This window comes from Scyliorhinus torazame, chromosome 2 (assembly GCF_047496885.1).
Source record: "Scyliorhinus torazame isolate Kashiwa2021f chromosome 2, sScyTor2.1, whole genome shotgun sequence".
In the NCBI taxonomy this organism is placed as follows: domain Eukaryota; kingdom Metazoa; phylum Chordata; class Chondrichthyes; order Carcharhiniformes; family Scyliorhinidae; genus Scyliorhinus; species Scyliorhinus torazame.
In genome coordinates, this window is record NC_092708.1 from 66,071,858 (window position 1) to 66,216,036 (window position 144,179).

A 144,179-nucleotide genomic window follows, 5' to 3' on the forward strand; every position below is an offset into this window, starting at 1 on the left:
TAGCGATGAGGACTGTCAGAGGATACAGCAGGATTTAGATTGTCTGGAGACTTGGGCGGAGAGATGGCAGATGGAGTTTAATCCGGACAAATGTGAGGTAATGCATTTTGGAAGGGCTAATGCAGGTAGGGAATATACAGTGAATGGTAGAACCCTCAAGAGTATTGAAAGTCAAAGAGATCTAGGAGTACAGGTCCACAGGTCATTAAAAGGGGCAACACAGGTGGAGAAGGTAGTCAAGAAGGCATACGGCATGCTTGCCTTCATTGGCCGGGGCATTGAGTATAAGAATTGGCAAGTCATGTTGCAGCTGTATAGAACCTTAGTTAGGCCACACTTGGAGTATAGTGTTCAATTCTGGTCGCCACACTACCAGAAGGATGTGGAGGCTTCAGAGAGGGTGCAGAAGAGATTTACCAGAATGTTGCCTGGTATGGAGGGCATAAGCTATGAGGAGCGATTGAATAAACTTGGTTTGTTCTCACTGGAACGAAGGAGGTTGAGGGGCGACCTGATAGAGGTATACAAAATTATGAGGGGCATAGACAGAGTGGATAGTCAGAAGCTTTTCCCCAGGGTAGAGGGGTCAATTACTAGGGGGCATAGGTTTAAGGTGAGAGGGGCAAGGTTTAGAGTAGATGTACGAGGCAAGTTTTTTACGCAGAGGGTAGTGGGTGCCTGGAACTCACTACCGTAGGAGGTAGTGGAAGCAGGGACGATAGGGACATTTAAGGGGCATCTTGACAAATATATGAATAGGATGGAAATAGAAGGATACGGACCCAGGAAGTGTAGAAGATTGTAGTTTAGTCGGGCAGTATGGTCGGCACGGGCTTGGAGGGCCGAAGGGCCTGTTCCTGTGCTGTACATTTCTTTGTTCTTTGTTCTTTGTTTTGTCTGTGCTGGAGCCACAACTTTTCAAAAAATACATTAATGATCTGGAAGAAGAAACTGAAGGCACTGTTGCTAAGTTTGCAGATGATACAAAGATCTGTAGAGCGGCTGTTGGTTTGAGGGAGCAGGCGGGCTGCAGAAGAATTTGGACAGGCTAGGAGAGAGGGCAAAGAAGTGGCAGATGGAATACAATGTGGAAAAGTGTGAGGTTATGCACTTTGGAAGGAGAAATGGAGGCATAGACTATTTTCGAAATGGGGAGATGCTTAAGAAATCAGCATTCTGAATTCTCCCTCTGTGTACCCGAACAGGCGCCGGTGTGTGGTGACGAGGGAATTTTCACAGTGTTAGCAGGAGAGAATCTCGAAGAAATCACTCAACCCTCAGTTCAACTATCCCAACTTCCAATGAACCCTATCAAATTAATGTTTTCTTATTCTTACATATGTGAGTTTGTATCCTGATTAAAGTTCCTCATGTGTATCAAAAATACCCTGGAATCGTAAGTAAACATGGATCGAGGTTGATAACTTTTGAAAAGAAAGATTTGTTAATTACATTTCAGTTTGTTAGCGGTTTGAATCAAACCACTCAAACTATGACCTCAAAATCACAATATCAGCCGACAACAAATATCACCACACTCAAAGGAACCTAGCACTTCAGTGCTTCGACCAAAATTAATTAGGTAAACGTCCTTGTGGTTTCTGTTCGAAACTTCCAAATTATAAACTCACGGTTACTTCCCAGAAGAAGAAACACTAAGCGCAATTTAGCATGGCCAATCCACCTAACCTGCACATCTTTGGACTGTGGGAGGAAATCGTAACACCCAGAGGAAACCCATGCAGACATGGCAGAACATGTAGACTCCACACAGTGACCCAAGCCGGGAATCGTACCTGCGATCCTGGACTGTGAAGCAACTGTGCTAACCACTGTGTTACCGTGCTGCCCGAAACATGTTTTTTTAATCATAATCTTCATTGCACAAGTTGCACTGCCAATCCTTGTTACATTAACACTGCAATGAAGTTACTGTGAAAAGCCCCTAGTCGACACATTCCGGCACCTGTTCGGGTACACTGAGGGACAATTCAGAATGTCTAAATTACCTAACAGCATGCCTTTCGGGACTTGCGGGAGGAAACCGGAGCACCCGAAGAAAACCCACGCAGACATGGGGAGAACGTGCAGACTCCACACAGACAGTGATCCAAGCCGGGAATCGAACTTGGGACCCTGGAGTTGTTATGCAACACTGCTACCCATTGTGCTACTGTGCTGCCCTTTTTGAGTGGCTTTGTTTAATTGTGTGTCAGTCCTTTCTGATATTTGTAATTATTAGGTTATAAAATTACACGCATTGTTTATACACTGTCTAGTCCCACAAATTGCCTCTCATACAAGCATCTAAGCCAGTGCGCACCTTTTGTCTAAAAACCTTCTTTCTAAATCTGACTTCAACAACAGTAACTTCATTGCAGTGTTAACGTAAGCCTACTTGTGACAATAATAAAGATTATTAGGTGCGGGCGCTGAGTTTGTCGTTCCAGCGGCTCTGGGCCATGGAATGGAGGATGATGACAACCCGCGATGAGCTCTGGTGCTCCGAATCGTTTGACAACATCTGACTCCTGCACACAGTAGCACTTTCCATCATCCTCTTGGGAGAGCCCTGCATGTGAGTTGGCTGTTCCATCACACGGTCCCCCCTAGAACTTGTATGTGGATAGCCGAGATTTCAAATAAGCGATTGCAGGGTTATACTAGCGAAAAATTAGGTTAGTATGGGCTTGCAAATTACAAATATGAAAATTTGTAGAGATGGGGACGAGGTGCTACGGAGGGTGGGATTATTGGGCGAAGGGACGGTGAGGGACCGGATCTTGGGCGATGTGTGGGGTCCGACCTGGGGGCTCTGGCCTGTGACCACCTGCACCATCCGCCCATCACCTCCCCAGCACTACCTCTGCAGCCAGCCCAGCCCATCCCATGCCATGCCAGGTCATCCCAACCCAAACTTCACATCCTGCTGACAGAGCACCGAGGCAGGTTGGAACTTCTGTGCATCGGCATTGATTTTCAAAGAACATGTGACCATCTCCTTAACAGTTTGTGCCCGAGACCCTAACACTGTCCTCTGTGCTGCACCCGTTCATTCTTAACTGGTGCCTATCTTTCTGGCCTTACCAATGTGAATGCGATGTTGAGGTGAATCCCCCAGGCGGTACATCAGGGGTTGAGGCGGCCAGCTGCGAATCCCATCCTGTGTCCTGGGTTCTCTGGAGCCACCAGGCCTGGATATGCCCAGCTGTCGCTCACGTCTCCCGAGTGGCATGGTGCCATCCTGTTCTGCCCGCTGCCCACCGGATGCTCCAGGGACAGAAGGGGGGGGGGGGGTTCCAAGGTGTTGTGGTATTCCGGCATCCCCCTGCAGGAGTTCCTGTGCGGGGCCCATCACCTCCTCCTCTTCCTCCCAGGGTGCCTGATGGCGTCCCAGTTACTCCGTGGGACAGGGTGCAACCAGAGCGAACAGCTGGGGCTCCCCAGCCTACTGGCACTGCCAGTCCTGGAGGCCCGTGTTTGTCTCAGAATCACAAAAAATGCAGTGCAGAAAATGCCCTTTGGCCCATCAATTCGGCACCGCCGCATGAAAGGCACCTGAGCTGCCAATCTTAATCCCATTTGCCAGCACATGGCCCATAGCCTCGATTGTTAAGACAAGTGCTCATCCTGGTACTTCATAGAATTTACAGTGCAGAAGGAGGCCACCTGGCCCATCGAGTCCGCACCGGCTCCCGGAAAGAGCACCCCACCCAAGCCCACACCACCCCACCCCCATAACCCAGCAACCCCACTCAACCAACGCTAAGGGCAATTTTGGACACTAAGGGCAATTTATCACAGCCAATCCACCTAACCTGCACATCTTTGGACTGTGGGAGGAAACCGGAGCACCTGGAGGAAACCCACGCACACACGGGGAGAACGTGCAGACTCCGCACAGACTGTGACCCAGCTGGGAATCGAACCTGGGACCCTGGAGCTGTGAAGCAATTGCGCTAACCGCTATGCTACCGTGCTGCCCACTTCTTAAAGGATGTGAGGCATCCTGCCTCTACTACCCTCCCAGGCAGTCACCACTCTGGGGTAAAAAAGTTTTTCCTCAAATCTCAAGAACAAAGACCAAAGAACAAAGAAAATTACAGCACAGGAACAGGCCCTTCGGCCCTCCCAGCCTGCGCCGATCCAGATCCTTTATCTAAACCTGTCGCTTATTTTCCAAGGATCTACTTCCCTCTGTTCCCCACCCATTCGCATATCTGTCTCGATGCATCTTAAATGATGCTATTGTGCCCGCCTCTACCACCTGCGCTGGCAAAGCGTTCCAGGCACCCACCACCCTCTGCGTAAAAAACTTTCCACGCATATCTCCCTCAAACTTTCGCCCTCTCACTTTGAAATCGTGACCCCTTGTAATTGACACCCTCACTCTTGGAAAAAGCTTGTTGCTATCCACCCTGTCCATACCTCTCATCATTTTGTAGACCTCAATCAGGTCCCCCCTCAACCTCCGTCTTTCCAATGAAAACAATCCTAATCTACTCAACCTTTCCTCATAGCTAGCACCCTCCATACCAGGCAACATCCTGGTAAACCTCCTCTGCACCCTCTCCAAAGCATCCACATCCTTCTGGTAATGTGGCGACCAGAACTGCACGCAGTATTCCAAATGTGGCCTAACCAAACTCCTATACAACTGTAACATGACCTGCCGACTCTTGGTACTCAATACGCCCACGGATGAAGGCAAGCATGCTGTATGCCTTCTTGACCACTCTATCGACTTGCGTTGCTACCTTCAGGGTACAATGGACCTGATCTCCCAGATCTCTCTGTACATCAATTTTCCCCAGGGCTCTTCCATTGACCGTATAGTCCGCTCTTGAATTAGATCTTCCAAAATGCATCACCTCGCATTTGCCTGGATTGAACTCTATCTGCCATTTCACTGTCAAACTCTTCAATCTATCTATATTTTGCAGTATTCTCTGACTGTCCTCCTCGCGATCTGCAACTCCACCAATCTTAGTATCATCTACAAACTTGCTAATCAGACCACCTATACCATCGTCCAGATCATTTATGTATATCACAAACAACAGTGGTCCGAGCACGGATCCCTGTGGAACACCACTAGTCACCTTTCTCCATTTTGAGACACTCCCTTCCATCACTACTCTCTGTCTCCTGTTGCCCAGCCAGTTCTTTATCCATCTAGCTAGTATACCCTGAACACCATACAACTTCACTTTTTCCACCAACCTGCCATGGGAAACTTTATCAAACGCCTTACTGAAGTCCATGTATATGACATTTACAGCCCTTCCCTCATCAATTAACGTTGTCACTTCCTCAAAGAATTCTATTAGGTTTGTAAGACATGACCTTCCCTGCACCATGCTGCCTATCACTGATAAGTCTATTTTCTTCCAAATGTGAATAGATCCTATCCCTCAGTATCTTCTCCAACAGTTTGCCTACCACTGACGTCAAGCTCACAAGTCTACAATCCCCTGCATTATCCCTGCTACCCTTCTTAAACAAAGGGACAACATTAGCAATTCTCCAGTCCTCCGGGGCCCAATCCGTGCTCAAGGATGCTGCAAAGATATCTGTTAAGGCCCCAGCTATTTCGTCCCTCGCTTCCCTCAGTAACCTGGGATAGATCCCACCAGGACCTGGGGACTTGTCCACCTTAATGCCTTTTAGAATACCCAAAACATCCCCCTTCCTTATGCCGACTTGACCTAGATTATTTAAAAATCCATCCCTAGCCTCAGCATCCGTCATGTCCCTCTCCTTGGTGAACACTGATGCAAAGTACTCATTAAGAATCTCACCCATTTCCTCTGACTCCACGCATAAATTCCCTCTTTTGTCTTTGAGTGGGCCAATCCTTTCTCTAGTTACCCTCTTACTCCTTATATATGAATAAAAGGCTTTGGGATTTTCCTTAACCCTCTCAGCCAAAGATATTTCATGACCGCTTTTAGCCCTCTTTATTGCACGTTAATAATAATCTCCCTTGAACCTCCCACCCCTTATCTTGAACTTGTTTCCACTTGATGTGGAGATGCCGGCATTGGTCTGGGGTGAGCACAGTAAGAAGTCTTACAACACCAGGATAAAGTCCAATTCACCTGAGCAAGGAGCAGTGCTCCGAAAGCTAGTGTTTGAAAAAAACCTGTCGGACTTTAACCTGGTGTTGTAAGTCTTCTTACACTTGTAACTGGCCCTTAAACTAAGGGGAACAGCTGTTCCCTATCCACCCTGTCCGTTCTCCTCGATCAGGTCGCCCCTCAGTCTTCTCTGCTCCAGCGAAAACCACCCAAACCTATCCAACCTCTTTTCATAACTTAAATGTTCCATCGCAACATCCTGGTGAAACGCCTCTGTACCCGTTCCCATGCAATCGCATCCTTCCTATCATGTGGCGGCCAATCTCAACATGGGTCGCTATATTCGCGGCCACATCACTCAGTGACTGTGCCATTCCCTCCGGGACTGGCTCAGATCAGCCAGCACCCGGGAAATACTGACGACGCCCTCAGCAAGAACCTGTTGTGATTGGGCCGTTGTGATTGGGCCTTGGCCACCTCCCGCACAGTGTGCCCCATGCCTTGGACATTCTGACCATGGCCGATACCTTCGCCCCCAAGGTCTCCAACACAGACACCACCTGTTCGATGATGGCCTGGGTGGCATGGCCACGCAATATTGTCGGCATGGCCGCCTGCCCCTGCAGGTGGTTGGACTCCTCCTGGTTCACGTGCAGGCGCTGGATAATTGCTGACAGCCCCTCATGTAGTCTCTGGCTCTGTGTCTGCTTCTCCATTATCGATGGGACCGCTATTTGCAGAATGGTGAGTCCCACATAGTTGGGCTCTAGTCCTTGGACAGGCCGTCCTCTGACAGACCGCCCCCTCGGGGATACTTACCTCCATCTGACGTACTGTAGCACATGTGTGGGTCGCACCAGATAGTGCCCAGCCGAGGTGAGTGTCTCTGGGATGGTGGAGGCTGTTGGAGAAGCTGAGATGGGAAGTCGGCATCGACCCCTGGTCTGGTGCTCCAGAGTGTCTCAGGCTGGCGTTTGGAGCTCTCTTTCCTATCCGGACATCCTTGTTGATGGAATCTACTTGGGGTTGGGGATGTGGGTCACCAGTAGGGCCCGCCTCACCAGGTGATCCTGCCGGACACAAGACATGATTGAAGTGGTGGTGAGGGGTTTCTGTGGGGGTGGCGTGGGGGTCGTGCAAAGGTGGTGAGCGGTGGCGTGGGATGTTGAGGTGGTGGTGTGGGGGTTGTTGGGAGGGGGGTGGAAGCCGTGCCATTCATGACATGGGAAACAGCAACACAGCGGGGTCTCACTTGATTACCCGATGCTGAACTCCGCCTTGGCAACTGCCCTCTCCCTAGGCCTACCGACCAGGTACAGCGCCCGCCATTACTTGCGATGAGGAGTCACAGGTCTGGCGGTCTCCCTCCGATCTTCTCTTTCTCTCTCGGCGATTGTGGCCCGCATTCACCTGTGGATGGGAGACAGACGATGCACAGTGTGAGACACTCAGAAGCGGGCAGCACAGGGGGTGGGCAGCTGATGGCCTTTTTGAGCAGGGCACCCGGCCATGGCGGCCGGTATGGGTGCCGACATATGGTGCAGGGTAGGGAGTGAGGACCCTGCCGTGGGGGGGGGGGGGGGGTTCATTCGCCCTCCTGGTTGGGCAGTGTGCGGGTGCGTGGGATGAGGGTTGATGCCAGGAGCACCATGTTGTTTTCTCACCTTGGCTGATCTGAGGAGGAGATGCAGCTTCTTTTGGCGCTCACAGCTTCTGCCTCCTGTGATCAGGATTTGTGTACGACGCAGGTTGCAGCCTCCCTCCCACCTCGGTTAACAGGGTGGCCCCCTCTCCTCCACAGCGTCCAGCAGGACCTCCAGATTGGTGTCTGCCGCTCTTCATGCTACCATCTTGTTGGCTGTGATGAGTGTGTGACGGGCGGAGTGTTGATATGCGGCTACAGCTTGTCTCGCGTGGCAATCCCGACCCCAGAGAATCGGAGACCATTTTTCATTGTAATCAATTGTGTTCAATGTGGTGCCGGTGCTAGCCCATTAACCGATCAAGAATTGCTCTGACACCATCACTAATTTATTTGTAAAAGTGTTCAGTTCCGGCATCAGGGCGGGATTCTCCGATTGCTGACACCGAAATCGTATTCGGCGAATGAGCGGAGAAACCTTTTGACGCGGAAATCCGGGGCGACACCTGTTTTTGGTTGCTCAGCCCCCTCCAAAATGGCATCACCGGTGAGCATGCCGCATGCCATTGGAAACAGCCTCAGTACGTCACCTGAAGGCCCTCCCCCGATGCTCGCTCCCCGATGGGTCAACGTCCCAATGGCGTTGGGTGCTGTGCTCTGAGTTTTCGTTAACCGTTTGTTAACGGTCGCTTTGGACTGTGTCCATCCCCCGGGCGGTGGTGGGGGGGCGGGGGTGCGGCGGAGCCGTTCTGCTGGCAAGGGGGTTGTTGTGCTATGTACTATGCGATAACACAGGCCGCAACTGGATGCAGCTTTAACCAAAAGATACTCCAGCCTTGAAGTTAATTCAATCTGATTTATTGAACCAGTAGCACAGTTAGCACAGTTCTCTATGAGTTCGACTCTCTGCTAACCTAAGTGTGGTTACTCTGTCTGACTGAACCAGACTAGCTCTTAGCCACATGCTGGAGGTGTGATACTGTACATACACCCTGACTCACTCTGTAGATGTTCATCAGTGGAAAGAGGCAGAGTGTGAGTGCCTCGCGCCTTTTATAGTGAGATACCACCCCGGAGTGTCCTACCTGCTCATTGGTCATGTCCTGTTCTCTGTGTTCATTAGCTGCCTCTCTGTGCCTGTCTGTATATCATTATCTGCATCTCTGCAGATCATGACATCTCGCCTTTTTTAAATGTTTTGTTGGCACATGGGAACGTACTTACATGCGGTGGTGTATATTAACATATTTACAACCGGTAGCATATGCGAACGTATTTACATGTGAAGACAGCTGTCTAATGTGAGAAAACAGAACATAGCAGACAAATGTTCATAAGTCCAGTCTCTGGGGCTTGCTTCTGATCCTGGACGACCGCTGGAGAGGTGGTGGTGGTGGTGGGGACGGTGCCTTGACAGGTGGGATGGAAGCCTGACTGGTGGCCTCGTAGTTTGAGGTATCAGGAGGTGGCAAAACAACGAACGGAAATGGAGAGGAAAGCGGTTGCGGGCAGGTAACTTTGTGCAGTGCCCGGCTGTTGTGTCACACAACAGAACCATCAGCCATACGTACAACATACGAGCGGGGCGCAGCCTGTCGAACAACGACAGCTGGAGCAGACCAGCCACCATCCGGTATCTTGATCCTGTCAGTGTCTGCCGGGGATAATACGGACAAATTGGTGGCATGAGCATCATAGCCCTGCTTTTGCTGGTTTCGGAGCTGCTGCACCTTCTGCAGCACCAGGAGGTGATCCGGGTTGGGCAAGTGTGTGGCTGGAAGTGTCGTCCGCAGGTCCCTGTTCCCGTACCAGCCTCCCCGAACAGGTGGCGGAATGTGGCGACTAGGGGCTTTTCACAGTAACTTCATTTGAAGCCTACTTGTGACAATAAGCGATTTTCATTTCATTTCATTTCATCAGGAGTTGAGCCGGCGACATGCCAGTGGACAGTGGGGTCGCCCTGTACGCAAGCAGCGCGAGGTAGATGTCAGAAGCAGAATCCGCGGCCTTGCAGATGAGTTGTTTCACAATGTGCACCCCTTTCTCAACCTTCCCATTGGACTGCGGATAGTGTGGGCTGGAAGTGACATGTTTGAAATGGTATGATTTGGCAAACATAGACCACTCATGGCTGTTGAAGCACGGGCCATTGTCACTCATGGCAGTGAGTGAGATACCATGCCTGGAGAACGTCGCCTTACAGGCCTTGATGACGGTCTGAGATGTGATGTCTGAGAGCTTCAGAACTTCAGGGTAATTGGAGAAATAGTCAATAATCAACACGTAGTCACGACCATTCGCACAAAAGAGGTCGATGCCAACCTTGGACCACGGGGAGGTCTCGATTTCATGCTGTTGGAGCGTCTCCTTGCTCTGCGCTGGCTGGAAGCGTTGACAGGTTGCATAGTTGAGGACCATGTTCGAGATTTCCTGGCTAATACCGGACCAATCGGCAGCCTTCCTGGCTCTGTATCTCCACTTCTCGACGCCCAGGTGTCCCTCATGGATTTGGCGGAGCACAAAGAATTCAATATTGTCAAGATGAGGAGGAATTTCTTCAGCCAGAGGGTGGTGAATCTGTGGAACTCTTTGCCATAGAAGGTTGTGGAGGCCAAATCACTGAGTGTTTTTAAGACAGAGATAGATAGGTTCTTGATTAATAAGGAGATTGGGGGTTTTGGGGCGATGGCAGGAGAATGGGGATGAGAAAATATCAGCATGATTGAATGGCGAAGCAGAATCGATGGGCCGGGTAGCTTAATTCTGCTCCTATGTCTTATGGTCTTGTGGTCTTATGACAAGATCAAGGGGTGGCTGTGAATATGGGTTGGAGAGTTTACATCGAGGGAGAGATTAAGGCCGGACAAGAGGACAGTGCGAGTAAATTATGAACTGGGTGCAAACAAAGATAGAAGGCTAAAGTTCAGGATAATAATTGAGCAGAGCATACTCTGTGGGAGTTAATCTTTGCCAAAAGCAGGCAGTAAATAAATTTTCCAAATTTTGTGATCAAGGTCCAGTCAAGCCAAGGCAAAGGTCATATCCTGATTATGAATTTCAGACTGGACCGAACTGTTACCTTTCTTTAACAGCAGGGAACAAAAGATGGAGTCATCAATGAAACTCCTCTCCTCAGACGTTGGTCTGTATTTTAAATCATTTAAACTCTTCATAGAACGTTCCACGGAACATCAGTGCATGGAAAAGTTCATTGACGAGAATCTGCCAGATGTAGTGACCAGGTCAGGCTTGTTTAAGGTCATGTTCAAAACTGAGGATTCAGAAAAGACTATGAGTCAGATAGTCTCTTACTTATTCAGTGGAAATCTTTCTTTAAATCTGTGTTAAGTTACCTCTAAATGTTTTCTTCTATTTACACAATGGTTTGCAACAGTGGGTAACATTCTTACTGATGGTTGAAAATTTCAGATATACAGCGTCTGTTTTTGGGATCTAACTGACTTACTAACCGATGTTGCAAGCAGGAAGAGTGCAATCATTCCCAGTTATCAGGGCATCACCCGGTAAATTGGGAAAGAAAAAAACAAAGCATTGTACAGGGTTGTAGACCTGTTCGACTTCTCCTCATACAGATTAGTGTATCTTGCAGGAAAGTCAGACCTTAAAATCGCCAGCCACTGAAAAAGGTGAATACTGGTTGGAAATGTGCTCACCTCAAAATGGTACCTCAGGCATTGGGGATGAGGGTAATGAGGAGAGAGGAGTTCAATTTTAAGTTTCATTTAACATTTTCGAGCTATGTCAATATCTGGAAGTTTGTCACAAAGGAGATGGCTAATGGAGGAGCTGGAATTCTCCTTTGGGAGGCCAGTGTAGCTCGAGGGACTGAATTACATGTGAGTCTCACTTCCATTGGGGGCGCTATTTGGTCAGCGAGTCAGGGCATGCTAATAGGCTGGCATTCTGCTAGCTCGAATTGAGAACAATCCCTGGCCCGGTGAGCGTTTGAACGACTGGGGTCTGTGTTACCGTCAAAGAGCCTGACAGCTGGAGCTGTTTTAAGTGCTCCACTTACCGCACACTCACTGCAGCCAGGAAGCTGGCTCACAGAAGATCTACCCTCCGAGTTCGGGAATTTGAGGTGGATCCACAGCTTAATGCCACTGAGGAGAGGAGGGACACCTCGCCCCCAGGGTGGGCCGCAGACTCAAACCGACCCTCCTGAACGCCAACTGGGAGGTGGTGGAAGCGACAGTCCGTGCTGCCAGCCTCACCAAGAGGAGACAGCTGGAGTAAGATTTGCAGATGTGAAGCAGAGACAACCTGAATGAGAGAGCCTGAGTGAGAATTGAAATTTGGTAATTGTAAAAGCTGACCTACTGTTCCTGCAGGAGTGCGGAATTCCGCACCTCAGCAACTACAGGCGCTGGTCGAGCTGGTGGTCCCACGGGCCATCCATCTGGTCAGGAGGAAACGACTGCCGCTCCTCCGGCCTGGGTATTCTGCTGCGGGGAGGAAACTTCACCATCTCCGACGTTAAGGAGGTGGTGGGCGGACGCCTCCTCGTAGCAGACGTGAAATACAAAAACACCCCTCTCAGACTGATTAATGTGTACGCCCCGGCCGTAAAAAGTGAGCGGCTGGCAGTTCTTCAGCAACTCCCACTGCTGTTGGCCACCTCCAAGCCGGTCATCCTGGGTGGTGACTTCAACTGCATCATCGATGCGGCTGGACGATCCAGCAAAGCCGACAGCAAACTAGACGCTACGTCCAGACTCCTGATGGAAACGGTAAAAGACGCCAAGCTGCTCGACGTCTGCAGCAACCCTGCAGACGGCGCGCAGCGTAGATACACGTGGTCACGGCCAGACGGGTCCGTCCGCTCCAGGATAGATTTCTTTTTTGTGTCCCGAGCTTTCACGGTCAGGTCCACCGACGTAACGCCGGTGTTCTTCTCTGACCACTGCCTCCTACTGGCCGACTGCCACCTGCAGGAAGACCAGGGGGTAGGCAGGGGGACGTGGAAGCTAAATGTAAAACTGCTGACCCCTGAGAACATCGAGGAACTCAGGAGGGATTACAAAGGTTGGAGAACCGTGAAACCCCTCTTTGAGGCCCCACATCTCTGGTGGGAAGCAATCAAGGGGAATATCAAGAGGTTTTTCATCCTCAAGGGCGTTCAAAAGGTGAGAGAGAGACGAGGGGTCATGTCCAGGCTCCAGAAAAGTATGCAAAATTTGCTCCAGCTGCAGTCGATGGGGGTGGATGTCAAGGAGGATCTCCAAGAGGTGAAGAGCCAGCAAGCCTCGCTCTACACCTCGGAGGCCTCCAAGGTTATCTTCCGTTCCAGATTCCGCTCCGTGGAGCAGGACGAAAAGTGCTCACGCTTCTTCTTCCAAAAGGTGCACAGAGAGACCTCTGTGATCAGCAGCCTGAAGGAAGAAGATGGCTCTGAAAAGTCATCGCAGTCTGACATCCTGAGGATCAGCCAATCCTTTTATGCCGGACTGTATGACCTGAAGCCAACAGATAGCACTGTTTCCCAAACCTTCCTGTCGACTATCACGGAGGTCATAGGCGACAGCGAGCTGGAAAACCTGGACAAACCACTAACTCTGGACGAGCTGACAAAGGCCGCCAAGTCCTTCGAGACGAGTAAAACTCCCGGAAGCGACGGCTTACCGGTTGAGTTGTATTCGGCTCTGTGGGAGTGGATGGGCCCAGACTGCTGGAAGTGTACGAGAGTATGCTTCTGGAAGGCAGCATGTCAGAGTCCATGAGGAAAGGCATCATCACCCTCATCTACAAGCAGAAGGGGGAAAGGGAAGAAATTCGAAATTGGCGACCCATTTCACTGTTGAATGTGGACTACAAAATTCTAGCAAAGGTCATCGCCAATCGGGTCAGGTCTGCTCTGGAGTCGGTGATCCACCCTGACCAGACCTGTGCTGTACCCGGCAGGAAGATCTCTGATAGCCTCGCGCTACTCAGGGATACGATCGCCTACGTGCAGGACAGGGGGGTGGACACTTGCCTCATCAGCCTTGACCAGGAGAAGGCTTTTGACAGAATATCGCACACCTACATGATGGATGTGCTCTCCAAAATGGGGTTTGGGGAGGGAATTCGCAATTGGATCAAACTGCTCTACACAAACATCTATAGCGCAGTCTCAATCAATGGGTGGGAATCAGAAAAGTTCCAGATCAGATCTGGAGTCAGGCAGGGCTGCCCTCTCTCCTCTGCCCTTTTTGTGTGCTGCATAGAACCTTTTGCCGAGTCCATCAGGAGGGATCCGGGTATAAGAGGAGTGACGATCCCAGGCAGTGGAGGCATGCAAGTCAAGGCCTCCCTGTACATGGACGACGCTGCCGTCTTCTGCTCGGATCCCGCGTCTGTACGCAGGCTCTTGACCACCTGCGACCAGTTTGAACTGACCTCTGGAGCCAAGGTAAACCGGGGCAAGAGCGAGGCCATGTTCTTTGGGAACTGGGCCGACCGGTCCTTTGTCCCCTTCACTGTCAGGTCAGATTACCTGAAGGTGCTAGGGATATGGTTCGGAGCTGCTGGGGCGTGCACCAAAAACTGGGAGGAGCGCATAGGAAAGGTAAGACAGAAACTGGGCTGGTGGGAGCAACGCTCCCTCTCCATTGCGGGCAAAACCCTGGTCATCAGGTGTGAGGTACTCTCGGTGTTACTGTACGTGGCGCAGGTCTGGCCCATAACCCGACCCTACGCCACAGCAGTCACCCGGGCCATCTTCAAATTTATCTGGCGATCCAAGATGGACCGTGTCCGAAGGGACACCATGTACAAACCTCTGGAGAAGGGAGGGCGGAACGTACCCAACGCCTCCCTCATCCTGTTGGCCACCTTTGTGTCCAGCTGCATCAAGCTGGGCGTGGACCCCCAGTATGCAAACACCAAGTGTCACTACATACTGAGGTTCTACCTGTCCCCGGTGTTACGAAGGATGGGCCTGGCCTCATTGCCGCGGAACGCTCCAAGTAGTTGGACCGTACCGTACCACCTGTCCTTCGTGGAAAAGTTTTTGAAGAAAAACACCTTTGACCACAAGGCAATGAAGCAGTGGTCAGCACGTAATGTCCTCGAGGCCCTCAGGGAAAAGGAGACCGTGGAGGACGTTGGATGGTTCCCTGAGCAGACTGCCAGAGTCATCTGGCAGAACGCCTCATCACCAGAACTTTCAAACAAGCACCAAGACCTAGCTTGGCTGGTGGTGAGAAGGGCCCTCCCTGTCAGATTCTTCATGCACACCCGAAGGCTCTGCACCAATGCACGCTGCCCTCGGAGTGGCTGTGGGGGAAATGAGACGGTCACACACCTCCTTGTGGAATGTGCCTTTGCAAAGAAGGTCTGGAGAGAGATGCAGTGGTATTTGTCAAGGTTTATCCCAAACAGATCTGTGACACAGGACTCTGTGCTCTACGGACTGTTTCCAGGGACACACACCGAGACAAATATCAACTGCTGCTGGAAGGTCATAAACTCGGTAAAAGACGCTCTTTGGTCTGCCCGAAACTTGCTGATCTTCCAGTGCAAAGAATTGTCCTCGACCGAGTGTTGCAGACTGGCACATTCCAAGGTCCAGGACTACGTGCTGAGGGACGCACTCCAGCTTGGGGCAGCTGCCGCCAAGGCGCAATGGGGAAAGACCACTGTGTAAAGTCTTTCCAGCAAATGTACACCGAGGGGCCGGTAACAGTGTAAAGCCCCTCGGTCTGGGCAACCAACACTCCAACGTGTAAAACAAACATGCCACTGTAAATATTTAGGAAAGAATTGTAATGTAAAGAGTGATATGTGTATGATAATATCAAAATTGAATGGAAGAAAGTCAAGGCAACATGTAACCCTGCCGGAAATGTACAGTCAAGACAATTTGAAATGTTTCTGTAATGCTCATGATAAATTTTTATGAATAAAGTATATTTTTTTGAAAAAAAAAAAAAATTTGGAGCAGTGTGGTAATTGAAGAGTTCAGTGTTGAATTTAATTTTCCTGGTTTTCAGTTAAACGTTTAGTGGCCTAGTTAGCTGGAGCTGCCTCCACCCTAATTGCTGAGTGGCAGTTATCTGTCAATCACCTGTCGCCTGATTAGAGGCAAAGGTGAAATTGCATTCTTCTGTTTGAAGCATAAGTTGTGTGAGTCATTTTAGTTTAGCTGTGTTCTATGTAAGAGAGAGGCATAAAGTGCACACTCAGTGAGCTTTGCGCACGTGAAGTTAGAGACAGACTGAGTGAGGGAGCCTGATTGAGGATTGAAATTTGGTAATTCGGAGCATTGTGCTATTCAGTGCAACGTTTGAGGAGTTGCTTTTTCCCTTTTGTTTTGTTTTTGTTCTTCTGGGTTTGTAACTGTTAATCTTCAGGGAGAGATTCAGAGAGAATCCTGGGAAGGTAAGTGATATAAAGACCTTTGCAAATTGTGGGGGGAAAAAATGAAGTGGTATCGCAGTAAAGCTGTGACCTGATTGGCTGTTGAGAATCTGTTAAATTCTCATGAAAAATAACATTGAAAAAACAAATTAACTGGGTAGAGGAGTAACTAAACCTGAGGGCAGAGATTCGTATTTAGCATTTAATTTTGCATAAAAAATCTTGCACCAGGGCCATGTAGTTAATTGTAACTTAATCTGATAACAATTTCAGTATTTATTTTGAATGAATTAATGAGTGCATGAATGTCACTCAGCGGGGTGCAGTGCCCTAACTGTGAGATGTGGCAGATCTGTGAAGCTTCCAGCGTTCCGGCCGACTACATCTGCAGGACGTGAAACCAATGGCAGCTCCTCATAGACCGCGTGGTTCATGTGCTGCAGCAGTTGGATGCAATTAGGAGCATACAGGTGGTAGAAACTGTCATAGATAGGAGTTATAGAGACGTGGTCACACTCAAGGTGCAGGCAGACAGATAGGTGACCGCTAGAAATGGCAGACAGTCAGTGCAGGAATCCCCTGTGGCTGTCCACCTCTCTAACAGCTGTACCGTTTTGGATACTTTTGCGGGGGATAGCCTCTCAGGGGAAAACAACAGCAGCCAGAACAGTGGCACGACAACTGGGTCTGTTGCTCAGCAGCGAGGGCAAAGTGCAGGAGAGCGATAGTTTTAGTGGACTCTCTAGTAAGGGGCACAGATAGGTGCTTCTGTGGACATTAAAGAGATTTCAGAATGGTATGTTGCCTCCCTGGTGCCAGGGTAAAGGATGTCTCTGAACGAACAGAGGATGCCCTGAGGGGGGAGGGTGAACAGCCAGAGGTCGTAGTACACATAGATACTAACGATATAGGCCGGAAGAATGATGCGGTCCTACAGAAGGAGTTCAGGGAGTTAGCCAGCAAGCTAAAAAGCAACATCTCTAGGGTTGTAATCTCAGGATTACTTCCTGTGCCACGTGCCAGTTCGGCTTGAAATCGAAGGACAGTGCAGCTAAACACGTGGCTAAACTGACGGTGTAGGAGGAAGGGTTTCAGATTTCTGGACCTTTGGGATCTCTTCCGGGAAGGTGTGGCCTGTAAAAGAAGGATGGGTTGCATCAAAACTGGAGGAGCAACAATATCCAGGCTGGGAGTTTTGCTGGAGTCACTCGGGAGGATATGAATGAGAATGTCAGGGAAGTGGGAAACAGAGCGTGAGCTTAGAAGGTGTAATAGCTGAAGGGGAAATAGAGAAAAAAAATAAGAGAACAACATCACCCTCAGGCAGAGGAAATGTGGAATTGTGACAAGTGTGAGAATGGAGGTGGTCAATGGAGGACTGAGGGTGTTGCACCTAAATGCCTGCAGTATACGGAACAAGGTCAATAAGCTTGTTGTACACATTGAAATTGGCCAATGCTATGTTGCGGCATCACAGAGATTTGGCTGCAAGGGGATCAGGGCAGGGATCTAAATATTCAAGGATATGTATCCTATCGAAGGGACAGGCAGATGGGCAAAGTATGCGGGGTTGCATTGGTAATAAAGAATTAAGTTGAAAGGATCGCTAGGTGTGATAGAGGATCAGAAGGCATAGAATCTCTGTTGGTAGAGTTGAGGAATCGCAAAGGTATAAAGACCCCGATGGGTGTTATGTACAGTCCCCCTAGCAGTATTCAGAACGCGGGGCAGAAAATAAATCAGGAGATAGAAAAGGCATGCAAAAAATGCAATATTACAATAATCATGGGGGACTTCAATATGCAGGTCGACAGGGAAAATCAGGTTGGTTGTGGATCCCAAGAAAACAAATTTGTGGAATGCCTAAGAGATGATTATTTGGAGCAGCTTGTGACAGAGCCTCAGAGGGAACAGACAATTCTGGATTTGGTGATGTGTAAAGAGGCAGACTTGATTAGGGAACTTAAGGTGGGAACCCTTAGGAAGAAGTGACCACAATATGATAGAATTTACCTTGCAGGTTGAGAGGGAGAAGCTGCAATCAGATGTAACAGTATTACAATTAAATAAGGGTAACTACAAAGACATGAGGGAGGAGCTGGCCAGAGTTGATTGGAAAAGGATCCTAGCAGGGTAGATAGTGGAACAGTAATGGCAGGAATCTTTGGGGGTTATTCGGAACAGAAATTCATCCCAAGGAGGAGGAAACATGCTAAGGGGAGGACAAGTCATCCATGGCTGACGAGGGAAGCCAAGGACAACATAAAAGCAAAAGAAAAAGCATACAAAGTGGTGAGATTTAGTGGGAAGCCAGAGGATTGGGAATCCTTTCGCAGAATCATGTAATTTAAAGGGCAGAAAGAGTCCATTTGATCCATCGAGTCTGCGCCGACACTTGGAAAGAGCACCCCACCCAAGCCCACGCCTCCACCCTATCCCCGTAACCCAGTAACCCCACCTAATCTTTTTTGTGGACAATATGGGCAATTTTTCATGGCCAATCCATCTAACCTGCACATCTTTGGACTGTGCGAGGAAACCGGAGCACACGGAAGAAACCTACACAGACATGGGAAGAACGTGCAGACTCCGCACATACAGTGACCCAAGCCGGGAATCGGATCTGGGACTCTGGAGCCGTGAAGCAACTGTGCTAACCAATGTGCTACCGTGGTGCCTTTATAAGCGAGCAGATTACAACTAAAAAATCAATAAGGGGGGAGAGCATGAAATATGAGTGCAAGCTTGCTGGTAATATAAAAGAAGGTTGGCAGAGTTTTTTTCAATATATAAAAGATAAGAGAAATGCAAAAATAGACATTTGACCACTGAAAATTGTGGCTGGAGAAGTAAGAATAGGAAACAAAGAAATGACAGAGTAACTGAATAGTTACCTTGCATCAGTCTTCACGGTGGAAGACACCAGTGGGGTTCCAGAGCTACAGGAGCATCAGGGAGCAGAGGTGAGTGTAGTGGCCATCACTAAGGAGAAGGTTCTGGGCAAACTGAAAGGTCTGAAGGTGGGTAAATCACCTGGACCGAATGGACTGCACCCCAGGATTCTAAAAGAGATAGCTGAGGAGATTGTGGATGCATTGGTGGTGATCTTTCAGGAATCACTGGAGGCAGGAAGGGTCCCAGAGGACTGGAAGGTGGCTACTGAAACACTATTGTTTAAGAAGGGAGGAAGGCAGAAGACGGAAAATTATAGGCTGGTTCGCCTGACTTCGGTCATTGGTAAGATTTTAGAGTCTATTATTAAAGATGAAACCGCGGAGTACTTGGAAGTGCATGATAAAATAGGACTGAGTCAGCACGGCTTCATCAAGGGAAGGTCATGTCTGACAAATCTGTTAGAGTTCTTTGAGGAGGTAACAAGTAAATTAGACAAAGGAGAATCAATGGATGTGATTTATTTAGATTTCCAGAAGGCTTTTGACAAGGTGCCTCAGAGGAGACTGTTAAATACGTAAAGAGGCCATGCTGTTAAGGGTAACATCCTGGCATGGATAGAGGATTGGCTGACTGGCAGAAGGCAGAGAATGGGGATAAAGGGGTCTTTTTCAGGATGGCAGCTGGTGACTAGTGGTGTGCCTCAGGGGTCTTTGCTGGGACCACAACTTTTTACAATATACATTAATGATCTTGAATACGGGACTGAAGGCACTGTTGCTAAGTTTGCAGATGATACAAAGATCTGTAGAGAGACAGGTAGTATGCCGAAGGACTTGGACAGGCTAGGGGAGTGGGCAAATAAGTGGTGGATGGAATACAATGTGGAAAAGTGTGAGGTTATGCACTTTGGAAGGAGGAATTGAAGCAAAGACTATTTTCTAAATGGGGAAATGCTTAGGAAATCAGAAGCACAAAGAGACTTGGGAGTCCGTGTTCACAATTCTCTTAAGGTTAACGGATAAGTTCAATCGGCAGTTAAGAAGGCAAATGCAATGTTAGCATTCAATTTGAGAGGACTAGAATACAAGACCAGGGATGTACTTTTGAGGCTGTAGAAGGCTCTGGTCAGACCCCATTTGGAATATTGTGAACAGTTTTGGACCGCATATCTAAGGAAGGATGTGCTGGTCTTGGAAAGGGTCTAGAGGAGGTTCACAAGAATAATCCCTGGAATGAAGAGCTTGTCGTATGTGGAATGATTGAGGACTCCGGGTCAGTACTCATTGGAGTTTAGGAGGATGAGGGGGGATCTAATTGCAACTCACAGCATAATTCGAGGCCTGGATAGAGTGGATGTCGAGAGTATGTTTCCACTTCTAGGAAAAACAAGAACCAGAGGACACAATCTCAGACTAAAAGGACGATTATTTAAAACGGAGATGAGGGAGAATTTCTTCAGCCAGAGGGTGTTGAACCTGTGGAATGTTTTGCCTCAAAAGGCTGTGGAGGCCAAATCACTGAGTGTGTTTAAGACAGAGATAGATTGGTTCTTGATTCATATGGGTATCAGGGGTTTTGGGGAGAAGGCAGGAGAATGGGGATGAGAAAAATATCAGCCATGATTGAATGGTGGAACAGACATGATGGGCCGAGTGGCCTAATTCTGCTCCTGTGTCTTATGGTCTTATGATTCGGAAGGGTGCCGGTCACTGGTGAGGCCTCTGCCCTGAGAGGGGCAGAGAACCAGCGTGTGTTCCAAAGGCCACGATGCTGGTGTCCTTTGGGTGGGATTGTGACAGTTGAGGAGTATTTATCTAAGAGCTGCCTGAGTAGTCGAGGGTGTAAGCTACTAGACGAGGTCTTGATTATATCTAAAGTAAGACTTACTATATGGGAGATCTAATTATAGTATACACAATGTGCCTTGCATTCACTACCTTCAGTGTACAGGAGAGACCGTGTCTTAGATGACTATCTTATCCTTAACGTGACTGAATATTTCTAATTCCTGAGAGCTAGGCATGGGCACGGGACCCTCCAGATAGCCTCAGAAGGTGAGAATATGGTGAGTCTTAGTTAAATGTCACTCTTATTCATTGAAATAGACATGGATCTGTTTGGTAAAATATATACGCAATTTATTTAAAGAATAAAGGGTAATACAAGTGTTTTGATAAATCATACAGTTTGACAGATACAGGATACGTGATGAGTTAGCCTCTGAGCTTCTTTAACTTCATATTTGCTTAAATAAATAACATCTCATACTCACATCGACTGGTAGTTCTCGGAGTTCGATACTCAATCAAGGGCAGAGCTCAACGAGTCGAGATTTCAGTTTAAACACCCAGTAATATCCTGAACAGCTCTCCAAGCGATACTCTAACTTTCGCAGCTTTTGCTTGAACATTTATATTGTTTTTACACTCAGGGAGAACTAGGGAGTTCGAGGAGAGTTTTAGCATAGCCCCTTCTTTTGAAAAACAAGTTAACTCCCCACAGTTATTTCAAGACAAAGAACCGTCTCTCTTGGTTGGCAAGGCCTTAATTTCAGGGAGGCCTATCAGGGCACCTGTTTCTAAAGATACGAGGTTGATACCTCCGGTAGATATCTCCAGAAAAACACCAGCCTCCCTCCTTGGTCTCTTGCCAAGCAGTAGCCTCCCTTAGTGGCAAGGCCACTAGACAAGCAATAACCTCCCTTCGTGGCAAGGCCACTAGACTTAATGAGTTCACTGCATCTAGACTCTTCCAAAGATAATACATATAAAAAAAAACATTATTGCAATAAGTAATGGTTTACATTGATAATGGACTCATCAGCCATCAGTTTTTAACATCGGGTTAAATACATGATTTAATATAGCATCAGCTCTGATCAGCTTTCAATATGAAGTGAATATATGATTTAATATAAAATCAGTTCTGATCAGCCTTTAATATAGGTGGATACCGCCACAGGATGTACTCTGCTGATCCCCTGTTTCCTCTGCAATGTGGCAGCACTTCTGAGGAGTGCCAACACCTGGTGGGCACCTGATGGAGTTTGACCATATCCAGCCAGGTGACAAACAGCTGGGGCTCCATGGTGTCCAGAGCCATGGCCTGTGTGAGCTCCCAGATGACCAGAGGGTCTCTGAGCATTCAAAGGACAGAGGCAGCACTCAGCAGTGAGAGTAGCCTGGAACCTGGAACTAGAGTCAGAGAGCTACATTTAAAACACATACTTTAGCAATGACGGTCTGAACCAGGCCACTCTCATCCCAAGGGGGACACCGCATGTCCATGGACTTGGCTCCAAGTTATTTCTCGCTACTGTCCCTGACCCAGTCAGCAATTCCCCAGCAAGTCTGATAATATTTTAGGCTTTTTCAGAGTTTGTTTCACCTCCCGCTCACCCTCCACAATCATGGCACCAGGTCCTGCTTGTAAATACTTGCACAAATTCATCCCAGTGAGACTAAGAGGGGCAGAGCATCGCGGAGAGGTGGAGCATGATGTGTTCAAGCTAAGATTCCCTGTCCGATCATGATTCCCGCTTCCGGTATCGGGAAATGGAGAACTTGGCCCAGGATCATCACATAATCATGCTATTTGCTCATATTTCATCAGCATGAAATGTTTTAAAGTATCACATTAACCTGGCAAAGCAAAAATAAAGCAGAAGAAAATTAATATCAATTTTGGTGCAGTGAACAAAACAACCCTTGCTTAATTGAACAAAAAACTTTCCAACTAATTCCATTCAATAAAAATCCATGTGATTGAACCACAGTGCCATGCGCTGCGTGGCCGCTAGAAACCGGATGACCCCCTTCCTGTGATTTGCCCGGCTGACAATGCCTTGTGAGATCCAAAGCGATGTCACGAGGCATTGCGATGCAAATCCCCCCATTCTGGGTGCACTGCATGGGTGTTTGCGGGCGGCCAGAAACCCTTTTTGGTGTGTTCGGGCTGGCGGCGGTCAGGCATCACTTCGGGGGACCCGCAGATCGGGACGCACCGATCTCATGCTACACTGGGGAGTTCCGGTGAGCGGAGCACGCCACTGTACAAAACGGGGCTATGTGCGACCCTGGGCCGTGCATCCCCTGCTGAGGCCCCTTACACAATGGGAGCGCCAGGAATCATGCGACTAAACACACAAGCTATGGGACTTTGTTCCCAATCTGTTGAATCGTGCCTCATGTTTTATTTGTAATTCATAAAGATTGAGTAAAATTCACTGCAACCAATGAGTTCAAGTTTTAAATAATTAATGAATTAGTAGAGCATTTCTCATTTCCTCCAATATCCCAGTGGCCGAGAAATGAATGCCAGTGACATCTCTGTGGGCAGAACTTCACAGCTGCTCTCGCTGGCAGGAGTTTCCACTCCCGCCGAAGAAAATAGACTTTTGAAATCTTTGCTGCTATTTACGACCCTGGCCCTGCAATATCGGTACTGTTCAATTCCACCCTGTCAATCTGGTGTCACTTACCACATTTCTGTAGATGGTGCAGGCACAAAGAATACCAGGGGAGAGTAGAAGGAAAAATAGCTCCAGTTGAGAAATTGTAATTCTTTACCCGTCAGTCTGGCCTCAATAAAACTCGAGATGGATTTGCAGGCATAGCATTAGTTATTTTTATTTGACTTGCAAGTCTGACTCATTTCACACAAACACAGGAGACCAGCTGCCTCCCGAGTCCCCGAATCGAGTGAGTCTGTATAACAAAGAAATCTCTACCAATACATTCAAATGGCATCAAGTTTCACATACACGATTCCTATAGGTCAACCTATACCCCATCTGACCTGGCCATATATCCTAATTGGCTCACTTCTCATCCCTTCCTCTGGCCTCCTATTACCCAGCATCCTTTTCTCCTCCTTAGCTGGACACCCCTCCCCCTTGCTTTGCCATGCGATCTGAAATGCTTTGTCTGTGAACTAACAGAATCAGACCGGCCTATATCTACATTACAGTAACTAATATCTCTAAAGTAACTATTTTATATCACATTCGTCATTCCCTCCTTTTATCATTTCATGATAACCGAACTATTCAATCCATAGCTATGGTCCCTCATCTAAAAGGATGCGTCGCTGCATTTCTAATTCCTGTAGTAGCCCCCCCATCCGCTGCACCCTCGTGGATTTTAACAGCCAAGATTCTAGGGGCGTTGATCTGTTCCAGTGCACCCCGCATTCTACCCATCACGCATTTAAGGATGGCCAGGCCCACAATGATGCAGCCAATAGCCACCGCTAAATACATGGCCATATTTATCAACCAGTCCTTCCAACCTCCAAGTCCCCAGTTACCACAAGAGCCAGGATCCTGCATTCCTTCCAGGTGATCCCGTATGCAATCCATAAATTTAGTGATGTTAGCGGTTAAGTCTTGAACTCCCATGATACACTTGCCCTGTACTATCTCCTTTAAATAAACTTTTTTAAAAAATTCTAGTGTTTAAGGTGGGAACAGGAAGTCGACCCGCGGACGTCTGGGAAGACCCTCACCAATAAATTCTGGTGGAGAGGAAACCCGAGACACTACACGTGTAGTGTCTCCCACCCGCCCTCCTCCTCTAACCTAATAATAAAACCCTTTGGTGTGAGGTAAGTACCATATTTTATTATTGTTATTAATAATTTTTATTCTTTATTTTTTTTTATATATAAATTTTTTTTTAAAATTTAGTTGTTAGCCAGATCTTGGTAGAAAGTTAGAGGAATGGCAGGGAAGGGACTGCAATGTTCCTCCTGCAGGATGTTTGAGGTGAGGGATGCCGTTAGTGTCCCTGCTGATTTTACCTGCAGGAAGTGCTGCCATCTCCAGCTCCTCCAAGACCGAGTTAGGGAACTGGAGCTGGAGTTGGAAGAACTTCGGATCATTCGGGAGGCAGAGGGGGTCATAGATAGCAGCTTCAGGGAATTAGTTACACCAAAGATTGGAGATAGATGGGTAACTGTAAGAGGGACGGGGAAAAAACAGTCAGTGCAGGGATCCCCTGCGGTCGTTCCCCTGAGAAACAAGTATACCGCTTTGGATACTTGTGGGGGGGACGACTTACCAGGGATAAGCCATGGGGTACAGACCTCTGGCACAGAGTCTGTCCCTGTTGCTCAGAAGGGAAGGGGGGAGAGGAGCAGAGCATTAGTAATTGGGGACTCTATAGTCAGGGGCACAGATAGGAGATTTTGTGGGAGCGTGAGAGACTCACGTTTGGTATGTTGCCTCCCAGGTGCAAGGGTACGTGATGTCTCGGATCGTGTTTTCCGGGTCCTTAAGGGGGAGGGGGAGCAGCCCCAAGTCGTGGTCCACATTGGCACTAACGACATAGGTAGGAAAGGGGATAAGGATGTCAGGCAGGCTTTCAGGGAGCTAGGATGGAAGCTCAGAACTAGAACAAACAGAGTTGTTATCTCTGGGTTGTTGCCCGTGCCACGTGATAGTGAGATGAGGAATAGGGAGAGAGAGCAATTAAACACGTGGCTACAGGGATGGTGCAGGCGGGAGGGATTCAGATTTCTGGATAACTGGGGCGCTTTCTGGGGAAGGTGGGACCTCTACAGACAGGATGGTCTACATCTGAACCTGCGGGGCACAAATATCCTGGGGGGGAGATTTGTTAGTGCTCTTTGGGGGGGTTTAAACTAATGCAGCAGGGGCATGGGAACCTGGATTGTAGTTTTAGGGTAAGGGAGAATGAGAGTATAGAGGTCAGGAGCTCAGATTTGACGTCGGAGGAGGGGGCCAGTGTTCAGGTAGGTGGTTTGAAGTGTGTCTACTTCAATGCCAGGAGTATACGAAATAAGGTAGGGGAACTGGCAGCATGGGTTGGTACCTGGGACTTCGATGTTGTGGCCATTTCGGAGACGTGGATAGAGCAGGGACAGGAATGGATGTTGCAGGTTCCGGGGTTTAGGTGTTTTAGTAAGCTCAGGGAAGGAGGCAAAAGAGGGGGAGGTGTGGCGCTGCTAGTCAAGAGCAGTATTACGGTGGCGGAGAGGATGCTAGATGGGGACTCATCTTCCGAGGTAGTATGGGCTGAGGTTAGAAACAGGAAAGGAGAGGTCACCCTGTTGGGAGTTTTCTATAGGCCTCCAAATAGTTCTAGGGATGTAGAGGAAAGGATGGCGAAGATGATCCTGGATATGAGCGAAAGTAACAGGGTAGTTATTATGGGAGACTTTAACTTTCCAAATATTGACTGGAAAAGATATAGTTCGAGTACATTAGATGGGTCGTTTTTTGTTCAGTGTGTGCAGGAGGGTTTCCTGACACAGTTTATTGACAGGCCAACAAGAGGTGAAGCCACATTGGATTTGGTTTTGGGTAATGAACCAGGCCAGGTGTTGGATTTGGAGGTAGGTGAGCACTTTGGGGACAGTGACCACAATTCGGTGACGTTTACGTTAAGGATGGAAAGGGATAAGTATACACCGCAGGGCAAGAGTTATAGCTGGGGGAAGGGAAATTATGATGCCATTAGACGTGACTTGGGGGGGATAAGGTGGAGAAGTAGGCTGCAAGTTTTGGACACACTGGATAAGTGGAGCTTGTTCAAGGATCAGCTATTGCGTGTTCTTGATAAGTATGTACCGGTCAGGCAGGGAGGAAGGTGCCGAGCGAGGGAACCGTGGTTTACCAAAGAAGTGGAATCTCTTGTTAAGAGGAAGAAGGAGGCCTATGTGAAGATGAGGTGTGAAGTTTCAGTTGGGGCGATGGATAGTTACAAGGTAGCGAGGAAGGATCTAAAGAGAGAGCTAAGACGAGCAAGGAGGGGACATGAGAAGTATTTGGCAGGAAGGATCAAGGAAAACCCAAAAGCTTTCTATAGGTATGTCAGGAATAAGCGAATGACTAGGGACAGAGTAGGACCAGTCAAGGACAGGGATGGGAAGTTGTGTGTAGAGTCTGAAGAGATAGGCGAGATACTAAATGAATATTTTTCGTCAGTATTCACTCAGGAAAAAGATAATGTTGTGGAGGAGAATGCTGAGCTCCAGGTAAATAGATTAGATGGCATTGAGGTAAGTAGGGAAGAGGTGTTGGCAATTCTGGACAGGCTGAAAATAGATAAGTCCCCGGGGCCTGATGGGATTTATCCTAGGATTCTCTGGGAGGCCAGGGAAGAGATTGCTGGACCATTGGCTTTGATTTTTATGTCATCATTGGATACAGGAATAGTGCCAGAGGACTGGAGGATAGCAAATGTGGTCCCTTTGTTCAAAAAGGGGAGCAGAGACAACCCCGGCAACTATAGACCGGTGAGCCTCACGTCTGTAGTGGGTAAAGTCTTGGAGGGCATTATAAGAGACAAGATTTATAATCATCTAGATAGGAATAATATGATCAGGGATAGTCAGCATGGCTTTGTGAAGGGTAGGTCATGCCTCACAAACCTTATCGAGTTCTTTGAGAAGGTGACTGAACAGGTAGACGAGGGTAGAGCAGTTGATGTGGTGTATATGGATTTCAGCAAAGCGTTTGATAAGGTTCCCCACGGTAGGCTATTGCAGAAAATACGGAGGCTGGGGATTGAGGGTGATTTAGAGATGTGGATCAGAAATTGGCTAGCTGAAAGAAGACAGAGGGTGGTGGTTGATGGGAAATGTTCAGAATGGAGTTCTGTCACAAGTGGAGTACCACAAGGATCTGTTCTGGGGCCGTTGCTGTTTGTCATTTTTATCAATGACCTAGAGGAAGGCGCAGAAGGGTGGGTGAGTAAATTTGCAGACAATACTAAAGTCGGTGGTGTTGTCGATAGTGAGGAAGGAAGTAGCAGGTTACAGAGGGATATAGATAAGCTGCAGTGCTGGGCTGAGAGGTGGCAAATGGAGTTTAATGTAGAGAAGTGTGAGGTGATTCACTTTGGAAGGAAAAACAGGAATGTGGAATATGTGGCTAATGGAAAAGTTCTTGAAAGTGTGGATGAGCAGAGGGATCTAGGTGTCCATGTACATAGATCCCTGAAAGTTGCCACCCAGGTTGATAGGGTGGTGAAGAAGGCCTATGGAGTGTTGGCCTTTATTGGTAGAGGGATTGAGTTCCGGAGTCAGGAGGTCATGTTGCAGCTGTACAGAACTCTGGTACGGCCGCATTTGGAGTATTGCGTACAGTTCTGGTCACCGCATTATAGGAAGGACGTGGAGGCTTTGGAACGGGTGCAGAGGAGATTTACCAGGATGTTGCCTGGTATGGAGGGAAAATCTTATGAGGAAAGGCTGATGGACTTGAGGTTGTTTTCGTTAGAGAGAAGAAGGTTAAGAGGAGACTTAATAGAGGCATACAAAATGATCAGAGGGTTAGATAGGGTGGACAGTGAGAGCCTTCTCCCGCGGATGGAAATGGCTAGCACGAGGGGACATAGCCTTAAACTGAGGGGTAATAGATATAGGACAGAGGTCAGGGGTAGGTTCTTTACGCAAAGAGTAGTGAGGCCGTGGAATGCCCTACCTGCTACAGTAGTGAACTCGCCAACATTAAGGGCATTTAAAAGTTTATTGGATAAACATATGGATGATAATGGTATAGTGTAGGTTAGATGGCTTTTGTTTCGGTGCAACATCGTGGGCCGAAGGGCCTGTACTGCGCTGTATTGTTCTATGTTCTATGTTCTATGTACTATGGCACATACCCCACCCTCACGGGCCAGAAGATAGTCAAGAGCATACCGGTTCTGCATTGCAAACAACCGCAGCTGAGACAATTCCTTGGTTATTGCCCCAAGAGCTCCCAAGGTTTCATTTCCCAAGATGGTAAGGCCACAAATAAAATAATTCCTATCGCTGACCGCCAAGGAATCCCCCACACCTCCCAGTGTCAAGACGCTCAGAATTCTCCACCCGGCTGAGTGGCCCCGGTTGGGTGCGAGAACCTGAGTTTTTTTCCAGTTCTCGCAGAATTCAGCTGAGACTGCCCGGCGTGCTAACTGATTATGCAGCATCCATGCCGAGGGGCAGGGGACTGTGGTAGGGACTAGAGTCCCAATAGCAATTTGGCGGGGAAATGGGGGGTGACAAAACATTGTTCGCTGTGCAATTAAATAAAAAGTAGTATCCTTGCTCCGTGTACAGGCTAGCATCACAATCAGTATATCGGTTGCGTAGGGATCCCCCAGTATCCCAGTTTATCCAGCTTTGAAACGCCCATTCGGGCCGCCTAGCAATGTGGAAAGCCCTAGTCCCAACAGTGATATGAGAGACATGCGCCCAGTCACAAAGGAGCTGGAGGCCGGCGTTCAATGGAACGCAGGTGGTGTTGTAACAAACGCATTGGCCAGACGCCTGGGTGATATGACTCCTCCTGTCCGTACAGGTGGGGAACAGACATGTTATATTTGTTTCCACCTCTACCAGCAAACAGCCGTATCCTTCACTGCTGAAACAATTCTCGTACGACCGGGAGTCCCTATTGGGAGTGAAGTGGCTAGGTATGTACGCCCTCCACCGTCGCAGCCTATCATACTGTGAGTGGGAATTATCCCGAGGGAGGGGAAGGCAAATAGCCGGTGGTGCTGAACCTGGATCATAAGGAAGAGTGACTTGCTCGGGCGGTGGCTCGGAACGCTGACAATGAACCACCATTTGGGGAGTGCCCCAAAGCGGTGAAACAGAAAATAACCTAGACACCGCTGCGGGGTTCGGGTAGCAGACAATCCGTTCCTGGCCATACAAGCGGTAGTAAATCTGGTAGAAGAGATTCATACTACCCGGGTTTTCCTCAGTTTGGCCTCTAAATGAATTAAGTGTATCTTCTGATAACCTACGTTCTAGTTGTACTCCCCTCCTTACACGCCCCGTCCTCTCTCTAGTCCTCCTCTCTCTTTCACAGCCTCTTCCTATTCTCTCCTGACGGTCTGATTTTACCTTTATCGCACCAATCTTAACACATCCAAAATCAAATTTACATGTACTCCAAAAACAAGGCAATGTCCATGTAATGTTCCCTTCCCATCGCCAGGACCGGTGCAATTGCTTCATGAGTTCTGCATTGTCCGTTAATTTTATGACCGTCCATGAGTCGATACCATGTCCTCGTATATGGGGGCAGCGAAGAACATCACCTCTGCATGAACAAAATGTCCTTGTAGTTTGGTTGGGATTACAAATGTAGATAATATTTCCCTTTTCCATGTCCGTCGCCGATGACACTCCAAGCGAGGTGAGGCCGAAGATCACACAGGCGGTGCGTAGCCACCCCATCATGCTCCACACCTGTAAAATAGCACTGGGGAAGGGAGGCAGGTTAGTAACCGCCCTTTTTACAGTGGTGGAGGTGGACCCAATTTACAGTGGTGGAGGTGGACCCAAGCACTCTGCCCCTCCACTTTAACTGCCGTGGGGGTGGTAAGGAGAACTTGGAAGGGCCCCTCCCATCGCGGCTCCGACCCTTTCCGAGTCCAATTTTTGACCATGACATAACTACCAGGCTGCACTGGTGAGCTGCGCGGACCTGGCCATGGAGCTCCTTGAGGACCTGAGTGAGGGCTAGAACATAGGTGGTCATCTCTTCAGTCATATGGTGAAACTGAACCAGTCTGGGAACATGCAGGCTCCAGGGAGTTCTAAGAGGCCTGCCATAAAGAATCTCGGCAGGAGAGAGCTGGGCCGGTCCCGCAGGTGTAACCCGTAGCTGGAAGAGGGCAACAGGGAGCAACTTAAGCCATGTCAGTCCCGTGTCTGCTCTTAATTTAGCCAATTTAGTTTTGAGGGTCTGATTGTGTCTCTCAACCAACCCGGCCGCCTGCGGTCTGTACGCACAGTGTAACTGCTGGCGTATGCCCAACTGGGAGCAGAACTCCGTGTTAATCTGTCCAATAAAATGAGGCCCGTTATCAGAACTTAACTGAGCTGGTATACCGTACCGGGGAATGGTTTCCCGCATCAGAACTTTAACCACAGTAGCAGCTTTATTATCGATCGTCGGATACGCCTCAACCCATCTGCTGAACACATCCACAATGACCAAAACATATTTATAACATTGACACCTTTCCATCTCAATGTAATCCATTTGGAGCGTCTCAAAGGGACCACTGGGCAACGGGATTTGCCCCATAACACAAGGGATACCTTTGCTGGTGTTATATTGCTGACAGATTAAACACCGATTACTGATACTCTGGGCCAGCCCCTGCATTTTAGGGTGCCACCAAGTGTCCAGCAACAAACCACTAGTCCCCCGAGCCCCACAATGAGTTGTAAAGTGTACACATTCGATGACCCATAAAGCCAGTACATCAGACATACAAGTCTGATGTGTTGGCGTGGTCCATAAAGAAGAAACAGAATCATATGTACAACCTAACCGTTTCCACATTTGTTTATCACTCTCAGGAGCGTCCTCCTGTAACCTTATGACGTCTTGGATGGTTGGCATTGGCTTGTCAGAAGCAGACATATTTATCGTAGATCGTTTAGTCTGTGTGGCGCACAAAGACTCCATGAGACAAACAGAGTGAAGTCGATGAGGCTTTATTAAGCGTGTCTGTTCCCCAGCAGCCCGATAGTAAACTGGCATGCGGGGGAAGGCACCGGCTTCTTATACTTCGCCTTCAGGGCGGAGTATGAGGTCAACGGCCAACCAGGACCCGGGATCTGTCAGCCAATGACATTAGGGCTTCCAGTCCCACATGACCCCCAATACATACTACCACAGTCTGACTTAACATTTTAGGCACCATCACTTGCTGAATTTGCGCGGCTGTCCGCGCTGCACAATCTGCTTGTTCATTACCAACGTCAACTGGGGTTTTACCGTTTGTATGGGCAGCGCATTTAATGACGGAAATCTGCACGGGCAGAAGGAGGGCCTGTAGTAAGTCATTAACTAAACCCCGGTGGGATATTTCCGTGCCTGCCGAGGTAAGGAATTCTTCCAGAGCTGTCCAAAGTCATGAACTACCCCGAAAGCGTATTGGGAGTCAGTGTAAATATTTACCCGACGATTTACCCCAAGTATACATGCACGGGTAAGGGCAAAAAGTTCGGCTTGTTGGGCTGAATAAGGGGTCTGGAAAGCTGCCGCTTCAAGGATCAGACCATTCTGATCTACGATTGCATAACCGAACAGTCTCCGGCTAGTGGGGCTTATTAATGCACTGCCATCAACATACATAATCATGTCAGGTTGTTCTAACGGAATATCACTCAGATCGTCCCTTATTGTGGTAGTTTCCTGAATCAAGGCTAAACAGTCGTGGCCAGGTGCGTCTTCATGGGCAGGGGGACCGCTAAGAAAACAGGCTGGATTGATAGTGGTACAGTATTTAAATGTCAGACGTGGATTGTTCAAAAGGTATATTTCATACCTATTCTGACGAGCTGCGGTAAGATGCTGAGTCTGCAGTTGCCCCAATCGTGCGATTACCGAGTGGGAGCTATATACCGTAATATCCTGTTGGAGAGTTATATTGGCAGCAGCCTGCAAACTATTGTATATCGCTGCCAAGATCTGGGTGCAAACAGGGTGGCCCAATGCCACTGGGTCGAGTTTGGAAGAGTAATATGCTACGGGCCGGTGCTTGTCCCCATGTTGCTGGGTGAGTACCGCTGTTGAACATCCTTCCAGAACAGTACAGTATATCTGGAACGGTCGGTCGTACAAGGGCCTCCCGAGGGCCGGTGCTTGTAATAAGGCCTGCTTCAGGCAACAGAATGCTTCGAGTGCCTCGGTGGTGAGAGTAAAATTCCCCCCTTTACTAGTGTAAGGCGTCAGCAGCTTTGTATAGACAGCGATGTTTGGTATCCACTGCCGACAATAGTTCACCATACCCAGCCAATGACGGACCTCCTTGGCTATGGTAGGGGCAGGGAATTAGCCTATTGGTTCAATCCTACTGGGTTCAAGACTTCTTTCTGTGGCTGTAAGTAAAACTCCTAAGAACTTGACCTTTGTCTGAGCCACCAAGACCTTTGATTGTGAAACAACATAACCCAAGGAGGATAGGTGGTTTAATAGCTGGATCACATCATCCCTGTTACTGGGCTCGTCAGGACTCACTACCAATATGTCATCTACATACTGCACTAGAGTGGAACCATGCTCCAATGCCAAAGCCTGGAGTTGGGTCTGCAGACATCTGGAGAAGAGCGTAGGGTCCAGGTATACTGCTGTCCGTTGTAAGTGAAGGCAAACAAATATTGGCTTTCAGATGCAAGTGGGAGGGCAATGAAGGCGTGCTGAAGGTCAATTATGGCGAAGACCCGGGCTTGAGCTGGAATTTGAGCCAGTATTTCGGCAGGGTTAGGGACGAGAGCATGTAACAGCTGTGCGATGGCATTGATTGAACGTAAATCCTGTACTAATCGGTACTGGTCTGGTTTGGCTGGTTTAGGCACAGCAAGTATGGGGGTGTTACATTCTGATTGGCAAGGGACCAAAATACCCTGTTGCAACAGCTCTCAGATTAATTTGTCTATAGACGGGGCAGCTTGGGGTTTCAGGGGGTATTGCCGAATGGAAGGCAGCTTTACATGGTCCTTAATCGTTACCTTAATAGGTGTAACATTTGTCTTTCCCACTTGTAATGGGTATTCCGCCCAGACCTGTGGATTGACATATTCCAAAACATCACGTCCCCGGTGATGCTGCAGTCGAGTGTTAATCGTTTCAGGGACCTCAAAATATTTTATGGCAGTGCCGTCTGGCGTGCCTTGAAGTGCGTACTCTGTTGGATCCGAATGATCCACTTCCCTCCTTGCCATAGGCCCCAGATCCCTGGTATGGTACTGGTCGTGGACCTGACTTGTAATATGAGGGCTTACCGAAGCTGACTGTGGCCATAAATGTGGTGGTATTGTAACAAAATCGGCTATACCTTCTTTTCCCGTGACTGTGGCTGTATCCTTGACTGGCCACTCGGTCCCAATTAACGGCCGGTATTTGTCCTCCAACTCCCTGCTTTGTCCGGTTCTGTCATAGGCCAGGGTAACGTGATGCAGTGAATGTTCAATGTCTAACGTCCACCACTGGGGGGGGGGGGGTGATAGAAATATAGCACTGTTGTCTCATCCTCCATGATTGAACCGTTACCCCTTCGTCTCCGCACTCTAGCTGTAGCTGGAAGATACACAGTAAATCTCGGGCCAACAAGTTATTGTCCAATCCAGTAGTCACTACAAACTGATGACCTGCAGACTTATTCTCGTAAGTGACTGTCACAGGTTCAGAAATAGGATACTCACACACCTGTCCTTGGAACCCCGACAAATGCTGCATGTGGTCAGATAGTGGTAGTTGAGGTTCTGATTGCACTGAAGACATGGCTGCTCCAGTGTCAATTACAAATGGGTGATGTTGATCTCCTATCTGCAGACAAATAATAGGTTCCCTGTCCGATTGGAGAGTCCTTCTGACTAAATTAGCTAGTCAATCCTGTGTTGGGAAAGGGTTTGCCTGGGAGAAGTCAGTGTATCTCGTCTGCCCTCCCCTTGGTGGGTACCCCCTCCTTTGGGTCGGGTAGTCTCCTTCTGCTGCCTGTCTTTTAAAGGGGCATTCCTGTTGCCAGTGATCTGCACGGCCGCAATTAAAACATGCATTGTTCTCTCTATATCTGCCCCGTCCTCTTCTCCCAGTAGACCAATGGCCCCTCAGAGGGGGTGGCGGTTGTAAAGCTGGTGGTACATACGGTGGGCCATAAAGAGGAGCTGAGGGTCCATTTTTATGTGGGTTTGATATCCTTCCCCTCGCTGATCCACCCACCCAAAGTCACAATATTGAGGTTCCAGTTGGTAAGCCACCGTTTCTGCCGCTGGTTGGGGTCTCAGATCATCCTTTTTCATTACATACTCAGTCTTAATCTTTGTAACTGAGCCTCCTTCCTGGCCTACACCCTCCTTCCAATAAAATCTGACTGCCCTGGCCATCTGGGAAGGGTCGTTCTCTGTCCAATTCACGTTATTACATTTCACGGCAGTAGCCACGGAAGGTGGTAGGCAATGCATTAACAGAGCACAATATTTGCGTCACTCTTTGCAGTAGAAGACATGAGTAATATCCCAACAATTCAGGAGAGTCAGGGGGCAGAGTTGAATATGGCAGCCATCACAAAGGAGAAAGTGCTAGAGAAACTAAGAGGTATAAAAATTGATAAATCTCCGGGCCCAGATGGGCTACATCCTAGGGTTCTAAAGGATTTAGCTGAAGAAATAGTGGAGGCGTTAGTTATGATCTTTCAAAAGTCACTGGAGTCAGGGAAAGTCCCAGAGGATTGGAAAATCGCTGTTGTAACCCCCCTGTTCAAGAAGGGAACAAGGAAAAAGATGGAAAATTATAGGCCAATTAGCCTAACCTCGGTTGTTGGCAAGATTCTAGAATCCATCGTTAAGGATGAGATTTCTAAATTCTTGGAAGTGCAGGGTGGGATTAGGACAAGTCAGCCTGGATTTAATAAGGGGAGGTCATGCCTGACAAACCTGTTGGAGTTCTTTGAAGAGAAAACAAATAGGTTAGACCAAGGAGAGCCAATGGATGTTATCTATCTTGACTTACAAAAGGCCTTTGATAAGGTGCCTCACGGGAGACTGCTGAGTAAAATAAGGGCCCATGGTATTCGAGGCAAGGTACTAACATGGATTGACGATTGGCTGTCAGGCAGAAGGCAGAGAGTTGGGATAAAAGGTTCTTTTTCGGAATGGCAACCGGTGACGAGTGGTGTCCCGCAGGGTTCAGTGTTGGGGCCACAGCTGTTCTCTTTATATATTAACAATTTAGTTGATGGGACTGGGGGCATTCTGGCTAAGTTTGCCGATGATACAAAGATAGGTGGAGGGGCAGGTGGTATGGAGGAGGTGGGGAGGCTGCAGAAGGATTTAGACAGTTTAGGAGAGTGGTCCAAGAAATGGCTGATGAAATTCAACGTGGGCAAGTGCGAGGTCTTGCACTTTGGAAAAAAGAATAGAGGCATGGACTATTTTCTAAACGGTGACAAAATTCATAATGCTGAATTGCAAAGGGACTTGGGAGTCCTAGTCCAGGATTCTCTAAAGGTAAACTTGCAGGTTGAGTCTGTAATTAAGAAAGCAAATGCAATGTTGTCATTTATCTCAAGAGGCTTGGGATATAAAAGCAGGGATGTACTTCTGAAGCTTTATAAAGCATTAGTTAGGCCCCATTTAGAATACTTGTGAGCAATTTTGGGCCCCACACCTCAGGAAGGACATACTGGCACTGGAGCGGGTCCAGCGGAGATTCACACGGATGATCCCAGGAATGGTAGGCCTAACATACGATGAACGTCTGAGGATCCTGGGATTATAGTCATTGGAGTTTTGGAGGTTGAGGGGAGATCCAATAGAAACTTACAAGATAATGAATGGCTTAGATAGGGTGGATGTAGGGAAGTTGTTTCCATTAGCAGGGGAGACTAGGACCCGGGGGCATAGCCTTAGAATAAAAGGGAGTCACTTTAGAACAGAGATGAGGAGACATTTCTTCAGCCAGAGAGTGGTGGGTCTGTGGAATTCATTGCCACAGAGGGCGGTGGAGGCCGGGACGTTGAGTGTCTTTAAGACAGAAGTTGATAAATTCTTGATTTCTCGAGGAATTAAGGGCTATGGAGAGAGAGCGGGTAAATGGAATTGAAATCAGCCATGATTGAATGATGGAGTGGACTCGATGGGCTGAATGGCCTTACCTCCGCTCCTATGTCTTATGGTCTTATGGTAATATTGAGGGGAATTCTGACCATTTTGATATGGTAAGTCGCCTGACTGTCCACGGTAGATTTCATTAAAACCTTCCAGAAATTCCTCTGACTCTTCAGTCTTTTTAGGTTTGAGGTCTAAGATAGCAGAAATATTCATGGGCTTTTGAAATGTGTTATTCAACGCATTCAGGATTTGTGTCCGTCTATCATCGTCCAACGCATGGGCCTGCTGGAGTGCATCGTGGCTAGCATAATTCAAGTGATTGAAATGATTGCGGTACTCTGCTGGGGTTAAAACCTGCTGGATTAGGGCCCAGAGGTCCCTGGAATCATTTTGATAAACTGAGATGGTAGTTCTCAGATGATCCACGAAAACAGCAGGAGATTTTTTTCTGTCTGGGATTGCAGCCATAATAGCCATCATCTCACTGGGTCTCCATGGGAAATAAACGTCTATCGTGGGCTGGGCCGCCGCCGTCACAGCGTCAGGGTTTGGTATTTTCCTAATTGGCAACTGTCTCCGAGTCTCACCAGGGGGCACTCTAGCTATTTCCTCTGGCTCTTCCAAGACTTCGACGTCCCTCCCTGTCACTAGAGGGAGCTCCTTCTCCTCAGAACCATTCCTATCCTCTCCCTTTGTTCCCGTATGTTTCTGTCCCTCCTTATCGGTCTGAAGGGATTTAGGTGGTGTGCGTGATTGTTTCTGGATAGGATCAGGCCCTTCTCTCGCTATCCGAGATCGGGTCCTAGAGCTAACTGGGCTTGTGGAACAGAGGTCCCCTTCTCTCTTAGATAGTGAAGATGGTAAAATAGGACCCACGCTATCAACCGAAGGGGCTAGAGTGACTGGCATGATTTGAATCTGGGGAGCAGTGACTGGATATATATTATGATACTCTGGTGGTTCCGGAATTAGTGCAGACAATGCTACAGGTGCAGTCGGAATCCTAGCCGACCTGGTCAAATTGTCTAATTCTTCATCTTCTGTCAATGCAAGGCCAGCCATTGAACTACGTAGCCCATTGTTTGTTTGCCCCGACCCTTCCCTTTCTTTACTTGTGCATTTTTTGAATGCACACTCCTTTTTCAAGACCTCTAACATTTTCTGGTTTCCCCCTTCATGAATTGGAATTCCCATTTTAAGGGCATTGTCTTGCCAACTTGATAACATGATCTTATCTCTTTCCTCTTGACAATATTGTCTCCATAATCCAATTAATTCTTTTGCATTCATACTTTGGCTCTTTTTCCCGATTTGTCCCTGAATTTTCTTAATGAATTTTCTACAGGGATGGTGCAGGCGGGAGGGTTTCAGATTTTTGGATAACTGGGGCTCTTTCTGGGGAAGGTGGGACCTCTACAGACAGGATGGTCTACATCTGAACCTGAGGGGCACAAATATCCTGGGGGGGAGATTTGTTAGTGCTCTTTGGGGGGGTTTAAACTAATGCAGCAGGGGCATGGGAACCTGGATTGTAGTTTTAGGGTAAGGGAGAATGAGAGTATAGAGGTCAGGAGCACAGATTTGACGTCGCAGGAGGGGGCCAGCGTTCAGGTAGGTGGTTTGAAGTGTGTCTACTTCAATGCCAGGAGTATACGAAACAAGGTAGGGGAACTGGCAGCGTGGGTTGGTACCTGGGACTTCGATGTTGTGGCCATTTCGGAGACATGGATAGAGCAGGGACAGGAATGGATGTTGCAGGTTCCGGGGTTTAGGTGTTTTAGTAAGCTCAGAGAAGGAGGCAAAAGAGGGGAGGTGTGGCGCTGCTAGTCAAGAGCAGTATTACGGTGGCGGAGAGGATGCTAGATGGGGACTCTTCTTCCGAGGTAGTATTGGCTGAAGTTAGAAACAGGAAAGGAGAGGTCACCCTGTTGGGAGTTTTTTATAGGCCTCCTAATAGTTCTAGGGATGTAGAGGAAAGGATGGCGAAGATGATTCTGGATATGAGCGAAAGTAACAGGGAAGTTATTATGGGATACTTTAACTTTCCAAATATTGACTGGAAAAGATATAGTTCGAGTACAATAGATGGGTCGTTTTTTGTACAGTGTGTGCAGGAGGGTTTCCTGAAACAATATGTTGACAGGCCAACAAGAGGCGAGGCCACGTTGGATTTGGTTTTGGGTAATGAACCAGGCCAGGTGTTAGATTTGGAGGTAGGAGAGCACTTTGGGGACAGTGACCACAATTCGGTGACGTTTACGTTAATGATGGAAAGGGATAAGTATACACCGCAGGGCAAGAGTTATAGCTGGGGGAAGGGCAATTATGATGCCATTAGACGTGACTTGGGGGGGATAAGGTGGAGAAGTAGGCTGCAAGTGTTGGGCACACTGGATAAGTGGGGCTTGTTCAAGGATCAGCTACTGCGTGTTCTTGATAAGTATGTACCGGTCAGACAGGGAGGAAGGCGTCGAGCGAGGGAACCGTGGTTTACCAGGGAAGTGGAATCTCTTGTTAAGAGGAAGAAGGAGGCCTATGTGAAGATGAAGTGTGAAGTTTCGGTTGGGGCGATGGATAGTTACAAGGTAGCGAGGAAGGATCTAAAGAGAGAGCTAAGACGAGCAAGGAGGGGACATGAGAAGTATTTGGCAGGAAGGATCAAGGAAAACCCAAAAGCTTTCTATAGGTATGTCAGGAATAAGCGAATGACTAGGGAAAGAGTAGGACCAGTCAAGGACAGGGATGGGAAATTGTGTGTGCAGTCTGAAGAGATAGGCGAGATACTAAATGAATATTTTTCGTCAGTATTCACTCAGGAAAAAGATAATGTTGTGGAGGAGAATGCTGAGCCCCAGGCTAATAGAATAGATGGCATTGAGGTACGTAGGGAAGAGGTGTTGGCAATTCTGGACAGGCTGAAAATAGATAAGTCCCCGGGTCCTGATGGGATTTATCCTAGGATTCTATGGGAGGCCAGGGAAGAGATTGCTGGACCTTTGGCTTTGATTTTTATGTCATCATTGGCTACAGGAATATTTCCAGAGGACTGGAGGACAGCAAATGTGGTCCCTTTGTTCAAAAAGGGGAGCAGAGACAACCCCGGCAACTATAGACCGGTGAGCCTCACGTCTGTAGTGGGTAAAGTCTTGGAGGGGATTATAAGGGACAAGATTTATAATCATCTAGATAGGAATGATATGATCAGGGATAGTCAGCATGGCTTTGTGAAGGGTAGGTCATGCCTCACAAACCTTATTGAGTTCTTTGAGAAGGTGACTGAACAGGTAGACGAGGGTAGAGCAGTTGATGTGGTGTATATGGATTTCAGCAAAGCGTTTGATAAGGTTCCCCACGGTAGGCTATTGCAAAAAATACGGAGGCTGGGGATTGAGGGTGATTTAGAGATGTGGATCAGAAATTGGCTAGCTGAAAGAAGACAGAGGGTGGTGGTTGATGGGAAATGTTCAGAATGGAGTACAGTCACAAGTGGAGTACCACAAGGATCTGTTCTGGGGCCGTTGCTGTTTGTCATTTTTATCAATGACCTAGAGGAAGGCACAGAAGGGTGGGTGAGTAAATTTGCAGATGATACTAAAGTCGGTGGTGTTGTCGATAGTGTGGAAGGATGTAGCAGGTTACAGAGGGATATAGATAAGCTGCAGAGCTGGGCTGAGAGGTGGCAAATGGAGTTTAATGTAGAGAAGTGTGAGGTGATTCACTTTGGAAGGAATAACAGGAATGCGGAATATTTGGCTAATGGTAAAGTTCTTGAAAGTGTGGCTGAGCAGAGGGATCTAGGTGTCCATGTACATAGATCCCTGAAAGTTGCCACCCAGGTTGATAGGGTTGTGAAGAAGGCCTATGGAGTGTTGGCCTTTATTGGTAGAGGGATTGAGTTCCGGAGTCGGGAGGTCATGTTGCAGCTGTACAGAACTCTGGTCCGGCCGCATTTGGAGTATTGCGTACAGTTCTGGTCACCGCATTATAGGAAGGACGTGGAGGCTTTGGAGCGGGTGCAGAGGAGATTTACCAGGATGTTGCCTGGTATGGAGGGAAAATCTTATGAGGAAAGGCTGACGGACTTGAGGTTGTTTTCGTTGGAGAGAAGAAGGTTAAGAGGAGACTTAATAGAGGCATACAAAATGATCAGGGGGTTGGATAGGGTGGACAGTGAGAGCCTTCTCCCGCGGATGGATATGGCTGGCACGAGGGGACATAACTTTAAACTGAGGGGTAATAGATATAGGACAGAGGTCAGAGGTAGGTTCTTTACGCAAAGAGTAGTGAGGCCGTGGAATGCCCTACCTGCTACAGTAGTGAACTCGCCAACATTGAGGGCATTTAAAAGTTTATTGGATAAACATATGGATGATAATGGCATAGTGTAGGTTAGATGGCTTTTGTTTCGGTGCAACATCGTGGGCCGAAGGGCCTGTACTGCGCTGTATTGTTCTATGTTCTATGTTCTATGTTCTATGATGTCTAGGTCTTTGGTGCCCCCTAGTGGCCATTCATCACCCAATTTGTTCCTTAAGGTTGCTGACATTTTCCTAAAATCTTTCGCTTAATCTGGATAAATATCACATAATATTTGCAGTGGCATGCCTGGATCATTCGTGTTATCCAAGCAATTCCCCATAATCTCAACTAGTCCTCAAAACTGCGTTTTTCGCCACTACAGTCCAAGGGTACAATTCTAGCTTAATCAACTATAGATTTAAAACACTCACACATGGAATTAAACCATCTTTTTTAGATGTCCCATCAATCCCAAAACCGAACCCAAAACCGAATCAGAACTCACACATGGAATTAAACCATCTTTTTTAGATGTCCCATCAATCCCAAAACCGAACCCAAAACTGAATCAGAACTCATGCATGGAATTAAACCATCTTTTTAGATGTCTCAGCAATCCCAAAACCTAACCCAAAACCAAATCAACAAATATAAAATCCCATCAATTAAATTTCTAATCCCCAGAGTGACCTTTGATTTCATCGAGACGCTCTTTCCGTACCAACCGTGAGTGACCAGACTAATCAGACGATAAGAAGAGGGGAAAAATCAATGCGCGGTCATTTTCCAGCTATACATTGTGGGCCCCTTTTCCACTCTCCTTTGTCCAAAATCAGTCTAATTCTGAGTTCGCAGCTGGTCGATGACCATCTGGAGAAATCCCGGGTTTCCAGCACCAAATGAGAAATCTTAATTCTTTACCCATCAGTCTGGCTTCAATAAAACTCGAGATGGATTTGCAGGCATAGCATTAGTTATTTTTATTTGACTTGCAAGTCTGACTCATTTCACACAAACACAGGAGACCAGCTGCCTCCCGAGTCCCCGAATCGAGTGAGTCTGTATAACAAAGAAATCTCTACCAATACATTCAAATGGCATCAAGTTTCACATACACGATTCCTATAGGTCATCCTATACCCCATCTGACCTGGCCAGAATCCTAATTGGCTCACTTCTCATCCCTTCCTCTGGCCTCCAATTACCCAGCATCCTTTTCTCCTCCTTAGCTGGACACCCCTCCCCCTTGCTTTGCCATGCGTTCTGAAATGCTTTGTCTGTGAACTAACAGCATCAGACCGGCCTATATCCACATTACAGTAACTAATATCTCTAAAGTAACTATTTTACATCACATTTATCACAGTTAGCTGCTAACTGATCTGCAGCATCAACCAAGGAGATGTTTTTAGTGGAACCAATCAGTGCGTGTAAGACAGGTCATTTAACAGAAAAGGGACAGTTTGATTGGCACCTTGCTGCTGCCAGGCAGATCTCTGTCAGTTTTCATAGTTTCTGAGAGGATGCCATTGAGGTAATGCCCAGCATCATATTGCCGTTTCCCTGCCCTTCCCCCCACTGATAACACAGACTCTGTTTGGGGCAGGCAATGGGACATAATGCAGGAAAGTGTGAAGTTATGCACTTTGGTGGGAAGAATAAAGGAGCTGAATATTATTTAAATGGAGACAGGCTACAGAAAGATGCAGCAGAGAGGATTTTCGTTTCCACATGCATATATCACAAAAAGCTAGCATTTAAGTTCAGCAGATAGTACGGAATGCACATGAAATGTTGGCCTTTATGTCAGAGGGAATAGAGTATAAAAATATAGAATTCACCATAATACCAGGACCAAAGAAGAACAAGGTAGTCTGCCTCAACGACCACCGACTGGTGGACCTGACGTCTGTTATCATGAAATGCTTTGAGCGGCTAGCTATGAGACGGATCAACGCCAGCCTCACAGACGGTCTCGATCCATTGCAGTTCGCCTATCATCCCACCCAGTCCACAGCAGATGCCATCTCCCTGGCTCTACAAACAACACTCGAACACCTCAACAACAAGGACACCTACGTAAGACTGCTGCTCATAGACTACAGCTCCACCTTCAACACTATTATCCCGACAAGGCTTATAACCAAACTCTGCAATTTTGGAATTGACCCTTCCCTGTGCAACTGGATCCTTGACTTCCTCACCAACTGACCGCAATCTGTCAGGATAGGTAACCGCACCAACTCCACAAGAGTCTGAAACACCGGGGCCCTGCAAGGATGTGTGATCAGTCCTCTACTGTACTCCCTTTACACACAACTGTGTGGCAAGATTTAACTCCAACTTAATCTATAAATGTGCGGATGATATGACTGTTGTGGGTCGTATCTCAAACAACGATGAATCAGACTGCAGAAGAGAGATCGATCACTTGGTTGCATGGTGTACCGAAAACAACCTCTCTCTAAATGTTGGAAAGACCAAGAAACCGATCATCGACTTCAGGAAGCATAGCATGAAATACACCCCCATCTGCATCAATGACTCCGAAGTGGAGATGGTCAATTGCTTTAAGTTGATGGGGATCATCAACAGTCTGTCCTAGTCCACTCACGTTGATGCAAAGGTAGCCCAACTACGTCTCTACTTCTTACCAAAGCGAAAGAAATTCGGCATGTCTGCATCGACTCTCACAAATGTACACAGATGTGCCATAGAGAACATTATATCTGGCTGCATCACAGCTTGGTATGTCAACTGCTCAGCCCAAGATTGCAAGAAACTACAGAGTGAACTCATTCCAATGCATCACACAACCTTGCCACACTCACATTGATTCTGTATACACCTCTTGCTGCCCCAGGAAGGCAGACAACATTGTCAGAGACCCCTCCCACCCAGGCTTTGCTTTCTCCCTGCCCCTTCCATCAGGCAGAAGATACAGAAGTCTGAAGACCCGCACATCCAGACATCGGAACAGCTTCTTCCCCACAGCTACTAGACTCCTCAAAGACTCTCCCTTGGACTGATCTGTTCCCTGTAAGAACACTATTCACGATGCCCGATGCTGCTCTTGCTCATGTATTTGCTTTGTTCGGCCCCTTGTTCCGCACTGTAACCAGTCACTGTTTGTCGATGTATCATTTGTCAATGTACTCTGTTGATTGTTCTTTTTCTTGTCTACTATGTATGTACTGTGTACGTCCCCTTGGCCAGAGAAAAATACTTTTCAATGTACTTCTGTACATGTGACAATAAATCAAATCAAATCAAAGCCTTGATAAAACTCAGAAGGCACTAGTTATACCACACCTGGAATACTGTGAACAGTTTTGGACCCCTGGCCGAAGGAAAGATATACCGGCATTGGAGGCAGTCCAGGGAATGTTCACTCGGTTGATCCCAGGTATGGAGGGATTTTCTTATGAGGAATGGTTGAATTGCTTGGGACTGTAAACATTGGAGTTTAGAAGAATACAAGGGAGGACAACATGGTGGTGCAGTGTTTAACACTGCAGCCGCATGGCACTGAGGATCCAGTTTCGATCCCGGCCCCGGGTCACTGTTCATGTGATGTTTGCACATTCTCACCCTGTCTGCGTGCCCCACAACCCAAAGATCTGCAGGGTAGATGGATTGGTCATGCTAAATTGCCCCAAAATTGGAAAAGCAAATTTAATAAAAAAGATTGAGAGGTGAATTATTGAGAAATATAGGATTCTCAGGGGGCTTGACAGGGAACATGCTGACAGAGTGTTTCCCCTTTGAGAGAGTCTAGGACCAGTGGGAATAACCTCAGACTAAGGATTCACCCATTTAAGAGAGATGAGAAGGAATTTATTTTCTAACAGCAAGGGAATCAGAAAGGTTATGGGTATAAGGCGGGAGAGTGGAGTTGAGGATTATCACATCAGATCAGTTATGATCTCATCGAATGGGGAAGAAGAATCCATGGGCTGACTAGCCTACATCACCTCCTATGTCTTATGGTCTTATGAAGCACAGAATCCATGCTGGGAAATTTTGAAAACTATGCTCTCAGCTTACTCCGAGGTATTTAAAAGCTCTTGCAATTTTTGAGAAGTTTTTTAAATCCTTCCTAATATGGCAATCAAAAACTAACGTGATATTTTAACTATGGCCCAATAAACTGTTTGTTTAACTTCTCTTCACTTTATGTAAGCACAATATGATTCCTCTTCTGTATCTAAAATGTTACCAAATTTTCCTTTGCTATTCCTGCTTCCTAGATTTATCACAGTCTATGCCTGTAAATCCCACGTGATTTTTCATTCATGCCCTAGTGCTTTCCATATGGAATTCTGGAATGTTCCAGAGCAGAATGTTCAATATGGGAGAGTAATTGTTGAGGCAATTACCTCAGACTGTTGCAACTGCACCATTTTATTTTCTTTGAGGTAAAAATAATTTTAAAGTATAAAAGTGCAAGGTTGCGCAGTGGTTAGCACTGCTGCCTCGCGGCGCAAGGATCCAGATTTGATCCCGACCATGGGTTACTGTCCGTGTGGAGTTTGCACATTCTCCCTGTGTCTGCGTAGGACTCACCTCCACAACCCGAAGATGTGGAGGGCAGGTAGATTGGCTGTGCTAAATTGCCCCTTAATTGGAAATAAAAATAAAAATAAAGGTCCATAAAAGTAACCAGAATGATTGAACTTAATGTAACATCTCGAACAACGCTCTCAGTTCCCCTGAGAAATGTACCATATTCTGCCTTTAAAATTGGCATTTTACTCTTTGGGCTTTTTATTGATTCTGACCCCCTTCCCCTTCTCCACTAACAACGATAGAATGTTATCTCCAATGTTTGTTAGGATTCTCGTGTTACTATTTGTTTTGCATTTAAAAAAAAAATGTATTTTATTACAAACATGTATCAAAACAGTTTACAGCAAATAAACACCCTGGGAAACATACTTCACAGCAATCGACCATACAGTCTGTACAGATTTTTTCCCTTTTCCCCCTCCCCCCCCCCCGCAACGAACAGCTCCTCAAACACGGTCACAAACACCCCCCACCATTTCTCAACCCCCCTCTGTAGAATCCCTTAACTCATACTTTATCTACTCTAACCGCAGGAAGTCATACAGGTCACCCACCAAGCCTCTACCCCCAGTGACGATGCTGACCACCACTCCAGCAAAATTCTCCACCATGTAATCAAAGAGGCGAAGGCCACGACATCGACCTTCCTCCTCTCCATGAGCTCCGGCTTCTCTGAAACCCCAAACATCGCCACTAAAAGCTCCCGGTCCACCTCCCCCTTCACTAACCTGGCTAAGACCGCAAATGCTCCCACCCAGAATCTTCCTAATTTTTCGCAACCCCTAAACATTTACACCTGATTCGCTGGCCCCCGCCCGCACCTCTCACACTCATCTGCTACCCCCTGAAAGAACCCACTTATTCTTGCCTGAGTCATATGCACCCTGTGCACCACCTTAAACTGTATCAGGCTCATCCTTGCACAAGAGGAGGTCCCGTTAACCCTACGCAGTGCCTCACTCCATATTCCCGAATTGTTTTCCCCTCCCAACTCCGCTTCCCATTTCTCCTTGATCTTCACCACCCGCTCACTTCCCTGCTCCCCCAGCCACTTTTGTACATCCCCAATTCTTCCCTCACCTTCCACATCCGGAAGCAGCAGTCGCTCCAGCAGGGTGTATCTCGGCAACCTAGGGAACCCCCTCCAGACTTTTTGTGCAAAGTCCCCAAACTGCAGATACCTGAACTCACTCCTTCTTGGCAGCTCTATCCTCTCCCTTAGCTCCTCCAGACTAGCGAACCCTTCCTCCAACTCCAGATCCCTCACCTTGACCAGCCCCACTTCCCTCCACCTCCTGTACACACTATCCATCCCCCCCGGCACAAACCCATGATTCTCACACAGTGCCATTAACACCGACATCCCTTCCACCCTAAAATGCCTCTTCACTGATAATAATAATAATTTTTATTGTCACAAGTAGGCTGACATTAACGCTGCAATGAAGTTACTGTGAAAAATCACCACATTCCAGCGCCTGTTCTGGTACACAGAGGGAGAATTCAGAATGTCCAATCCACCGAACAGCATGTCCTTCGGGTCTTGTGGGATGAAACCGGAGCACCCGGAGAAAAACAACGCAGACACAGGGAGATCGTGCAGACTCCGCACAGTGACCCAAGCTGGGAATTCAACCTGGGACCATGGTGCCGCGAAGCAACAGCGCCAAACATTGCGCCACTGCGCCGCCCACAAGCTTCAGATGCAATAGCCATACAATTCCTGTTATCCCAGCAACACCCCTCCCCGCAACACAACTTTGAAACTTTTTGTGCCTTGACCAGGCAATGGAGAAACGGCAAGACAGTAATGAAGATGACATACCGTTATCAACGCTAACTTGGATTTAACACGTACTCCTTGAGAATACAGAGTTGATTAATAATATTTAAACTCCACTCATCTACAACTAATATTACTACTGGTTTAAACCATGATCTGCACTTACTTACACTATTTGCTCTTCTGGCCTTCACCATCTAACTCCTGCACACACTTTCCCCCTAATGCTTAGCATCACTGCCTTATATTGTTGGAACTGCAGCTCCCTCTAGTGGCTACTCTTGACACTACATTAACCCTTGCAGCACTGATAGTTATGATAATACCACAGCCTCTTCCGCTCACATCGAAACTTCCCAACCACCAGCCATGGCATCATGCCAGAAGAAATCACCACCGCTTTTTAAAAACGGGAACAAGGGACCTGGATAAGATTCCAGCCTTGGGTGACTGCCTGTGTGGGGTTTGTTCTACTCGAGTCTGCATGGGTTTTGTCCGGGTTCTCTGGTTTCCTCCCATAGTCCAAAGATGTGCAGGTTAGGGGGATTGACCATGTCAAATTGCTGTGACATGTCCAAAGATGTGTAGGTTAGGTGGAGTTATGGGGATAGGGCAGGGGGTTGGGCCTCGGTAGGGTGCTCTTTTGACAGGTTGAATGTCCTCCTTCTGCACTATAGGGATTTATTGATACTATGGAGTACTGAGAGAACAGGTTTGGCTGTTTCTTATTGATTGCTTTCTGGAAGGACCACAAAAATGCAGCATCTGTAGATGCAGAGGGGACTGACAGCAATCTCTGGATCTCTGTGTTTAATTGTATGTGTAGACTACAGAGGTTGCTGTCAGTTTCAGAGGAGTAATGACAGGGAATGCTGACAGTTTCACCATCATTGCTACTGTAAATTGCAGGTCATTTTGTTCTTCACGATGAAGGGCTGCACGGTAGCACAAATGGGTAGCACTGTGGCTTCACAGTGTCAGGGTCCCAGGCTCGATTCCCCGCTGGGTCACTGTCTGTGCAGAGTCTGCACGTTCTCTCCCTGTCTGTGTGGGTTTCCGCCGTGTGCTCCAGTTTCCTCTCACAGCCCAAAGACGTGCAGGTTAGGTGGATTGGCCATGATAAATTGCTCTTCGTGACCAAAAAGGTTAGGAGGGTTTATTGGGTTACGGGGATAGGGTGGAAGTGAGGGCTGAAGTGTGTCGGTGCAGACTTGATGGACAGAATGACCTCCTTCTGCATTGTATGTTCTATGTTCTTTGAGTTCAAATAGATCAATTGCTGTGATAACTTTTGCTTTGCAGGTTTACAGATGAACTGTTAGCCTTTTGCATATTAAAAATTAAGATCTACACAGCCATTGTTCAGTGAAACCGTTTGTTACAAATGTCATTTCAGGTTGATGCCTTTTAAAAATGAAATTTTCTTTTCTTTGCAGCATCAGGAAAAAGGGAGATTCCTGTATCAATGTCCTGGGGGTAGGAAGTGGTTCAGGTAGCTCCTGCAGTGTCCTTTGTTCTGTATCTAATGGTGTATCTGTTGTATTCATGAGACATGTATGTTCTCACCCATGATACAGATTATTTGAAAAATGAAATGAAAATCGCTTATTGTCACAAGTAGGCTTCAAATTAAGTTACTGGGAAAAGCCCCTAGTCGCCACATTCCGGCGCCTGTTCGGGGAAGCCGGTACAAGTATTTAACTATATCCCTCCTCAAATAAGGTGACTAAACTGTACACAGAACTACCGGTCTCACAAATGCCTTGTACAGTTGCAGCAACGCTTCCCTATATTTATACTCCATTCCTTTAGCTATAAATGCCAAAATTTCAGTTGCCTTTCTTATTACCTGTTGTTCCTCCATCCCAGTTTTCCATGTTTCATGCACAAGTACGGGCAATTTCCTTTGCACCAACGCATTGCGGCATTTCTCTCCATTCAGATAATAACTTGTTTTTCCATTTTTCCAAGCGAAATGGATAATCTCCCATTTATCCACATTAAACTCCATCTGCGAAATGTTGGCCCTCTCGCCGAACCTATCTATATCCATTAATAAATTTCTTGTTTCCTCATTACAATTTATCATAGATTATCATAGAAATTACAGTGCAGCAGGAGGCCATTCGGCCCATCGAGTCTGCACCGGCTCTTGGAAAAAGCACCCTACCCAAGGTCAACACCTCCACCCTATCCCCATAGCCCAGTAACCCCACCCAACACTAAGGGCAATTTTGGACACTAAGGGCAATTTAGCATGGCCAATCCACCTAACCTGCACATCTTTGGACTGTCCTCTTTACTATCCTCTCTTACAATCTTTCTCCACTATGCTTGTATGATGTTTGGTGCAACATGATGTTCACATGTTCTGTCCCTTCCTTTTATTTTCTGATAACAATCCTCCTCAACACTAATCTGCACTCTGACTTTTTCCTTTAAATTTGATTTCTTAATGCAACTGAACCCCCGACTATCTACAAGCTCTATCTACAATCAGAGTTATGTAATGCACCAGCTCTGATCTCAGCATAATTTAGGTGAAGACCGTCCTTCAGAACAGCTCCCTCCTTCCCCTGTACTGGTGCCAATGTACCATGAATTCAACGCATTTCTCGCACATCTAATTTTCAGCCACACATTTACCTCTTTAATCTTATTGACTCTGTGTTCATTAGTTTTTGGCTCAGGTAGTAATCTGGAGATTATTACCTTTTTCTTCCTCCTTTTTAATTTAGCCCCGATCTGCTCACATTCAGTTAGCAGGACCACTATCCTTCTTTTACCGATGTCATTGGTACATATGTGGTCCACAACAAAGGGGTCTTTTCTCGCCCACTCCAAGTTCCTCTGCAGTCCAGATGAGATATCCCGAACCCGAGCACCAAGCAGGCAACACAACCTGTGGTCACAAACTTTATGCCCTTAACTAAACTACCCCTGATTACGCCTGATACATTTCCTTTCTCTCCCCCACTTGAATGGTTACCTGTACTGTGGTCAGTTTGTCATCCTCCCCACAGTCCCCGCTCTCATCCACAAAGAGAGCAAGAATCTCAAACCCTGTTGGACAAGGGCTGAGGCTCCTGCAACCCTAGCTCCTGAATCCCTCTCCCTACCTCATTCACAGCCCTAGTCTCCTGTCACTGACCACTGGCCGAATTCAAGGTAATTAATCTAAGGGATGTGACTGCCCCCTGAAACACAGCATCCAGGTAACTCTCACCCCTCCCTGAGTGTCGCAGAGTCCGAAGCTCAGATTCCAACTCATCAACTCTGAACAGAAATTCTTCGAGCAGACGACAGGTGTGGTCACCAGGAGCCACAATGAAACCATTGCCGATTTCCGTAAAAAACATTCTGGTTCACTAATGTCATTTAGAGAAGGAAATCTTCAGTTGTTACCTGGTCTGACCTACATGTGAATCTAGACCCACACAGAGATGTGGTTGATTCTTACCTATCCCCCACTGAAATGGCCCAGCAAGCCACTGAGTTCAAGGGTAAATGGATAACAAATACTGGCCCTGCTGGCGATGCCCATATCCCAAGAACGAATGAAAAAAACATTCCCCATTACTCCTTCCAGTAGCAAATTTTCCCTTCTTGGGACTTTTACACATAAGGTTAGAAATGAGTCATGTACACATGGCATGGATGCCATTCCCTTATCTCGTCAGCTATCTCCACAATTCAATTAATATCAGAGTAGTTTTAATTTGTGGTGATTTTTATTCACCTAATATGTATGATCTTGAATGAAAACGTAAAATAGACTCAATAAAAATACATTTAGCTTGTTCTGTTTTTGCAATAGTACATTGCTTTCAGATAAGTGGAAATTGATTAGAATTGATCTGAACTTTTGAAATTTAAAACAAGTGAATCCTGTCCGATTCAATGCAGCTGATCGACTTCTATTGAAAATGTGCTGCAATGAATTCATGGACAGAAATGTTGTGTTTTTCATTCAGGTGAAGTGGACATTGAAATTCTTGGCAAAATTCAATCCAAACATCCTGGCCTTTCTATTCACAATGAAGTGGTGGAGCCAAATCCACACCAAATCACCAAATACAAAGGTATTGATTAAACTTCAATGTTTTTATGCACCATGGGTTTTCATTTGTTTGAGCCATTAACTCATCTTTTATCTGTTTCCTGTTGTGACCATGGGGTGGAATTCTCTGTTTCGGAGACTCAGTGGGATGGTGGGCAGCTCCAGCGGTGCCTTTCCCGCCGACCAGAATGATGGGATCCGGCGCCACATTCTGTGCTTGGAACATCATTAATTATGCACAGATGTGTTCCCCTCAGAATCTCCCGGTGGGATGACAGCTGATTAGTCCACCCACCTTAGCTGATGGGTTTAAAGGTCCTGACGCCATATTTAAATGCCAGTCCAGCACACTCATATCACTCTCTCCAACTCACCTGTCTTCACCAGTCCATGCAGGATGTCCAGGGAGAAAAGGCTCACAGCTTCAATAAGCCTGTTCCTTGATTCAACCACCTTTGCCCACGGCTATAACCTCTGAAGCTCCCATGCCCTACCTGAACTTCAACCAACTTCCTCTGGAGTCGTCATCCACTCCTTACTGTAAATGATGTGATATATCTTTTGATACCCTTGTTTGTAAGCTATTTAGGCAGGCGTGTAAGGGTCCAATTTCCCCCCATTGGTCTTCCATCCGCCTTCCATTGTTTGTGATCTTCATCCATCTCCTTACCCCTCCGTGTGCCATTGTGAGCCTTTGCTTTACCCACTGCAAATTCTTGCTCAGCTCTCCTTCCACATTGCCCACCTTGTGTTCGTCAGGTCAGCAACCTCCTCTGCCTTCACCTTCCCCTCCCGTTCACACACACTGGTCAAACCTTTGACCTTTGTTGCAGTGGCTGCATGAGTCCCACAGCACAGTACTGTCAGATAGGCACAGGTGTGTAGCGCCAGCTGGGTGGAGAGAAGAGTAGGGGGTGTGGAGAGGGGAGTAGGGGGGTGAAAGAGTACTGAACTGAGACAGTGCCACAGCATTGTCTGTGGGTCGAGCAGAAGAGTGCCGTCCATGTAGACCAACACTGTATGGAGATGCAGATGCAGGGCAGGAACCAGTCTGCCCAGGCAGAGTGGTGAATGGCACAGCAGAAGCAGTGCAGCACTGTGGCAGAAAGGTTTTGTTGGACTCACCTCAAAGTCTCTTGCAAAGTGTTCTTTTAAATTTATTGTGCTCAATTATTTTTCTCCAATTAAGGGGCAATTTAGCGTAGTCTTTCTATCTACCCTGCACATCTTTGGGTTTTAGATTGAGACCCACGCAAACTCCAGATGCAGCACAGTAGCATAGTGGTTAGCACCATGGCTTCACAGTGCCAGGGTCCCAGATTCGATTCCCGGCTTGGGTCACTGTGTGTGTGGATTCTGCACATTTTCACTGTGCCTGCGTGGGTTTCCTCTGGGTGGTCTAGTTTCCTCCCACAAGTCCCGAAAGACTTGTTGTTAGGTCATTCCAGCTCAGTACCCGAACAGGTGCCGGAATGTAGCGACTAGGGCATTTCCCAGAAACTTCATTGCAGCATTAATGTAAGCCTAATTGTGACAATAAAGATTCTTATTAATATTATTACATAGACTGTGACCTGGGGCCGAGATCGAACCCAGGTCCTCGGCGGCGTGTGGACAACCACTGCGCTACCATTCAGCCTGCAAGTTGATGCCTGCCTTGTGCATGCCACTCTTGAGCAATCGGGTTTGACAACAAAATAATTTCGCGCTGGCATGATGCAGGATTGGAAGATCTGACTGGACACTGATGGGCAGCTGTTTTATCAGCATTCATGAGCGAATGATCTTCGTGCCACCTGCCAGTGGGCTGACTGACCTGCCATTAACGTGCCATTGGGAGAATTACAATGTAATTCTATGCCAGAGGTTTTCCGACTTTTTGGCTCTTGCCACATTTTGTGCACCCACCTGCCACCAAACCCACCAGCCAGTTGTCAGAATACCGCCCCATGTGTGGCTGTGATATAAGTAACATTTTGACTGATCATAGAACCAGTAGTTTGTTGCAACCAATGTGAAATAACTGGAAACCCTTTTTGGCAAAAATAAGTTAATCGTTTATGAATTATTATCGTCTATAATTATGTTCATGATCATTAGGTTAATATTGTTGTTTTGGGCAAGGTTTTGCATTGCACTCACTGGGCTAAATCCATGTGTAATGAATTGCAACAAGATGTCAAAAAAATCACATGGTGAGAGCACAATGTTATTGTGTGAGGAGCGTTCAAACTGAATTGAAAATTAAGGATCAAAATCAGTTCCCTGTTTCTGAGCTGGTCAGATGTACAGACAGCAGTGTCTTCCGGCAGGAAAGCCGGAATTTTGCAAAGGAAAGTCCGAAACAACCATGTTCCAACAATATCTTGGACGCTCAGGTAGTCCTCCCCATGCATCCGCTTCACAACCTTTTTTCACAGAACAACTTATGATGTTCTGGAATTTACTGTCTGATAGGACATTTGAAGCAAATTGAATAGAAACTTTCAAAATGCAATTGGCTAAACACTTGAAAAGAGACCAAAAATGCCCCTATTGAAAAAGAACAGTATGTAGGAATGTGGGTTTGCATTGCCCATGTCACTCATTATTTGTGGTATCAACACAATCATAGAATTTACAGAGCAGAAGGTTGTTTTTCGGCCAATCGAGACTGCACCGGCCCTTGGAAAGAGCATCCTACCGAAGCCCACACCTCCACCCTATCCCCGTAATCCAGTAATCCCACCTAAACCTTTTGAACACTAAGGGCAATTTAGCATGGCCAATCCACCTAACTTGCATGTTGATGCACGATCAATGACCACTAAAGTGAGGTTGTAGTCCAACTGAAGGTTTTAATAAGCTAGATGTTTCCCCCAGCAGATCAGGTACAGAATGAAGGCTGCTGGGGTGGCACGGGCTCTTATACCCCGTCTTGCAGTGCAGAGCTACCATATAGCTTGACCAATAGGAAACATACAATATCTACCAATGGTGTTCCAGCATTACCAGGTACCGTAATACCTCTACACAGTTTACCACATTCATCCCATGTTAAAAAAGAGTCCGGCGGGGGTGGTGGCCTGATATTACAACATGGTAACGTGGTAGAAATTATAGTTATGGAGGTACCGTAATACCTCTGTACAGCGTTTTGTAACTATTTACAATTCTATTAACTATTTACAATTTACGATTCATAATTAACTATACAATTTAAAATGAAGCAATCAGTCTATCGGGGGCCCTGATCGTCCTCTGTGATCGTCAAAGTTTTGGTGGTGACTCCGGTGGAGGCTCGGGTGTCTTTTGACTCCGGGAGCGTGGCCTCGGTCTCTGTGGCAGGTCCGACACCCCTAGACGGCGCTGGTGGGGAAAACGGTTGACCTGGGAAGGGAGCATCTGCGGGGTGTGTCGGTGGGTGGAGGGGGCCTAGACGGGGTCAGCGGAAGGACGATCCTCCTGTAAGGTGCACTGGTGGGAGGGAGGGTGGGCCTGGTGGCTGGGGTGTGCGTGGGGCTCCGGTGGGCGGCAGGTCTCGTAGGGAGACCATGTCTTGTCGGCCATCGGGGTATGCCACATAGGCGTTAGCCTGGAGAAGGTGGACCTTCTCGACCAACGGGTCCGACTTGTGCGTCCGCATGTATTTTCGGAGCAAGATGGGTCTGGGAGCTGCCAGCCAGGTCGGGAGCGAGGTCCCAGAGGAGGACTTCCTGGGGAAGACAAGGAGACTATCGTGAGGTGTTTGGTTGGTTGTGGCACAAAGCAGTGACCGGGTGGAGTGGAGGACATCCGGGAGGACTTACTGCCAGCGGGAGTGATGCACGATCAATTACACTCAAGACGAAGTGATTTCATAACTGAAGGCTTTAATCGATTAGAACTTGTTCCCCAGCAGCTTCGGTACAGAAAGTGAAGGCTGCTGGGACAGCACCAGTTCTTATACTCCGCCTATCAGGGCGGAGCTACGTATCAATAGCCAATGGTAAACTCCTAAGTTTAACCAATGGTCATCAGCCTCTTAGGTACAGCAATACCTGATAATACCACATTCACCCCCTGTTAAAAAAGAGTCCAGCGGGGGTGGTGGCCAGTGGTAACAGTCACCTTTAACATGATATGATCAGATATGGAGGTACCGTGATACCTCCTTACAGGGCTGTCGAGAATATTTACAAAGTGTTCGTTCGCGGTTAAAGTCACAGCGAAGCAATCAGTCGATCGGGTGGCCTGGTCGTCCTTCTAGATCGTCTGGGCTTCGGTGGTGATTCTGGTGAGGGTCCAGGTGATTGCAACTCCGGGAGCATGGTTTTGGCCTCCCTGGCAGCTTCGTCACACATAGGCGGCGCTGTTCGGGCAAACGGTTGACACGGGGGAGGGGGGGGGTGCGCCTGTAGGGGGCGTCGGTGGGTGAGTGGGCCGAGGCAGGAGCGGCGGGAGTACTGACCGTCCAGTGGGGTGCTGTGGGGGTGGGGGGTAATGGTTCGGGTGCGTGTGGGGTTCCGGTGGGCGCCAGGTCCCGAAGGGAGACTGTATCTTGCCGGCCGTCAGGGAACGCCATGTAGGCATACTGGGAGTTAGCGTGCAGCAGGTGGACCCTCTCGACCAACGGATCTGACTTGTGCGCCCGCACGTGCTTCTGAAGCAGGATGGGTCCGGGTGTCGCTAGCCAGGTTGGGAGCAAGGTCCCGGAGGACTTCCTGGGGAAAACAAGGAGACGTTCATGAGGTGTCTGATTGGTAGTTGTACAGAGCAGCGACCGGATGGCGTGGAGGGCCACCGGGAGGACTTCTTGCCAGCGGGAGACTGGGAGATTCCTGGATGGTAGGGCCAGTAGAACAGTCTTCCAGACCGTTCCGTTCTCCCTCTCCACCTGTCCGTTTCCCCGGGGGTTGTAACTGGTCGTCCTGCTTGAGGCAATGCCCTTGCTGAGCAGGAATTGATGCAGTTCGTCGCTCATAAAGGAGGACCCCCTATCACTGCATCTGTACACTGGGAAACCGAACAGTGTAAAGATACCCTGGAGGGCCTTGATGACGGTGGTTGCGGTCATGCCTGGGCAGGGGATGGCGAATGGGAACCGGGAGTACTCGTCAATCACGTTCAGGAAGTACGTGTTGCTATCGTTGGAGGGGAGGGGGCCTTTGAAATCCATGCTGAGGCGTTCAAAGGGATGGGAAACCTTTATCAAGTGCGCTCTCTCTGACCGGTAGAAGTGCGGTTTGCACTCCGCACAGATTCGGCAGTCCCTGGTGACGGTCCTGACCTCCTCGATGGAGTAGGGCAGGTTGCGGGTCTTGATAAAGTGGAAAAAGTGAGTGACCCCCGGGTGGCAGAGGTCCTCGTGGAGGGTTCGGAAACGGTCCACTTGTGCATTGGCACATGTGCCATGGGATAGGACGTCAGGAGGCTCGTTTAGCTTCCCGGGATGGTACAAGATCTCGTGGTTGTAGGTGGAGAGTTTGATCCTCCACCGCAAGATGTTATCGTTTTTTATCTTGCCCCGCTGTGCATTATCGAACATGAAAGCAACTGACCGTTGGTCAGTGAGGAGAGTGAATCTCCTGCTGGCCAGGTAATGCCTCCAATGTCTCACAGCTTCAACTATGGCTTGTGCCTCTTTTCCGACCGAGGAATGGCGAATTTCGGAAGCATGGAGGGTACGGGAGAAGAAGGCCACGGGCCTGTCCGCTTGGTTGAGGGTGGCCGCCAGAGTTACATCGGACGCATCCCTCTCGACCTGGAAGGGGAGGGACTCGTCGATGGCGCGCATCCTGGCCTTTGCAATGTCTGCTTTGATGCGGCTGAAGGCCTGGCGGGCCTCCGTCGACAGGGGGAAGGTTGTGGACTGGATTAAGGATCGGGCTTTGTTTGCGTAGTTAGGGACCCACTGGGCGTAGCAACTGAAAAACCCTAGGCAGCGCTTCAGGGCCTTGGGGCAGTGAGGGAGGGGGAACTCCATAAGGGGGCGCATGCACTCAGGGTCGGGGCTTATAACTCCATTTCGCACTACGTAGCCTAGAATGGCTAGACGGTCGGTGCTAAACATGCATTTATCCTTATTGTACGTTAAGTTAAGGATTTTTGCGGTCTGGAGAAATTTGCGGAGGTTGGTGTTGTGGTCCTGCTGGTCATGGCCGCAGATGGTGACGTTATCCAGATACGGGAACGTTGCGCGTAAGCCCTACCGGTCAACCATTCGGTCCATCTCTCGCTTGAAGACCGAGACCCCATTAGTGACACCAAAGGGAACTCTTAAAAATTGATAGAGCCGCCCATCTGCTTCGAAGGCAGTGTACTTGCGGTCACTATTACGGAGGGGTAGCTGGTGGTAGGCAGACTTGAGATCCACCGTGAAGAAGACCTTGTATTGCGCGATCCTGTTTACCAGGTCGGCTATACGGGGGAGAGGGTACGCGTCCAGCTGCATAAACCTGTTGATGGTCTGACTGTAGTCAATGACCATCCTATGTTTCTCCCCGGTCTTTACCACCACTACTTGAACTCTCCAGGGATTGTTGCTCGCTTCGATGACCCCTTCCCTCAGCAGCCTTTGAACCTCTGACCTGATGAAGGTCCGGTCCTGGGCACTGTACCGTCTGTTCCTGGTGGCGACGGGTTTGCAATCCGAGGTGAGGTTCGCAAACAGGGAAGGCGGGTCGATCTTAAGGGTCGCGAGTCCGCAGACAGTAAGGGGGGGTATAGGGCCGCCAAATTTAAAGGTCAGGCTTTGCAAGTTACATTGGAAGTCCAACCCCAGGAGTGTAGCCGTGCAGAGGTGCGGCAGGACATAAAGACAGAAATTGGTGAATCTCCTGCCTTGGACAGTGAGGTTCCCTAGGCAGAACCCCTTTAACTCCACCGAGAGTGACCCGGAGGGCAGGGAGATCCTTTGGTTTACAGGGTGGGTAACAAGTGAACAGCGCCTTACTGTGTCGGGGTGAACAAAGCTTTCCGTGCTCCCAGAGTCAACCAGGCAAGACGTCTCGTGGCCGTTGATGAAGACCGTCGTTGTTGCTGTTGCGAGTGTCCGAGGTCGACTTTGGTCCAGTGTCACCAAGGCCAGATGAAGCAGATGCGAGTTCTGATTGGGCAGCGTGTCGTCGGCCGTGCTGGGGGCCGAGTTGTAGGCACCCTGGTTTGATTCGAAGATCCATCCTTCCAGCTTAAGTCCAGTCGATTAAATCGATGCACGATCAATTACACTCAAGACGAAGTGAATTCATAACTGAATACTTTAATCGATTAGAACTTGTTCCCCAGCAGCTTCGGTACAGAAAGTGAAGGCTGCTGGGATGGCACCGGTTCTTATACTCCGCCTGTCAGGGCGGAGCTACGTTCAACAGCCAATGGTAAACTCCTAGGTTTAACCAATGGTCATCAGCCTCTTAGGTACAGCAATACCTGATAATACCACATTCACCCCTGTTAAAAAAGAGTCCGGCGGGGGTGGTGGCCAGTGGTAACAGTCGCCTTTAACATGGTATGATCAGATATGGAGGTACCGTGATACCTCCTTACAGGGCTGCCGAGAATATTTACAAAGTGTTCGTTCACGGTTAAAGTCACAGTGAAGCAATCAGTCGATCGGGTGGCCTGGTCGTCCTTCTGGATCGTCTGGGCTTCGATGGTGATTCTGGTGGGGGTCCAGGTGGTTGCGACTCCGGGAGCGTGGTTTCGGCCTCCCTGGCAGCTTCGTCACCCCTAGGCGGCACTGTTCGGGCAAACGGTTGACACGGGGGGGGGGGCGTGTGTGGATGGGCGGTCACCAGCCTCTTAGGTACAGCAATACCTGATAATACCACAGGGAGACTGGGAGATTCCTGGACGGTAGGGCCAGTAAGACGGTCTTCCAGACCGTTCCGTTCTCCCTCTCTACCTGTCCATTACCCCGGGGGTTGTAACTGGTTGTAACTGGTCATCCTGCTTGAGGCGATGCCCTTGCTGAGCAGGGATTGATGCAGTTTGTCGCTCATAAAGGAGGGCCCCCTATCACCATGTACGTAAGCGGGGAACCTGAACAGTGCAAAGATGCTATGGAGGACCTTGTTGACTGTGGTTGCGGTCATGTCAGGGGAGTGGATGGCGAATGGGAACCAGGAGTACTTGCCAATCATGTTCAGGAAGTACGTGTTGCGGTCGGTGGAGGGGAGGGGGTCTTTGAAGTCCATGCTGTGACGTTCAAAGGGACGGAAAGCCTTTATCAGGTGCGCTTTCTCTGGCCGGTAGAAGTGCAGTTTGCACTCCGTGCAGATTTGGCAGTCCCTGGTGGCTGTCCTGACCTCCTCGATGGAGTAGGGCAGGTTGCGGGTCTTGATAAAGTGAGTGGCCCCCGGGTGGCAGAGGTCCTCGTGGGGGGCTCGGAAACGGTCCACTTGCGCATTGGCACATGTGCCGTGGGATAGGACATCAGGAGGCTCGTTTAGCTTCCCGGGACGGTACAAGATCTCGTGGTTGTAGGTGGAGAGTTTGATCCTCCACCGCAAGATGTTATCGTTTTTTATCTTGCCCCGCTGTACATTATCGAACATGAAAGCACCCGACCGTTGGTCAGTGAGGAGAGAGAATCTCCTGCTGGCCAGGTAATGCCTCCAATGTCGCACAGCTTCTACTATGGCTTGGGCCTCCTTTTCAACTGAGGAGTGGCGGATTTCGGAAGCATGGAGGGTACGTGAGAAGAAGGCCACGGGTCTGTCCGCTTAGTTGAGGGTGGCCGCCAGAGCTACGTCAGACGCGTCGCTCTCGACCTGGAAGGGGAGTGACTCGTCGATGGCATGCACCGTGGCCTTTGCAATGTCTGCTTTGATGCGGCTGAAGGCCTGGCGGGCCTCTATCGACAGGGGAAAAGCTGTGGATTGGATCAGGGAACGGGCCTTGTTCGCATAGTTGGGGAGCCACTGGGCATAGTAAGAGAAAAACCCGAGGCAGCGCTTCAGGGCCTTGGAGCAGTGAGGGAGGGGGAACTCCATAAGGGGCGCATGCGTTCAGGGTCGGGGCCTATAATTCCATTTCGCACGACATAGCTGAGGATGGCTAGGCGGTCGGTGCTAAACACGCATTTATCCTTGTTATATGTAAGGTTAAGGATCTTTGTGGTCTGAAGGAATTTTCGGAGGTTGGTGTCGTGGTCCTGCTGGTCATGGCCACAGATGGTGACATTATCGAGATATAGGAATGTTGCCCGTAAACCGTACCGGTCAACCATTCGGTCCATCTCGCGCTGGAAGACCGAGACCCCGTTGGTGACACCGAAGGGAACCCTTAAGAAGTGATAGAGCCGCCCATCTGCCTCGAAGGCAGTGTATTTGCGGTCACTAGTGCGGATGGGGAGCTGGTGGTAGGAGGGTTTAAGATCCACCGTGGAGAAGACCATGTAATGCGCGATCCTGTTTACCAGGTCGGATATGCGGGGGAGAGGGTACGTGTCCAGCTGCGTAAACCTGTTGATGGTCTGACGGTAGTCGATGGCCATCCTATGCTTCTCCCCGGTCTTTACCACCAGTACTTGAGCTCTCCAGGAACTGTTGCTAGCTTCAATGACTCCTTCCCTCAGTAGCCTTTGGACCTCTGACCTAATAAAGATCCGATCCTGAGCACTGTACCGTCTGCTCCTGGTGGCGACGGGTTTGCAATCCGGGGTGAGGTTCGCAAATCGGGAAGGCGGATTGACCTTGAGGGTCGTGAGGCCGCAGACAGTGAGGAGGGTATACGGCCGCCGAATTTGAAAGTTAGACTTTGGAGATTACCCTGGAAGTCTAAACCTAGGAGTGTGGTGGGAAAGGACGTAGAGCAGGTAATTTTTAAACTCCCTTCCCTGGACTGTGAGGTTTGCTACACAAAACCCCTTTATCTCTACTGAGTGGGAACCGGAGGCCAGGAAGAATTTTTGATTAACAGGGTGGACGAGGAGAGAATAGCGCCTGACAGTGTCAGGGTGTATGAAGCTCTCCATGCTCCCAGAGTCGATTAAGCAGGACGTCTCGTGCCCGTTGATTAGTACTGTTATTGTAGCAGTTGTGAGTGTTCGAGGCCGGGACTGATCCAGGGTCACCGAGGCTAATCTTAGCAGTTGAGTGTTCTCTTCGGGCGGTGTGCGGTCAACCGAGCTGGAGTCCTGGGAGTCCATCCAAGATGGCAGCTCCCATTGGTCGCACATGGCTGGGTGTGCACAAAATGGCGGCGCCCGTCCGTCGAACGTGGCGTCCGAGGGACAAGATGGTAGCGCCTGGGGGCTGCATGTGGTGATGGAGTAGGAAGATGGCGGCGCCCGCTGCCTGCACGGGGACCGTGGAGAGGTTTGTGGTGGCGGTCCGCATTCGCCACCGAAGACTGCGGCGACCGCAAGGGCCTGGCATACCACCACGAAGTGGCCCTTTTTACCGCATCCCTTGCAGGTGGATGCGCGGGCCGGGAGCGCTGCCGAGGGTGCATGGCCTGCCCACAGATGTAGCAGCGGGGCCCCCAGGGGTTGCCAAGCCGCCTTGCAACACAAGCTTGTGGGGGGATGGGGGGTGTCTCGGGGTCGGCTGCGGAGGGGTTCCACGCTTCCCATGGGGCTGTCGCGCGGTCGGGAACGTAAGTGCGGGCATTTCTGGAGGCCACATCCAGGGAACCTGCAAGGACCCGTGCCTCCTTGAGGCCTAGGGTGTCTTTTTCCAGCAATCGCTGGCGGATTTGGGAGGACAGCATACTTGCAACGAAAGCGTCCTGGATCAAGAGTTCTGTGTGGTCGCTCGCCGAAACTTGCAGGCAGCTGTAGTTTCTCCCCATCACCAGGAGCGCACGGTAGAATTCTTCCAGTGATTCCCCAGGAATTTGTCGCCTCGTTGCTAGCAGATGTTGGGTGTAGACCTTGTTTAACGGATGAATATAATGTCCTTTTCGCAGCTCTATTGCTGCATCGAAGTATTCTGCGTCCTCGATGAGGGTGTAAATTTCCAGGCTCACTCTCGAGTGCAGGACTTGCATTTTCAGTTCTCCCGTGGGTGCGTTTTCGGCCGTCCCGAGCTATCCTTTAAAACACGCCAGCCAGTGCTTGAAGATTGCCGTTGAGTTCGCCGCTTGGGACCTGAGTTGCAGACACTCCGGCTTGATTCGGAGCTCCATCCTTTTAAATCTAGCTTATTAAATTGATGCACAATCAATGACCACTAAAGCGAGGTTGTAGTCCAAATGAAGACTTTAATAAGCTAGATGTTCCCACCAGCAGCTCAGGTACAGAATGAAGGCTGCTGGGGCGACACGGGCTCTTATACCCCGCCTTGCAGGACAGAGCTACCATACAGCTTGACCAATAGGAAACATACAATATCTACCAATGTTGTTCCAGCATTACCAGGTACCATAATACCTCTACACAGACTACCACACATATCTTTGGACGTTTCCTGTGGGAGGAAACCAGAGCACCCGGAGGAAATACATGCTGACATGGGGAGAATGTGAGGCCACCGCACAGACAGTGACACATGCTGGGAATAGAACCTGGGACCATGGAGCCGTGAAGCAACAGTGCTAACTACCGTGCTACCAAGCCGCCCATTTAACAATGAGTTAAAGCAGCGTTCAGTTCCACTGAATAAGTCATTTTTGTGAAGTAGGTCCAAGGCAAGTTATTTTAAATATACGTTTAGAGTACACAATTCATTTTTTCCAAAAAAGGGGAAATTTAGCGTGGCGAATCCACCTACCCTGCACATCTTTGGGTTGTGGGGACGAAACCCACGCAAACACGGGGAGAATGTGCGAAGTCCACAAGGACAGTGACTCAGAGCCGGGATTGAACCTCGGACCTCGGCACCGTGAGGTGGCAGTGCTAACCACTGCGCCACCGTGCTGCCATCCCAAGATATGTTTAAAGAGTCTAAAAGAATGAGCAAGTCATTATTTTCAATATGTTGAGTAGGTCAGTACATCTACTCTGCACATCTTTTCGGTTGTGGAGGTGAGACCCACTCAGACACAGGGATATGGACAAGTCATTTAAAGACCTGGCTTAAATGCCCAATACATATTGCATGGTCATGTTTTATATTAATCAGGAATAAAGAGCTCAACTAAACCATTTAACTATAATCAACATCCTGGGAGTTACCATTGATCAGAAACTGAACTGGATGAGCCACATTAATACTGTGACTACCAGGACAGGTCAAAGGCTAGGAATTATATGGTGAGTAAGTCACCTTCTGACTCCACAAAACCTGTTCACCATCTACAAGGCACAAGTCAGGAGTGTAATGGAACACTCTCCACTTGCCTGGATGAGTGCAGCACCAATGACACTCAAGAAGCTTGACACCATCCAGGACAAAGCAGCCCATTGATTCCTCTTCCTTCCACAAACATTCAAACCCTCCGAGGAACAGTAGTAGCCATATATACTATCTATAAGATGTACTGCAGCAACTCACCAAGGTTTCTGAGACAGCACATTTCAAACGCATGACCACTACCATCTAGAAGGACAAGAGCAGCATATACTTGGGAACCCAACCACCTGGTGGTTCCCCTCCAAGTAACTCACCACGTAGACTTGGAAATATATCGCCTTCCGTTGCTGGAGCTGAGACAAAATCCTGGAACGCCCTCCTTAACAACAGTGGGTGTACCTACACCTAAAGGACTGCAGCAGTTCAAGAAGGCAGCTCATCACCTCCTTCTGAAGGCCAACTAGGGATGGGTAATAAATGCTGGCCTAACCAGCGACGTCCACATCCTGTGCAAGAATTTAAAAAGTGTATTGAAAATTGCATTGTGCATTTTGTTCACTTCAGGATGCCATAGACACATGTACCAGCAAAGAGAGTCTGATAGGAACAAATAAAAAAGTATCCATGTCAGCTCCTACAATTGCAATTCTAAATATCTCCTACTGAATATATAACTCCTTCTATCCCAAGATCTTCATAACCGGAGTAATGGTCAACTCCAAAACTCCAAGAATAATCCCAGGAGGGGAATTTGTACACTTAACAGGCGTGATTCTCCACTCCCACGCCTAAGTGGCCGCGCCGTCGTAAACACCTTCGAGGTTCATGACGGCGCGGAACGGCCCTGGTCCCGGCCGATTCAGGCCCTGACAATGGGCCAGGATCGGGGCCACATCATCTTCACGCGCCAGGCCTTGTCGCCTGCGTAAAAGCGGTGCCGCATAGATGACGCGGCCGGCGCCGCATAACGGGCATCATCGTGGCATGCGTGGTTGCCGTCCTCTCTAAGTCCGCCCCGCAAGAAGATGGCGGACGGATCTTGCGGGGCCGCGGAAGGAGGTCCTCCTTCAGAGAGGACGGCTCGACGATCGGTGGGCACCGATCGCGGGCCACCCCACATTTCAGCTAAAGCCCGGTGCAGGAACCCCCCCAGTGTTCACGCACCGCTCACGACTGCAGCGACCAGGTGTGGACGGCGCCGGGGGGAACCCGCCGTTTTGGCCTGGCCGCTCGGCCCATCCGGGCCTCACAATAGCGGGGGTGCGGAGAATCGCCATTTTCGGTGTCTCCGGCGATTCTCCGGCCTGCGGCCCGTGAAACTCGACCGGGCCATTCCCGCCGCTTGGGAGAATTGCGGGACGGCATCGGACCGGCGTCCCTGGAGATTTTGGCGGCCCAGGCGATTCTCCCAACCGGCATGGGATTGGAGAATCGCGCCCCAGGACTGCCTGATTCAATACTTTGGTTTATTTAAAATCCATTATGTTATTACATATGCAATATAACAAATGTTACTTGCTGAGAATTCAGTGGCAGACAACTCGCCTCCTTTCTTACAATTGACTGTTGCCATCTAGATGGCCCAAGTCAGGAGTGAAATAGAATTCTTTCCAGATGTTTTGATGGAAGTAACTTCAACAAAACTCAAGAAGCTCGACACCATCCAGAATAAAGATCAGTAACCTATCCACCATGTTATACATTCAGTCCTTCACAATCAATGCAGTAAGTAAAGTCGCCATAGTCCCAGATGACCATTATCATAGTCAATATTTTTGCTTCTGTGGTAGAAAAATTCAACACACTCGTGAAGACAGCATAACAAGCTTTATTGTCGAAAGCAACTGCATGCAGTAATGGCTGAAACTTGAAGTAAGAGGGCAGTCAATAAGACTGCTCAGTCTTTCACAAGTTCCGGGCTTTTCGCGGAGAATTAACTCAATATTTATACATTAACTTTATCAAAATTATGTCAGGCGTTTGATCGGAAATACAAACAGAAGCAAAGACCAGACCATGTTTGGTCATATCACTTATACCATTATTTAGTCCTCGAAGGGAACATTGAAAGGTCAGTATAGACTTGTTTCTTCCTGAACTTATCTTTGTTTTAAATTCCTATGGCCCTGGGTTATGACGAGTTAGTTTTATCAGGAGTTGCCAAGGTCCAGTGATTTGGAATGGCTCGACCTTCCAAATGATCTTTTCAGACTTCAAGTTATGCAGAGTTGACCTACGGCCATACTAGTCTGAAAATGGTTCGGGCAGCATTCTTTACCTGGGCCTGGGGAGCTGGAATGAGTAGTTTCAGTCTTTCTGGTATTGTATCAAATATTTTGACCAGTCTTCCCATTGACCAGTTTTCCCATCATGCCATTACTTAATTCATACCATATCACACCATTGGCTGCTTCCCACTTTGTCGGGGAGAGCTGACTGGTGATGATTTAACCTGATGATCACCACACCTCAGGCAAGGGGCAAGACTGAGAAGGCTTTCATGAATAACCTCAGCCAGTGCGGGAATTGAACCCACGCTGCTGGCCTTGCTCGGCATCACAAACCAGCTGGCTAGCCAATTGAGCTAAACCGGGCCTGGGGGCTAGCAGTGCAGGTTCAATTCCCACAATGGCTGAGGTTATTCATGAAGTCCCGGCTTCTCAACCTTGCTCCACACCCGAGGTGTGGGAATCCTCCGGTTAAATCACCACCAGTTAGCTCCCCCTCAAAGGGGAAAGAACTCTTTGGTCATCTGGGACTATGGTGACTTTACCTTACCTTACCTGACCTTACCTTACCTTAGCCTACATTATCTTTACCATCGATGCACAATGATGACAGTGTGTACCATCTGCAAGGTACATTGCAGAAATTTGCCAAAACTCCTTTGAAACACATTCCAAACCTGTGACCTCTACCACTGAGAAAAACAAGGGTAGTGAGTGGAAACATCATAATCTGCAAATTCCCTTCAAGCTACACATCATCCTGACTTGGAACTATATTGTTGTGTTATAATCTCAGTCGATGTTGTAACTGGATAGAGGATCCCAAATTGGAACCTTAATTCAAAAGCTCACAGGATGACTAAACAGTTTATTTTTTAAAAAATATTTTTATTCTCCTTTTTCCCATTTTCTCCCACATTTACACCCATCAACAATAAACAATAATCAGCAAGATATATCAATCCCCATAATAACAACAATCCCATCCGCCCACCAACATCAGCCCGCATGTTTACATAAACGAATGACAAAAAGGAATCAGGGATTACCCGTAGTCACCCTTAATCTACATAGCCCCCCTCCCCCACCCCACCCCCCCACCCACCCCCCCAACTAATGTTCAATGTTATCCAGTTCTTGAAAGTGCATAATAAATAGTGCCCATGACTTGTAGAACCCCTCCGAGCTTCCCCTCAGTTCGAACTTAACCTTCTCAAGGGTCAAGTATTCCAACAGGTCCCCCTGCCACGCCAGGGCACTGGGTGGAGAGGCTGCTCTCCATCCCAGCAGGTTCCGCCTTTGGTTGATCAACAAGGCGAAGGCTATGATATCTGCCTCCGCTCCCGTTTCCAATCCTGGCTGGTCTGACACCCCGAATATGGCCTCCTGGGGACCCGGATACAGTTTCACACGCACCACCTTGGAAATTACCCTAAACACCTCCTTCCAGTACTCCCCTAGCTTTGGACAGGACCAAAACATATGAACGTGATTCGCGCCCACCCCCCCCCCCCCCCACCCCCCACCCCCCTCCCCCCAACGCTCACACACATCCTCCACTCCTTCAAAAAATCGGCTCATCCTCGCCCTCGTGAAGTGCACTCTATATACCACCTTCAGCTGTATCAGCCCCAACCTCACACATGAGGTGAAGGCATTCACTCTCCGGAGCACCTCACACCAGGCCCCCTCCTCTATAACCTCTCCCAGCTCTTCCTCCCACTTTGCTTTGATCCCTTCCAGTGGTGCCTTATCCTCTTCCAGAATAGCTCCATACACCGCTGACACTGCCCCCTTCTCCAGTCCCCTTGTCGTCAACACCTCCTCCAGCAATGTGGAGGCCGGTTTCTCTAGGAAGCTCTGTATCTCCTTCCTGGCAAAATCCCGAACCTGCATGGACCTAAACACTTCTCCCTGCTCTAGCCCATACTTCGCTTCCAGCTCCCTCAATCCTGCAAACCGACCCCGAAGAAACAAGTCTTTTAGCGTCTTAATCCCCTTCTCTTCCCATTTCCGAAAACTTCCATCCCACCTCCCTGGCTCAAATCTGTGGTTCCCTCGAATCGGCATTTCCCTTGACCCTAAACCCAACCCGAAGTGTTGGCGAAACTGCCTCCAGATTTTCAATGAAGCTATTATTACCGGACCCCCTGAATATTTCCCCGGAGCTATCGGGAGCGGCGCTGTTGCAAGTGCCTTCAGCCCCGACCCCCTGCACAAACTCTCCTCCATTCTGACCCACTGAGAATCCACCCCTCTGACCCAGCTCCGCACTTTCTCCACATTCGCCGCCCAGTAGTAGTACAACAGGTTCGGGAGACCCAAACCCCCTGCCTGCCTTCCCCTCTGTAGCAGCACCTTTCTCACTCTGGCCACCTTCCCTCCCCATATGAATGAGGTAATCCTTCCCTCAATCACCCTGAAAAAAGACTTTGGCAGGAAAATCGGTAGGCATTGAAAAATAAACAGGAATCGCGGCAACACATTGATTTTAACCACCTGTACCCGACCTGCCAGTGACAGAGGAAGGCCGTCCCACCTTGCCAGATCGGCTTTCACTCTCCCCACCAAACTAGTAATGTACCTGCGAAGCCTCCCCCACTCCCGGTCAACCTGCACCCCCAGATACCTAAAATGAGTCCCTGCTCTACGGAATGGCAGCCCCCCCACCCCTGCCCCCACCCCCGGCCGAGACACCACAAAGTACTCACTCTTGTCCAGGTTCTACTAGTACCCCGAGAAAGACCCAAATACCCGCAGTAGCTCCAATATTCCTCCTATCGACGCACTTGGCTCTGACACTGAGGTACCCTCAATAATGATGCTTAGAGATTAAACTGTAAAGAAGGCTTTATTAGGCTAATAACTATGCTACAGATTTGGACGAGAGCTGACTGCTATACAGACCATGAGGCAGGCCTTTATGTATGGCTCCCAGATGGGCGGAGCCAGAGGCGGAGTCCCCAGGGTTCCAAGCCTGGTCTTAAAGGGGACATCACCTTACATGATGATAAGGCAGTAACCGTTCATCACATTCACCCCCTGTTTAAAAAGGAGTCCGGCGGGGGTGAAGTGCCATCATAGGTCCATCCGTCTCGGCGGCCGGATCGTCCTCCTCGATCTCCTCAGTTCGGGCGGTGGTGTGGCGGGCACGGACGTCCCGGTTGAGGGCACATCCGGGAGCACAGTGGTCGGAGCTTCGGTCCGGGTCGGGGCAGAGGAACTAGGCAGGGCCGGGGGTAGCGGAGCCGGCGCCGGCGGGGTATGTAAAGGGGGGGCGCAAGGGGGGGGCGCACGGTAGGAGCTCACCAACGGGTGGTAGGGCCGGAAGGGGGTGTGTTGTAGGGGGCGACGGGTCCTGCAGGGTAGCGGCGCGGGAAGGGGCGTCTGTGGTGGAGGATCCAGCGGGCGCCAGATCCCGGAGGGAAACCGTATCTTGCCTGCCGTCGGAGTACTCCACGTAGGCGTAACTGGGGTTGGCGTGGAGCAGTCGGACCTTTTCAACTAGGGGGTCCGTTTTATGGCTCCTCGCGTGCCTCCGGAGAAGATCAGGTCCCGGAGCCGTCAGCCAAGGTGGAAGCGAGACCCCGGAGGTAGACTTCCTGGGGAAGAGAAACAATCGCTCATGAGGGGTCTCATTTGTGGCCGTGCAGAGGAGTGACCTAATGGAGTGTAGGGCATCGGGTAGGACCTCCTGCCAGCGGGTGGTTGGGAGATTTCTCGACTGCAGGGCCAGAAGGACAGCCTTCCACACGGTCGCGTTCTCCCTCTCCACCTGCCCGTTTCCCCGTGGGTTATAGCTGGTCGTTCTGCTCGAGGCGATGCCTTTGCTGAGCAGATACTGACGCAGTCCATCGCTCATGAACGATGTACCCCGGTCGCTGTGGATATAAGCAGGGAAACCGAACAGGGTGGAGATGCTGTGCAGTGCCTTAATCACCGTGGCTGAGGTCATGTCGGTGCAGGGAATGGCGAATGGGAAACGGGAGAACTCATCGATCACGGTGAGGAAATAGGCATAACGGTTGGTGGACGGGAGGGGCCCCTTGAAGTCCACGCTCAGTCGCTCAAAGGGGCCTGAGGCCTTCACGAGCCGAACCTTGTCTGGCCGATAGAAGTTTAAAAGGGCGCGCTGTGGGTGAGGTCAGCTGTTCGGGAGAGAGAGGGAGCCAGGACCTTGGAAACAGCGCGGGAGTTTCAAAAAGCGCGGGAGCTGCGAGGCAGAGGGGACAGTTTAAAAGGGCGCGCTGTGGGTGAGGTAAGTACTGCATAACCACTTACTTACCTTGCAGGTCAGCTGTTCGGGAGAGAGAGGGAGCCAGGACCTTGGAAACAGCGCGGGAGTTTCAAAAAGCGCGGGAGCTGCGAGGCAGAGGGGACAGTTTAAAAGGGCGCGCTGTGGGTGAGGTAAGTACTGCATAACCACTTACTTACCTTGCAGGTCAGCTGTTCGGGAGAGAGAGGGAGCCAGGACCTTGGAAACAGCGCGGGAGTTTCAAAAAGCGCGGGAGCTGCGAGGCAGAGGGGACAGTTTAAAAGGGCGCGCTGTGGGTGAGGTAAGTACTGCATAACCACTTACTTACCTTGCAGGTCAGCTGTTCGGGAGAGAGAGGGAGCCAGGACCTTGGAAACAGCGCGGGAGTTTCAAAAAGCGCGGGAGCTGCGAGGCAGAGGGGACAGTTTAAAAGGGCGCGCTGTGGGTGAGGTAAGTACTGCATAACCACTTACTTACCTTGCAGGTCAGCTGTTCGGGAGAGAGATCAGTTTTGGGAGCAGGCCTATTGGCTGACTGTAAATCAGGAAGGATACAAAGGGTGTGGCTGAAGTGCCTATAGAAACAGAGTGCTGAAGGCAAACAGAGTGTATCTGAGTTTGGGTAAGGCTGAGTTAGGGTAAGAGGGGAGTGACAAAAAAAAAAAAAAATCAAGTTAATTAAGTAAAGTAATTAACTAGTTAAGGGAATTTGGTGCTCACCTGAAGGAGGTGCAGAGAAGCAGACCTGTGAGGGAGTCTCTGGAGCAACTACATCACAGCCAGCAGGTAAGTGTTTGGCTTGTAACTGGCAAGTGATTTCTCTCTCTTTGACTTTCTCCTAGCTGTGTAGTGTAGTTCAAATTTAACTTCAGGTTTAAGTCATGGCAGGAGAGCTCAGACCCGTGTCATGCTCCTCTTGTGAGATGTGGCAAGTCAGGGACCCTTCTGGTGTCCCTGACTCCTTCATCTGCAAGAAGTGTGTCCAACTGCAGCTCCTGTTAGACCGCTTGACGGCTCTGGAGCTGCGGATGGACTCACTTTGGAGCATCCGCGATGCTGAGGAAGTTGTGGAAAGCACATTCAGTGAGTTGGTCACACCGCAGATTAAAATTACTGAGGCAGATAGGGAAAGGGTGACCAACAGACAGAGGAAGAGTAGGAAGGCAGTGCAGGGATCCCCTGCGGTCATCTCCCTCCAAAACAGATTTACCGTTTTGGAAACTGTTGGGGGAGATGGCTCACCAGGGGAAGGTGGCAGCAGCCAGGTTCATGGCACCGTGGCTGGCTCTGCTGCACAGAAGGGCGGGAAAAAGAGTGGCAGAGCTATAGTGATAGGGGATTCAATCGTAAGGGGAATAGACAGGCGTTTCTGCGGACGCAAACGAGAATCCAGGTTGGTATGTTGCCTCCCTGGTGCAAGGGTCAAGGATGTCTCGGAGCGGCTGCAGGGCATTCTGGAGGGGGAGGGTGAACAGCCAGCTGTCGTGGTGCATATAGGCACCAACGATATAGGTAAAAAACGGGATGAGGTCCTACAAGCTGAATTTAGGGAGTTAGGAGTTAAACTAAAAAGTAGGACCTCAAAGGTAGTAATCTCAGGATTGCTACCAGTGCCACGTGATAGTCAGAGTAGGAATGACAGGATAGCTAGGATGAATACGTGGCTTGAGAGATGGTGCAAGAGGGAGGGTTTCAAATTCCTGGGACATTGGGACCGATTCTGGGGGAGGTGGGACCTGTACAAATCGGACGGTCTGCATCTGGGTGGGACCGGAACCAATGTTCTCGGGGGGGTGTTTGCTAGTGCAGTTGGGGAGGGTTTAAACTAATGTGCCAGGGGGATGGGAACCGATGTAGGAAGTCAGTGGGGACAGAAACAAAAGGCAGGAAGGGAGAGTGTGTAAAGCATGACCAGAGAAAGCAGGGCAGAGAGCAAGGAAGGTCTACATTAAACTGCATTTATTTCAATGCAAGGGGCCTGACGGGCAAAGCGGATGAACTCAGGGCATAGACGGGCACATGGGACTGGGATATTATAGCTATGACTGAAACATGGCTAAGGGAGGGGCAGGACTGGCAGCTCAATGTTCCGGGCTACAGATGCTATAGAAAGGATAGAACAGGAGGTAAGAGAGGAGGGGGAGTGGCGTTTTTGATTAGGGAGAACATCACGGCAGTACTTAGAGGGGATATATCCGAGGGTTCGCCCACTGAGTCTATATGGGTGGAACTGAAAAATAAGAAGGGAGAGATCACCTTGGTAGGACTGTACTACAGGCCCCCAAATAGTCAGCGGGAAATTGAGGAGCAAATATGTAAGGAGATTACAGATAGCTGCAAGAATAATAGGGTGGTAGTAGTAGGGGACTTTAACTTTCCCAACATTGACTGGGACAGTCATAGCATTAGGGGCTTGGATGGAGGGAAATTTGTTGAGTGTATTCAGGAGGAATTTCTCATTCAGTATGTGGATGGACCGACTAGAGAGGGGGCAAAACTTGACCTCGTCTTGGGAAATAAGGAAGGGCAAGTGATAGAAGTGCTAGTGAGGGATCACTTTGGGACAAGTGACCATAATTCCATTAGTTTTAAGATAGCTATGGAGAATGATAGGTCTGGCCCAAGAGTTAAAATTCTTAATTGGGGCAAGGCCAATTTTGATGGTATCAGACAGGAACTTGCAGAGGTAGATTGGGGGAGACTATTGGCAGACAAAGGGACGGCTGGTAAATGGGAGGCTTTTAAAAATGTGTTAACCAGGGTGCAGGGTAAGCACATTCCCTTTAGAGTGAAGGGCAAGGCTGGTAGAAGTAGGGAACCCTGGATGACTCGAGATATTGAGACTCTGGTCAAAAAGAAGAAGGAGGCATATGACGTACATAAGCAACTGGGATCAAGTAGATCCCTTGAAGAGTATAGAGATTGTCGAAATAGAGTTAAGAGGGAAATCAGGAGGGCAAAAAGGGGACATGAAATTGCTTTGGCAAATAATGCAAGGGAGAATCCAAAGAGATTCTACAGATACATAAAGGGGAAAAGAGTAACTAGGGACAGAGTAGGGCCTCTTAAGGATCAACAAGGGCATTTATGTGCAGAGCCACAAGAGTTGGGTGAGATCCTGAATGAATATTTCTCATCGGTATTCACGGTGGAGAAAGGCATGGATGTTAGGAAACTAAGGGAAATAAATAGTGATGTCTTGAGAAGTGTGCATATTACAGAGGAGGAGGTGCTGGAAGTCTTAAAGCGCATCAAGGTAGATAAATCCCCGGGACCTGATGAAATGTATCCCAGGATGTTGTGGGAGGCTAGGGAGGAAATTGCGGGTCCCCTAACCGAGATATTTGAATCATCGGCAGCCACAGGTGAGGTGCCTGAAGATTGGAGAGTGGCGAATGTTGTGCCCTTGTTTAAGAAGGGCAGCAGGGAAAAGCCTGGGAACTACAGACCGGTGAGCCTAACGTCTGTAGTAGGTAAGTTGCTAGAAGGTATTCTGAGAGACAGGATCTACAAGCATTTAGAGAGGCAAGGACTGATTCGGGGCAGTCAGCATGGCTTTGTGCGTGGTAAATCATGTCTCACAAATTTGATTGAGTTTTTTGAGGGAGTGACCAAGAAGGTAGATGAGGGTAGTGCAGTAGACGTTGTCTACATGGACTTTAGCAAAGCCTTTGACAAGGTACCGCATGGTAGGTTGTTGCAGAAGGTTAAAGCTCACGGGATCCAGGGTGAGGTTGCCAATTGGATTCAAAATTGGCTGGACGACAGAAGGCAGAGGGTGGTTGTAGAGGGTTGTTTTTCAAACTGGAGGCCTGTGACCAGTGGTGTGCCTCAGGGATCGGTGCTGGGTCCACTGTTATTTGTGATTTATATTAATGATTTGGATGAGAATTTAGGAGGCATGGTTAGTAAGTTTGCAGATGACACCAAGATTGGTGGCACAGTGGATAGTGAAGAAGGTTATCTAGGATTGCAACGGGATCTTGATCAATTAGGCCAGTGGGCCGACGAATGGCAGATGGAGTTTAATTTAGATAAATGTGAGGTGATGCATTTTGGCAGATCGAATCAGGCCAGGACCTACTCAGTTAATGGTATGGCGTTGGGGAGAGTTATAGAACAAAGAGATCTAGGAGTACAGGTTCATAGCTCCTTGAAGGTGGAGTCGCAGGTGGACAGGGTGGTGAAGAAGGCATTCGGCATGCTTGGTTTCATTGGTCAGAACATTGAATATAGGAGTTGGGACGTCTTGTTGAAGTTGTACAAGACATTGGTACGGCCACACTTGGAATACTGTGTGCAGTTCTGGTCACCCTATTATAGAAAGGATATTATTAAACTAGAAAGAGTGCAGAAAAGATTTACTAGGATGTTGCCGGGACTTGATGGTTTGAGTTATAAGGAGAGGCTGGATAGACTGGGACTTTTTTCCCTGGAGCGTAGGAGGCTTAGGGGTGATCTTATAGAGGTCTATAAAATAATGAGGGGCATAGATAAGGTAGATAGTCAACATCTTTTCCCAAAGGTAGGGGAGTCTAAAACTAGAGGGCATAGGTTTAAGGTGAGAGGGGAGAGATTCAGAAGGGCCCAGAGGGGCAATTTCTTCACTCAGAGGGTAGTGAGTGTCTGGAATGGGCTGCCAGAGGTAGTAGTAGAAGCGGGTACAATTGTGTCTTTCAAAAAGCATTTAGATGGTTACATGGGTAAGATGGGTATAGAGGGTTATGGGCCAAGTGCGGGCAACTGGGACTAGCTTAATGGTAAAAAACTGGGCGGCATGGACTGGTTGGGCCGAAGGGCCTGTTTCCATGCTGTAAACTTCTATGATTCTATGATTCTAAGTGCGGTTTGCACTCGGCACAGACCTGGCAGGCCCTGACCACGGCCTTGACCTCCTTGGTTGAGTAAGGTAGGTTGCGGGACTTGATGAAATGGACGAGCCGGGTAACCCCCGGGTGGCAGAGGTCATTGTGGATGGCTTGCAGGCGGTCCTCCTGCGCGTTGGCGCATGTGCCGCGGGACAGGGCATCTGGGGGCTCGTTGAGCTCCCCTGGACGATACTTGATATCGTACGAGTAGGTGGAGAGTTCGATCCTCCACCTCAAAATTTTATCGTTTTTTATTTTGCCCCGTTGCGTGTTATCGAACATATAGGCGACCGACCGTTGGTCGGTGACGAGGGTAAACCTCCTACCGGCGAGGTAGTGTCTCCAGCGCCGCACAGCCTCCACAATGGCTTGTGCCTCCTTTTCGACTGCAGAGTGTCGAATCTCGGAGGCGGTGAGGGTTCGGGAGAAGAACGCTACTGGTCTGCCTCCTTGATTGAGGGTAGCAGCCAGGGCGATGTCTGATGCATCGCTCTCTACCTGGAAAGGGATGGTTTCGTCCACCGCGGCCTTGATGATGTCGGCCTTGATGAGGTTGAAGGACAATTGAGCCTCAGCCGAGAGGGGAAAAGTGGTGGTCTTTAGGAGTGGGCGGGCTTTGTCCGCATACTTGGGGACCCACTGGGCGTAATAGGAGAAAAGCCCCAAGCACCGTTTGAGGGCCTTGAGGCTGCGGGGGAGAGGGAGTTCCTTAAGGGGGCGCATGCGGTCGGGGTCGGGACCTAGGACCCCGTCTTCCACGCCATAGCCGAGGATGGCCAGCCGGGTGGTGTGGAAAACGCATTTGCCCTCGTTATAGGTCAGGTTAAGGGCTCGGGCGGTCTGGAGGAACTTTTTGAGGTTAGCGTCATGGTCCTGCTGATCATGGCCGCAGATGGTGCCATTGTCCAAGTACGGGTATGTAGCCCGCAAACTGTACTGGTCCACCATTTGGTCCATCGCCCTTTGAAAGACGGAGACCCCATTTGTGACACCAAAGGGGACCCTGAGGAAGTGGAAGAGCCGGCCGGCTGCTTCGAAGGCAGTATAGGGGCGGTCTTTTGGTCGGATGGGGAGCTGGTGGTAGGCAGATTTGAGGTCGACCGTGGAAAAGACTCGGTATTGGGCGATCCGATTTACCATTTCCGCGATGTGAGGAAGGGGGTACGCATCAAGCTGCGTGAATCGGTTTATGGTCTGGCTATAATCCACGACCATCCGTTTCTTCTCCCCGGACCGGACTACCACCACTTGCGCTCTCCAAGGGCTGTTGCTAGCCTCGATGACCCCCTCTCCCAGTAAACGCTGGACCTCTGACTTGATAAAAGCCATATCTTGGGCACTGTAGCGCCGGCTCCTGGTGGTGACGGGCTTACAGTCAGGAGTGAGGTTAGCGAATAGCGAGGGGGTTGCGACTTTCAGTGTCGCAAGGCAGCACACCGTGAGGGGGGGGCAAGGGTCCGCCGAACTTCAGTGTCAGGCTTCGGTGGCTGCACTGGAAATCCAGTTCGAGCAGCAGGGGGGCACAGAGGTGAGGGAGGATATAAAATTTGAAACGGGTGTATTTGGCACCCTGGATCGAGAGATCCGCAATACAGTACCCCGTGATTTGTACTGAGTGGGACCCAGATGCGAGGGCTATGGTTTGGGATGTGGGCTGGGTGCGTAGGGAGCAGCGCCTTACTGTTTCAGGGTGGATAAAGCTCTCCGTGCTCCCGGAGTCGAAGAGGCATGCAGTGTCGTGCCCGTTGACCTGGACCTGCATCATGGAGTTCTGCAGGTGTTTTGGCCGAGTTTGATCGAGGGTGATCGCACCCAGTCGCGGGTAGTCGGAGTCGTAAAATGGCCGCTGCCTTTGGTCGCACGTGTCGGGTCGAGAAGATGGCCGCCGACCAGATGGCCGCTCCCATGATTCGCACGAGGCTGATCACGCATCAGAAGAGGACGTGTCGGGTCGGTGCGCAGCAGCATTGCGAGGCCTGCGGGCCTGAGAGCCTGATTTTCGGGCCGGCTGTTCTTTGTTTTTCTGGCCCCTGGGTCTGGCCAGGCAGACCCTCGCAAAGTGCCCTTTCTTCCCGCAGTCGCTGCAGATCGCGAAGCGGGCTGTGCAGCGTGGGCGTGGGTGCTGGCCCTGCCCGCAGAAGTAGCAAGGTGTGCCCCCATGGTGAGCGGGTCACCGCGTGGCGCAGGCCTGTAATACGGCTGAGTCTGAGGAAGTCCGGGGGGGGGCTGGCAGAGTCCGCGGGGTACGTACCCAAGTTACGTCGGGCCACCTCCAGCGAGGTGGCGAGCGTTAGCGTCTCCTGGAAGTCTTTTGCCCCGCTTTCGAGCAGTCGCTGCCGGATGTAGGTCGAGCGGATGCCGGACACGAAAGAATCTCTGATGTGCAGGTTCATATGGACTTCCCCTGTCACATCCTGATGGTCACAGTCCCTGGCCAGCGCGGTGAGTTTCTCAACAAACTCGTCGAGCGATTCCCCCGAGCGCTGCCGGCAGGTAGAGAGCAGATGCCGGGCGTGCACCTCATTGACGGGTTTGACAAACCGCTTGCGGAGCAACTCAATCGCTTCCTCATAAGTCGTCGCCTTTTCGAGCGTGGCGGAGATTCTGTGACTCACCCGGGCGTGGAGTAGACGCAGCTTGCGTGGCCCCAGGATGGGAGTCTCTGCGGAGTCCAGGTAGGCCTCGAAGCACCGCAGCCAGTATTTAAAAATGTCCTTTCCCTCCGGCGTTCGTGCTTCCAGATTGAGCTTCTCTGGTTTTAGGCCTGCGTCCATCCTGAATCTAGTTTAGCCTAATAAATTGAGGTACCCTCAATAATGATGCTTAGAGATTAAACTGTAAAGAAGGCTTTATTAGGCTAATAACTATGCTACAGATTTGGACGAGAGCTGACTGCTATACAGACCATGAGGCAGGCCTTTATGTATGGCTCCCAGATGGGCGGAGCCAGAGGCGGAGTCCCCAGGGTTCCAAGCCTGGTCTTAAAGGGGACATCACCTTACATGATGATAAGGCAGTAACCGTTCATCACAGACACATACAGCAGCAAGTCGTCGGTATATAAGGACACCCTATGCTCTATCCCCCCCCCCCCGCACTATTCCTTTCCATGCTCCCGAACTTCTCAATTCGATGGCCAACGGCTCAATCGCAAGTGCAAACAGCAGGGGGGACATAGGACATCCCTGTCTCGTCCCACGGTGGAGAGAAAAGTATCTCGAACTGATATTATTTGTGCGGACACTCGCCTTCGGTTCCTTATATAATAGCTTTACCCAGTTCACAAACCTTGGTCCAATCCCAAACCCCTCCGGCACTGCCATCAGGTACCCCCATTCTACCCGATCAAAAGCCTTCTCGGCGCCCAATGCCACAACTACCTCTGTTTCTTTTCTTTCCACCGATGCCATAACAACGTTCCAAACCCTCCTAATGTTCGAAAACAGCTGCCTCCCTTTCACGAACCCCGTCTGATCCTCCCCTATCACCTTCGGGAGGCACTCCTCCAGCCTACCCGCCAGTACCTTCGCCAACACTTTTACGTCCACATTCAGAAGTGATATGGGCCGATACGAACCACACTCCGTCGGATCCTTATCTTTTTTTAGTAACAGGGAAATCGATGCCTGCCCCAAGGTTTGAGCCAACACCCCCTTCCCTATCGCCTCCTCAAACATCCCCACCATCAGGGGTGCCAACCTATCCTTAAATGTTTTCTAATATTCCACCGGAAACCCATCCGGCCCTGCCACCTTCCCCGACTGCATCCTCCCAATCGCATCCTTTATCTCCTGCTCCACTATTGCTCCTTCTAATGTAGCCCTGTCCCCCTCCCCTCTTTGGCGTTATATGTTACTCTCAACTTCGCCGGGTACACCACACTAAATGCACCCCCTTCTTGTACAAAGCCGCCTTCACTCGCCCAAACGCCGCTCGTCTTTTTGCCAACTCCACCGTCAAGTCCAGGTAGATCCGTACTGCAGTACCATTCCACAGCATCTCACGCTCCTGCTTCGCCCAGCTTAATACTTTCTCCTTCATGCAAAACTTGTGGAAGCAGATAATTACTGCCCTTGGCGGCTCGTTCACTTTGGGCTTCGGCCTTAATGACTGATGAGCTCGGTCTAGCTCGTACAGGGTGGGGTTCTCACCCTCCCCCATCAGCTCCGCCAACTTCTTCGCAAAGTATTGCGTTGGCCTTGGGCCCTCTGTCCCTTCGGGCAAGCCCACAATTCTCAAATTGTGCCGCCTTGAGCGGTTTTCCAAGTCTTCCAGCTTTGCTCGGAGTCCTCTGTTAACCTCCACCACCCTCCGCAGCTCGTCCCCCATCGAGGTGACCTGGTCGCTGTGTCGTGTCACGGCCTCCTCCACCTCCTTCATCTTCTCGCCCTGCTCTCTCACCTCGGCCGATGCCTTTGCCACCTCCACCCTCATCGGGCTGATTGCCTCCTCCAACAATGACCTCAACACGACCGCCATCTCTTTCCTCAAGGCCTCCATGTGCATCACCAAATGTTTTTCCAGCTCCACCACCATCACCTCGGTCATCTTCTCCGCCGTAAGTAGTGCGGCCCCGCCTTGCAGTTTGGCTTCCGCCATCCTGTCAACACTTTTGCTCGTCTTCTCCTTCGGCGGCGAACCCGCATTTCCTCCTTTCTTTGACACTGCTCTTCGCAACCTTTAGCGGCTTATTGTTTTCTATCTTCTTTCCTTTCTCCTCTCTCCCACTTCACCCTCCTGCCCTTCATCAATCTGACATTCTTCTTTTTTGAAAAAAAAAGGGGGAGAACAAAAAACTTTTACCAAATTTCCTTAAATCTTCTTTCTTTCTAATCTGCATTCACCTGGGACCAGGCATCAACCTTCTTTCTTCTTCCTAGGTGGGAGCCATCCGACGTGGAGCACCCTCCCTACATGGTGCCCTGGCCTCGGGCCTGCCACCTCGGCCTCCTCGTAGCTCCGCCCCCGCTGCTCTGACCTGCCGCGCCGGGCCGGGCGCCTCAGTCCCCCGCCGCCTGACACCCGAGCGGGCTTCTTCGACGGTTTTTAAACCGGCCCCGCTGGCTGCTCGTGGCGGCTCCAAAGGCCGCCAATAGTCGGGGGGGGGGGGCGCGTGAAGACTCGGGGATTTCCCTGAAATCACTGCGAATCGCGGCCACCGGCGGGAGTTCTTGTTGCTGCGGCCGCCCTGTGCGCCCACGCCACCAGAAGTCAATGAATAGTTTTAACAACAAAAAACATTTATTGAACATGGAAAAATTGGATTATGGTACAATACTCCTTTACTCCCACCTTAGTTCAACAAATACACACAGAGTATAAGATTGACCCAGATTACAAAGCATATCTTCAACTACAAATATCTTAGTAACACAACATCCCTTTCAATGCACCAGATAGAACATAGAACATTACAGCGCAGTACAGGCTCTTCGGCCCTCGATGTTGCGCCGACCTGTGAAACCACTCTAAAGCCCATCTACACTATTCCCTTACAGTCCGTATGTCTATCCAATGACCATTTGAATGTCCTTAGTGTTGGCGAGTCCACTACTGTTGCAGGCAGGGCATTCCACGCCCTTACTGCTCTCTGAGTAAAGAACCTACCTCTGACATTTGTCTTACATCTATCTCCCCTCAATTTAAAGCTATGTCCCCTCGTGCTAGACATCACCATCCGAGGAAAAAGGCTCTCACTGCCCACCCTATCCAATCCTCTGATCATATTGTATGCCTCAATTAAGTCACCTCTTAACCTTCTTCTCTCTAACGAAAACAGCCTCAAGTCCCTCAGCCTTTCCTCATAAGATCTTCCCTCCATACCTGGCAACATTCTGGTAAATCTCCTCTGCACCCTTTCCAAGGCTTCCACATACTTCCTATAATGTGGCGACCAGAATTGCACGCAATACTCCAAATGCGGCCGCACCAGAGTGTTGTATAGCTGCAACATGACCTCATGGCTCCTAAACTCAATCCCTCTACCAATAAAAGCTAACACACCGTACGCCTTCTTAACAACCCTCTCAACCTGGGTGGCAACTTTCAGGGATCTATGTACATGGACACCGAGATCTCTCTGCCCATCCACACTACCAAGAAACTTACCATTAGCCCAGTACTCAGTCTTCCTGTTATTCCTTCCAAAATGAATCACCTCACACTTTTATGCATTAAACTCCATTTGCCACCTCTCAGCCCAATGCTGCAGCTTATCTATGTCCCTCTGTAACTTGTAACATCCTTTCGCACTGTCCACAACTCCACCGACTTTAGTGTCATCTGCAAATTTACTCACCCATCCTTCTACGCCCTCCTCCAGGTCATTTATTAAAATGACAAACAGCAGTGGCCCCAAAACAGATCCTTGTGGTACACCACTAGTAACTGGACTCCAGTCTGAACATTTCCCATCAACCACCACCCTTTGTCTTCTTCCAGCTAGCCAATTTCTGATCCAAACTGCTAAATCACCCTGAATCCCATGCCTCTGTATTTTCTGCAGTAACCTACCATGGGGAACCTTATCAAACGCTTTACTGAAATCCATATACACCACATCAACTGCTTTATCCTCATCCACCTGTTTGGTCACCTTCTCAAAGAACTCAATAAGATTTGTGAGGCACGACCTACCCTTCACAAAACCGTGTTGAACATCTCTAATCAAATTATTCCTTTCCAGATGATTATACACCCTATCTCTTATAAACCTTTCCAAGATTTTTCCCACAACAGAAGTAAGGATCCCTGGTCTATAGTTACCGGGGTTATCTCTACTCCCCTTCTTGAACAAGGGGACAACATTTGGTATCCTCCAGTCTTCTGGCACTATTCCTGCAGACAAAGATGACTTAAAGATCAAGGCCAAAGGCTCAGCAGTCTCCTCCCTAGCTTCCCAGAGAATCCTAGGATAAATCCCATCCGGCCCAGGGGACTTATCTATTTTCACACTTTCCAGAATTGTTAACACCTCCTCCTTATGAACCTCAAGCCCTTCTAGTCTAGTAGCCTGAATCTCAGTATTCTTCTCGACAACATTGTCTTTTTCCTGTGTGAATACTGATGAAAAATATTCATTTAGCACCTCTCCTATCTCCTCGGACTCCAAGCACAACTTCCCACAACTGTCCTTGACTGGCCCAACTCTTACCCTAGTCATTCTTTTATTCCTGACATATCTACAGAAAGCTTTAGGGTTATCCTTGATCCGACCTGCCAAAGACTTCTCATGTCCCCTCCTGGCTCTTCTTAGCTCTCTCTTTAGGTCCTTCCTAGATAACTTGTAACTCTCGAGCGCCCTAACTGAACCTTCATGTCTCATCTTTACATAAGCCTCCTTCTTCCTCTTGACAAGTGTTTCGACTGCTTTAGTAAACCACAGTTCCCTCACTTGACCACTTCCTCCCTGCCTGACAGGTACATACTTATCAAGGACACGCAGTAGCTGTTCCTTGAACAACCTCCACATTTCCATTGTGCCCATCCCCTGCAGTTTTCCTCTCCATCCGATGTATCGTAAGTCTTGCCTCATCGCATCATAATTGCCTTTCCCCCAGATATAACTCTTGCACTGCGGTACATACCTATCCCTTTCCATCAAGATGGCCTTGCATTCGGAGACCCTGGTGTAACCTTTTTAACATGGTTTCCATAAACGAGGAGCAGGCGAAATGTCACTTGGGGAGGTGCCAAGGCCATGGGTTGCCCCGGGTGGTCGGTCTCTGGGCAGGATGGTAAACATGAACAAGGAACATAGAATTTACAGTGCAGAAGGAGGCCATTCGGCCCATCGAGTCTGCACCGGCCCTTGGAAAGAGCACCCCGCTTAAGCCCCACACCTCCACCCTATGCCCATAACTCAGTCTAACATTTTTTGGACACTCAGGGAAATTTATCATGGCCAATCCACCTAACCTACACATCTTTGGACTGTGGGAGGAAACCAGAGCACCTGGAAGAAACCAACGCAGACACGGGGTGATCCTGCAGACTCCGCACAGACCGTGGCCCAAGCCGGAATCGAACCTGGGACCCTGGCGCTGTGAAGCAACCGTGATAACAACTGTGCTACCGTGCTGCTCTAGCAATCTCTGGCACTCCCATTGTCACCCGGGAACCATAGCACTGGCAACCTGGCACCCTGACAGTGGCAAATTGGCAGTGGCACCCTGTTGTAAAACTTGGAGGAACACAGTCACAGGACCGCTATTTAGTTTGAACATAAACAATAATCTATTAAACATGAAAAATTGGATTATAATACAATAAGGAAGTGCTGAGGGTTTTGGCAAAGGTTGGTATCAAGACCGGTACAGGCTTGGAGGGCCGAAGGGCCTGTTCCTGTGCTGTACTTTTCTTTGATCTTTGTAATACTCCTCTACTCCCCCTTTAGATTATCAATTATACAAAGATTTTAGAATTGATATGGATTGCAAAGTACACCTTAAGATATAATGGTCTCATTGCCACACCAAATTCTTTTAAATACACACTCCACTCTGAACATAATAATTATTATAATAATTATAATAATATTTATTGTCACAAATACGCTTACATTAACACTGCAATGAAGTTACTTTGGAAAAGCCCCTAGTCGCCACATTACCGTGACTGTTCAGGTACACGGAAGGAGAGTTCAGAATGTCCAAATTACCTTCTAATACAACTTTCGGATCTTGTGGGAGGAAACCGGAGCACCCGGAGGAAACGCACGCAGCCACAGGGAGATTGACAGTGACCCAAGCCGGGAATCAAACCTGGGACCCCGGCGTTGTGAAGCCATTGTGCTAACAACTATGCTACCGTGTCCGTGATGTCTTCTCAAATTACCCCCACATGATTGTCACATGATAGTTTCCAAACTCCACTCCCTCGTTTTTAGGTGTCCAGATCACCAACAGCCTGTCCTGGTCCCCCCATGCTGACACTATAGTTAAGAAAGCCCACCAACGACTCTACTTTCTCAGAAGACTAAGGAAATTTGACATGTCACCTACGACTCTCACCAACATCTACAAATGCACCACAGAAAGCATTCTTTCTGGTTGTATCACAGCTTGGTATAGATCCTGCTCTGCCCAAGACCGCAGGAAATTACAAAAGGTCGTGAATGTAGCACATTCCATCACGCAAACCAGCCTCCCATCCATCGCCTCTGTCTACAATTCCCGCTGCCTCGGAAAGGCAGCGAGCATAATTAAGGACCCCACACACCCCGGTCATACTTTCTTCCACCTTCTTCCATCAGGAAAAAGATACCAAAGTTTGAGGTCAAAACTCCTGCTCCACTTTTAACAGCAAAGCCATTTCATGATTTCACAACACCCCTTTTAGGTTTCCTTTGTTTTAACTGCATTCACACAAACTCTGAGATTCAGCCATAGATTTCCATTGTTGTTTCAACTCACATTCCACTGGCTGTAGTAAAACCTCACCAAAGTTTGAGGTCATGTACCAACCGACTCAAGAACAGCTTCTTCCCTACTGCCATCAGACTTTTGAATGGACGTACCTCGTATTAAGTTGATCTTTTCTCTATACCTTGCTATAACTGTAACATTATATTCTGCAGTCTCTCCCTCCTTCCCTATGTATGCATTGTTTGTACAGCATGCAAGAAACAATACTTTTCACTGTATACTAACACACGTGACAATAATAAATAAAATAAAATGTTAAAAAAACACACTTGTCTCATTACAATGATTTGCCTTCGTAGTTTGTCTTCTGAAATCCAGAAAACCTTTTCCAAATTACACTTTTAAACAAAACTCCTGCTCCACTTTTAACAGCAAACCCATTTCACGATTTCACAACACCCCTTTTAGGTTTCCTTTGTTTTAACTGCTTTCACACAAACTCTAAGATTCAGCCATAGATTTCCATTGTTATTTCAACTCACGTTCCACAGGCTGTAGTAAAACCTCACCAAACCTGAAAATCACTTCAGATATCTTTTTGGCATTTCAGCCTTCTTCTCAGCTCTGTTTTTCTTTACTAAAAAGTGCTATGTTAAAGTATCTTTAAACTCAGACTTCTTGGAAACATCTCTTTGTTTCTATAGTTTCCCTAACATTCAGATCTATGCATTTATTTTCTTCACCATTACTCCATGGTATGGCTTTTCTTCTAGCAAAGCTGAGGGTGGTGTTCCCTCTTTAGCCTTCTGAACAAACTACTTCTAACAGAGCTGTGAGTGCTCTTCTCTTTCACTATCCATCTTCAACTGCAATCAAATTAGCTGAACTAAAACTTAAAACCTTCTCTACCTTACAAGCCCCATTTCTAAGCAACACCTATATGCTAATGCTTTTTATTTATTCTTCATGGTATCGCCCTCACTAAGCACCATAGAAACACAGTTGGGACTTAACCAACCTCCACACATACACGCACCTTGGTGCAGCATGAACCTATCTGTAGGTTTTACCTTTCCAGGCACAGAAACATTAGGTTAAACCCACTTTACTATTCCATATTCCAAATGTTTACCAATACAGGTATAAATCCCTTGAAACTACCTTAATTTTCCCAACACCATTTAAAACTATCCCCCATTCCTAATATCTACCACCACAAATGTAAATCCTTCAGAACTACCTTTGTTTTCCGAACAGTTGTTCCTACACTGATGCTTGGTCAAACTTCTGGAAAATCCCTCCCTAACAGCAGTCTGGGTGTACCTGTGCCACAGCGGTTCAAGAAGGTGGTTCACCACCACTGTTTCAAGGGCAAGTAGGGATGGGCAGCGAATGTAGGTCTTGCTGGTTACATCCACATCCCATGAAAGAATATAAACAAATGAAAGATTCCAGCAATTTCCATTAGACTTACTGATTGATGGTGTGTACAATTTGACAAATCGATAAATGTTCGTCAGTAAGTGTGATATGCTGAAATGTGAAAATAAGAGCACAATGTTTAAATCTGCGCAATTTCCCCTCAGCTGACACTAAGTGGCCACTTCTAAGCAGTCAGGAGTGAAATGTGTGGTGAAATATGAGTTTCAGGAATCTGGGTACGATGAAATAGCAAACAAAAAGATTGTGGTTCCAATTATTTAATTAACACAAAGAATTCCCTGCTAAATCTTCCCTTGCACCAGATCTTGTGGCAGAAAAGACTCAAGGACTTAACATCTCCTTCACTTGGAACCAGATGCGCGCAGAAGAATATGAAAAGCAAAACAAGGAGAGGAAGGAAAGCAGAAAGTTTGATTTCATTCACATGATCCAGGTAACTGCTGTTCAGATGAACTTTACAACCAGGACACAGGGAGATATTCAATCTATCAGTCACGGTTGAGTGTGAACCTAATTCTAGTCAAATACCCAACTGTGCCACTCAGTGTCAAAGCACTGATGGGTGGATGAACCATGGACATTTTTAGTAGAAAATCTCATTTTCACTTATTTCTAGGTTGTTTTTTTCAAATCTTCACGCTGCCGTCCCTTGACACTTCTGGTCAAAAAGGTGGAAATGGGTAACTAGTTGGAAACTTCAGACAATGTTCATGAACATCTGCCATTTTATGTGGACAACATTTCAGCAGAATCTCTCTCATAATTGTTCTTCCATGTTCGAGGAAATTACTACAATGTTCCCATTTGACCACAGTTTAAGTTGGAAATTGCGTGGAGAAGGAATGTGTGATTATGCCAGGATAAAGAGGTTCGAGTGATTCAGCGGACTCATGTTAAAGTCCGCTGAACGGCACGTTTAGCAGGGTGTTTCTTGGTGGCCGCAGTACCGAGAAACATCTCACTGTCCAACAGAACTTTGCCATTTATTCTGGCCTCAGGAAGTTCCTGCCCGCTGAGGCCGCACTTACAGATCCAGATCACCTCAGGCAGAGCGAGCTGAATGACGTACTCAAGGTTTCACGGAGCCTGATTTTGGTCTGATGCGCGATTCACCCATTGAGCCTGGATTTATAGCGGGCACAACAGGGTCGTTGAATCGCTCCCGCTATTGACCAGAAAGTCTGATCCAAAATAGGCTAACGTGCTCCTTTCATCCAAACTTTTTGTGTGCTGTTTTGGGATGTAACTGTGGCGAGAATAATTCTGACTCTCTCTTCCCACATTAAGGTTTGCCTGGTTGCGCCTGATACATGTGATACCCTTTGGGTTGGATTGGATTTGTTTATTGTCTCATGTACCGAGGTACAGTGAAAAGTTTTTTTTTTGCAAGCAGTTCAAGCAGATCATTTAGTGCATCAAAAGAAAAGAAAAGAAAAGAAAAAGAAAATACATAATAGGACAACATAAGATACACAATGTAAAAATATAGACAGTGGCATTGGGTGATGCGGACAGAAGTGTAGTATTAATCAGGTCAGTCCATAAGAGGGTCGTTTAGGAGTCTGGTAACAGTGGGGAAGAAGCTGTTTTTTAATCTGTTCATGCGTGTTCTCAGACTTTCGTACCTCCTGTCTGATGGAAGAAGTTGGAAGAGTGAGTAAGCCGAGTGGGAGAGGCCTTTGATTATGCTGCCTTCTTTCCCCAGGCAGCGGGAGGTACAGAGTCAATAAATGGGACGCAGTTTCATGTGATGGACTGTGCTGTGTTCACATCTCTCTCACGTTTCTAGTGGTCTTGGGCCAAGCAGTTGCCATACGAGGCTGTGATGCAGCCAGATGGGATGCTTTCTATGGTGCATCTGTAAAAGTTGGTATGAGTCAACAACTACGACTGGTTGAAACAACTACTTGTCCATCCAAAGCTTTCACATATTTCAGTCAGATGTGCGTGGTATGAGCGGAAAAGGAACTTGACATTAAAATAATAAAGTTCCTTGAGTTTGGAACTGTTGGTGCTTTTAAACAGCCTTCTTGACTGTTCCTCCTTCCACAAACGTTCAAACCCTCCACCACCGATGAACAGTGGCAGCCATGTGTACCTTCTACAAGATGCACTGCAGTAACTCATCAAGGTTCCTGAGACAGCGCCTTCCAAACACATGACCACTACCATCTAGAAGGACAAAAGCAGCAGATACTTGGGAACCCCACCACCTGGAGGTTCACCTCCAAGTCACTGACCAAGTAGTCTTATTTCGGTGAAATATATCGCTTTCCTTTGCTGCCGCTGGGACAAAATCCTGGAACTTCCTCCCTAACAGCACAGAGGGCGCACCTATACCTCAAGGACTGCAGCTGTTGAAGAAGGCAGCTCACCGCCATCTTCTGAAGAGCAACTAGGGTTGGGCAATAAATGCTGGCCGAACCAGTGATGTATATATCCCCTAAATGAATGAAAAAAAGTGTATTGAAAATTGAAATCTTTGGGTAATTCAACAGCACACTCTGTTAGATACATTTTGAGACTTTGGGGTTCAGATGCACCCCAGAGAGAATCTACTCTGCATATAAGTGTTTTTTGTAAAATGTATTTTGGTGAGCCTTTCCTAAAGCCAGAGATATATTGTATGACAAACGCAGTCCTTGCTGGTATCTGCTAGGATAAGACTAGAGTCATTACAATTCGCTGAAACAACCTTGGGTTGTGGAGGGAAGAAGTCCTGGCAGCAATCAAGCAGTTTCTATTACCTTTATTTGCATAATGAGTGCGAGGAGAAATGGGTTTGGGTGTGAGGGCACTTGTTCATTATTAATTAACCTATTGTCATTTACTGTTTATTCTCACAGAGGTATAGTTGTTTAACTGTGGTGCATGTTACCCCTATGAGACTCTAATGCAGCAGAAACCAGTGCATTTAGATTGAGGGTCAGAAAGTGGGAAGAAAATATATTTATATTGTGCTTTACAAAAAAGAATTTCTCACTTCTTAATAAGATTGATATTGGACCAAATATTCGATTAATGCTAATTCGTCACTCGAGTTTTCAAATATTCCTGAGTGGAGAATGGAAAATAATGGGATTGGCAGGTTTTCTGCCACATCTCCGGCCCTACAAGTTACTGTAGTTATTTTCCTCAGCCCCCCCTGGGGATCGTTTGCTCTTGACAATGCTGTGCTAATGAAGGACACTTAAAAAGCAGGGTAAGGTTGGGGATCACTGGAGCTTTCATTTTCATTCCCAAATACTTCCCAAAAAACTGTAGGTGGAGAGGTTCAATTTGGCCAATTCTTGAGGTGGCCGCAGCACTCTTTCAACACAATGATTTCAGATTGAGCTTGGCAATATTGCCCAAAATGCAGTTTTATAAAGCGGTCAACAAGGTTCGACCCAGCGGTCTGACTTTGTCAAAATGGATAAAATCCACAATAGCTCAAAATAATCGATCCCAACATTTTCTGACTCTATTAAGATGAGGGCAACTGAAGCATCATCACTGGAGTGGTGGTCTTGCACTGTTAATATAGGCAAAGGCAGCATTTTTATAATTTGTCCGAGGCCTTTAATCACAGGCTTACTCTTCAACCAGTGCTGCATCGATCACAGCAAGAAATTTGGGGGCAAGACTCTTGCCCCAGAAATTCATGGACAGAAGTGTTGTGTTTTTCCATTCAGGTGAAGTGGACATTGAAATTCTTACAGGTTTGTTTTGATGTCACTAGCTTTCGGAGCGCTGCTCCTCCCTCAGGTGAATGAGGAAGGAGCAGCGCTCCGAAAGCTAGTGACATCGAAACAAACCTGTTGGACTTTAACCTGGTGTTGTAAGACTTCGTACTGTGCTCACCCCAGTCCAACGCCGGCATCTCCACATCATTGAAATTCTTGGCTGTGGTAAACCACTGTTAGTGTACTATATGTATTATGGTAAACTGTTACTGTACTACATGTATTGTGGTAAACCACTGCCTGATGGCTCTGGTTCCCCTTGGGCTCGGTATAAAGGTGGCTGACCTCCGGCCCTGCCCCAGTTCGGGATTAGTGGCCAGGAGGCTTTCTGTTTAGCTTATTAAAGCTACAGTTTCGTTCACTACTCGTCTTGTGTTAATTGATGGCACATCATTGGCAAAATTCAATCCAAACATCATGGCCTTTATATTCACGATAAAGTGGTGGAGCCAAATCCACACCAAATCACCAAATACAAAGGTGTTGATTAAACTTCAATGTTTTTATGCGATGTGTTTTCATGTGAAAAGAGCAGTTTTGTTTGAACTATTAACTCATCTTTTATCTTAAAGTCTCTGTTTCGGAGACTAAGTGGAATGGTGGGCAGCTCCAGCAGTGCCTTTCATTCTGTGCCTGGATCCTCATTAATTATGCACAGGAGTGTTCCCCTCTGAATCTCCCGGTGGGATGACAGCTGATTAGTCCACCCACCTTAGCTGATGGGATTAAAGGTTCTGACGCCGTATTTAAATGCCAGTCCAGCACACTCATATCACACTCTCCAGCTCACCTGTCTTTACCAGTCCATGCAGGATGTCCAGCGAGAAAAGGCGAGCAGCTTCAAGAAGAAGGATGTTCCTGGATTCAACCACCTTTGACCAAGCTCGTAACCTCTGAAGTTCCCATGCCCCTCCTGAACTTTGACCAACATCCTCTGCAGACTTCATCCATCTCCTTCCTGTAAATAATGTGGTATTCCGTTGACCCCCTTGTTTGTAAGCTATTTACGCAGGCGTGTAGGGGTCCAGCTTCCAGCCATTGGTCTTCCCTCCGCCTTCCATTGTTTGTGATCTTCATCCACCTCCTTATCCCTCTGCGTGCCATTGTGAACCTTTGCCTTACCCACTGCAAATTCTTGCACAGCGCTCCTTCCACATTGCCCACCTTGTGTTCGTCAGGTCAGCAACCTCCTCTGCCTCCACCTCCTCCTCCCGTTCACATCGTACTCCATCCCATGGTCAAACCTTGGACCTTTGTTGCAGTGGCTGCATGAGTCCAACAGCACAGTGCCATCAGGTAGGCACAGGTGTGTGGCGCCAGGGAGTATGGAAGTGGGTGTTGAAGGAGTACTGAACTGAGACAGTGCCGCAGCATTGTCTATGGGTCAAGCAGCAGAGTGCTGTACATGAAGATCAACTCCGCAAGGGGATGGAGGGCAGGAACCGGTCTTCTCAGGCAGAGTGGTGAATGGTACAGCAGGAGCAGTGCAGCACTATGGAAGAAAGGTTTGTTGCACTCACTTCAAAGTCTCATACACATTGGTTATTTTTTAATTTAGTGTGCCTAATTATATTTTTCCAATTAAGGTGCAATTTAGCGTGGTCAATCTATCCACCCTGCACATCTTTGTGGTGTGGGGATGAGACTCACACAGACTCCACATAGACAGTGACACGGGGCCGGAATTGAACCCGGGTCCTTGGCGCCGTGTGGCCAAACCACTGAGCCAGCATGCAGCCGGCAAATTGAGGACTGCCTTGTGCATGCCACTCTTGAGCAATTGGGTTTGACAACAACGTGATTTTGCGCTGGCATGATGCAGGATCGGAAGACCTGACAGTACACTGATGAGCAGCTGTTTTATCGGGCATTCATAAGATGTGAATGAATTTCATGCCATCTGCCAGTGGGATGACTGACGTGCCATTAACGTGCCGTTGGGAGAATTGCAATGTAATTTTATGCCAGCGGTTTTCCAGATTTTTGGCTCTTGCCAGATTTTCTGCATCCACCTGCCACCAAACCCACCAGCCAGTTGGCAGAATACCACCCCATGTGTGGCTGTGAAGTAAGTAATCTCTTGACTAATCATAGAACCAGTAGTTTGTTGTAACCAATGTGAAATGACTGAACCCATTCTGGCAAAAATAAGTTTATCGTTTATGAATGATTATCGTCTACAATTATGTTCATGATCATTCGGTTAATATTGTTGTTTTGGATGAAGTTTTGCTCTGCACTCACTGGGCTGAAACCATGTATAATCAATTGCATCAAGACATTAAAAAAACACATGGTGAGAGCACAATGTTATTGTGTGAGGAGCGTTCAAACTGCGAATTGAAAATTAAGGATCAAAATCAGTTCATTCCGTTTCTGAGTTGGTTAGAAGTACAGACAGCAGTGTTTTCCGGCAGGAAAAATTGAATTTCGCAAAGGAGATTCAGAAACAACCAGATCCAACGATTTCTTGGATGCTCAGGTGGTCCACCCCACGCATCCACTTCATGTCCTTTTTTCACAGAACAACTTATGATGTTCTGGAATATAACGTCTGAGGGGACATTTGAAGCAAATTGAACAGAAACTTCCAAAATGGAATTAGCTAAACACTTGAAAAGAGAAATAAGATTGCAGGGCTATGGAAAAGAGCAGGATGTGGGAATGTGGGTTTACATTGTCCATGTAACTTATTGTTTGCGGTATCCACACAATCATAGAATCATAGAATCCACAGTGCAGAAGGAGGTCTTTCGGCCCAGCGAGTCTTCACCTGCCCTGGAAAGACCACCCTAGCCAAGCCCCCACCTCCAGCCTATCCCCGTAACCCAGTAACGATAACCTAATCTTTTTGGACACTAAGGGCAATTTAGAATGGCCATCCTCTTTAAAGCAGCGTTCAGTTCTACTGAATAAGTCATTTTTGTGAAGTAGGTCCAAGGTAAGGTTAAGAGTCTAAAAGAATGAGCACGTGATTTTTTTTTAAAGTTTGCAATTAAGGGGCAGTTTAGTATGGTTAATTCACCTATCTCTGCACAAATCAGCTGGCTAGCCAAGTGAGCTAAACTGGCCCTGGAGGCCAATAGCCCGAGTTCAATTCCCATACTGTCATGAAAGCCCGTGTTCTCAACTTTGCCCTCGCCTGAGATGTGTTAATCCTCAGGTTGAATCGCCACTAGTCAGCTCTCCCCCTCAAAAGGGAAGCCATGATGTGGAGATGCCGGCGTTGGGCTGGGGTGAACACAGTAAGAAGTCTTACAACACCAGGTTAAAGTCCTACAGGTTTGATTCAAACACTAGCTTTCGGAGCACTGCTCCTTCCTCAGGTGAATGTTCAGGATTCACCTAAGGAAGGAGCAGTGCTCGGAAAGCTAATGTTTGAAACAAACCTGTTGGACTTTAACCTGATGTTGTAAGTTGTCTTACTGTCCTCAAGAGGGAAAGCAGCTTATGGTCATCTGGGATTATGGCGACTTTACCTTACATTACCTTACCTTATCTTTGCCATCAATGCACAATGATGACAGTGTGTACCATCTAAAAGGTACACTGCAGAAATTTGCCAAAACTCCTTTGACAACACATTCCAAACCTGTGACCTCTCTGACTGAGAAAAACAAGGGCAGCTTGTGAGTGGAAACACCATAATCTACAAATTCGCTTCAAGCTACACAACATCCTGACTTGGAGCTATTTTGTTTTGTTATAATCTCAGTTGATGTTATAACTGGATGGAAGGTCCCAAAATGGAACCTCAGTTCAAAAGCTCACTGGATGACTAAATAGTTTTAACAACAAGGCCCTGGACAAACTGTACACAGTTATAAACAACTACGAAACAGAACATCCGGAGGCCTTGTCATCGTAGCCGGAGACTTCAACAAGGCCACCCTCAAGAGTGCACTGCCAAAATTCCACCAGCACATCTCCTGTCCCACCAGGGGCGACAACACTCTTAACCACTGCTACTCAAAAATCAAGGGCGCCTACCGTTCCAACCGCCGACCGCACTTTGGGAAATAAGACCATAAAACGGTGCTCCTTCTCCCGGCATACAAGCAGAAACTCAAGCGGGAGAATCCAGCTAAGAAGGTCGTGCAGTGCTGGTCCGAGGAAACAGAAGAGCTCTTACGTGACTGCTTAGAGACAGTGGACTGGTCCATATTTAAGATCAGTAAGAAGTCTTACAACACCAGGTTAAAGTCCAACAGGTTTGTTTCAAACACTAACTTTCCAAGCACTGCTCCTTCCTCAGGTGAATGAAGAGGTATGTTCCAGAAACATATATATCAACAAATTCAAAGATGCAAGACACCTCTTTAACCTGGTGTTACCCCTCTCTCTGGATCTGTAAAGACTTAATTACCTGCAAATGCTCGCATACTAAGCATTGTCTTGCATCTTTGAATTTGTCTATATATATGTTTCTGGAACATACCTCTTCATTCACCTGAGGAAGGAGCAGTGCTCCGAAAGCTGGTGTTTGAAACAAACCTGTTGGACTTTAACCTGGTGTAGTAAGACTTCTTACTGTGCTCACCCCAGTCCAATGCCGGCATCTCCACATCATATTTAAGAACGCAGCGACCAACTTAAATGAGTATGCCACCACTGTCACAGACTTCATCAGCAAATGTGAGGATGACTACGTGCCAAAGAAAGCAGTACGTACGTTCCCCAACCGGAAACCATGGCTCAATCATGAGATTGACTCCCTACTGAAGGAGTGATCTGAGGCGTTCAAGTCAGATGACCCTGACCTATGCAAGAAATCCAGGTACAACCTCCACAAAGCCATCCGAGATGCCAAGAGAGAATATCAAAAGGAGCTAGAGTCACAGACAGACTTTCGGCGATTGTGGCAAGGACTAAACAACATAACGGGCTACAAAGCAAAGCCGAGCAGTATCTCCGGCAGCAGCGCACCCCTCCCCGATGAACTCAATGCATTCTATGCTGGGTTTGAGCAGATAACCAACAATCCGCTGTTGAGTGCCCCAGCAGCCCATAACTCACCCATACCCACCATCACAGCTTCCGAAGTCAGATCGACCGTCCTGAAAGTGAACCCTTGGAAGGCGACGGTCCCGGGCGGGATCCCTGGTCATGCACTCAGAGCCTGCGCGGACCAGCTAGCAGAGGTATTCGCGGACATCTTTAACCTGTCCCTCCTCCACTCCGAGGTCCCCACCTGCTTCAAGAAGACCACCATCATACTGGTACCAAAGAAGAACCAGGCAACGTGCCTCAATGACTACCGACCAGTGGCCCTGACTTCAGTCGTAATGAAGTGCTTCGAGAGGTTGATCATGAAGCGCATCACCTCCATACTCCCAGAACACCTTGATCCACTGCAATTCGCATACCGTCGCAACCGGTCCACAGCAGACGCCATTTCCCTGGCCCTACACTCATCACTAGAGCATCTTGACAACTAGGACTCCTACATCAGACTCCAATTTATTGACTACAGCTCCACCTTCAACATCATAATCCCAGCCAAGCTCATATTAAAGCTCCAAAACCTAGGAGCTGGCTCCCCACTCTGCAACTGGATCCTCGATTTTCTGACCAACAGACCACAATCAGTAAGAATGAACAACAACACCTCCTCCACAATAGTCCTCAATACCGGGGCCCCACAAGGCTGCATACGTAGCCCCCTACTCTACTCCCTGTACACACACGACTGCGTTGCAAAATTTGGTTCCAACTCCATCTACACATTTGCTGACGATACGACCAAAGTGGGCCAGATTTTGAAAAACGGCGAGTCAGAATACAGGAGGGAGATAGAGAATCTAGTGGAGTGGTGCAGCGACAACAATCTCTTCCTCAATGCCAGCAAAACTAAAGAGCTGGTCATTGACTTCAGGAAGCAAAGTACTGTACACACCCCTGTCAGCATCAACGGGGCCGAGGTGGAGATGGTTAGCAGTTTCAAATTCCTAGGGGTGCACATCTCCAAAAATCTGTCCTGGCCCACCCACGTCGACGCTACCACCAAGAAAGCACAACAGCGTCTATACTTCCTCAGGAAGTCCACATTAACCCTTACCAACTTTTACAGATGCACCATAGAAAGCATCCGATCGAGCTGCATCACAGCCTGGTATGGCAACTGCTCGGCCCAGGACCGCAAGAAACTTCAGAGAGTTGGGAACACCGCCCCGTCCATCACACGAACCTGCCTCCCATCCATTGACTCCATTTACACGTCCTGCTGCCTGGGGAAAGCAGGCAGCATAATCAAAGACCTCTCCCACCTTGCTTACTCACTCTTCCAATTTCTTCCATCGGGCAGGAGATACAGAAGTCTGAGAACACACACTGACAGACTCAAAAACAGCTTCTTCCCCACTGTTACCAGATTCCAAAATGACCCTCTTATGGACTGACCTCATTAACATTACGTCCTGTATGCTTCATCCGATGCCGGTGCTTATGTAGTTACATTGTGTACCTTGTGTTGCCCTATTATGTATTTTCTTTTCTTCCCTTTTCTTCCCATGTACTTAATGATCTGTTGAGTTGCTCGCAGAAAAATACTTTTCACTGTACCTCGGTACACTTGACAATAAACAAAACCAAATCCAAATCCCAAAATATCATTTATTGAACATGGAAAAATTGGATTATGACACAATACTCCTTTACTCCCCCCTTAGTTTAACAAATACACGTAGACTGAAAGATTGACCCAGATTACAAAGCATGTCTTCAGCCACAAATATCTTAGTAACACAATATCCCTTTCAACGCACTAGAAGACCCTGCCATGACCTTTTTAACATGGTTTCCACAAACGAGGACCAGGTGAAGTGTCACTTGGGGAGGTCCCGAGGCTATTGGATGACCCGGGTGGTCGGTCTCTGGTCAGGATGGCACCCTAGCGCTCCCAGTACCACCCAGGAACCATACCACTGACAGCCTGGGACCCTGGCACTGGCACCCTGGCAATAGCACCCTGCTGTAAAACTTGGAGGAACAGCCACAGGACCGCTAATTAGTTTGAACAAAAACAAACATCCATTTAACATGAAACAAAATTGGATTATAATACAATAAGGAAGTGTTGAGGGGATTGAGAAAGGTTGGTATCATGACCGGTACAGGTTTGGAGGGCCGAAGGGCCTGTTCCTGTGCTGTATTGTTCTTTGTTCTTTGTAATACTCCTCTACTACCCCGTGAGTTGAACAATTGTACAAAGATTTTAGGATCAATATGGATTACCAAGTACACCTTAAGATATAATGGTCTCATTACCACACCAAGTTCCTTTAACTGTAGTTCAATACACACTCTACTCTGAACATAAGTTAGTGTCCATGATTTTTCCTCAAATTCCCCCACATGATTGTCACATGATAGTTTCCAAACTCCACTCCCTGAAACACACTTGTCTCATAATAATGATTTCCCTTAGCAGTTTGCCTTTCGAAATCCAGACCAGGTTTTCCACATGACACTTTTAAACAAAACTTCTGCTCCAATTTTAACAGCAAATCCATTCCATGAGTTTACACCACCCCCTTTTAGGTTTCCTTTTTTTTAACTGCTTTTACACAAACTCTGAGATCCAGCCATCAATTTCCATTGTCATTTCAACTCACATTACAGGCTGTAATATATTGGTTTAGCACAGTGGACTAAATAGCTGGATTGTAATGCAGAACAATGCCTGCTGCGCGGGGTCAATTCCCATACTGGTCTCCCCGAACAGGCGCCGGAATGTGGCGACTAGGGGCTTTTCACAGTAACTTCATTGAAGCCTACTCGTGACAATAAGCGATTATTATTATTGTAATAAAACATCACCAAACCTGAAATCCACTTCAGATATCTTATTGCCATTTCAGCCTTCTTCTCAGCTCTGTTTTTCTTTACTAAAAAATGCTCTGTTCAAGTGTCTTTAAACTCAGATTTCTCTGGAACTATCTCTTTGTTTCTCTAGTTTCACTAACATTCAGATCTATGCAATTATTTACTTCATCGTTACTCCATGGTATGGCTTTTCTTCCAACAAAGGTGAGGGAGGTGTTCCCTCTCTAGCCTTCTGAACAAACTACTTCTAACAGAGCTGTGAGATCTCTTCTCTGTCAATACCTATCTTCAACTGCAATCAAATTAGCTGAACTAAAATTTAATAGCTTCTCTACCTTACAAGCCATATTTCTATTATCAATTTGTCACCTGAGTTTTCAAATAGTCCTGAGTGGAGGAAGGAACATAATGGGATTGGCAGATTTTCTGCCACATCCCTGACCCTAACAGTTACTACAGTTATTTCCCTCAGCCCCTGCTGGGGATTGTTTGCCCTCCACAATGCTGCCCTAACGCAGGACTCTTAAAAAGCAGGGTAAAGTCGGGGATTACTGGAGCTTCCATTTTCAAACACAATACCTCCCAAAAAACTGTTGTGGGAGAGGTTCAGTTTGGCCAGTTTGTGAGGTGGCCTCATCACTCATTCAACACAATGATTTCAGATTGAGCTTGGCAATTTTGCCCAAAATGCAGTTTTATAAAGGAATCAGCAGGGTTCGATCCAGTGGTCAGACTTTGTCAAAAAGGGGAAAGTCCACAATAGCTCAAAATAATCCGGCCCAGCATTTTCTGACTCTATTAAGATGAGGGCTACTGAAGCATCATCACTGGAGTGGTGATCCTGCACTGTTAATATAGGCACAGGCAGTATTTGTATAATTTGGTCTGGGCCTTTAATCACAGGCTTACTCTTCAACCAGTGCTCCATCAATCACTACAAGAAATTTGGGGCCAAGACTATTGTCCCAAACATTTCTAGTGCTAAAGAAGACTGAATGATCAGAGCATTGTTCCAATGCTCCAGTGAAAGAGGGAAGTCCTGAAAGGGACCAGTGCAGAAGAAATCTTCATGAGCTTTGGTGTCAAGTAGCTGATTCTCCAAGGGGTTCATTACTTTGGCATTTAGAACTTTCCCAAGACCAGCAACACAGCAGCTCTGTGCTGAGGCCTTGGCAGGATGGGGTGAATTCCAGGATGTGAAATTTCCACAGTTTACAAAATTCCCCCCTGGACAGTAAGAAACCAGAGAATAGAGGGTTCAAACAGTGTTCATAAATCATAGCATTTACAGTGCAGAAGGAGGCCATTCAGCCCATTGAATCTGCACCAGCCCATGGAAAGATCACCCTACCTAAGCCCACATCTTCACCCTATCCCCGTAATCCAATAACCCCACCTAGCCATTTTTTTTGGACAAACCCTGGCAGAAGCAGGTTCAGCCCCATGTATTTTTTTGTTTTTTTTTAATACTTTCTCTGAGTTACAAAGCCAGGGCTCAGAATGTGGACAGGAGCGAACCCCTAATCCAGCTCCTCGCCTGCTCCAAAAAACAATTCAAATTCAAATTGAATCCAATTCATGGTCCCCACAAGAGAGACATACCAGATCTGAGCCAAAAGGCAGAGCAGATACTACACTTGATCTTAGCCAAAAGGCCGAGAAGCGATAGGTTCAGCCCCATGTTAATGCTATCGTGCCAGAAATGCGTCAGGAATTCCCTTTATCCAAAACAGAATCTTAGGGCACTTTGAACACGGTGCCACAATTATTTTTGAGAGAAATATTTATCTTATGTGAGGATATATTTGCATAATCCATTTTTTTTTCCTTATCTAGATGTTGTACTATGTAGAAAGTGTGCCTGATACTATCAAGTACTTCCACAGCCTTCTGGAAACCAATGGCAAACTTCTAATAATACAGTCTTCCGGTACGTGATGTTTGGCATTTCTGATATTCTTGTTTTCTTTTGTTCGGCACGGTCATGCCTACGCAAACTGAGATTCAACAGGGGAAAAGAAAATCAAAAGTCATATCATTGCTATTCATCTTCTTCCTGATAGTTAATCCTATACAATCTGGCATTTATGCAAAAATGTGGTTGACTATCAGAGCTACTACTTGAACAATGTTAAAAGTTGCATTTCACCGAATGAATTGACCTAGAATCAGAAAACAGAGAATAGCTGTCAATGCTGACAATAATAGTGAGTAATTATGATCACAATAATCGCCTGTGATTGCCCCTCAAACCTTCTGATAATTGGTATATTTACTTTAAATTTAAAATATTGAGTGCCTCAAGAGTCCAAAGACTAATAGATGGTGTTGAAAATGTAACGTTACATGAATAATTGCACTCTAATGGGAAGCACGAAAAGTTACATGAAAGTCCCTTGAATACCTTCTTCCACTTCTTGCCACACACATTTCCCGATTGACTGGAGCAGTCTCCGACGGTCTGATTGCAGAATGGGTTCCTTTCTCCTCACAGGAGCGTTCACAGCAGAATCAGAAAGCATTTTGCGTTCGCACCACATGATTTCCTTCATCAAACGTTTAAGAGGCACCTTGACAAATACATGAATAGGATGGGGATAGAGGGATTCGGATCCCGGAAGTGTAGAAGGTTTTATTTCAGACAGGCATCATGATCGATGCCAGCTTGGAGGGTCGAGGGTCTGTTCCTGTGCTGCACTGATCTTTGTTCTTTGTTATTGTTCTTCAGACATCACCCTATTCACATCATGCTGCCTCACTAATGTCAGCAGGGAAAAATCAGTTCACGAAGGCCATTTGGAACCTGAATAATAATCTAAATTAGGTCTGACTTGGAATATTGTGTGCAATTTGGGGGTTGGGAGGGATATAAATAACAATGTAAAAATTGCAGCATAGATTTGCTCCAGTCGTAAAGGTGACGAAGGTTTACACTTGCCAAAAAAAGAATCCAAAGTTTGCACTCTTTTCTCTGCAGAACTGAAATGATGGTCTGTCAGAATCCTTCAATGCTATCATAGAATAACTAGTGCCAGAATGTTTCAATTCGTGAGATGGTAACAAGAGGCCATATTTTTTTTAAAATATATATTTTATTAAAGTTTTCAAACACAATTTTTCCACTTTACAAATCAACATAAAAAATAACACAATAACTAATAGATAACATTATTTAAATAAAATAGTGACCAGTGAACTAGCAACGTAACAAGAAATAGTGCTCCCCCCCCTTCCCTCCTCCCCCCCCCCCCCCCCTCCCCCCCCCCCCCCCCCTCTGGGCTGCTGCTGGCGATCTATTTTCCCTTAACGTTCCGCGAGATAGTCAAGGAACGGTTGCCACCGCCTGGAGAACCCCTGAACCGATCCTCTCAACGCAAACTTCATCCGTTCCAGTTTTATGAACCCTGCCATATCGTTTATCCAGGCCTCCACGCCGGGGGGTTTCGCTTCCTTCCACATGAGTAAGATCCTTCGCCGGGCTACCAGGGACGCAAAGGCCAGAATATCGGCCCCTTTCACCTCCTGCACTCCCGGCTCTTCCGCTACCCCAAATATAGCTAACCCCCAGCCTGGCTTGACCCGGAACTTCACCACCTTTGAAATCACCGTTGCCACTCCCCTCCAGTACTCATCCAGTGCCGGACATGACCAGAACATATGTGTGTGGTTCGCCGGGCTTCCCAAGCACCTCCCGCACCTGTCCTCCACTCCGAAGAACCTGCTCAGTCTTGCTCCCGTCATGTGTGCTCTGTGTAGAACCTTGAATTGTATCACGCTAAGCCTGGCACACCCGAGAAGGGTCTGGTTTAGCAAGAAGGGGCTGGTTTAGCACACTGGGCTAAATCGCTGGCTTTTAAAGCAGACCAAGGCTGGCCAGCAGCACGGTTCAATTCCCGTACCAGCCTCCCCGAACAGGCGCTGGAATGTGGCGACTAGGGGCTTTTCACAGTAACTTCATTGAAGCCTACTTGTGACAATAACCCATTATACATATATATATATATATACACACGAGGAAGAGGAATTTACCCTACTTAGGGCATCTGCCCACAGCCCCTCCTCAATCTCCTCCCCCAGCTCTTCTTCCCATTTTCCCTTCAGCTCCTCTATCCGCGCCTCCCCCTCGTCTCTCATCTCCTGATATATTTCGGACACTTTGCCCTCCCCGACCCATACCCCCGAAATCACTCTATCCTGGATCCCCTGTGTCGGGAGCAGCGGAAATTCCCTCACCTGTTGCCTCGTAAATGCCCTCACTTGCATATATCTAAAGATATTCCCCGGGGGCAACTCATACTTTTCCTCCAGCGCTCCCAGGCTCGCAAACTCCCCATCAATAAACAAGTCTCTCAATCTCCTAATTCCTGCCCGATGCCAGCTCTGGAACCCTCCGTCCATCCTTCCTGGGACAAACCTATGGTTATTCCTGATCGGGGACCACACCGAGGCACCCGTCACCCCCCGTGTCGCCTCCATTGCCCCCAGATCCTTAAGGTTGCCACCACCACTGGGTTTGTGGTGTACCTTTTTGGGGAAAGCGGTAGCGGCGCCGTCACCAGCGCCTTTAGGCTCGTTCCTTTACAGGACGCCATCTCCAGCCTCTTCCACGCCGCCCCCTCTCCTTCCCTCATCCACTTGCAAACCATCGCCACATTGGCGGCCCAGTAGTAGTCGTCCAGATTCGGCAACGCCAGTCCCCCTCTGTCCCTGCTGCGCTGCAGGAACCCCCTCCTTACCCTCGGGGTCTTCCCTGCCCACACGAAACTCATAACACTCCTGTCTATTTTCTTGAAAAAGGCCTTAGTGATCAAAATGGGGAGACATTGAAACACAAAAAGAAACCTTGGGAGGACCATCATTTTTACCGCCTGCACTCTGCCCTCCCCGAACCCAAACCTCCTCAACACCTCCCATAGATACTCCCACTCTACCCTATCGAATGCCTTCTCTGCATCCATCGCTACCACTATCTCTGCCTCCCCCTCCGCTGGGGGCATCATTATCACCCACAACAGCCGTCGCATGTTGACATTCAGTTGTCTCCCCTTTACAAACCCTGTCTGGTCTTCGTGCACCACCCCCGGGACACAATCCTCGATCCTCGTCGCCAGCACTTTTGCCAGCAACTTGGCGTCTACATTCAGGAGCGCGATAGGCCTATATGACCTGCATTGCAGCGGATCTTTATCCCGCTTCAGGATTAGTGATATCGTCGCCTCCGACATTGTCGGGGGTAGAGTCCCCCCTTCTCTGGCCAACGGCCTGGCAAATTTCCACGGATCCACTCCCCCTATTTGCTCCATGAACCCCCTGAGCACCTTGGCCGCTGCCGGCCTTCTTCCGGTCCTGGATCTAGACCGATCTAACCCTGGATCCAGCACAGTATTGAAATCCCCCCCCCCATTACCAGGCTTCCCACCTCCAGGCCCGGGATATGTCCCAGCATCCGCTTCATAAATCCCGCGTCGTCCCAGTTCGGGGCATATGCATTTACCAGCACGACCTCCTTTCCCTGCAATCTACCACTCACCATCGCATATCAACCCCCGTTGTCCACCACTATATTCCTAGCCTCGAACGACACCCGTTTCCCCACCAATATCGCCACCCCTCTATTTTTCGCGTCCAACCCTGAGTGGAACACCTGTCCCACCCATCCTTTCCTTAACCTAACCTGATCCGCCACCTTCAGATGCGTCTCCTGAAGCATGACCACGTCTGCCTTCAATCCTTTTAAGTGCACGAACACTCGGGCCCTCTTAATCGGCCCATTTAGGCCTCTCACATTCCACATGAGCAGCCGGATTGGGGGGCCGCTACCCCCCCACCCCGATTAGCCATCCCCTATTCTAGGCCAGTCCCCCGTCCAGGTCCCGTCCCCCAGGCGGCGCCCTCCCGTCCGGACCACCTCTTCCCTTGCCAGCTCCCACTCGCTCCCAGCAGCAGCAATCCAGTTGACGCCCACCCCCCCCGCTAGATCCCCATCTAGCATGGTTACTCTCCCCATGATGCTTCCGAAGGTCAGCTGACTCCAACTGACCCCAGCTTCCCCCGCTCTCTCCTTGACCCCCCCGTGTGTGGAACTCTCATCCTTCTTGCGCCTGTCTTCCCGCCATCATCTCCCTAGCGCGGGAAAAAACCTGCGCTTTCCTGGATCGGCCCCCCCCCCCATGGCGCAGCTCCCCCATTCCCCATCCCCCCCTCAGTCCCTTTTTCCACCGGCGCCCACATTTCTCAGTGTCCCCCCGTCAAGAAGAGCAAAAACCCCGTCTATCGTCTCGATACTGTGAACCTCTCATTCCCCAATTTACATTTCTATCCATCAACATCGTCGTCTCCCCCACAGCATCAGTCCCTCAGTTCTGGTCCAGTTTCTCCTCTTGGATGAAGGTCCATGCCTCATCCGACGTTTCAAAGTAGTAATGTTTGCCTTGGTGCGTGAACTACAATCGTGCCGGCTGCAGCAACCCAAACTTTATTTTCTTCTTGTGAAGCACCGCCTTGGCCCGATGAAAGCTCGCCCTCCTTCTCGCCACCTCCGCGCTCCAGTTCTGATACACTCGTATCACCGCATTCTCCCACCTGCTACTCCGTACCTTCTTGGCCCAGCACAAAACGGCCTCTCTGTCGGTGAAGCGGTGAAATCTCACCACTGTCACCCTTGGTGGTTCTCCAGCCTTTGGTCTCCTCACAAGGATCCAGTGAGCCCCTTCCACCTCCAGGGGGCCCGAGGGGGGCCTCAGCTCCCATTAGCGAATGGAGCATCGTGCTCACATAAGCCCCAACATCAGCTCCCTCCACTCCCTCGGGGAGACCCAGAATCCGGAGGTTCTTTCTCCTCGAGCTGTTCTCCAGGACTTCGAGCCTTTCGATACATCTCTTATGTAGCGCCTCGTGCATCTCCATTTTTACCGTTAGGCCCAGAATCTCATCCTCGTTTTCGGATGCCTTCGCCTTCACCCCACGGAGCTCTATCATCTGGGCCTTTTGCGTTTCCTTTAGCCCTTTGATTGCCAATAACATCGGCTCCAGCACCTCCTTCTTTAATTCCTCCACACACCGTCGGAGGAATTCCTGCTGGTCCGGGCCCCATGTCGTCTCGGCTCCATCCGTCGCCATCTTGCTTCTTCCTTCTCTTCGCTGCCGCTGCTCCAAAGGATCCTTCGCAATCCGGCCACTACCAGCGATCCTTTCCATACACACCCGGGGGGACTCCTTCCTTCGTCTCCCCACACTGGGTTTGGTCCCAAAAAATTTCGGTCGGGCTCCCAAAAAGAGCCCAAAAGTCCGTTAGAACGGGAGCTGCCGAAACGTGTGGCTTAGCAGTGCATCGCCGCAACCGGAAGTCTCCAAGAGGCCACATATTAAAATGCGCCTTTGGCAAAAGGATTGGCAGGCAGTGAAAAATGAAGAAAAGCTGCAGGAACACAGTCATCTTAATTGCCTGTACCTGACCTGCCAGCGACAGAGGAAGACCATCCCACCTTGCCAAATCCACTTTCACCCTCCCCACCAAACGAGCAATATTATACCTACGGAGCCCACCCAATCACGTGCCATCTGCACCCCCTGGTATCTAAAGTGGGTCGCTGCCCTCCGGAATGGCAGCCCCCCCACTCCCGGTTGGGACACCACAAAATATTCACTTTTGTCCAAATTTAGCTTATACCCGAAAAAGACCAAACAATTGAAGCAGCTCCAGCATACCACCCATTGACGCATCGGTTCCGACACAGACAATAGCAAGTCATCTGCATACAAAGATACCCCCCCACACCGCACTGTCCCCTCCACCCCCCCGAACTCCTCAATGTGATGGTCAAAGGCTCAGTCGCAAGTGCCAACAACAGGCGGGGGACAAAGGACATCCCTGCCTGGTCCCTCGGTTCAGATAAAAATACCCCAAACTCATGCTATTCGTGCGGACACTCGCCCTCGGCTCCCTGTATATTAAACTTACCCACTCCACAAATCACGGCCCAGTCCCAAACTGCTCCAAAACCACCATCGAATACCCCCATTCTACCCTGTCAAAGTGGTTTTTAAGGAAGTAGAAAAGATGATTACCTTGTTTATTTGGAGGGGTAAGGTGGCTTGGATTAGGAAGGTGCTGTTGCAGAGAGGGCGCTATTCAGGGGGGTTGGGTCTCCAGAATTTACTGTTTTGTTACTGGGCAGCGAATGCTGAGAAAGTGAGGAGCTGAGTTCGAGGGGGCTCTCGCAGTGGGTTAGAATGGAGGAGAGTCTGTGCAGGGGGTCGGGGTTGAGGCCGTTGGCAACAGTGCCATTCCCAATGGCCCAGGGGAAAAACTCTGGTGGTCTGGTGGTGGCGACGTTGAAGATCTGAAACCAATTGCGCCACAACTTTAGGTTGTGGGCAGGGTCAACGGAAATGCCATTTCGGGAATCATAGATTTGAGCCAGGGAAGTGGGATGGGAGTTTTCGGAGATGGGAGGAGAGAGGGTTAGGGTATTAAAGGATTTGTTTCTGGGGGGCCGGTTTGCGAAGCTGGAGGAGCTGGGAGGAAAAATGGGTCGGGGTAGGGGGAGATGTTTAGATATATGCAGGTCCAAAATTTTGCTCAGAAGAAGGTACAGAGCTTTCCGGTGGCGTCAGTCCCCACATTGTTGGAAGAGTTACTGATGACAAAGGGAATGGAGAAGTGGGTGGTGTCGGTGATTTATCGGGTCATTCTGGGGGAAGATAAGGTATCTCTGGAGGGGATTACGGCGAAGTGGCAGGAAGAGTTGGGGGAGGGTACAGAGGAGGGGTTGTGGTGTGAGGTGCTCCGGAGGGTGAATGCGTCAACGTCGTGTGCGAGGTTGGGGCTGATACAGTTGAAGGTGGTGTATAGGGCGCACCTCACGAGGCAAGGATGAGCTGACTCTTTGAGGGGGTGGAGGGTGTTTCTAATGCTATGGGGGCAGGGGGCGAGGGGGGGGGGTGGGGCAGCAAATCACATTCATATGTTTTTGTCCTGTCCAAAATTGGAGGGGTATTGGGGACAGGTCTGTAGGGTAATCTCGAAGGTGGTGCATGTGAGACTCGAACCAGGTCCCCGAGAAACCATATTCGGGGTGTTGGATCAGCCAGGGTTGGAAGCGGGTGCAGAGGCAGATATCATCGCCTTTACCTCGCTGATCGCCCAAAAGCGGGTCCTGTTGGGGTGGAGGTCAGCTTCTCCGCCCTGTGCCTCAGCGTGGCGGGGGGACCTGCTGGAGTTCTTAACGCTCGAGAAAGTGAAGTTCGAGTTGAGGGGAAGGATGGAAGGCATCTGCAACTCATGGGCTTTGTTTATCATGCATTTTCAAGAATTGGGTAACAGTGAACATTAGGGGGGTGTGTGGGAGGGTTGGATTCTCTAAGTTATTGATGATTATGTATGGGTTGATGGTGGATTCCTAATTCTTTTTCATTTGTGTTTTGTATTTGAAATGCTGGGGCTGTTTGGGGGTGGGTTGGCCAGGGGATTGCCATTGTATTTGTTATTGTTCATTATTTATTGATGGGTGTAAATTTGATGAAAATGTGAAAAAGGAGGAGAACAAAAGATTAAAAGAAAGAGATCACATATTAAAGCTAGTCACAAAAGTCGAAAGGTGAGAAGAATTGCTTTATGTTGAATGTAGAAATCTCTGAACAAAGCCCGGCTGAAACAGAATTAATAGATATTTTAAATAGGGAATTACATTTTTCAACAAGGGGGAATGTTCACAGGAATGTGGAATGAGCAAGAATGGACTTAAATGTGGGGAGGAACGGTTGATAAACTGATGGGCTCATTTTTTTCTCTTGTAATTTTCTCTGATTCTCCAAGGTTTGAGATTGGAGAAGTTAAGACATCGGTGTGTTCCTTTTTAACCCAGCAAATCAAAATGAATGATGTTTACACAATACACCCATTGCCAACAATGTTCGAAAATATTTTTACCATAAAGATACATATGAAGTAAATATGTTTTAATTGGCACGGCAAACAAATGTAACAACAGTTTATTTTCTTCCCACAAATCATGAATATATTTTTCATGAATACCGCCAAGAAATAATTTTCACAGAAGAAATCCACACTGTCCATAGAGATACAGAGAAACATAGAGGGCCATTCAGCCCTTCAAGCCTGCTCCACCATTTAATATACTTATGATTGATCCTCAATTTCAATGCCATATTCCCGTTTTCTCCCCATGTCACTTGATACCATTAAAAACTAAAAGATAATCTCTCTGTCTTGAATATATTCAGTGACTTGGCCTCCACAGCCTCCTGTGGTAAAGAATCCCACAGATTCACTGACCTTGAGTGAGGAAATTTTTCCTCATCTCAGTCTAAAATGACCCACCCTGTACCCAGACATTGTGTCCCCTGGATCTAAACTCCCCAACCAGGAGAAACCATCCTGCCTGCATCTAGTCTGTCCAGTCCTGTCAGAATTTAATACCTTTCAAATATATCTCCTTTCACCTTTCTAAACTCAAGTGTATACAGGCCCATCCAAACCTATCTCTCCTCATACAACAGTCCCGCCAACCCTGGTATCAGCCTACTGGATCCCTGCAGCATGCCCTCGATGGCAAGTATATCTTTTCTCAGGCAGGGAGGGCAAATCTGCATGCAATCCTCCAGGTATGGTCTCACCAAGACTCTGTATAACTGTAGTAAGACATCCCTACTTCTGAACTCCAATCTTCTTGCAATGAAAGCCAACATACCATTTGCCTTCCTAATTGCTTGCTGCACCTGCCTCACCGCTTTCATTGACTGGTGTACAAGGACACCCAGGTATCTTCGTGCATCCACACTTCCCAATATAACACCATTTGAATAATACTCTTCCTTTCTGTTTCTCACACCGAAGTGTATAACCTCACATTTAGCCGCGCTGTCCTGCATCTGCCATGTGTTTGCCCATTCACCAAACTTGTCTCGATCACCTTGAAAGCTCCTCATTTCCACATATCCGCATTTCAGTTCATTTTCTTTCACAATTATATTTCACATATTATTGTTAACAGGTGATGGAGGATGGCAGGCACTTTGGAAAAAAGCTGGATCGCATTTTCCTACCAAAATGGATTTACTTGGCGTCCAAAAAGTGCTTGATGAAATGAGAGTGAAGTATCATCGCTATGAGCAACCCTCTGACCTGGACATCACAGAATGTTTCATTGAAGGGAATGAAAATGGGGAACGTCTGTTGGATTTCCTCACTGAGGTAGCAGACTTCAGGAAAACTGCCCCTCCGGATCTGAAGGCTGAGATTCTATGTTACCTACGCCATCCTGAGTGCTCAAGAGAGGAAAATGGGAAAATTATTTTCAAAAATGATTTGCATTTCCTAGTGGTTGACAATTAACTTGGTTTCTATGTGTCATCCATTACCCAGTTAACTTCACTTAGAATTGGCTGAATACTTATTATCTTTTCTTGCTTCAGATTTGTTGGCATTAAGATCAAATTAGTCTTGCATTGTGCTTGCATCAATGTTTTAAATCCATTCAAAAATGCTGCTCTTAAATTTATAAAACAGTTCTTCATCAGATTGAAAATTAAAAATCCTATGTTAACGACTGCAGGTTTAAAATATAATCTAGTAACAGTAATTTTCCCCAATTAGCTGGACAGCTGGTTTGTGATGCAGATCAAGGCCAACAGCACGGGTTCAATTCCGGTACTGGCTGAGGTGATTCCTGAAGATCCACCTTCTTTTTTTGTTTAAATTTAGTGTATCCAATTCATTTAAGGGCAATTTAGCATGGCCAATTCACCTACCAATTTAACCAATTAAGGGGCAATTTAGCAATCCACCCCCCCTGCACATCTTTGTGTTGTGGGGGCGAATCCCCCGCAATCACGGGGCGAATGTGCAAACTCCACACGGACAATGACCTAGAGCCGGGATCGAACCTGGGACCTCGGCGCCATGAGGCAACCGTGCTAGCCACTTGCGCCACCTTGCTCCTCAAGATCTACCTTCTTAACCTTTTCCTTGCCTGAGGTATGGTGATTCTCAGCTTACATCATAATCAGTCAGCTCTCTCTCTCTCTCTCTCAAAGTGGAGAAAATCCTATGGTCATGTGTGACTGTGGCGAGTTTACTTTATGATGTACCATCAATTACCACGAGACGAGAATGGTGAAACAATTGAGGCTTTATTGCACAAGATGTTGTGCCTCCTGCAGCTGGTACCAGAATGGGAGCAGTGCAGGAGAGCATACACTTTTATACACCGCCTGCTGGGAGGAGCCAGCAGGCTGGGATTTACTGTGGTACCTGTAATACATGGGCAGTACCGTAATACATGTAGTGTGTTACTAGTGGTGTTTACCACGTTCACCCCCTGTTTAAAGAAAGTCCGGCGGGGGTGAAGAACAACATGACAGATTGGGTCTGTTGGGGGCTCTGACCCTCCGCTGCGATCGCCTCAGTCCTGGTGGTGGTGTGGGCGCCGATGTGGTCACCTGCGACTCCGGGAGCGTGTTGTCTTCTCCTTCATCACCCCTTAGTGGATCCAGTGGGGGGACGGATACTGCTGGGGTGGGGGCAGCGGTGAGGTTCGCTCATGGGAGGGTGGGTGGCGCAGGGGTGAACGAGGCAACCGGGGGTGGGGGGTGGGGGGAGCGGTGTCAGGTCGAGTGTTGTGGGTGGGGACCCAGCGGGTGCTAGGTCCCGGAGGCAGACTGTGTCCTGTTGCCCGTCGGGGTGTGCCACGTTGGCGTACTGTGGGTTTGCATGGAGGAGGTGGACTTTTCAACCAAGGGATCCGGAGGAGGATGGGTCCAGGAACTGTTAGCCATGTTGGGAGCGAGACCCCGGAGATGGACTTCCTATGGAAGGCAAACACTCATTTGTGAGCGGTCTCATTAGTAGCGGTGCACAGGAGCGACCGGATGGAGTGGAGCACGTCGGGGAGGATCTCCTGCCAGCGGGAGACCGGGAGATTTCTAGACCGAAGGGCCAGCTTGACTGTCTTCCAGACCATCCTGTTCTCCCTCTCCACCGGCTGGTTTCCCCGGGGGTTATAGCTGGTCGTCCTGCTCGAGGCGATGCCCTTGCTGAGCAGGAACTGACACAGCTCATCACTCATGAAGGAGGATCCCTGATCGCTGTGGATGAAGGTGGGGAAACCGAACAGGGTGAAGATGCTGTGCAGGGCCTTGATGACCACGGCAGAAGTCATGTCGGGGCATGGGTTGGCGAAAGGGAACAGGGAGTACTCATCAATTACGTTGAGGAAGAACACGTTGCGGTCAGTGGAGGGGAGGGCCCCTTTGAAGTCCATGCTGACGCGCTCAAAGGGGCGTGAGGCCTTCACCAGGTGCACTCTATCTGGCCGGTAGAAGTGCGGCTTGCACTCTGCGCAGACTTGGCAGTGTCTGGTTACGGTCCAGACCACCTCAATGGAGTAAGGCAGGTTGCGGGCCTTGATAAAATGGAAGAACCGGGTGACCCCCGGTTAGCAGAGGTCATTGTGGAGAGCCCGGAGTCGGTCCACTTGTGTGCTGGCACATGTACCGCAGGACAGGGCATCTGGGGGCTCATTGAGCTTCCCAGGGTGATACAAGATCTCATAGTTATAGGTGGAGAGCTCGATCCGCCACCTCAAGATCTTGTCGTTTTTGATCTTGCCCCGCTGCGTATTGTTAAACATGAAGGCAACCGACCGTTGGTCAGTGAGGAGAGTGAATCTCCTGCCAGCCAGGTAATGCCGCCAATGTTGCACAGCTTCCACAATGGCTTGGGCCTCCTTTTCGACAGAGGAGTGCCGAATTTCAGAGGCATGGAGGTTGCGGGAAAAGAAAGCCACGTGTCTGCCCGCCTGTTTGAGGGTGGCGGCCAGAGTTACGTCTGATGCATCGCTCTCCACCTGAAAGGGGAGGGTCTCGTCTACTGCATGCAGCGTGGCCTTGGCGATGTCCACCATGATGTGGTTGAAGGCCTGGTGGGCCTCAGCCATCAGGGGAAAAACTGTGGACTTGATGAGTGGGCGGGCCTTGTCCACATAATTAGGGACCCACTGGCCGTAATATGAGAAAAACCCCAGGCATCGTTTTAGGGCCTTGGGGCAGTGGTGGAGAGGGAATTCCAGGAGGGGGCGCATGCGGTCGGCGTTGGGTCCTAGGACTCCAATTTCCACTAAGTAGCCAAGGATGGCTAAGCGGTTGGTGCGGAACACGCATTTCTCCTTTTTGTAGGTGAGGTTAAGGAGTTTGGCGGTATGGAGGTTTGCGACATGGTCCTGCTGGTCATGGCCGCAGGTGGTGACATTATTTAGGTGCAGGAAGGTGGCCCACAGCCCGTACTGGTCAATCATTCAGTCCATCCCTCGCTGGAAGACCGAGACCCCATTGGTGACGCCGAAGGGAACTCTAAGGAAATGATAGAGGCGGCCATCTGCTTCGAACACAGTGTATTGGTGGTCCACCGGGCGGATGGGGAGCTGGTGGTAGGCGGACTTCAAGTCTACTGTGGAGAAGACTCGATACTGCGCAATCTGATTGACCATGTGAGATATGCGTGGGAGGGTGTACGCGTCGAGCTGCGTGTACCGGTTGATGATCTGACTGTAGTCAATGACCATCCTGTGCTTCTCCCCAATCTTCACTACCACCACTTGAGCTCTCCAGGGGCTGTTGCTGGCCTCAATGATCCCCTCCCGCAGAGGCCGTTGGATCTCCGACCTGATGAAGGTCCTGTCCTGGGCACTGTACCATCTGCTTCTAGTGGCGACAGGCTTACAGTCCGGGGTGAGGTTTGCAAAAAGTGAAGGTGGATCGACCTTAAGGGCCGTGAGGCCGCAGGCAGTGAGGGGGGGCAGGTGTCCGCTGAATTTCAAAGTAAGGCTTTGGAGGTGGCATTGTAAATCAAGACCTAGTGACAGGGCCGCGCAGAGATGGGGGAGGACGTAGAGCCTGAAGTTGCTGTACTCCATGCCCTTGAACGGTGAGGATCATGACACAGTACCCCCGGATTTGCACGGAATGGGATCCGGAGGCCAGGGAGATTTTCTGGGTGACGGGAAGTACCGGGAGGGAGCAGCGCCTTACCGTAGCAGGGTGGATGAAACTCTCTGTGCTCCCGGAGTCAAAGAGGCAGGTAATCTCGTGCCCGTTGATCTTTCCCGTTGTCGAAGCGGTCACCAGGTTGCGGGGCCGAGACTGATCAAGGGTGATGGAGGCGAGCTGCAGAAGATGTTAGGAGGTCCCAGGCTGATCAGCGGTGGTGGAGGTATCAGCAGGCAGCGAATGGCCAGACGAGCAGGGGTCCCGAATGGCGCCGAAGATGGCGGCGCCCATGGGGCGCACATGGCAGGCGGCATCAAAGATGGCGGCACCAACGGGCCGCACGTGGCCTGTGGTGGAGAAGATGGCGGCGCCCGTGGATCGCACGTGGGAGGTATAGCAATGCCGGGCCTGGAAACAGCGGCGACCGACCGGGCCTGGCAAACGGAAACGAAGCGGCCCTTCTTCCCGCACCCGTTGCAGGTCGTGCTCTGCGCCGGGCAGTGCTGCCTGGGATGTTTTCTCTGGCCACAAAAATAACATTTGGGCCCTCCGGAGTTGGCTGGCTGCCGCGCGGCGCAGGCTTGCGGTGTACTCGAGTCGGCAGCTGGTGGGGCCCACGAGGGTGCCGCGCGCTCGGAGGTGTAGGCATCCAGATTATGGGAGGCCACTTCTAGGGAATTAGCAAGCTGCACAGTCCCTGCAAGATCGAGCGTACCCCCTTCCAATAGCCGCTGGCCAACGTACGTAGACTTAATGCCCGTGACATAACCGTCTCTGATTAGTAGTTCAGTGTGTTGGACTGCCGAAACTGCCTGGCAGTCACAGTTCCTACCGAGAATCTGGAGAGCCCGCAAGAAATCATCCAGAGTCTTCCCCGGGAGTTGCCGTCTCGTGGCCAGGAGGTGCCTGGCGTACATTTGATTCACCGACTTAATGTAGTATCCCTTTAGTAGTGTCACCGCTTCTGTGTAGGTGGCCGCATCCCGGATGAGGGGAAAAACTTGAAGGTTCACCTGTGAGTAGAGGACATGGAGCTTCTGTGGGTCCGAGAGTTCTTCAGTGGCTGCTCTGAGGTATCCTTCAATGCAGGCTAGCCAGTGCTCGAAGGTGGACGAGGCGTTGGCTGCGTGAGAGCGTACACTTTTATTCGTCGCCTGCTGGTAGGAGCCAGCAGGCTGGGATTTACTGTGGTACCTGTAATACAGTGGCAGTCCCGTAATACATGCAATGTGTTACCAGTGGTGTTTACCACACTTTACTTTATATGCTAATCTCCTTGTGGAAAATTACATTTTAATTCATGTCAGTACCAGCAGCTTGGTTTTATGGGTGGCACAGTGTGGCGCACAAAGACTCCGTGAGACAAATAGAGTGAAGTCGATGAGGCTTTATTAAGCGTGTCTGTTCCCCAGCAGCCCGATAGTAAACTGGCCTGCGGGGGAAGGCACCGGCTTCTTATACTTCGCCTTCAGGGCGGAGTATGAGGTCAATGGCCAACCAGGACCCGGGATCTGTCAGCCAATGACATTAGGGCTTCCAGTCCCACATGACCCCCAATACATACTTCCACACACAGTAGCGCAGTAGTATTTATTATTGCTTCACAGCGCTAGGGACTCAGTTTCGATTTCCGGCTTGGGTCACTGTCTCTGCGGAGACTGCAAATTCTCCCCGTGTCTATGTGGATTTCCTCCAGGCACTCTAATTTCCTCCCGAAAGACAAGCTTGTTAGATGAATTGGACATTCTGAATTCTCCCCCAGTGTACCGGAATAGGTGCTATAGTGCGGTGACTAGGGGATATTCACAGGAACATTATTGCAGTGTGAATGTAAGCCTACTTGTAATGCTGTTATTTTTTTCTTTCGCTGCTGCAAAATAAATGAAATTGCTCTCATTTTATTTCTACCATCGTCATCCTTATTCGCAGTTCCATTGCAAGATTAAGTGTGATACCCAGCAGATGGTAAGTGTCGAACTGCCCAAATCCCAAAGGGAAACTTGAAACAGCTGCAAGAATGGTTTGGCAATTTGTGTATCATAAGGAGGTTTTTTTGAACTCAAAAAGTAACTTCTCAGAACAAATGTGCTGATTTAATATTAAAGGGAAACATTTATTATGAATATCATGACACAGTTAACAGTACTTCTTAAACGTTTTAGAACAGACCTTGGCTTAAACAACTCGATTAAACCATCCTTTAAATGGCAACAATCCTCATAAATTGTCCTCATAAATGTATAAAATGCCAGTAACTTTAGCACTCAATGCTCTGCGGCTCTTCGGGCTCTCTGAGAGTGATAATAAATTAGCTCTCCCGGTTTGACCTTTTCCACACTCTGGGAGGAATTCTCAATTTTGGGGACTAAGTGCAGTGGCAGGCAACTCTGGCAGTGTCTTTCCCGCTCACCAGAATAACGGGATTCCACACCGGATTCTATTCCTGGATTCTCATCCATTATGCACAGTTGGGTTCACTCTCTGAAACACCTCGTAGGCCGGCAGCTGATGCATTTGCACAGCGCCGATGGTGGATTCAAAGGTCTGGGCATGATATTTAAATACCAGACGAGCACACTTGTATCACTCACTCCTGCTCACCTGTCTTCAACAGGCCATGTAGGATGTCCAGAGCCCAAAGGGAAAAGGCTATCTGCCTCAAGAAGAAGGCAGCAGGAGCTGCACGGTAGCACAGTGGTTAGTATTGTTGCTTCACAGTGCCAGGGTACTGGGTTCGATTCCCGGCTTGGGTCACTGACTGTGCAGCGTCTGCACATTCTCCCTGTGTCTGTGTGGGTTTTCTCCAGGTGCATTGGTTTCCTCCCACAAGTCCTGAAAAACGTGCTTGTTAGGTGAATTGGACATTCTGAATTCTCCCTCTGTGTACCCGAACAGGCGCCGGAGTGTGCGGGCTAGGGGATTTTCACAGTAACTTCATTGTCGTGTTAATACAAGCCTACTTGTTACACTAGTCAAGATTATTATTATTTAAATGCCAGAGGCCTCAAGACCCTCATTCGGGAAGATGAGGCCCACTGGCATGTGCTCTACACCTGGGATTGCTCAAAGAAGCACATCAGCCTCACCTCTCCAGTCTGGGAGGCCATTACCCTGGAGGTCAGCGTGCTTGCCACCTTTCCAAGATGTACCATCAAGCGCAGAAAGTTGATGAATAATCTCAACTGTGCTGCCAGGGTAATTCCACTCTTAGCTCCTTCCACGAGCAAACTCTCAGCATGGCATCATGTACTCAAATGGCTACTCTCTTCCCGGATCTCACACATTCAGTCGTGGGTGACACATACCAACAAGACTTTCAATGTGTAACCATCCCATCGGCATATTGCTCACACTCTATTCTCTGTTCCTTCTGGGGAGGGTGCACCACACACAGGGGACATGCATTTTACCCAGCCTCTGTGTTGTCCTGCGATGGGAATGACCCTGGAATTGCTGGACATGTTGCACATAAGGAACTACGTATCCCAACTAACAAGAGCCTTCCCAATTCTCTGGTAACCAAGGATACACCTTATGGCAACAGATAAAATATGTGCCGTTATATGCGTGTCATAATGTACACCAGTATATCATAGTGCAGACACACACACTGATGGACACACAACAAGACCAATCAACACACACAACACCGTAGCCAATCACCAGTTAGAGCACACTCACTATATAGACAGAGTGCATCAGAGTTCCCGCTCATTCGGGATGCAGCCTCTCAGAAGGACAGAGCTTACAGCTTACAGCACAGGTCCTCACCATGTGCTGAGTGCATAGACTGGTTCGGACAGGCATAGGTCTTTAGTTTAATCTAACACCGTGTTAACCCACAGTGAAAGAATGTTCAACAGTTTCTGACTTAATAAAATAGTGTTGTACTATTTTAAGTGTTGGTGGCCTGTATGTGTTACACGGATCCAGAGCACCCAACACATCAATGCGGTCAGCTCTTGTTTTCGATGAGTCACCATTATTCTAGTTGGTAGTCCTTCCCAGAAGCCTCCATGAGTTTGGTTTTCAACTCCTGGCCAAGCAAAGGTGAATAGTCCTTTAGTTGTGAGGTGGTTTATGGGAGATTGCCAATTCAGGGTCTGACCACACTGACTCACGCCTACTGGACTGGTCCCATTTGTTTTATGCTTCTTAAAGCATATACCTCTTTTTGGGATCAGGAAGGTTGATGTGTTATATTAAACCTCGGCCATCACCATCCCTCAAACCTATTCATATCGTACCAGCTGATTTCCATTCAAACATATCCTGTGTACCTTCATACGTGCTGTACTATTTCTTCTTCGAGCCCAATCTGCTACCTCGTTTCTGGTGAATGGGATAGGTCGCACAGGGATGCCCTCCCCGAGAACTGGTAATTTGTGTACAAACCCAACAACTGGATTTATTTACTCACTCGGCGTATGAGTGAGAAATGTTTTTTAAGGTGTTAGCATTCAGTTCACTTCCTACATGATGTTTGTATAGTATGATAATACATAAGAACAGTAGCACCTTCATTCGCTTCAGGTCAGCATTTCTCTAGTATTCTCGCAGTTCCATATGATGTGATTTACACCGAGTTGCTTGCATCCAATCTGGCTTATCTCTTCCTTTAATGGCTGTTTGGGCTTTCAGCATGACCTGGTCGGGTCCTTTCCACCCAGGAGAAAAATAATCTTTGTTAATGCTTTCACATATACAAGGGGTGGGATTCTCCGATCCAGGGGCTCAGTGTTGATGCTGTCATAAACGCTGGAGCTACAGTCTCTCTACAGTCAGGTATCCACTGCCTGCAATATCCCACCATCCCGAGGAAGGTAAGGATTTCCTTTTTCGTGTGTGGAGTTGGAACCTTTGCTACAGGCTGTACTCTTTCAGACCCAAGCTTCCACTGCCCTTGCTGCAGCTGAAATCCCAAATACTGAACTGTCTCCTGACAGAATTGCAATTTTTCCATTGAGACTCTATGCCCTCTCTCTGCCAGATGTGAAAATAACAGAAGGGTATCCTGTTGACAAACTAGCCCCCCCTCTGAGGCTATCAATAAATCGTCAGCACACAGAAGGAGTATTGAGCCCTCAGACAACTGGCACCCGTCCAAGTCTCTTTTAACTGCTGCAGCATACACTGCTGAGCTTTCCATATCGCCTTGTGACAGGTGTACTGTTGTTTCCAATATATGAAAGCAAATAGATATTGACTGTCCGGGTGCAATGGTATGGAGAAAAAGGCTGAGCAGAAGTTTATGACGAAGAAAGTATCCACTGTTACTGGTATAGATGACAAAATTACATTTGTGTCAGGCACCAACAGAGTCTTCGGGATGACTATTTAATTGATGGCTCTGAGATCTTGCACAAACCGCCACTCATTGGGTCTTCATACTTTTGGAATGGGGAGTATAGGGGTATTACAGGGATTTTGTGTTTTCTTCAGTCCCCTTGCTGTAACAGTGCATTGATCACTTCCTCAATCCCTTTTTCTGCTTCCGGTGCCAACTGTATTGTTTTAAGCAGGGCAGGGTAACGTTCTTATGTAACTGCACCCTATGCGCTGGGGCAGAATGAAATTTTCCAACATGATTTTTATGTTGGGTCCGTGGATGTGCCGGGAGCTGGGCCAGGACAGAAGGGAGCAACTGGCGGTTCTTTCGGGGCAGCTGTTGTTTTTCAAATATAGCGGGCCATTGCTCCTCTTTCCAGGCCACTTGTTCCTCCTTTTTACTGTAAAATTCTATCAGGCAATTTTTTCCATCTATTTCAATATAAAGCTCATGGGCTACTTGTTTGCCTTTGGCTTCTTTGATAATTTCTCCTATTTGCTTTGCCTTAGCGAGATGTCTTATGGCCAATGTTAAATGGGGTTATGAAGTCAAACCCATCCTAAACAGGTCCCTCTGACTATGGGTTAATTCCTACTCCCACAACACCACAAAATCAAAAGGAGTGATTTGCAATGAAGTCTGCTGTCCCGTGACATTGCGCATGTTCCTTGTATGCTTGCTAATCCTCACGAGCATACCAAGCCATGCAATGAGTCACTATATTTTCTCAGTTGGATTCTATCAGGTGTTTTAACAGTTGTGCCCAAGGTTCATGAACCTGTTGTAGGATTTCCTTAACAAATTTACTATAGGGGTTATCGTTCAGCTGTCAGCAATACAACACAGGCACAGAATGATCAGGCGCAGACTCTGAATTTATTTTTGTAGCAACTGATGAGTTCGTATTTGAGGTATTTTCATAAACATTCCCTCATTTGTGCAATGAATTACCCCTCCTAATTTGCAGAGTGTCTATCTTCCTAATATGGGAAGTGGCAATGTTTTTGAAACATTATAGTATCTACAGGGGGACATTGTCTCTTTCCATGTTTGTTGGGCATGATAATAGCTCCATCATGGGAATACCGGCTACCCCCATAGTGACAATCAAGGATTCACCAGGAGTTTATTTCCATGGAGGGGGGTACAGAGGTCATCGTAGCACTGGTATCGACAAGAAGCTCCACATACTGATCTCCTATTTTTATCAGTGTGATGGGTCCTTCTCTCATTGATTTAGACAGCCTGATCATGGTCACCTGTATCACCTTTTCTCCGTGGCACCCCTATTGGTTTTGATTAGGTTTGGGGCCAGAGAGCATAAAAGGAGGTGGGGGAGGACGGATGTTGCCAGATGGGGTACATCCTTCTTGGGGGTCAAATTGACAATCGCGAGCCCAATGCCCTTTTCTCCCCCATCTTCTACATTGATTCTGTGATCTATCTATCACCTGCCTTGGCCACTGCCTCTACCTCCTCCATTATAACATTCTTTTCCTCTGCTTGACTGTTGACCAGGGCCCTTTCCTCTATTTCCCTGGTAATACTGCCCTGTGACTTTAGACTTTTGATCTTTGAGGGCCACGAACAGTCCTTCTCGGTTCAAATTTCACATGTCCTGTGGGGCAGCACGGTAGCCTAGTGGTTAGTACTGTTGCTTCACAGCTCCAGGGCCCCAGGTTTGATTCCTGGCTTCGGTCATTGTCTGTGTGGAGTCTGCACATTCTCCCCGTGTGTGCGTGGGTTTGTCCGGGAGCTCCGGTTTCCTCCCACAGCCCAAAGATGTGCAGGTTAGGTGGATTGGCCATTCTAAATTGACCTTAGTGTCTAAAAAAAAGTTTAGGCGGGGTTACTGAGTTACGGGACAAAGGGGGATAGGGTGGAGGCGTGGGGCTTAGGTAGGGTGCTCTTTCTAAGGGCCGCTACAGACTCAATGGGCTGAATGGCCTCCTTCTGCTCGATAAAGTCTCTGATTCTCTGATTCTATATTAACCAAGGAGGTAACTACTTCTATCCATGGCTGCGTTTGCCAGGTGAGATTAATCAATTTGTAACTTTGCGCATGCTCTGGCAGCATACAATTTAGCAATGTCTGAATAGCTAAGGATCCATTTTCACCCAAATGTTTAAGGGGTGTTTCAGGGGTGTTTAAGGGGTGCTGAAAAATGTGTGAACGAGAGACCTACAGGAGAACAAAGAACTAAGAACAAAGAACAATATAGCACAGGAACAGGCCCTTCAGCCCTCCAAGCCTGCGCCGATCATGTGTCCTATCTAGACCAACCTCCTGCATCCTTCGATACCAAATCAGTTCATCTGCCTATCCAGATAAGTCTTAAACGTCACTAACGTATCTGTCTTAACCACCTCACTTGGCAGTGCATTCCAGGCCATCTCCACCCTCTGTGTAAAAAAAACTTTCCCTGCGCATATCCACTGAACCTTTCCCCCCTAACCTTGAACCTGTGCCCCTTTGTAATTGTCATTTCCGCACTGGGAAAAAGCCTCCAACTTGTGTTATTTAAAAAGATTTAAAAAGCGCGGGAGAGATTTAAAAAGCGCGGGAGCTGCGAGTTGGAGCGGAGAATTAAAAAGAGCGGCAGTTGCGAGTCGGAGCAGAGATTTAAAAAGCGCGGGAGCTGTGAGTCGGAGCGGAGATTTAAAAAGAGCGGGAGCTGCGAGTCGGAGCGGAGATTTAAAAAGATTGCGGCCTAGTTTCGGGAGCCGTTCGGAGGAGGAGGAGCAGTCTCTGTCAGGGAGAGAACCTGAGAACATCTGAGACCCTCAGAAGGTAAGTAAGTGATTTTTACTAATTTTTACTCATTTTTACTCTTACTTTTATTACCTTTTCAAATTGTGTGCGTGAAGTGACATTACAGAAAAGCTGTGACCTGAGTGGCTGGTTGGGAATCTACACTAAATTAAAAAAATTAAGCATTGGTAACTAATTAAACATAATTACTTAATTATAATTTAGAGGGGTATCTAAGCCAGAGATCGGAGAGTACTATATTTAGCTTTCACATTTATAGTAGAAATCTAGTGCTCGGAAACAGATAGTTAACAGTAACTTTTAAAAACAAACTTTTAACTTTAGTTTACTAATTAATTGACGCAATGTCAATTAGAGGGGTGCAGTGCTCTGACTGTGAGATGTGGCAGGTCCGGGAGGCTTCCAGCGTCCCGGATGGCTTCATCTGCAGAAAGTGCACCCAACTGGAGCTCCTCACAGACCACATGGTTCAGTTGGAGCAGCAATTGGATGCACTTAGAAGCATACAGATGGCGGAATGCGTCATAGATAGCAGTTATATAAATGTGGTCACACCCAAGGTTCAGGCAGAGAATTGGGTGACCACCAGAAAGGGCAGGCAGTCAGTGCAGGAATCCACTGTGGTTGTCCCCCTCTCGAACAGGTATACCCCTTTGGATACTGTCGGGGGGGGGGGGGGGGGGGGGGATAGCCTATCAGGGGAACACAGCAGCAGCCAGAGCAGTGGCACCACGGCTGGCTCTGATGTTCAGGAGGGAGGGTCAAAGCGCAGAAGAGCAATAGTAATAGGGGACTCTATAGTCAGGGGCAAAGATAGGCGCTTCTGTGGACGTGAAAGAGACTCCAGGATGGTATGTTGCCTCCCTGGTGCCAGGGTCCAGGATGTCTCCGAACGGGTAGAGGGCATCCTGAAGGGGGAGGGCAAACAGGCAGAGGTCGTTGTACATATTGGTACTAACGACATAGGCAGGAGGAGGCAGTGAGGTACTAGTAGGAGGTCATTTGGGTTTAAGGAAAACTCAAGCTAAAATACAGAAACATTTTTATTGGCCTGGACTACATAAAGATGTCGTTAAATTTTGTCGATCATGTCACACATGTCAAGTGATAGGGAAACCTCAAGCAGTGATAAAACCATCGCTTTAATACCCATTCCAGCATTTGGGGAACCTTTTACAAGGGTCTTAACTGATTGCATAGGACCGTTTCCTGAAACAAAAGTGGGAATCAATATCTTTTGACTATAATGGATGTGTCTACTAGGTTTCCAGTGGCCATTCCAGTATGCAATATTACACCAAAAAAGATTGTGGAGGAGTTACTTAAATTCTTTACTAGATATGGACTACCCACAGAGATACAATCGGATCAAGGATCAAATTTTACCTCAAGGTTATTCAAATAAGTTGTGGATAGCTTAGGGGTCAAACAATTTAAATCAACTGCGTACCATCCAGAATCGCAGGGAGCGTTAGAACGGTGGCATCAAATGTTAAAGACAATATTGCGGGCTTTTTGTCAAGATTATCCAGAAGATTGGGATAAAGGAATTCCATTTGTACTGTTTGCAATTAGGGTGCACCTAATGAGTCAACAAAATTCAATCCTTTTGAACTAATTTTTGTTCATGAGGTAAGAGGACCACTTAAATTGATGAAGGAGAAATTGGCGAGTAAACAGTCTGAAATTACATCATTGGATTATATGTCAAATTTTAGGGAATGATTAAATAGAGCAGGTGAATTGGCTAGACAACATTTAAAAGTTGCACAGCATGTGATGGAATGGGTAGCAGACAAGAAAGCAAAGGTTTGTAGTTTTGCCAGTGGAGATAAAGTTTTAGTATTGTTACCAGTGGTAGGTGAACCTTTGACATCAAGGTTTTGTGGACCTTATCAGATTGAAATGAAATTAAGTGAGATGAATTATGTGGTAAGAACGCCAGATAGAAGGAAAACTCATTGAGTGTGTCATGTTAATATGTTTAAAGGGCACTTTGGAAGGGAAGGAGCGCAACAGGAGGAGGTTTTAGTGATTGTAACTCAAAGTGAAGAACCAAATCCAGATGACTCTGAATTTGACATTCCTCAAATTAAATTGGACAACGAGGATCTTCTTAAAAAGTGGGATAAATTGTTTAATTACCTTCGAGAGGATAAACAAACTGACCTGAAAGAGTTATTAATATCACATAGGCAAGTTTGTGGAGATAAGTTGGGAAGTACTAAAATGGCTATACATGATGTCGATGTGGGAAATGCTGTTCCAATTAAACAACATCCATATAGACTTAACCCTTTAAAATTGGCGCAGGTTAACAAAGAGATTGAGAGTATGCTTAAAAATGGCATAATTTAAGAGGGTTGCAGCCAATGGAGCTCACCCATAGTGATGGTACCGAAACCAGATGGCACCCAATGATTGTGTGTGGACTATAGAAAGGTTAATGCAGTTACAAGAACGGACTCTTATCCTATCCCACATTTGGAGGATTGCATTGAGAAGGTGGGACAATCAGCTTTTATTTCCAAACTGGATTCACTTAACGGATCCTGGCAGGTATCTTTATCCGAAGGGGCGAAGGTGATTTCAGCTTTTGTGACTCCAGATGGTATATATCAATTCAAAGTTATGCCATTTGGCATGAAAAACGCCCCAGCCACATTTCAACTGTCAACTAACTAAGTTGTTTCAGGATTACCCAATTGTGCGGTATACATCGATGATCTGGTGATCTTTAGAGAGACATAGAAAGAATATTTGAAGCATCTGCTGGAGTTTTTCGATCGACTTCAGGAGGCGTGTTTGGTGGTAAACACGTGAATTTGAAAAAGCCCAAGTTGCATTCCTTGGCCATACAATTGGACAGGGCCGAATGGTCCCACGGGATGGGAAACCAAAAGTTATTGGAGAGTTTCCAATGCCCTCGACACAAAGGGAAATAATGTGATTTCTTGGCATGAGTGGATTTTACCGGAAATTAGTGCCGAATTTCAGCAGCGTTGTTGCTCCACTGATGAGACTTGCTGAAGAAACGTAACAAATTTAAGTGGACAGCGAAATGTCAACAGGCATTTGAAAATCTAAAGACTGGATGCATCGTGCAGAGACCTTCTTGTCCAAAATGACTGTCAATCAAGAGGGATTCCAGTTGCAGGAAGAAGAACTAAAATGGACAATGTCATTATAAATGTTTGCATGCATTGTTTTGTTTAAAAAATAGTATATTTACTGACAATTTTTCTTAAAAGAAAGTGAAAAGGTAAAAAATGAAACCATCTTTGAAGTTGGTGGTTTATTTTTTTTCTTGGGGGTGGTGGCATGGGAGTGTCCCTTCAAGAAAAGTGTTGTCTTCTCAAATGACTTCAGTGATGTCATTGTGTGGGCTGTGGTGCTGGGCTTTACTTTCATTTTGAGCTGGTAGCTGGCTGTGGCTCTGAGTTTTACTTTCATTTTACACAGTTGGAAGCTGGATTCAGACAAAGAGGACTTCTCCTCGCTCTCTCTATCTGCACGTTAACAGGTGCCCAGATCACTTGATACTTTAAAAGTGATAACTGTTTTCTGGAAACAATTGACACCTACTGTTTTGGTAAAAGGGTTTTTGTAGTTTATTGGATGTTGTTATCAAATTGAAACAGTTGAAAGGGAAGTTATTAAGGGTTATTTTTGGGGAAAGAACTGTCGCTGTGTGGGATATTTATGTTTGCAGTTGATAGACATGCTTACTGTGTGTGTTTCTTGAAATGTTAACTGAATTCGTAGAATAAACTTTGTTTTGATTAATAATGCTTAAGGCCTCTGTTGAATAACACCTGAAAGGTAGGCTCTTAGCTCCTCATAATCAAAATCTATAAACAGTTGTGGGTCAGGTGAACTCCATGATACACTTTGGTGTTTTCAAAACCCCTGGCCCTGAACAAAACCCACCCGAACCATACTAGCAAACCTCCCAGCCAGGGTACTGCTGCCCCTCCAGTTCAGTTGTAACGCGTCCTTCTTGTACAGGCCCCAGCTTCCCTGAAAGACATCCCAGTGATCCAAAAAACTGAAGCCCTCCCTCCTGCACCGGTTATTTAGCCATGTGATCAACTGCACGATATCCCTGCGCTAGCCTCGCTAGCACGTGGTACTGGGAGTGATCCTGAGATTTCTACCGTAGAGGTCCTGCTTTTTATCTTCTACCCAGCTCCCTAAATTGCCGTTGCAGGACCTCGCTGCTCTTTCTACCTCTGTCATTCGTGCCAATGTGGACAATAACCTCTGAGTGATTTCCCTCCCGTTTTAGGATGCTTTGTACCCGCTCAGAGACATCCATGTCCCTGGCACCAAGGAGGCAAATTACCAGCCTGGAGTCCTTTCCGCGGCTACTGAAACACCTATCTGTGCCCCTGACTATTGAATCCCCGAACAGTATTGCTTTTCTACACTTTGTACCCCCCAGCTGTGCAGTAGGGCTAGTCGTGGTGCCTTCGCTCTGGCCACTGCTGCTGATGTCCCCTGATGGACCTTCCTCCTCATCAGTATCCAAAATGGCATACTTGTTAGATAGGGAGACAGTCATAGGGGAGCTCTGTTCTGTCTGCCTACTCCAACTGACGGTCACGCATCTACCTTCCTGTACCTTGGGTGTGACCACATCTCTGAAGCAATGATCTATCACAATTTCAGCTAATTGTGTGCTCCTCGGTGCTTCCAACTGCTGCTCTAACTGATCCATGCATTCTGTGAACTGAATACACTTCCCACAGATTTATTCCGCAGGGAAACTTGTGTCTATGATGCCCCACATCGTGCAGGAGTAGCACACGACCCCACCAATTGACATCTCTCCCTCTTTTGGTTGTAACATTTAAACATTAAAAAAACTAAATATGAAGACCCTTAATAAAAATTAACTGCTGCTGCTTTCACGAATAGGCCCCCCAAAAAATTAGTGAGTCTTCTGGTTACTACAGGTTGTTATTCAATATTAAATCTAGCTTGCTACCCTCAAGTAAGTGCGAGAAGAAAAAAAGAAAAACACTTACCTCAGAAAATGTAACTCAGAGTCTACTCCGGAATGAAAGGAATAAGGACACGATCACCTGAATTATTGTGAACCAATCAGGAGCCACTCTCTCTTTTGCAAGTGTGATTGTCACCTGGAGCTCAATTTAAACACTTACCGGTCACTCGGCTCCACCCTCCAGACACTGCTCTCATGATTCCCGGCTGCTCCTGGAGTTCCTGTGAAGGTAAGTTCCCGTGCGACACTAGGTTACTTCCCAGAAGATAACCCTTAGCAGAGATATATGATTATCCACAAACCAAACACACAGATTCTCACAGCTCGTCAATATCACAGATAACTATTAACTTTTTCTTAAGGCTACAGATTCTGAAAGAGACAGCAATTTCACAATCGCTTCATTAAAATACTAAACAAGATCGTCCATTCGCCTTCATCATAAAACTTTTATTTATTTTATTCCATTGAAGTCAATTTCCATAAATTGATTTTACAGGCATTATCTATTCTTAGAGACGTTATATGTTTTTAGGACAATTTGGACAAAGGCACTCACCTCCGAGGTTCAGACCTCATTCTTCTAGCGGGGCAGGCAGAGAGGGGAGTGATTTTTGGGTAAGGAGAGCAGAGGGTAAGCTGAATTTTTGTTTTTAGCTAAAGTTTTTCGGAGTTCTTTTTGTTTCAGAGCAGCAGGAAACCGGAAGTCGGCCGTGGGAATTTCTGGCAAGGTGTGTAGTACCTGTATATAAGTTGGGCGGTTGCTAAACCCGAGACACTACACTTGTAGTGACCCCACCCTTCCACCTCCTCTAACCTAAGGGGTTGAGTGAATTTCAGGTAAGCTCTTCCTTTCTTTTTCTTGTTTTATCCACAAGTTATCTAGGGGGGATGGCAGGGAAGGCAGTGCAATGTTCCTCCTGCAGAATGTTTGAGGTGAGGGAACGAGAGGTTGGTGTGTTGCCTCCCAGGTGTCAGTGTCCCTGCTGATTTCACCTGTGGGAAGTGCACCCATCTCCAGCTCCTCAGAAACCGTGTTTAGGAACTGGAGCTGGAGTTGGATGAACTTCGGATCATTCGGTAGGCAGGTGTGGTCATAGATAGAAGCTTCAGGGATGTAGTTACTCCGAAGAATGAAGATAGATGGGTGACGGTGAGAGGGGCTGGGAGGAAGCAGTCAGTACAGGGATTCCCTGTGGTCGTTCCCCTGAGTAACATGTATACCGCTTTGTATACTGGTGTGGGGGGGGGGAATTACTAGGGGTAAGCCATGGGGTACAGGTCTCTGGCACAGAGTCTGCCCCTGCTGCTCAGAAGGGAAGGGGGGAGAGGAGTAGAGCATTAGTCATTGGAGACCCCAGAGTTAGCGGGATAGATAGGAGATTCTGTGGGAACGAGAGGTTGGTGTGTTGCCTCCCAGGTGCCAGGGTCCGTGATGTCTTGGACTGTGTTTTCGGGATCCTTAACGGGGAGGGGGAGCAGCACCAAGTTGTGGTCCATATAGACACCGACGACATTGGTAGGAAAAGGGATAGGGATGTAAGGCAGGAATTCAGGGAGCTAGGGTGGATTCTTAGAGCGAGAACAGACAGAGTTATTATCTCTGTGTTGTTACCCGTGCCACGTGCTAGCGAGACGAGGAATAGGGAGAGAGAGCTGTTGAACACGTGGCTACAGGGATGTTGCAGGAGGGAGGGTTTCAGACACCTGGATAATTGGGGCTCATTCTGGGGTCGGTGGGACCTCTACAAGTGGGATGGTCGACACCTGGACCAGAGAGGTACCAATATCCTGGGGGGGGGGGGGGGGGTTTGTTAATGCTGTTTGGGAGGGTTTAAACTAATTCAGCAGGGGGTTGGGAACCTGAATTGTAGCTCCAGTATACAGGAGGTTGAGAGTAGTGAGGTCAGGAGTAAGGTTTCAAGGTTGCAGGAGTGTATCGGCAGGCAGAAAGGTGGTTTAAAGTGTGTCTACTTCAATGCCAGGAGCATCCAGAATAAGATGGGTGAACTTGTCGCATGGGTTGGTACCTGGGACTTCGATGTTGTGGCCATTTCGGAGACATGGATAGAGCAGGGACAGGAATGGTTGTTGCAGGTTCCGGGGTTTACATATTTCAGCAAGCTCAGGGAAGGTGATAAAAGAGGGGGAGGGGTCGCATTGTTAGTCAAGGACAGTAGTACAGTGGCAGAAAGGACGTTTGATGAGGACTCGTCTACTGAGGTGGTATGGACTGAGCTTAGAAACAGGAAAGGAGAGGTCACCCTGTTGGGAGTTTTCTATAGGCCTCCGAAAAGTTCCAGAGATGTAGAGGAAAGGATTCTAAAGATGATTCTGGATTGGAGCGAAAGTAACAGGGTCGTTGTTATGGGGGACTTTTAACTTTCCAAATATTGACTGGAAACGCTATAGTTCGAGTACTTTAGATGGGTCAGTTTTTGTCCAATGTGTGCAGGAGGGTTTCCTGACACATGTCGATAGGCAACAAGAGGCGAGGCCACATTGGATTTGGTACTGGTTAATGAACCAGGACAGGTGTTAGATTTGGAGGTAGGTGGGCACTTTGGTGATGGTGACCACAATTCGGTTACGTTTTCTTTAGCGATGGAAAGGGATAGGTATATACCGCAGGGCAAGAGTTATAGCTGGGGGAAAGGCAATTATGATGCGATGAGGCAAGTCTTAGGATGCATAGGATGGGGAAGGAAACTGCAGGGGATGGGCACAATTGAAATGTGGAGCTTGTTCAACAACAGCTACTGCGTGACTTGATAAGTATGTACCTGTCAGGCAGGGAGGAAGTGTTCGAGCGAGGGAACCGTGGTTTACTAAAGTAGTTGAATCACTTGTCAAGAGGAAGAAGGAGGCTTATGTAAACATGAGACGCGAAGGTTCAATTTGGGCGCTCGAGAGTTACAAGTTAGCTAGGAAGGACCTAAAGAGAGAGCTAAGAAGAGCCAGGAGGGGACATGAGAAGTCTTTGGCAGGTAGGATCAAGGATAACCCAAAAGCTTTCTATAGGTATGTCAGGAATAAAAGAATGACCCCAGGGTAAGAGTAGGGCCAGTCAAGGACAGTAGTGGGAAGTTGTGTGTGGAGTCCGAGGAGATAGGAGAGGTGCTAAATGAATATTTTTCATCAGTATTCACACAGGAAAAAGGCAACACTGTTGAGGAGAATACTGAGATACATGCTACTAGATTAGAAGGGCTTCAGGTTCATAAGGAGGAGGTGTTAGCAATTCTGGAAAGTGTGAAAATAAATAAGTCCCCTGGGCTGGATGGGATTTACCCTAGGATTCTCTGGGAAGCTAGGGAGGAGATTGCTGAGCCTTTGGCTTTGATCTTTATGTCGTCATTGTCTACAGGAATAGTGCCAGAAGACTAGAGGATAGCAAATGTTGTCCCCTTGTTCAAGAAGGGGAGTAGAGACAACCCCAGTAACAATAGACCAGTGAGCCTTACTTCTGTTGTGGGCAAAGTCTTGGAAAGGTTTATAAGAGATATGATTTATAATCATCGAGAAAGCAATAATTTGATTAGAGATAGTCAACACAGTTTTGTGAAGGGTAGGTTGTGCCTCACAAACCATATTGAGTTCTTTGAGAAGGTAACCAAACAGATAGATGAGGGTAAAGCAGTTGATGTGGTGTATATGGATTTCAGTAAAGCATTTGATAAGGTTCCCCATGGTAGGCTATTGCAGAAAATACGGAGGCATGGGATTCAGGGTGATTTAGCAGTTTGGATCAGAAATTGGCTAGCTGGTAGAAAACAGAGGGTGGTGGTTGATGGGAAATGTTCAGCCTGGAGTTCAGTTACTAGTGGTGCACCACAAGGATCTGTTTTGGGGCCACTGCAGTTTGTCATTTTTATAAATGACCTGGAGGAGGGCATAGAAGGATAGGTGAGTAAATTTGCATATGACACTAAAGTCAGTGGAGTTGTGGACAGTGCGAAAGGATGTTGCAGGTTACAGAGGGACATAGATAACCTGCAGAGCTGGGCTGAGAGATGACAAATAGAGTTTAATGCATAAAAGTGTGAGTTGATTCATTTTGGAAGGGGTAACAGGAATACAGAGTACTGGGCTAATGGTAAAATTCTTGGTCGTGTGGATGAGCAGAGAGATCTAGGTGTCCATGTACATAGATCCCTGAAAGTTGCCACCCCAGTTGAAAAAATTGTTAAGAAGGAGTACGGTGTGTTAGCTTTAATTGGTAGAGGGATTGCGTTTCGGAGCCATGAGGTCATGTTGCAGCTGTACAAAACTCTGGTGCGGCCGTATTTGGAGTATTGCGTGCAGTTCTGGTCGCCGCATTATAGGAAGGATGTGGAAGCATTGGAAAGGGTGCAGAGAAGATTTACCAGGATGTTGCCTGGTATGGAGGGAAGATCTTATGAGGAAAGGCTGAGGGACTTAAGGCTGTTTTCGTTAGCGAGAAGAAGGTTATGAGGTGACTTAATTGAGGCACACAATATGATCAGAGGATTGGATAGGGTGGACAGTGAGAGCCTTCTTCCTTGGATGGTGATAGCTAGCACAAGGGGGCATAGGTTTAAATTGAGGGGAGATAGATATAAGACAGATGTCAGAGGTCGGTTCTTTACTCAGAGAGTAGTAAGGGCGTGGAATGCCCTACCTGCAACAATAGTAAACTCGCCAACATTAAAAGCATTTAAATAATCATTGGGTAAACATATGGATAACATCGAGGACCGAAGGGCCTGTACTGCGCTGTTTTGTTCTATGTTCTATGTTCTAATTTAGAATTTCTGCTGAAATGGTTAATATTCCTCCAGAACCTAAAGGGACGCAGAATGGGCAAAGATACTTGGAACTCCATTGCTTCCCTTCACATGACACTTATTTGTTCTTTCCTTTAATTTTACTTAAATTTCTTTCTTGTTCTTTAAACTGATTTCAATTTCCAATGTTCGCTACTTAACCAGTGTTGCAAAGAAATCTTAGTGGTTTTTCTTTACTCAAATGAATTGGATTACTGCCAAGTTTATCTCGGAGGCACTGGCCTGGACGACTTGAATGCCTTAATCTCAAACTCAAATATTGCAAATTTGAAGCAATCTGAATTTCATCTTCGACAGGAACCCATTTGTTACGTTTCAAACCTTAATCTTCTGTTTGCTTAACTCCCTTTTTTGAGAGGGGGTCAGCTGCGGTGTCCAGCGTCATCCCCAGATATTTCTGGAAAAGCTTATTGGGCTTTCCAGCACTTTCTACTGTGCAGCGAAGTCTCTATTGAAATCCAGCCGGCTTCCACATTTTATCAATCGGGTGGCAATGCATCTGGGTGAGAAAAAGGGACATTGTACCTTCTCTTCCTTCCTCAATGAACCTGAGATCTGTCTTTTGGATTTTGTTTTATTTGATTTTTCTTTTTGACAAGTCAATTTAATCTAAATGGTGAATTTGGAGCATCCCCCTCGCAGGAAACCTCCCCACTCAATAAAGTTCAAATCCGATTTAATCATCTTATCGATAAACTTTGTTTGAGCTGCCAAATGATGCATAGAGGACCACTCCTGTCTCCACTCGAGATCTATGTTTTACTTGCCATGACTGAGTGGAGCTAAAACCAAAAGGAATCTACTCTCAGAGGTCCGCCTTTCATCGAGTGCAACTTGTAGTAGACATGTCTCTTGGCTTGTTGTCGGATCACAAGTCAGTCACTTCTTTTTTTCACACACCTGTAAGCACTTTCGGACAATACCCGGCAACGTCTACGTTCCTTAACTAGCTACCCGCCACCGTTTGACTGCTGGCCAGACCCTGTTCATGGGTGAGAAATTTGTTGGCCGCCGAATACCGTTTGGTCCCCGGGATAGGTTTATTCTTACTGATTATGGTCTGTGGGGTCAGAAAGTCCAGGATCCAGTTGTGGACTGAGTAGCCAATTTCTGGACCATTGGGATCTCTTCCAGGGCAGCTGGGACCTGTACAAGAATGATGGGTTACATCTAAACTGGAGGGGCACCAATACCCTGGCTGGGGGGTTTGCTAGGGTCACTTGGGATGATTTAAACTAGAATGGCATTCTAGTTTAATGGCATTCTAGAATGGATGGGAACCAGAGCGTGAGCTGAGAAGGTATAATAATTGAAGGGGAAATAGAGAACAAAAATAAGAGAACAACATCACCCTCAGGCAGAGCAAATAAGTGTGAGAAGGGAGGTGGTCAATGCAGGACTCAGGGTGTTGTACCAAAATGCACGCAATGTACGGAACAAGGTAAGGAGCTTGTTGCGCACACTGAAATTGGCCGGTACGATGTTGTGGACATTACAGAGACGTGGCTGCAAGAGGATCAGTTCTGGGTTCTACATATCCAAGGATATTTTTCCTATCGAAAGGACAGGCAGATGGGAAAAAGGGGCGGGGTTGCATTGTTAGTAAGGAATGAGGTCAAATTGATAGCAAGGAGCGATATAGGATCAGAAGGCATAGAGTTGAGGAATCGCAAAAGTAAAAAGACCCTTTTGGAAATTATGCAGCAGTTGACAAGATTTGCGGCTGAACATAATCAGGTGATAGAACAGGCATGTAAAAAAGTCAATATGACAATAATCATGGGGGACTTCAATATGCAGGTGGACTTGGAAAATCAGGTTGGTAGTGGATCCCAAAAAAAGGAATTTATGGAATGTCTAAGAGATGTATTCTTGGAGCAACTTGTGACAAAGCCTGCAGGGAACAGACAATTCTGGATTTGGTGATGTGTGATGAGGCAGACTTGATTAGGGAACTTAAGGTGAAGGAGCCCTTAGGGACCAATGACCACAATATGATAGAATTTACCCTGCAGTTTGAGAGGGAGAAGCTGCAATCAGATGTAACGGTATTACAATTGAATAAGGGTAACTACAAAGACATGAGGGAGGAGCTGGCCAGAGTTGATTGGAGACGGAGTCTCGCATGGAAGACAATGGAACAGCAATGGCAGGAGTTTTGGGGGGTTATTCGCGAGGCACAACAGAATTTCATTCCAAGGAGGAGGACACATGCTAAGGGGAGGACAAGGCATCCATGGCTGCCGAGGGAAGTCAAGGAGGGCATAAAAGCAAAAGAAAAAGCATACAAAGTGGCGAGTGTTAGTGGGAAGCCAGGGGATTGGGAAGCCTTTAAAAGCAAGCAGTGGACAACTAAAAAAGCAATAAGGGGGGAGAAGATGCAATCTGATTGCAAGCTCGCTAGTAATATAAAGGAAGGTTTTTTTCTATATATAAAAGGTAAGAGAGGCAAAAATAGACATTGGACCACTGGAAAACGTGGCTGGAGAAGTAATAATAAGAAACAAAGAATTTTCAGAGGAACTGAATAGTTACTTTGCATCAGTCTTCATGGTGGAAGACACCAGTGGGATGCCAGAGCTCGTGGAGAATCAGGAGGCAGAGGTGAGTTCAGTGACCATCACAAAGGAGAAAGTTCTGGGGAAACTGAAAGGTCTGAAGGTGGATAAATCACCTGGACTGGATGGACTACACCCCAGGGCTTTAAAAGAGATAGCTGAGGAGAGTGTGGAGGCATTGGTGGTGATCTTTCAGGAATCACTGGAGGCAGGAAGGTGGCTAATGTACCACTGCTGTTTAAGAAGGGAGGGAGGAAAAGGTGGGAAATTATAGGGCGGTTATCCTGACTTTGGTCATTCGTAAGATTTTAGAGTCCATTATTAAAGATGAAATTGCAGAGTACTTGGAAACGCATGATAAAAGAGGACTGAGTCAGCACAGCTTCGTCAAGGGGAGGTCATGTCTTCAAATCTGTTCGAGTTTTTTGAAGATGTAACAAGGAAGTTAGACAAAGAAGAACCAGTGGACATGATTTATTTAGATTTCCAGAAGGCTTTCGACAAGGTGCCGCATAGGAGACTATTAAATAAGTTAAAAGCCCATGGTATGAAAGGTAAGATCCTGGCATGGATAGAGGATTGGCTGACTGGCAGAAGGCAGAGAGTGGGAATAAAGGGATCTTTTTCAGGATGGCAGCTGGTGACTAGTGGTGTGTCTCAGGGGTCTGTGCTGGGACCACAACTTTTCACAATATACATTAATGATCTGGAAGAAGAAACTGAAGGCACTGTTGCTACGTTTGCAGATGATACAAAGATCTGTAGAGCGGCTGTTGGTTTGAAGGAGCAGGCGGGCTGCAGAAGAATTTGGACAGGCCAGGAGAGAGGGCAAAGAAGTAGCAGACAGAATACAATGTGGAAAAGTGTGAGGTTATGCACTTTGGAAGGAGAAATGGAGGCATAGACTATTTTCTAAATGGGGAGATGCTTAAGAAATCAGCATTCTGAATTCTCCCTCTGTGTACCCGAACAGGCGCCGGTGTGTGGTGACTAGGGTATTTTCACAGTGTTAGCAGGAGAGAATCTCGAAGAAATCACTCAACCCTCAGTTCAACTATCCCAACTTCCAATGAACCCTATCAAATTAATGTTTTCTTATTCTTACACACTTGAGTTTGTATCCTGATTAAAATTCCTCATGTGTATCAAAAATACCCTGGAAACGTAAGTAAACATGGATCGAGGTTGATAACTTTTGAAAAGAAAGATTTGTTAATTACATTTCAGTTTGTTAGCGGTTTGACTCAAACCACTCAAACTATGATCTCAAAGTCACAATATCAGCCGACAACAAATATCACCACCCTCACAAAGGAACCTAGCACTTCAGTGCTTCGACCAAAATTAATTAGGTAAACGTCCTTGTGGTTTCTGTTCTAAACTTCCAAATTATAAACACACGGTTACTTCCCAGAAGAAGAAACACTAAGGGCAATTTAGCATGGCCAATCCACCTAACCTGCACATCTTTGGACTGTGGGAGGAAATCGTAGCACCCAGAGGAAACCCATGCAGACATGGGAGAACATGCAAACTCCACACAGTGACCCAAGCCGGGAATCGTACCTGCGATCCTGGAGCTGTGAAGCTACTGTGCTAACCACTGAGTTATCGTGATTGAAGTGGTGAGGGGTTTCTGTGGGGGTGGCGTGGGGGTCGTGCAAAGGTGGTGAGCGGTGGCGTGGGATGTTGAGGTGGTGGTGTGGGGGTTGTTGGGAGGGGGGTGGAAGCCGTGCCACTCATGACATGGGAAACAGCAACACAGCGGGGTCTCACTTGATTACCCGATGCTGAGCTCCGCCTTGGCAACTGCCCTCTCACTAGGCCTACCGACCAGGTACAGTGCCCACCATTACTTGCGATGAGGGGTCGCAGGTCTGGCGGTCTCCCTCCAATCTTCTCTTTCTCTCTTGGCGATTGTGGGCCGCATTTATCTGTGGGTGGGGGACAGATGATGCACAGTGTGAGACACTCAGAAGCGGGCAGCACAGCGGTCGGCAGCTGATGACCTTCGTGAGCAGGGCACCCGGCCATGGCGGCCGGTATGGGTGCTGGCATATGGTGCATGGTAGGGAGTGAGGACCCTGCCGCGGGGAGGTGGGGTTCATTCGCCCTCCTGGTTGGGCAGTGTGAGGGTGCGTGAGATGAGGGTTGGTGCCAGGAGCACCATGTTGTTTTCTCACCTTGGCTGATCTGAGGAGGAGGTGCAGCTTCTTTCGGCGCTCACAGCTTCTGCCTCTTGTGCTCAGGATTGGTGTACGGCGCAGGTTGCAGCCTCCCTCCCACCTCGGGGAACAGGGTGGCCCCCCTCTCCTCCACGGCGTCCAGCAGGACCTCCAGTGTGGTGTCTGCCACTCTTCATGCTGCTATCTTGTTGGCTGTGATGAGTGTGTGGCGAAAGGAGTGTTAATATGCGGCTGCAGCTTGTCTGCCTCTCGCGTGGCAATCCCGACCCCAGAGAATCGGAGACCATTTTTCATTGTAATCAATCGTGTTCAATGTGGTGCCGGTGCTAGCCCATTAACCGATCAAGAATTGCTCTGACACCGTCACTAATTTAATTGTAAAAGTGTTCAGTTCCGGCATCAGGGCAGGATTCTCCGATTGCCGTCACCGAAATCGTATTCGTCGAATGAGCGGAGAAACCTTTTGACGCGGAAATCCGGGGCGACACCTGTTTTTGGTTGCTCAGCGCCCTCCAAAATGGCATCACCGGTGAGCATGCCACATGCCATTGGAAACAGCCTCAGTACGTCACCTGAAGGCCCTCCCCCGATGCTCGGTCCCCGATGGGTCGACTTCCCAATGGCGTGGGGTGCGTGTGCTTTGAGTTTTCGTTAACCGTGCTCGGTCATTTGGACTGTGTCCATCCCCCGGGGGGGGGGAGGGGGGCGGAGCCGTTCCGCTGGCAAGGGGGTTGTTGTGTTAAGTACTCTGGGATAATACAGGCCACAACTGGATGCAGCTTCAACCAAAAGAGACTCCAGACCTTGCAATTAGTTCAATCTGATTTATTGAACCAGTAGCACAGTTAGCACAGTTCTCTATGGGTTTGACTCTCTCTAACCTAAGTGTGGTTACTCTGTCTGACTGAACCAGGCTAGCTCTTAGCCACGTGCTGGAGGTGTGATACTGTACATACACCCTGACTCACTCTGTAGATGTTCATCAGTGGAAAGAGGCGGCGTGTGTGTGCCTCGTGCCTTTTATAATGAGATACCACCCCTGAGTGTCCTGCCTGCTCATTGGTCATGTCCTGTTCTCTCTGTTCATTAGCTGCCTGTCTGTGCCTGTCTGTATATCATTATCTGCATGTCTGCATATCATGACATCTGCCCTTTTTTTAAATGTTTTGTTGGCACATGGGAACGTACTTACATGTGGTGGCATATATTAACATATTTACAAGCGGTGGCATATGTGAATGTACTTACATGTGAAGACAGCTGTCTAACATGACAAAACTGAACATAGCAGACCAAGCCCATAAGTCCAGTCGCTGGGGCTTGCCTCTGATCCTGGATGACCGCCGGAGAGGTGGTGGTGGTGGGGATGGCGCCTTGACAGGGGGGATGGAAGCCTGACTGGTGGCCTCGTGGTTAGAGGTATCAGGAGGTGGCAAAGTAATGGACGGAAATGGAGAAGAAAGCGGTTGTGGACAGGCAACTTTGCGCAGTGCCCGGCTGTTTCATCGCACAACAGAACCATCAGCCATACGTACAACATACGAGCGGGGCGCAGCCTGTCGAACAACGACAGCTGGAGCAGACCAGCCATCATCCGGTATCTTGATCCTGACAGTGTCTGCCGGGGATAACGCGGGTAAATTGGTGGCATGAGCATCATCGCCCTGCTTTTGCTGGTTACGGAGCTGCTGCACCTTCTGCAGCACCGGGAGGTGATCCAGGTTGGGCAAGTGTGTGGCTGGAAGTGTCGTCCGCAGGTCCCTGTTTATCAGGAGTTGAGCCGGCGACAGGCCAGTGGAAAGTGGGGTCGCCCTGTATGCAAGCAGCGCGAGGTAGATGTCAGAAGCAGAATCCGTGGCCTTGAAGATGAGCTGTTTCACAATGTGCATCTCTTTTTCAACCTTCCCATTGGACTGCGGATAGTGCAGGCTGGAAGTGACATGTTTGAAATGGTAAACATAGACCACTCGTGACTGTTGAAGCACGGGCCATTGTCACTCATGACATCGGGTGGGATACCATGCCTGAAGAACGTCTCCTTATAGGCCTTGATGACGGCCCAAGTTGTGAGGTCTGAGAGCTTCACGACTTCAGTGTAATTGGAGAAATAGTCAATAATCAACACCTAGTCACGACCGTTCGCACAAAATTGCCAACACCTCTTCCCTACGTACCTCAATGCCATCTATTCTAATAGACTGGGTCTCAGCATTCTCCTCCACAACATGGACTCTTAGGGCAGCACGGTAGTCTTGTGGATAGCACAATTGCTTCACAGCTCCAGGGTCCCAGGTTCGATTCCGGCTTGGGTCACTGTCTGTGCGGAGTCTGCACATCCTCCCCGTGTGTGCGTGGGTTTCCTCCGGGTGCTCCGGTTTCCTCCCACAGTTCAAAGATGTGCGGGTTAGGTGGATTGGCCATGATAAATTGCCCTTAGTGGCCAAAATTGCCCTTAGTGTTGGGTGGGGTTACTGGGTTATGGGGATAGGGCGGAGGTGTTGACCTTGGGTAGGGTGCTCTTTCCAAGAGCCGGTGCAGACTCGATGGGCCGAATGGCCTCCTTCTGCACTGTAAATTCTATGACTCTATGACAACATTATCTTTTTCCTGAGTGAATACTGACGAAAAATATTCATTTAGTATCTCGCCTATCTCTTCAGACTCCACACACAACTTCCCATCCCTGTCCTTGACTGGTCCTACTCTTACCCTAGTCATTCGCTTATTCCTGACATACCTATAGAAAGCTTTTGGGTTTTCCTTGATCCTACCTGCCAAATACTTCTCATGTCCCCTCCTTGCTCGTCTTAGCTCTCTCTTTAGATCCTTCCTCGCTACCTTGTAACTATCCATCGCCCCAACTGAAACTTCACACCTCATCTTCACATCGGCCTCCTTCTTCCTCTTAACAAGAGATTCCACTTCTTTGGTAAACCACGGTTCCCTCGCTCTAAGCCTTCCTCCCTGCTTGACCGGTACGTACTTATCAAGAACACGCAGTAGCTGATCCTTGAACAAGCTCCACTTATCCAGTGTGCCCAACACTTGCAGTCTACTTCTCCAACTTATCCCCCCCAAGTCACGTCTAATGGCATCATAATTGCCCTTCCCCCAGCTATAACTCTTGCCCTGCAGTGTATACTTATCCCTTTCCATCACTAGCGTAAACGTCACCGAATTGTGGTCACTGTCCCCAAAGTGCTCTCCTACCTCCAAATCCAACACCTGGCCTGGTTCATTACCCAAAACCAAATCCAACGTGGCCTCGCCTCTTGTTGGCCTGTCAACATATTGTGTCAGGAAACCCTCCTGCACACACTGTACAAAAAATGACCCATCTAATGTCCTCAAACTATATCTTTTCCAGTCAATATTTGGAAAGTTAAAGCCTCCCATAACAACGACCCTGTTACTTTCGCTCTTATCCAGGATCATCCTCGCCATCCTTTCCTCTACATCCCTAGAACTATTTGGAGGCCTATAGAAAACTCCCAACAGGGTGACCTCTCCTTTCCTGTTTCTAACATCAGCCGATGCAGGATCGGAAGATCTGACAGTACACTGGTGGGCAGCTGTTTTATCAGCATTCATGAGCAAATGATCTTCGTGCCACCTGCCAGTGGGATGACTGACCTGCCATTAATGTGCCATTGGGAGAATTGCAATGTAATTCTATGCCAGAGGTTTTCCGACTTTTTGGCTCTTGCCACATTTTTTGCACCCACCTGCCACCAAACCCACCAGCCAGTTGTCAGAATACCGCCCCATGTGTGGCTGTGATATAAGTATCCTTTTGACTGATCATAGAACCAGTAGTTTGTTGCAACCGATGTGAAATGACTGTAAACCCTTTTTAGCAAAAATAAGTTAATCGTTTATGAATTATTATCGTCTATGATTATATTCATGATCATCAGGTTAATATTGTTGTTTGGGGCGAGGTTTTGCATTGCACTCACTGGGCTAAATCCATGTATAATGAATTGCAACAAGATGTCAAAAAAATCACATGGTGAGAGCACAATGTTATTGTGTGAGGAGCGTTCAAACTGAATTGAAAATTAAGGATCAAAATCAGTTCCCTGTTTCTGAGCTGGTCAGATGTATAGACAGCAGTGTCTTCCGGCAGGAAAGACGGAATTTTGCAAAGGAAAGTCCGAAACAACCATGTTCCAACAATATCTTGGACGCTCAGGTAGTCCTCCCCACGCATCCGCTTCATAAACTTTTTTCACAGAACAACTTATGATGTTCTGGAATTTACTGTCTGATAGGACATTTGAAGCAAATGGAATGGAAACTTTCAAAATGCAATTGGCTAAACACTTGAAAAGAGACCAAAAATGCCCTGATTGAAAAAGAACAGTATGTAGGAATGTGGGTTTGCATTGCCCATGTCACTCATTATTTGTGGTATCAACACAATCATAGAATTTACAGAGCAGAAGGTTGTTTTTCAGCCGTTCGAGACTGCACCAGCCCTTGGAAAGAGCATCCTACCCAAGCCCACACCTCTACCCTATCCCCGTAATCCAGGAATCCCACCTAAACCTTTTGAACACTAAGGGCAATTTAGCATGGCCAATCCACCTAACTTGCATGTTGATGCACGATCAATGACCACTAAAGTGAGGTTGTCGTCCAACTGAAGCCTTTAATAAGCTAGATGTTTCCCCCAGCAGCTCAGGTACAGAATGAAGGCTGCTGGGGCGGCACGGGCTCTTATACCCCGCCTTGCAGTGCGGAGCTACCATACAGCTTGACCAATAGGAAACATACAATATCTACCAATGGTGTTCCAGCATTACCAGGTACCGTAATACCTCTACACAGACTACCACATTCACCCTATGTCAAAAAAGAGTCCGGCGCGAGTGGTGGCCTGATATAACAACATGGTAATGTGGTAGAAATTATAGTTATGGAGGTACCGTAATACCTCTGTACAGCGTTTTGTAACTATTTACAATTCTATTTACTATTTACAATTTATGATTCATAATTAACTATACAATTTAAAATGAAGCAATCAGTCGATCGGGGGCCCTGGTCGTCCTCTGTGATCGTCGAAGCTTTGGTGGTGACTCCGGTGGAGGCTCGGGTGTCTGTGACTCCGGGAGCGTGGCCTCGATCTTTCTGGCAGCTTCCACACCCCTTGATGGCACCGGTGGGGAAAACGGTTGACCTGGGAAGGGAGAGTATGCGGGGTGCGTCGGTGGGTGGGGGGGCCTAGACAGGGCCTGCGGAAGGACCGACCCTCCTGTGAGATGCACTGGTGGGAGGGAGGGTGGGACTGGTGGCTGGGGTGTGCGTGGGGCTCCGGCGGGCGCCAGGTCTCGTAGGGAGACCATATCTTGTCGGCCATCGGGGTATGCCACATAGGCGTACTGGGGGTTAGCGAGGAGAAGATGGACATTCTCGACCAACGGTTCCGACTTGTGCGCCCGCACGTGTGTTCGGAGCAAGATGGGTCCGGGAGCTGCCAGCCAGGTCGGGAGCGAGGTCCCAGAGGAGGACTTCCTGGGGAAGACAAGGAGCCGTTCGTGAGGTGTTCGGTTGGTTGTGGTACAAAGCAGTGACCGGGTGAAGTGGAGGGCAACCGGGAGGACTTCCTGCCAGCGTGAGACTGGGAGATTCCTGGACCGTAGGGCCAGTAAGACGGTCTTCCAGACCGTTCCGTTCTCCCTCTCTACCTGTCCGTTACCCCGGGGGTTGTAACTGGTCACCCTGCTTGAGGCGATGCACTTGCTGAGCAGGAATTGACGCAGTTCGTCGCTCATAAAGGAGGACCCCCTATCACGATGTACGTAAGTGGGGAACCCGAACAGTGCAAAGATGCTATGGAGGGCCTTGATGACGGTGGAGGCGGTCATGTCGTTGCAGGGGATGGAAAATGGGAACCGGGAGTACTCGTCAATCACGTTCAGGAAGTAGGTGTTGCGGTCGGTGGAGGGGAGGGGGCCTTTGAAGTCCATGCTGAGACGTTCAAAGGGACGGGAAGCCTTTATCAGGTGCGCTTTCTCTGGCCGGTAGACGTGTGCCAGATTTGGCAGTCCCTGGTGGGTGTCCTGACCTCCTCGATGGAGTAGGGCAGGTTGCGGTCTTGATAAAGTGGAAAAAGCGAGTGACCCCCCGGGTGGCAGAGGTCCTCGTGGAGGGCTCGGAAACGGTCCACTTGTGCATTGGCACATGTGCCGCGGGATAGCGCATCAGGAGGCTCGTTTAGCTTCCCGGGACGATACAAGATCTCGTAGTTGTAGGTGGAGAGTTCGATCCTCCACCGCAAAATCTTATCGATTTCTATCTTGCCCCGCTGTGCATTATCGAACATGAAAGCAACCGACCGTTGGTCAGTGAGGAGAGTGAATCTCCTGCCGGCCAGGTAATGCCTCCAATGTCGCATAGCTTCTACTATGGCCTGGGCCTCCTTTTCGACTGAGGAGTGGCGGATTTCGGAAGCATGGAGGGTATGTGAGAAGAAGGCCATGGGTCTGCACGCTTGGTTGAGGGTGGCCGCCAGAGCTACGTCAGACGTGTCGCCCTCGACCTGGAAGGGGAGGGACTCGTCGATGGCGTGCATCGTGGCCTTTGCAATGTCTGCTTTGATGCGGCTGAAGGCCTGGCGGGCTTCTATCGACAGAGGAAAAGCTGTGGATTGGATCAGGGAGCAGGCCTTGTCCGCATAGTTGGGGACCCACTGGGCATAGTGAGAGAAAAACCCTAGGCAGCGTTTCAGAGCCTTGGAGCAGTGAGGGAGGGGGAACTCCATAAGGGGGCGCATGCGTTCAGGGTCGGGGCCGATAACTCCATTTTCATAGAACAATAGAACATAGAACATAGAACATAGAACATTACAGCGCAGTACAGGCCCTTCAGCCCTCGATGTTGCGCCAACCTGTGAAACCACTCTAAAGCCCATTTACACGATTCCCTTATCGTCCATATGTCTATCCAATGACCATTTGAATACCCTTAGTGTTGGCGAGTCCACTACTGTTGGCAGGGCATTCCACAACCTTACTCCTCTCTGAGTAAAGAACCTACCTCTGACGTCAGCTTTAAATTGAGGGGAGATAGACATAAGACAATGTCCCCTCGTGCTAGACATCACCATCCGAGGAAAAAGGCTCTCACAGTCCACCCTATCCAATCCTCTGATCATCTTGTATGCCTCAATTAAGTCACCTCTTAACCTTCTTCTCTCTAACGAGAACAGCCTCAAGTCCCTCAGCCTTTCCTCATAAGATCTTCCCTCCGTACCTGGCAACATTCTGGTAAATCTCCTCTGCACCCTTTCCAATGCTTCCACATCCTTCCTATAATGTGGTGACCAGAATTGCACGCAATACTCTAAATGTGGCCGCACCAGAGTTTTGTACAGCTGCAACATGACCTCATGGCTCCTAAACTCAATCCCTCTACCAATAAAAGCTAACACACCGTACGCCTTTTTAACAACCCTCTCAACCTGGGTGGCAACTTTCAGGGATCTATGTACATGGACACCGAGATCTCTCTGCCCATCCACACTGCCAAGAATCTTACCATTGGCTCAGTACTCAGTCTTCCTGTTATTCCTTCCAAAATGAATCACCTCACACTTTTCTACATTAAACTCCATTTGCCACCTCTCAGCCCAATGCTGCAGCTTATCTATGTCCCTCTGTAACTTGTAACATCCTTCCGCACTGTCCACAACTCCAGCGACTTAAGTGTCATATGCAAATTTACTCACCCATCCTTCTACGCCCTCCTCCAGGTCATTTATTAAAATGACAAACAGCAGTGGCCCCAAAACAGATCCTTGTGGTACACCACTAGTAACTGGACTCCAGTCTGAACATTTCCCATCAACCACCACCCTTTGTCTTCTTCCAGCTAGCCAATTTCTGATCCAAACTGCTAAATCACCCTGAATCCCATGCCTCCGTATTTTCTGCAGTAGCCTACCATGGGGAACCTTATCAAACGCTTTACTGAAATCCATATACACCACATCAACTGCTTTATCCTCATCCACCTGTTTGGTCACCTTCTCAAAGAACTCAATAAGGTTTGTGAGGCACGACCTACCCTCCACAAAACCGTGTTGACTATCTCTAATCAAATTATTCCTTTCCAGATGATTATACATCCTATCTCTTATAAACCTTTTCAAGATTTTTCCCACAACAGAAGTACGGATCCCTGGTCTATAGTTACCGGGGTTATCTCTACTCCCCTTCTTGAACAAGGGGACAACATTTGGTATCCTCCAGTCTTCTGGCACTATTCCTGTAGACAAAGATGACTTAAAGATCAAGGCCAAAGGCTCAGCGATCTCCTCCCTAGCTTCCCAGAGAATCCTCGGATAAATCCCATCCAGCCCAGGGGACTTATCTATTTTCACACTTTCCAGGATTGCTAACACCTCCTCCTTATGAACCTCAAGCCCTTCTAGTCTAGTAGCCTGAATCTCAGTATTCTTCTCGACAACATTGTCTTTTTCCTGTGTGAATACTGACGGAAAATATTCATTTCGCACCTCTCCTATCTCCTCAGACTCCAAGCACAACTTCACACAATTGCCCTTGACTGGCCCAACTCTTACCCTAGTCATTCTTTTATTCCTGACATATCTATAGAAAGCTTTAGAGTTATCCTTGATCCGACCTGCCAAAGACTTCTCATGTCCCCTCCTGGCTCTTCTTGGCTCTCTCTTTAGGTCCTTCCTAGATAACTTGTAACTCTCGAGCGCCCTAACTGAACCTTCATGTCTCATCTTTACATAAGCCTCCTTCTTCCTCTTGACAAGTGTTTTGACTGCTTTAGTAAACCACGGTTACCTCACTCGACCACTTCCTCCCTGCCTGACAGGTACATACTGATCAAGGACACGCAGTAGCTGTTCCTTGAACAACCTCCACATTTCCATTGTGCCCATCCCCTGCAGTTTTCCTCTCCATCCGATGTATCCTAAGTCTTGCCTCATCGCATCATAATTGCCTTTCCCCCAGATATAACTCTTGCCCTGCGGTACATACCTATCCCTTTCCATCAAGATGGCCTTGCTTCGGAGACCCTGGTGTAACCTTTTTAACATGGTTTCCATAAACGAGGACCAGGCGAAAAATCACTTGGGGAGGTGCCAAGGCCATTGGTTGCCCTGGGTGGTCGGTCTCTGGGCAGGATGGTAAACATGAACAAGGAACATAGAATTTACCGTGCAGAAGGAGGCCATTCGGCCCACTGAGTCTGCACCGGCCCTTGGAAAGAGCACCCCGCTTAAGCCCCACACCTCCACCCTATGCCCATAACTCAGTCTAACATTTTTTGGACACTCAGGGAAATTTATC

At 48.1% G+C, this 144,179-nt stretch overlaps 1 protein-coding gene and 1 pseudogene across 1 annotated transcript; one reads left to right on the plus strand and one right to left on the minus strand.

Moving 5' to 3' along the window:
• Window positions 1-10,792: 10,792 nt before the first annotated feature.
• On the plus strand, window positions 10,793-114,078 carry LOC140388200 (histamine N-methyltransferase-like). Its single transcript, XM_072471984.1, has 6 exons — window positions 10,793-10,964; window positions 48,652-48,707; window positions 51,190-51,297; window positions 85,930-86,060; window positions 99,013-99,106; window positions 108,192-114,078. Exons 1-6 carry the CDS (start codon window positions 10,828-10,830, stop codon window positions 108,530-108,532), a joined length of 867 nt encoding a protein of 288 aa, XP_072328085.1. The 5' UTR covers window positions 10,793-10,827; the 3' UTR covers window positions 108,533-114,078.
• LOC140408062 (U2 spliceosomal RNA) lies at window positions 98,642-98,843 on the minus strand (annotated as a pseudogene).
• Window positions 114,079-144,179: the final 30,101 nt, after the last annotated feature.

Coding starts and splice junctions, on each gene's coding strand:
- LOC140388200 (XM_072471984.1), top strand. CDS start 10,828: ATGGAGTCATCAATGAAACTCCTCTCCTCAGACGTTGGTCTGTATTTT. Junction 86,061..99,012: donor ATTTCATTCACATGATCCAG/GTAACTGCTGTT, acceptor TTCCTTATCTAG/ATGTTGTACTATGTAGAAAG. Junction 99,107..108,191: donor TCTAATAATACAGTCTTCCG/GTACGTGATGTT, acceptor TATTGTTAACAG/GTGATGGAGGATGGCAGGCA.